The 102,253-nt window shown below is 44.2% G+C and overlaps 2 protein-coding genes, 1 long non-coding RNA gene and 1 other non-coding gene across 6 annotated transcripts; all 4 read left to right on the top strand.

Moving 5' to 3' along the window:
• The first annotated feature begins 10,659 nt into the window (after positions 1 to 10,659).
• GXYLT2 (glucoside xylosyltransferase 2) lies at positions 10,660 to 38,624 on the top strand. 2 transcript variants are annotated; one of them, XM_053378179.1, is made up of 7 exons: positions 10,661 to 11,238; positions 27,229 to 27,421; positions 27,741 to 27,872; positions 33,339 to 33,590; positions 35,540 to 35,663; positions 36,491 to 36,663; positions 38,074 to 38,624. In XM_053378179.1, the coding sequence occupies exons 1-7, from the start codon at positions 10,910 to 10,912 to the stop codon at positions 38,254 to 38,256; spliced, it is 1,386 nt and encodes a 461-aa protein (XP_053234154.1). In that variant the 5' UTR covers positions 10,661 to 10,909; the 3' UTR covers positions 38,257 to 38,624. The 2 variants fall into 2 exon arrangements, with proteins under 2 accessions (XP_053234155.1, XP_053234154.1); XM_053378180.1 differs by lacking the exon at positions 27,741 to 27,872 and having other exon boundaries at positions 10,660 to 11,238.
• On the top strand, positions 14,579 to 14,644 carry TRNAT-UGU (transfer RNA threonine (anticodon UGU)). Its single transcript has one exon. It is a non-coding gene; the product is annotated as a tRNA-Thr (tRNA).
• Positions 15,030 to 15,885, top strand: LOC128408462 (uncharacterized). Its single transcript, XR_008329096.1, has 2 exons — positions 15,030 to 15,097; positions 15,597 to 15,885. It is a non-coding gene; the product is annotated as an uncharacterized LOC128408462 (long non-coding RNA).
• Positions 38,625 to 61,538: 22,914 nt separating the features above from the next.
• PPP4R2 (protein phosphatase 4 regulatory subunit 2) lies at positions 61,539 to 95,036 on the top strand. 2 transcript variants are annotated; one of them, XM_053378182.1, is made up of 9 exons: positions 61,539 to 61,827; positions 62,570 to 62,651; positions 82,397 to 82,567; positions 87,103 to 87,196; positions 88,340 to 88,377; positions 89,488 to 89,562; positions 90,451 to 90,594; positions 91,149 to 91,420; positions 92,585 to 95,036. In XM_053378182.1, exons 1-9 carry the CDS (start codon positions 61,794 to 61,796, stop codon positions 92,899 to 92,901), a joined length of 1,227 nt encoding a protein of 408 aa, XP_053234157.1. In that variant the 5' UTR covers positions 61,539 to 61,793; the 3' UTR covers positions 92,902 to 95,036. The 2 variants fall into 2 exon arrangements, with proteins under 2 accessions (XP_053234157.1, XP_053234158.1); XM_053378183.1 differs by lacking the exons at positions 61,539 to 61,827; positions 62,570 to 62,651 and adding an exon at positions 67,222 to 67,372.
• The last annotated feature ends 7,217 nt before the right edge of the window (positions 95,037 to 102,253 follow it).

Raw genomic sequence — 102,253 nt, 5'->3', positions numbered from 1 at the left:
CAAATAAATATCATTAATGTGCATGATTGGGTGGTGGGCTCTTTTTTTAAAAAAATCCCAACAATCAAAATTATGCTTGGGAAACACTCTTAAATGCATGATGACAACGTAGCACCATTAAAAAACTTAAGTAACGGGGTGCCCATCCCAAAACATGCTTTGGGCCAGCATAAATCATACACCCGAGCAAATGGGAGAGGGTCCTCAACAAAATGCCAACCCAAAGTGCCCTACTGGCGCATAGTCTGTTTGTGGAAATCTGTAGGGGGGGAAATAAGTATCTGGTGGCATCCAGCCCCAAACATGCTTTGTTGTTGCTGTTGTTGTTTAGTCGTGTCCGCCTCTTCGTGACCCCATGGACCAGAGCACGCCAGGCACTCCTGTCTTCCACTGCCTCCCGCAGTTTGGTCAGACTCATGCTGGTAGCTTCGAGAACACTATCCAACCATCTCGTCCTCTGTCGTCCCCTTCTCCTTGTGCCCTCCATCTTTCCCAACATCAGGGTCTTTTCCAGGGAGTCTTCTCTTCTCATGAGGTGGCCAAAGTATTGGAGCCTCAGCTTCACAATCTGTCCTTCCAGTGAGCGCTCAGGGCTGATTTCCTTAAGAATGGATACATGCTTTGGTTCAGCTCAAATCATGCAGCCAAACAAATGGCAGAGTGTCCTCTATACAGTCAAGGGCATCCATGCAGATAATGATAGCCAAAATATGAAGGAAAAAATAAGTAACTGGGTGTGTCTCCTGTGCAAAATATGTTTTGGGCCAGCACAAATCATGCACCCAAGCAAGCAGGAGAGTGTCCTCTACAAGGTACCAACAGAGCAGGCATCAGGCTATGAGTATGATCTCTGGTATCCTGGAGGAGTCTTGGGAAAGTAGCAAATGTATTTGATAAAAATAAATGTAACAGAAATGTTTTCTATATTGGAAAAGACTACCATGAAATATAGGAATAAAAACTCATGACCAGTTAAGGATCTAAAATGGGGACAGATGGGGTCTGGAACAGAGCTCCCAGAATAAAGGTTTTATAAGAAGGCAAGAGAGAGGAATTCCCTACCCAGCTAGGTGACGTTAGCTCTTGGCCCAGTTCCCAAGAAGTTTGGTCACAATAAAGTCCACTCTCCAATTGAAATCAGTGGGCATACATTATTTGCAACTAACTTGGTGGCAACAGGGCGTAAGCGCAACTATAACTGCAGTCCTATGCACACACATTTGAGAGTTAGACCAAGGTGGTTATTCTAGATACTCAGTCACCAGACTGAGCTGTATGGATAAAGTTCTAACACAATGGAAGCAAGTCCTGTTGAACTTGCTTGTTCTGAGAAAGAATGCAATAGGATTTAGGGTACACCTTTTTCTGAACTGGCCCATGTGTTTAAAACTGGGCATATTCCAAGTTGTTGTCGTTTAGTCGTGTCCGACTCTTCATGACTCCATGGACCAGAGCACGCCAGGCACTCCTGTCTTCCACTGCCTCCCGCAGTTTGGTCAAACTCATGCTGGTAGCTTCGAGAACACTATCCAACCATCTCGTCCTCTGTCGTCCCCTTCTCCTTGTGCCCTCAATCTTTCCCAGCATCAGGGTCTTTTCCAGGGAGTCTTCTCTTCTCATGAGGTGGCCAAAGTATTGGAGCCTCAGCTTCACAATCTGTCCTTCCAGTGAGCACTCAGGGCTGATTTCCTTCAGAATAGATAGGTTTGATCTTCTTGCAGTCCATGGGACTCTCAAGAGTCTCCTCCAGCACCATAATTCAAAAGCACCAATTCTTCAGCAGTCAGCCTTCTTTATGGTCCAGCTCTCACTTCCATACATCACTACTGGGAAAACCATAGCTTTAAGCCTTTCTAATTCAGCTGATTGATAGATAGATATAGATCTCTAAAGAGGGGCAGGATTTGGGGAGTGTCACCTGATTATATGCTTTTTTTTAATTTATTTTTTTACAATGCTACCCATTCTGTCTTTCGGGGGTATCTGTTGGGGAGGATGAAAAGCTTTCACATTTGAGCAATGTGACAGGTACAAGTTGTTTTGAAGCACAGTGGGTATTTTGTTGAGCCTCTGGTACTTTTAAGTATCCAGCAAAGAAGGCTTTTAAGGAACTAAATAGACATACTTTTCAAGAATAGCTACACCAACAGCAAGATTGAAAGGGTTGTGGGGTGGGGGGGTTAGACATACACACATAGTGGTCACTGTCAGGCTCCTGGCTTGTCAATTTGAAGATGCCTTGATACAGTTTGGTTTCATGTGCACTAAAACAGATGCAACTTACAGGATAACAGCTGAAGATACATTTTCACATGGTTTCCCAGCCACATGCTGGTAGACTACATGAAAGTACCCTCACCAGTATCCAAATGTGATGGAAATGGTGTTTCTTCAGAGATTAGAATATAAAATATCTCTGAATACTGCTGGGTGCAAGGGAGCATAATTTTTCATCCTTGCATTTACTAGAAACCAGATTGTGTGAGTTTCTTTCTTTTCTTTTTCTTAAGCTTCTTCTCTTCTGTGCCCTGAGGGACACCCTGCTAATCTAATGTTCCTTAACGTGATCTTGTTTTCCAGGTCATTGATTTAATTTCTCAGGACTTTATAGGCTATAATAGTTTCACTCATAATAGTGTTATGACCATCCAATGATATCTTTTTTATTTCCAGAGTAGCTCAGTCTTTATCCAAATCCCTTGCTTAATCCCTACAGAGAGAATATGGAAAGCTGAATTGTTCGATTCCATGTTAATTTTTAGAAGGAAGTCTGGCTACTCTTAAGTTCAGTAAGTTCCTTGCATGAGGCATAATATATTCTTGAAATGTTGCCCTTTATTCACTTTCAATATTCCCTTCTATCAAATGTCAGGGTTGTCTTACAATAAGTGGAGGGAGTAAGAGAAGAAATAAGTTATTTTCATTCACTTGCCATAATATTTATAGCCCAATTCTATGCTTAACTTTTAACTAACAGAGCTATCCAATATTCACACTGTGTGGGTGGGGGGTACACCACAGCTTCCCCAGCCAAAGGGCCACCATATTCAATGTGTTTTGAAGTCAGGAAGGAGGAGGAAACACTCATTGCCAGGAATTACAAAAACAGCATACATGCACTCAATTTCCCTGGAAATTCTGCAGCCACCACATGCCGCCCACATACAGAAGAAGCCAATGGGCCTGCAGCAACAGTGAAGTGACCCCAAAACACCCCTGGCAACACCACACACACACAAGACTGTGCTCCTGTGCCCCCACTCCAGCAGCGCCAGTGGGCCAGCCCAGTGGTGTAGTATGGGGGGGGTGCCCGGTGTGTGTGTGTGCTCCAGCCACAAAATTGTTAGTGGAAGCACCCAGTGCTGCCTAAATACAGCTGTGCGCTTCCCTTGGTGGGCTCAATTGGAAACAGCTTCTCCATGCGATCCAGGAAGTGGCCTCTCCAGACAACAGAGCAGCTCTTTTTTTTCTTATCTCTGTGGCTGCAATTTGGGTGACACGGAGGACGCCAGTAGGTGTTGAATCCATATGCAGACTCCATCCGTTTCCCTCCCTCGCCCCGTGCAGGCAACCCATGTTATGCCCACTGGGCCAGCCAGCAGCAAGCTCAGTACTGCCAGCCATCAGGCATCCCTACAGGCAGGGAATTGATTCCTCTCATGCTACTCAGGAACACCCTTTTGGAACATAAAACACAACAGAACATGTGCAATGATTACAGTGCTGGACTAGGGACCTTGGAGGCCATGGCTCAAAGTCCCACTCAGCCATGAAGCTCACTGGGTGACTTTGAGCCAGTCATCCACCCTACCGCACAGGGTTGTTGTGGGGAGCAGGAGAACAACTGTGCCCAAAGCCTTGAGCTCCTTGTTGGAAAGGTGGGGTATAATGCAATTAGATAATAAACACAGACAGCAGGATGGCTGAAATGGAGCAGGATCATGGGCTTCATAGAGAAAGAATGTAACTCAACCCTGCATCCTGCACTCTTTAAGTTCATACTCCCATGAGGTCGTGTCTGAGGAAGAAAGATTCTCACTGGAACCAAAGTAGACATTACTCTATATTTGTGACTGCCACCAAATCCAACCATCACATAGCTTCCCGCTCCCATAGTCTCTGGTTAGTACCTCAGGTTAAGAGCTTAATTCGTTCCGGAGGTCCGTTCTTAACCTGAAACTGTTCTTAACCTGAGGTACCACTTTAGCTAATGGGGCCTCCCACTGCCGCTGCGTTGCCACCGCACGATTTCTGTTCTCATCCTGAAGCAAAGTTTTTAACCCGAGGTACTATTTCTGGGTTAGTGGAGTCTGTAACCTGAAGTGTCTGTAACCCGAGGTACCACTGTATTCATGTCCTGACATCATAACATGGAGCTGAGGAAAGGAAATAAACCATGTTGTGGTACCAGAAAATTGGCATCCTGTCCTAAGTCCTATCTACCACAGCCAGCATGACCAATAATCAGGGATGATGCAAGTTGCAGTCCGACCACCTTTGAAGGCCCACAGATTCCCATCTCTGTTATGGAGGGGGAAGAGGGAGCTAAACACAGCCACCATTTTCAGTGGGAGCTGCCAATTCAGTGTAATGTCCTATATTTTTGTGGTGACATGAAAAAGTCATATATTTCTCATCTTACGCCTCTGCAGTAATAGACTAACAACCTAATTATGGGATCAATCATCTTTATCAGGTGCTTTAAAAAAATGATGTATCACTAATGCCTTTTACACTGGACTGATTCCCATGTTAAATACTTTTTCCATCCTGTTTCTGACGATGATAAGATCATTACTGTCAATTTGTAACTAGCCTGATGTTACATCACTTCACCTGTTTTATGTTATTGGCTGTAATCCACAAACCAGAGAAGTTGGCATACTTTGCTTTGAAACAATTAATGCATGTTTTATTTTATTTTTCAGGTACGGGAATTATTCCTGCAAACTCTTGTCTCTTGATAGCTTGATCTCATGATAGCTTGATCTGCAAGCATTAGCATCTGATGTTGCTTATTTCCATGTTATTAAAAGCTCCACTTACTGTTACAAGTAGCAGTTGAAGGCACAGGAGCAGGTCAAAGTACTATTTCTGCTCAGCTAGCAGCTCTATGTCAAACACGTGAATTGTGAATCCCTTCAGATTTTTTTTAGGTGCGAATGAATCAAACCTGTGTACTAAGAAACAACATTTAACCACTGATATACATTGCAAATGGAGTTGCCCTTCTCTGTGTCCAGACTATGGTGGAAGAATGAGTAGCTGGGAGAAAAGGACAAAGAACCTTCACAGTGTCTGCATCCATATTGTGGAATAATTTGTCCCATTCAGTTAATTTGAACGCACATATCCCTGCCATTTGGTAAATAATTTTCTGTTCTGGCAAAGTTCTGCGGTGAACTTTATTTTCTTTTAATTTCCAGTGTGTGTTTCTACTTGGTTATTATCCAATGTTAGCCATACTCAGAGCAGACCCCTTTAAATCACTGGACAATAAATTTAAGTCCATTAATTTCCGTGGGTCTATTCTGAATATGATTGATATTGGATATCACCCATTGTATCTTGTGCACTGGATGAAGTCAGTTTATCCACTAACCTGGGAGTAAGCTCAATTAACCTGTTCCAGCTGTGACAACAAGACACTGGATCCCAAACTTTTTAGAACTCACAGTGGTGGATTTATGGTCGCCTTACTTCGACAGCAAGGGTGGAGAACCCTTCAGTTGTTGCTGGACTCCAGCTCACATTAGTCCCAGTCAGAATGGCCAATCGTCAGAGATGGTGGGATATATAGTCCAGCAATATTTGGAAAGTCACAGGTTTCCTACCTATGATCCACACAACAATCAATTAATGCCTGGATACAGGGGATTCATATGCTCTGCTGTCAGATTAAAAGTATTTGCACAGTTTATTGAATGCATATGCAGTGTGTAAATGAAAATGCAAGTGACGTCATCACTGGTTTTCCCAGATACGGGAGATCACTAAATGAGGACTGTATGCAATGTACAGATGCAAAAAGAGATGAAAAGTATCCTATGCAATTCACCATACTACATGCGAAGATCCCACTTGAATCATGTTATGTTTATACTGGGCGTGAACTTGGTTTGCTTTGTTTACAGAGAGAAACATCTGGTTTTAGTTAGCTTTCCAGACAATGTTGGCCAAGCATTCTTCAAGCCACATAAAAACAAAAAGACGCAACAGTCAACACCCCTCCCCCATAAATCAGTTGTCCCTTACAGAAAGAGGGAGACATTTCAGTGCTCTTTGTGGACAGGGCAGATTCATAACTATCAGGCCAAGCTCCTTCCTTTAAAAATGTCACCACTGAGACAAATGGAATCTAGTTCAGAGAGAGCGATAAAATTTCTTTTGTCCTAAGGCAGGTTTGTGCAACATAATGGCTGTATTCAGATAAGTTCTACACAGAGCAGATCCAGTGAAATGAATGGATGTGAGTTAGTCATGTTAGTTTAATTTCAGCGGGTCTACTCTGAGTAGGACTTACATTGGGTACAACCTACACCCTTCAAATCATGCATGTGCCAGCCTAGGTTATTCATCGCAAGTGGGTGATATTTAAGCCCTCTGCTTTTATGTAGCACTCAGGCTTGCTGGCATCCCTTTCAGGAAGCAGTATGGAAAAACGGGGGAAAGTATGCCTGTGCATACTTTGCAGTGTGGTGTAGTGGTTAAGAGCGGTAGTCTCGTAATCTGGGGAACCGGGTTCGCGTCTCCGCTCCTCCACAGGCAGCTGCTGGGTGACCTTGGGCTAGTCACACTTCTTTGAAGTCTCTCAGCCCCACTCACCTCACAGAGTGTTTGTTGGGGGGGGGGGAAGGAGAATGTTAGCCGCTTTGAGACTCCTTAAAGGGAGTGAAAGGCAGGATATCAAATCCAAACTCTTCTTCTTCTTCTCTTCTTCTGTGCATCTGTGCAGAAAAAAATGTCCAAATTATTACAAAGCATTTGTGGGGCAAAGACTTCATGCTTGCACTAGCCTACCAGCGCTTTCAAAGGAGACAGGAGTGGTCTCTGCATGAGCAGATTCAACTCCTGTGGTTTTTTACAGCACAATCCTGTGCACAATGACTCAGCAGCAATTGAAGCAAATAGTCACTTCATAGCAGGGGGTTTGTGAGGAGGGGAAAGAGAAGACAGAGTAGGGCCACGGAAGTGTTGTGCTACTTACTGTTCATGCCTTTGTTCTTTGTGGGAAAGAATGGGAAACATCAGGTCTTGGCCCCCAGGCCCGTGGGAGTCTCCACACGCCACACCCCCTCACCAGCCTTGCTTGTATGTTTTTGCATCCTGGAACTCTGATCATGCCTCTTGTTTGCCTCAATGGAGGACAGTAAAGGGTATGTGGAAAGCAGCCTATTGCACAAAGGGAACATTTACATGCATTGCTCTGCCCAACTGTTATGTACTGAGTTGAATAGGATCCAAACTGCAGCAGTCTGATTGGTCCTAGAACAATAGGATCCAAAAGGCAGCAGTCTGATTGGCCCTAGAACAATAGGATTCAGAATGCAGCAGTCTGATTGGTCCTAGAACAATGCAGCAGTATGATTGGTTGGCAGGAACCACCCAATCATGCTCCAGATAGAAGTGAATCCACAACTTGATTGGCTTACAGTAGAATTCTGGAATTAGCCAATCATGTGCAGCCCATTGTGTAAATAATGTATATAAAGCAGATACTTTGAGGGGACTTTCATTCATTCATTCCTCCTCACCACTATGAGCTGAATAAAGAGCATGAAATCACTTTGCGACTCTGAGTATATTTCACCAACATTGCCATGTGGCCCCTGGAATTTTTTTCAGAGAGCAATGTGGCCCCCAGGCTGGGGGTGGGGAAATCCCCGCCTCTGAGTATGGGGAGCCTGCAGGGACTGTGAGTGTAGGTTATTCCCACTCTTCTTTTTAGGATTGCTGTGGGCAGTAACTGTTTGGCGTGCTCAGTATATATCCTGGAAGGCAAAAATGCACATGAACATTTGGCCAACTGTTGCAGTGGATGGAATTGAGGGCCTTTGCTTTTGTCAACAGAGAGCTTTCCTGCATGTGGGGATGACCTTTGTTCTCTCTCTTTGAGAAAGATGAGGGGAAATACACCCAAACTGGAAAGGGTGGGTTTTTCCCTGGTTACTGGTAACCCTACTGACAACTCACTGTGCATGTTCTCATCTTGTATTTCTTCCAAAGGGGATTAATTATCATAGTTCACTTGAGCAAATCATATGCTCAGCTCCTCTGAGTAATGCAGCAAGTTACTGGAAAGAGCCCAGATGTACTAGATTCTCTGAACCAGATTTAACCACCAGACAGGACACTGGACTAGACTGGGCATAACCTTTTGAGCCAAAAAAAAAAAAGCAGTTCTCTAAATTGTAATTTTAGGAAATGCTGAAGCAAGGCCTTCATCCTTTATGGGGCCCAAATTTTCAAGATGCTTAAAGGAATAGATTATTTAATGAAAGAAAGGAGAGTGAAAGTTTGCAACAAGTATATATATTGCAATGCGTTGCCTGCTATTGAGCTGTAAAAATTACATGAATCATATAATGAATCATATTATATAGCTACAGAGACTATCACGCCCTGTTTCTGAGTATTGGACCAGATGATCTGATCCAGCAAACCAGTTATTATGTTCTTGTCAGTGTGCAAATCCTGCTTTTGTTAGGTGTTGCTATGAGGTAAATTAGTATCGCTCAGCTTCGGCCTTTTATTTGTAAAATGGGAATACAGTAGTCGCACAAACTGTGAATAGAGAGGAGATTTGCTCTCCATTTCATAATACAGTCATATCTTGGTTTTTGAATGCCTTGTGACTCGAATGTTTTGGCTCCCGAATGAGTGTTCCGGTTTGCGAACTTTTTTTGGAAGCCGAACGTCCGATGCGGCTTCTGCGGCTTCCGGTTGAGTGCAGGAAGTTCCTGCAGCCAATCGGAAGCCATGCCTTGGTTTTCGAACGTTTTCAGAAGTTGTATGGACTTCCGGAATAGATTCCATTTGAGAACCAAGGTACGACTGTACTAGAAGTCGGAGACATCCAGGGAAGCCAAATGTTGGAAGATTCAGGACAGACAAAATAACTTCTTAACACAGTGCATAATTAAACTATGGAATTTGTTCCCACAAGAGGTAGTGATTGGATCACCACAGGCATGGTGTGCACTGATGATGACTGGACCACAAGATTAGCAGGCACTATGCTGAAGGACAAATACTGTAGCTATAAGGATAAGGGTATTATTAGTGGCTACTAGCCAGGTCCAGCCTGCCCATGAGGCAGACTGAGGCAGCCGCCTTGGGCGGCAGAATGCCAAGGGGTGGCCTCCTGCCGCTGGCGCCACCATCAGAGAAGCAAAGAGATCTAGTGGTGATGGCAGCTTCTGGTGAGATCTTGAGGAACTCTCACAAGATATTGCAGAAAGTTCTTCCTGATGTTTAGTTGGAATATCCTTTCTTGTAACTTGAAGCCACTGGTTCAGGTCCTACCCTCCACCAGCAAGAGAAAACAAGCTTGCTCCAACTTCCATGTGATATTTAAATATTCTATCATATCTCCACTCAGGCTAAATATACCCAACTCCCTCAACCATTCCTCACAGGGCTTGGTTTCCAGACTCTTGATCATCTTGGTCGCTCTCCTCTGCACAATCTCCAGCTTTTCCACATCCTTATAGACACCCAGAACTAGACACCCAGAACTAGACACAGTACCCCAGGTGGGGTCTAAGGCAGAATAACTTCCCTTGATTGGGACACTATACTTCTGTTGATACAACCTAGACTAGCATTAGCCTTTTTTTGCTGCTGCATCACACTATGGACTCATGTTAAACTTGTGGTCTTCCAAGACCTCTAAATCCTTTTCACATATACTACGGGGAAGCCAGGTGTCCCCCATCTTATATCTGTGCAGCTGATTCTTCCAATGGGCGTAGCCAAAGGGGGGGCAGGGAGGGGCAGCTAAATAAATCAAAATACATAAAAATACATAGCTGAGGTTCTGTCCTCCCCAACAAAAGGCATGCGTCCCTCAATTAAAATCCTGGCTACGCCCATGATTCTTCCTGTTTAAGTATAGAGCCTGACATTTGAACCTATTGAAATTCTTTTTTGTTGGTTTTGGCACAGTTCTCCAACCTGTTAAGGTCCTCTTGAATCCTGATTCTGCCACTAACTAACTAACTAACAACAACAACAATTTATACCCCGCCCATCTGGCTGGGTTGCCCCAGCCACTCTGGGCGGTTTCCAACACTACTACTATTCTACTACTAATAATAATAATAATAACAACAGCAACAGCAATAACAACACCAAACATTTATAGTAACAAACAGACCCAATATAAAAAGTCACAATAACTTTAAAACAAACTATTTATATCAAATAAAGCAATAATAAATTCAATAAGCCGATAGTAAACAGTAACAGATATGCAGTGTCTTCTGTGATTTTCATCAGTGCCTGACTAACTAACTAACTAAACACCGATTGCGGGATGTTGCAAGGGGAAAGCAAGCGGCAAATTCGGAGAGGCTTTTCCTTTCGGTTTATTGGAAGAGGTGCTATTCCTCACTTTACGGTAGGGGCGACCCTCTCGCTCCTCCCACCCACCCCTTCCCTCTCTCGGCCGCCGCAATCGCAGCCTTAGTGGGGCGCTACGCGCTGCCAACTCTCTCTTTCTGTCTCCTCGCTTTCGCGCGCGCGCTTCCAGGAATGCCCCGGGCGGCGAGGAAGGCGCTTTAGAAGATGCCTAGGCTGGAGGCAGCTTGCCGTCGGGCGGGCGGGCGGCATGGCGACGAGCGGCGAGGCGGCGTCTCTCCTTTTGCGCGGCTGAGGCTCTGAGGCTGCCGCCGCCGCCCGGCGCACAATGAAACTCTACTGCAAAGTGGTGGCCCTGGCGCTCTGCCTGGCGCTCCTGCTGCTGCTCTACCTCTTCGTGGGCAGCGACGCCGACGAGCCGCCTTTGAAAGCGGCCGCGGGGGGAAGCCGCCCGGCGCGCGCCTCCTCCTCCTCCGGGCCCGGCGGGGACTTCGCCGCGGGGCGCTTCCGACCCGTCCAGGCTGCAGAGGAGCGAGAGGAGGAAGAAGAGGCGGCAGCGGCGGCGGCGGCTCAGGCTCAGGTTTCCAAGAGGGAGCCACGTCTCCACAGAAAAACGGGCAGGCGCGGCGCTGCCCGAGGGAAGTTTGCGAACGTGAGGTAAAGCCTTCAAAAAAGAGGCATTTTTAAAATATGCATTATTATTTTCAATGCATTTTATGTATTTCTCCACTACTGTAATTGCATTGTCTTCTGCATGCTTGTCGGCCATGAAACACTCTAGCGATCTGTTTTTGGCTGGGATGGGGAGTTTGCAAAGATGCGGGAGGGGGCGGCTTCTTCAGTGTCATGTGGTCTCGCAGCCTCGGATCCGGAGAACCCCGCGAAAGTTTCCTCGGATTGCAAAGGGAATATAAATCGGAAGGATGTTCGGGATTACAGCTCTAAGGGGCTGCTCTGCAGGGCGCAGATTAGCAGGCGGACCTGATGCGCCTTCTGGGTACCTAAGGATGTGTGAAAAGGATGTTCTGTCTCTCTGTCTCTCTCTCAAGCACACACGCTTTATATATAGCATGCACCGACACTTACAAGGAGGGTCCTGGTAACGCACATTGTATCCTTTTTTACACCTACCTCAACTTGCTCAGTTGCGTGCCTGCCAGTTTTGTAGTTTCCTCTGGGCTGCTTCCCATGACCCTTGGGGTTGGTGTAGCGGAGTAGCGCTGTCTGAATGGTGCTCCTACTTTTTGGGAGAAGATGATAAGGCTGTTGACACATAGTGCTGCACACTTGTGCAAGGAGTAGCACAGATTCTAATATGAATGGAGTACAGTGGTACCTCGGGTTACATACGCTTCAGGTTACAGACTCCGCTAACTCAGAAATAGTACCTCGGGTTAAGAACTTTGCTTCAGGATGAGAACAGAATCACGCTCCAGCGGCACGGCAGCAGCTGGAAACCCCATTAGCTAAAGTGGTTCTTCAGGTTAAGAACAGTTTCAGGTTAAGAACGAATTAAGTACTTAACCCGAGGTACCACTGTATATGGTTGGTGAATTTGAAAAGTCAATGCAAGGACTGAACTCCAAAATGCGGAGTACTGATTGAATGTGCTATGACTGCCCATGCATTGAATGTGCATGATCATGCGCAGTGTTTTGCAGAGATGGGACACAGTCCTTTTCCTGCTCACTGCTTAGGTATATTTTGCTGAAATGACTCTATAGGTACCACACAGGACCGTACAAGATGCTTTGTTCTATGGGATCTTACCATAGTACATGCCAAGGGAGGAATGATGGCTTTTAAAGATGCAATCCAGTTATAAACCCATTTACTGAAATGAGAGATAAATAATCTGCTGCCTCAGCCAACAGTGATGTGAAAAATAGCCCTTTCCAGAAAAACTTCCTGGATCAGCAGCTGAAGTCAACCTCACTTTTAATTCATTTTGTAGAATATTTGTGCCTTTCCCTGTTTAGGTTTGCCTTATTTTTGATGGTTTTGCTACACAGCCATGATCTTCATATAAGGGCAGGTGGGCAGAATGTACACTTGTTACTTGGGAAGGGTGGTAAGCATCATCTTCAAGTATATACTTGTCCCAAAATAAACACTGGCAATTCATTTCACAAATGCTACTAACACAAGTTTCTGAATGTCACACGTGAATCAGCTTGCAGTTCCAAGTGGAACTTCTTTTGTGTCTGCTCCCTAGTTCAGCAAATTTCCATTCCCCAGAGCAGAAAAACTTCTGGGGTAGGGTTGTAGGAAGAAAAAAATATTGAGGTTTCCCAGTTCAGTTTCTTTCCCTTGGTTTTATGGGTTTTATATGTGTTTCCATTTCCATTTTTTCATTCTTGAGCCTGGCGAGTCGATTGATGGCTCTTTTAAGATAAGCTTCCGGCAGAATTTTAAACAGATTCTTTAGGCGGGGTGGAATTACATTCTCCTTGCCTGGTTTTCTTTTGAAACAGTCATGGCTAGACTTATGAAGATAATGTTAATATTAGACACAAGAACACGGGCTATAAAGATTTTTTAAAGTATTTCACACAGGCCTGTTTCAAATGGGAAACAAAAACATTATTGTCTGCCACACAATGAAAATGTTTGGAAGTTAAATGCAGCTTTCTGTATCTATGAAATCCAAGTAGATGAGTCATTAGAGAAATGAGGTCACCTCTCTAATAATAATATTATTATTATTATTATTATTATTATATAATAATATTATTATATAATAATAATATAATATATAATAATATAATATATATAATAATATATTATAATATATTATATTAATAATATCTAATAATATAATATAATAATAATATCTAATAATAGATATAATAATAATATCTAATAATAATAATAATAGTAATAGTAAAGCAAAGACGGGGGCCATTTGGATATGGATAGTGGTTCTAGCAGAAGCGGGAGCATTTCCCCTTGAAAATCATGCACATAGCCCCCAAGTTGCTATTTTAGGGGGAAATGCAGGTTAAAAGCTAAATTTATGCTGTCCCCCTCCCCATCGCACAGACACGCTCTAGTCTAGTGCATCAAAGTGAAGGAGAGGGAGTCATGACAGGTGTGTGGCTTTAATGTTGCTTTAATACGAAACTGAATAAAACACCTTTAATCCAGACATTTAATTAAATGTGTGTGAACTGCAGTTAGGAAAACATACTGTAATTTACTTCTTCTTTTTTTAAAGGTGAAACTAAAATGCTGGAACATAACAACTTTTTAATTCATGAAAGTATAGATAATTGCTATGTGGTGTCCCTGAGCTGGGAAGCTGGTCTCCCATCCCTTTTCTAGCTCAGTGTGACCTCATCTATCAAACAAACCCTGTGTGTCTTTGATTCATGATTTCACAGAGATGTTCTGAATGAAAGACTGCCCCATTCTCCGAGGTCTTATTCTTCACCCTATTAAAGCGGCTGGTTTCTTACCAGCATTGTATCTGATTGTGAGCAAGGGATGTTTATTGTGACCGGGAGTGGATCATGGACTGAATTCAAATGGGTGTATTAAGGCAGGATTATCTTCCATTAGCAACTATACCTCCTGAAGTCATTTTTCTTCAGAGCATATCTCTTGAGTTTATCGTGGACAGTACCAAACAAATGAGAAGCAAATGTGGTTAAAAACTCCCCTGTGAATGGATAAGTGAGGGTGAGATAGTTAATGCTGGCTATAAAAGGCTACAAGGATATGGCACAAAGGTCCCTATGCCTGCAGAATGTGAGCCAACTGTGCTGGCCGGGGCTGATGGGTATAGAACACCTGGAGGGCACTAGCAGAACTGTGCGAATACCCTGGAGCAACACTATGACACCTTATCCTTCTGTGCCAAAGCAACTGTGCCAATGTAGCATCAGAAAGAGGGTGAAGATGCAGTGGGGAGGAGACAGGCTTGTGCCTTCCCTTGAATGAAAGATGGGGTATACATAACAGAGCAAATAAATAAACAATGCATAGGGGAAGGGCCGCAGCTCAGTGGTAGAGCATCTGCTTTGTGTGCAGAAGGCCCTGGGTTCAATCCCCAGCATCTCCAAGTAGGCCTGGGGAAAACTCTTGCCTGAAACCCTGGAGAGCCTCTGCCAGTCAGTGTGGACGGCACTGAGCTAGACAGAACAATTGGCTTGACAGTGCAAGGGAGCTTCTGGTGTCCCTTTGTATATATGCCTGGCCCCAGGTTAGGAGCACTCTTAGATGATAACCATGGTGATGGGTAAACAGGGAGGAGGAGCACGTCTTTGCACAGGAAAGGAGCACCTGGTGACGGAGTCCATTGCTGGCTCCTGTCTCAGGTTGTGTGCTTCCCCTCCCAGTAATAAAAAAAGGAAGCACCGCACCAGGCAACATCTCTCTCTCTCGAGATGACGCTGGAGCACATTGCTAACACTTCTCTGTCTAGAACCCCAACAGGCACCTCTGTTTGGGACTCCCAACAGCCAACAGTCCCACTGCCAGAGCTGGGAATGACGGGACAGAGCACCCCACACAGGTAAGCAAGGGAAGCGGGGCGGTGGGGGGATGACGTTCTGCAAAAAGCGTATGCCTCTTGCTCCATGTGAATATTGACTCTTGCCCAAGCTGTGCAGCTGCAGTGCCGTCCCCCTGACAGCAAGGAGCAGCGTCTGCTATATTGGGGCAAGTGCTCACCCACCCTACTCCCAGCTGGCAAGCTCTCTGTCTGTGAATGCGAGGCAATCCATTCCAGCCACTGCCAGCCAAAACATTCACCGTTATTTTGGCCTTGCAAGATCACTGCCCAGATGCATGGCGGAGTAGAGCAAGCTGTTGTCACGCCATGCTCCCAGGGGTCCACTGCAGCCCCTGAGGGCAAAGGGGACCCCAGTCACTGTAGACTGACGCATAAGCACTCAGGGGGCGCTTGCTTCCTTTTCTCTCTCACCTCTGTGCATTTATCTATTGTGCATCCAAGGCTGCTACTATTCCTGCCTGTTTTGATCATTACCCTCTCTCTGCCTTCCCTTCCACAGGACCTTCTCCCACAGGCTGCTTTGTGCAGACTAGGATGGGAGACCCACCTTGTGACCAGCACTAGTGGCCAGGATGCACCCAGGCAGCTTTGACAGCTGTGTGACACCTGCGAAGGTGCTCACAACATAGCGCTGGAGCCCCGAGGGACGTGGCTACTGTCCGCCCTTTGGAGAGCCACTGCACCAAGGCACACGAGCCCTACCGCAGCGATTGTTTGGCAGCCCTACACCTGTGTACCTTTCTCTCTCGGCATTTCCTCCACCAATAAAAGCTATGACTTCGCCACACGACCTTGCTTCTTTCTTGCTTCTTTCTTTCTTTTCCTCGCGAGTATGACCTTTGCTCTGTTAGCCTCTGAGAGGGGGAGTGGATAGCAAGGTGGATGATTTCTGGGCTGGTGGCCCCTCCATGCTGTGTTGACACAGGTTAGTTTTACTGTGAGGGGGCAGCAAGCACAAGTGGGGTGGCCATGCTGTATGGGGTGGTCATTTAGGAAGAATTGGTGACAGAGAGAGCATGAAGGGAAAGGCGAAATACAGTCAACCTCATGTTACGTCCACTTCATGTTACGTTCTTTCAGGTTATGTCCCGCGGCGACATGGAAGTACCGGAAAGGGTTACTTCCGGGTTTCGCCACTCACGCATGCGCAGAAGCGCAAAATGACATCACGCACATGCACAGAAGCGGCGAATCACAACCCGTGCATGCGCAGATGTGCCACTGTAGGTTGCACTGTTTTCATGTTGCAAATGGGCCTCTGGAATGGATTCCATTCGCAACCAGAGGTACCACTGTAGCAGGAGAGGTTGACCACATGGGCTGCCAGTGGAGAGGAGTGGACAGAAAGGGCTGTTTGTGCCCTGTCTCATGCCTCTGGATTGCTAAACAGTGCCCACATGACTTGATTGTGACTGAGTAGTAGGTGTTCCCTTTTTGCCTTTTGGAGTGGCTGTGATTGCTGGGCGCACTGGCAGTCTTGCTGCGGACATTGGGGATGCTTCTGTTGAGATCAGGGTGTTCCTTTCATCCTGTTCAGGATGAGTGCAGGATAGACGTGGTGCAGGAGTTGTGGCTGCATCTCCCTCCCCCGGCGCGTTGGAGTACAGGACTTCTCTCCCAAGTCCCCCCGCATAAATGAATACAAATAAACTGTTCCAAAGTTTGATTTTATCTGGGTGTTATTTATTTACAGAAATTTCAAGTGCTTCTTACGAAGTCTCTGTTGGCAGGCGCCGTTCATCAGTGGAGAAAGCTTCAGAATAAAGAAGCAGGGATGAGGATTTTTTCCAACTCTCCCATCTTCTTGCGCTGTGAGAGTTTTTGCCCAAATCTTTATGGAGCAGTAGCTCATTCTGCCCACAGATCCATTGATTAAAGTGAGAATAATGCTAATGAGGGACACGGAGAAATATAGCCTTTCAGTTATTTACAGTTTTCATATCAGTTAAATATGCATATATAAGACTAGGGAGGCTGATGTATTAATGGAAGTCAAGAGTTTTAACAGATCTGAAACCTAAGCTTCTCTGACATGGGTGGGGAACCTGCGGCATGCCAGCCAAATTAGACCCAGCACATGTTCCAGGTTGGGCCATTTCCCCCAAACCACACCCACCTACCATACACCTAAAATATCGAATTATAGAGTAGGGATGTCCCACAAGGGTCATCTAGTCTAATCCCCTGCAGTGCACGAATCTTTCACCCATCTGGGATGAAGAGTCTCATGCTCCGCCAACTGAGCCATCCAGCCTGATCAAATGATTGCTGTGATAACCCCTAGAAAACCCCTTCCATTGATTGCAGTCAGTGAAGCAACAGGGACAGCAACAGGAATGCAGGTGGGGAAGAATTTGGGGCTAATTTGATTGAACGTGGGCTGGAACTCATTTTAGAGCTGGCTCAGGAGCAGCAAAAGCAGTGACTCACTCTCTTGGCTACCATTGCACTGGCTTATTGTCATCTTTTTCTGGGTAGCCGAAGAACACAAAGTAAATCGGCTTTGTGCTGGAAGGAACGAGTACTTGGTGGCCCTCTGCAATATATTTGCGTGGCACTTTGCCTATAAAATTGTTCACATCTGGCTCCGATTTGGACGCCGCAGCATACTGTATTGTATAACAGTCCCGGGAAGCGTCCATGCCTTCTCCCTTTTGCAGTTGTTTAGATGAGTTTCAGTTGCTGCAGGCTGGAGATAAATGGCCAGAGTTTGCACAGCTGTTTATCCAGTGACCTGTTCTTTAGAACGTTGGCCATCCAGGCTAATTTTAGTTTGCTGGGCTGAGTTTTATGGTAAATCCTTTAGGGAGCAGTTGGGGATATTAAAAGATACGCACATTTGGTGGTTGCTAGATCAGGGCTATCCCTTTATTGATGTCTTCCATAGGGAACTCCTTCCCAAGAGGAATGTGCCTGGCAAACTTGTTTGTAGGGAGTTTTTAAAAAATGAGTAAAAGAGCTTTGTCTTCAGCAGAGCTTTTGTGGCCTGGACGAGGTGCTTATAGTTCTGTAAGTTTGTGTACGTTTTGCTGAAAAATTGTTGATTCATACTAAAAATGACAGTCAATTGCCTATTTTAATTAGGATTTCATTGCATTAATTGAGCTATTTATTAAAGGTGCTTCAAGAGCCCATTGAATGAATAAGAACAGAATGAACAAATGCATGTAGTTCTGCACAGAATTGGCTTTTGTACATATTAAAGACCACAGTCCTAAGTACACCTAACCTGGGGATACAGTGAGGCATGCTGCTAAGTAAGCATGCATAGGATTGTGCTGTATGTGTCTTCAGCCTAATATTTCAGTGAGATTTAAGAAGATGAACGTTATATAAAGCCACCTTGAATCAAGTCACCCTTAATCGCAAGTACACATGGTTACTGCTCGGCTGAAAGGTTTCTAGGGCTGCCTTTTGGCAAATAAGCACTGTTTTGTCTGGATCTGGAATAGTTCAAGATTGACAGGAACCAAGCTGTGCTTAAGGACTGAGTGTGGTTTATCTAACCCTCCTGGCAAACAAAAACATTGCCTCATGCTTGGTCTCCTGCCACAGAGCACACACTAGGTGAAAATAATCACATAGAGTTGCTGGCAGCGGTTGGTCCACCTGGGGGCTGAAACAGCTTTTATGGCCCTTCCTGTTGCATATTTGGTGGCCAAGTATCAAAGTGATATTCTTAGGAAGTGCTCCTCCAGGTCTTTAAGCAGCGTTGTTTGAAGTGCTCAACACACAACTGCTGTCTGTTGATTAGGCTAGCAGCCAGTTTGTATCTTAGGAGATACTGCCTAATAAAGATGCTCTTCAAAGCCTCATTTGTGTAACTTAATTCTTACCCAACCACTAATTCCCCCCACTACTTTATGGTTTGTCTGCTCTACTTCCTCTCCCAATATACACCAGTGTAGGCTCTTGTTTATGGGATGCTATAAAAGGAGCACAAAACAATAACCAAATATTCCTGTTTATGTAATCTTGCTGAGTTTCTCCTCCAAGGCTGTTCTTTGCTAGCTATGTCAGCTCGCATTCCAAAGGAGACTAGCAGCCTGGTTTTAATCACGCTTATTCGGAAATCTCACCAAGGGCCAAACCACCTGTCCTTGTCTTTCTCTCTCCCCTCCCCATGCAGCACTAACAGGGAATATGAAGAGGGTGAGGGGAGCAGAAATCTGAAAATGAACACAGAACCAAAATATTAAATTCTTGTTCCGATGTGGCTGATGGTTGCTCCTGTTTCTTTTGGTTCCCTCTTATTAATTGCATTTTTATTGTGTATTGTATTGTCTTTTTTTTTAATGTTTCAAGCTGCCTTGTGAAAAAGCCGGGTTGTATTTACAAAATAAGATGCTCACACCCTCCCCCAGAGCACCCCTTCCATAGTCTTCATCCCACAGGGATGCTATTCAGAAGGAGAGCACCTAACCCAGTTCAGGTCTCCAATGTCCATTGGAGTACCTAGGGCTTGACCACCTCCAGGGGCACAGGCCCAGTGGGGCACAGAAAATGTGCCTCTCCACTCTTCCTAGCCCACTCCTCTGCAGCTCTGGGTGGCTGGGTGAGGCGTGCAGGCTCCTCTGGGTGTCTCAGCGGAGGAATCCGGTTGCTGGCACTGGCTGTCACAGTAGCCCCACAGAGTCTTCTGAGAATTACCAACTCCCTCATGCTTCGGGTACTGGCTTGGAAACAAGACATAGATGTGCAGAGAATGGAGGTTATTCCATAGGACAGAGCTTTCTAAACTTTTCATGTTGGTGACACACTTGTTGGTGACATGCATCCCTTTGCCACATAGTAATTCAGTTTTACTTAGTGAACTAACCCCCTTCCAGCCTCGGGAAGAGCACGGGGAACGTTCACGTGACACACCTACACACTGCAGCCAACACACTAACGTGTCGCAGGACACAGTTTGGAAAGCTCTGCCACAGGACTTACCTCTGTCCTACTTCTCAGGTGTTGAGTCAAAGCCAATTTAGCAAGCAGCTGAATGAACTCATATGTTCATTTTAGTTTATTCCCCGTGTTAACCCCAAAGGCTTGTGGTAGGTAACAGAGAAAAGAAGACTGAAGATATCCCTTCTTAATTTAGCTTCAGCCTAATTAAAATAGTCAAAAGTGTAACAGATGTTAGGACCTGCAGGTTTCTGCCTGGTTCTTTGCTTCCCAAACACCAGATGGAAGAAGAGGGCAACATCAATTTATCAAACAAACAAGCAAAAAAGTAGGAGGCCAGAAATAGTGCAAGCACAGCTCATTTATACATTTTTTTAAAAAAGTAAAGCTCATCTGTAAACAATATTATTTTTATACTGCTCTGCAATAATGCAATTATCACAGTGGTGAATGAAAAAAAATTACAATGAAGCTTGTTGGCATGCGCCTGTCTCAAGAGACAATGGATTGCACCTCTATGCACCGAATGCACCGAAGTGACCTCCCCAGGGCGCAAGATCCATGCGCCTCAGCCTCTGATGTGGTCCAAAGGAAAGCAGAACAATACATTTGTCACCAGCTTGGCTACAGGAGTTGCCAGAAGGAGGTGTGCAAAGCGTTATCCAACCTTCTTAGGGACTTCTCCAGATTTCTGCCTTTTTTCCACCCGCCCCAGAACAGTGAAACAAATAGTCTGCAACCTGAAATGCAGTAGTTTGGCGCCCAATTTCCTCCAGTCGAAAGGTTTATCCTCTGTATCAAACCAGAGGAAGAAAGCATTGAGAGTGGTATTGCTCAGAGAGTAACATCATGTGGGCAGTGCAATTTAAATTGGAATGCAAAGTGCTGCAAACACACAATAAACTCAGGTGTGGACAAGTCTCAATACTTCCCGCTTAAGTCTTTGTTGTTTTGGTGACAAACTACAGTCATACCTCGGATTGAAGTTGCTTCAGGTTGAGCGTTTTCAGGTTGCATTCCGCGGCGACCCAGAAGTAACGGAATGTATTACTTCTGGGTTTCACCGCTCGGACATGCGCAGACGGCCAAATGGCGTCATGCGCGGAAGCAGCGGATCGCTGCACGCATGGATGCGGGTTGCATTCGCTTCAGGATGCGAACGGGGCTCCGGAACAGATCCCATTCATATCCAGAGGTGCCACTGTACATGCTTTGTTAATCGTTCTTTCAAAACAAGTGTGCTTAGCCTTTTCACTTTTATTTTGAAACCAAATCAGACCAAGGGGCCTAATCCAGGCATAGGCAAACTCGGCCCTCCAGATGTTTTGGGACTACAACTCACATCATCCCTAGCTAACGGGACCAGTGGTCAGGGATGATGGGAATTGTAGTCCGAAAACATCTGGAAGGCCAAGTTTGCCTATGCCTGGCCTAATCCAGTGCCATGCCCTCAGTCAGAGGCCTATACTTGGTTTCCTGCCGTAAATCACTCCCCTAAGTGCTATTGTATTTGCCCTTGAAGGTGCTATTTGTGATGTGTGTGTGTGCTGTGGCCAGTAAATACTGTTTGTTGTGTTAGCAGTGGTGGCCAAACTTGGCCCTGCAGCTCTTTTTGGACTACCAACTCCCAGCATCCCTAGCTAACAGGACCAGTGGCCAGGGATGATGGGAACTGTTGTCCCAAAACAGCTGGAGGGCCAGGTTTGGCCAACACTGTGTTAGAAGTACTGCTAGTTTGTGGCAAGTGCATGTTTAATTTCAAAGTTGTTACTGTGTTTCGTAGTTGCTGAGAGGAGCCCTTAGTATTTTTGTGTGTGTGTTCTGGTTTCGTGAAGTGGTTTAGTTTTGTTTCTTATGAGATATGCAGAGCGGCATTGGCTGCTTTGTGCTACATCTTGTGGACGGCAGAGCTGGGAGCTGTGGCTATTTGTTGCTGTATTTTGTAACTGCTGCATTTTGGCTTCATATAGATAGCCAAACAGATAGGCTTCTGATTGATGTATTGTCACATGTGGTGGGAACTGATTTCACAGTGTCTTAAAAGTCAGCAAATGCGTTTTACCTGCCGGTACAAAAGAGGGCGATTACTCATCCCCTGGTTAAGTTCATTTTCAGTTGTTCTCAGTTTTGCCACACCTCAGTCAAGCTAGCTATACCAAAAATCACGTTGGGGGGGGCATAAATTAAACCCATAACAGTTCTTAGAACCTAATTTTAGCAACCTTTTCTGATCTTCCCTGGCTTAGCACCAAAGCTTGCCTTGCAAAAATAAATGAGGCAGTGGAGAGCTTGCACGCTGCCCTGCGAAGTCCTCTGAGGGTGAATTCCAGGGAATCCCCCTCCAGCCCACTCAGCCCTGACACAAGAAACATGGAGTGCCAAGAAAGGCGGCTTTGTTGAGGCTGACAAAGGCAGCTTTGTGGGTGGAACAGCTTTGTCTTTATCTTCTCTCTCCCATTATCTCTCCAGATCATCCTCTCTCTGCCCCTGTCCGCCACCCTCTGGTTTTTCTCTCCAGCACTCCCAGTATCTGTACCCTCCCTCTGTTACAAGTCAGTTCCTTACAGCTTCTCTCCCATCCATCCCACTTCCCTTTCTCTTTTACAACTCATCTTCTTCTGTTTTAGGAGAAATGGCAAGCCTGGTGGAGTGTTGGTTGCTTTGTGCTTCACGAAAAGCTGCTCTGTTTGCAGCTGTGTGGGCATTTGTCAGGTTTCACTTTATGCGGTATTCCTTGTGTTCTGTAATTTCTGCCTTTCGGTGCATTGTTGCACCGTGAATTGACTTTTCCTTGCTAGAATCAAAGAATCATAGAGTCATAGAATTGTAGAGATGGAAGGGGACCCCCAAGGGTCAAATAGTCCAGTCCCCAGCATTGCAGGAATCTCAGCTAAAGCATTCATGACATATGGCCATCCAACCTCTGCTTAAAAACCTCCAAGGAAGGAGAGTCCACAACCTCCCAAGGGAGTCCGTTCAACTGTCGAACAGCTCTTACCATCATAAAGTTCTTCCTAATGTTTACTTGGAATCTCCTTTCTTGTAACTTGAAGCCATTGGTTTGAGCTCTATCCTCCAGAACAGGAGAAAAGAAGTTTGTTCCCCCTTCTATGTGACAACCCTTGAGATATTTGAAGGTGGCTGTTGTATCTCCTCTCTGTCTCCTTTTTTCCAGCCTAAACATACCCAATTCCCTCAACCGTTCCTCATAAGGCTTGGTTTCCAGACCCCTGATCATCTTGGATGCCCTGCTCTGCATAAAATCCAGCTTGCCAATATCCTCCTTAAATTGTGGTGCCCAGAATTGGACACAGTATTCCAGGTGTGGTCTGACCAAGGCAAAATAGAGTGGTACTGTGACTTTCTTTGATCTAGACACTAAACTTCAGTTGCTGCAGCCTAGAATAGCATTGGCTTTACCCCCTGCTGCATCACACTGTGGACCAGTGTGGTGTAGTGGTTAAGAGAGGTGGACTGGTAATCTGGTGAACTGAGTTTGATTCCCCGCTCCTCCACATGCAGCTGCTGGGTGCCCTTGGGCTAGTCACACTTCTCTGAATTCTCTCAGCCTCACTCGCCTCACAGTTTGTTGTGGGGGAGGAAGGGAAAGGAGATTGTTAGCTGCTTTGAGACTCCTTAGGGTAGTGATAACGCGGGATATCAAATCCAAATTCTTCTTCGTCTTCATGTTAAGCTTGTGGTCCACCAGGCTTATCACCTGTTGACTCCCAAAGCTAGATCCTTTTCACATGTACTGCTAGCTGTTTAAAAGGAAGCAAAGCTCTACAACTCCTAGCCCTGGCAAGCCTTCAGGGCTGAAATTGACTCCAATGCCAGCTCTGTAGCACCAGACCCAAAGAACCTGTGGCCAGGAAGACAAGAAACCCCCTTTCCACCTTCTAGTACTTCAGGAGCAGAAGGAAGCACATTTCCACTCTGGGAAGATGCCAGGGGTAGTTTCTCTGTGATGCACATAGTTATTTTATTCCAGACTGGACCAAACTAAACACTATGTTAAGCCCCTTAAAAAAAAAAGCAAATAGCATCAGTGGGAGTGCAGGTAATTTTCAGAATCACAGCAGGTGGAATGGGGAAAGTTATTATTTATTACATTTTATTACCAACCTTATACTCTAAGGTCCTAGGATGAGTTACAACAATTAAAACACAGCAGTACACAAAAACGTTTTAAGGTAACTTAAAATTACAGAAATAAGGTGGGTCCTAAAAATTAACGTAAATGATTTAACCCTTTCTTCCCTGATGCAGCCTATTGAAATCAGTGCGGGTTTTTCTTTCCCAGGACTCAAAACAAAAAGTAGTATTTTCCAGGAGTTCATTGTGCTAGGATGCCACACCTTTGATTATTCAAGGCTAAGCATAGCGTTAGTGTCCGTGCTTAAGGGCTGCATTGGTGGCACGAAAACACTCTTAACATCGTAACATCAAGGTGATGAACAGCTGGGTTTTTCTACCTGCTTCGATTGTGGCACGCAGGGGCGAGCTATATCAAAGCTTTCATTTTCTGTGTACAGCTTGATTTAATGATGCAATTAAGAGTAAGCATAGGAGAAGTAGGCAAAAAGCAGTGCCATAAGAAAGGGGAAGGAGCACAATCCATGCAAGCAGCCAATTATGCACTTTAATAATTCAGCGGGTTTTGCACTAATTGGCTGGAAAGTAAATACTATTTGCATAAGTGTAGTGTGCCATTATTTATCCACTGCAAGAAATTGAGCTTTAATTAAGACAAAAGCCCGTGGACTTTTCAGCAATTAATGAAATATATTGCGTTCTTGAACCAGTCAGGTACCAAATGCTTGTGTCCCTTAAGGCGCGAGAAGATTTATGTTGCAATACAGAGCAGCAGCTATTGCATGCAGACTTCATTTTAGTTTCGTTGGGGGTGGGTGGGAGAAGGGGGGGGATCCATTCCGCTTACAAATGAAGTACCCTAGTTGCTGGACTCTTTATATCCTTGCACCAAGGGAGCCATGATTCTGTGTTGAGAATAAATTGTGCAGATGGATGACGTTGTTTTGCATAACATAGTTCCAAAGAGCATGATCGCTCTTTGCATTTCCACGTAATTTTGAATTTTGGAGGAAATGGTGGTGTGGAGCAGGAGGAAGCCTATGTAAGTAGCACAGAGGTAACAGAGAGGATATGAGGGAGGGGGGGAGTGTGATAGAAAGGAAGAAGTAGCTATGCTGGGCATATTAGAAACCTTTCTTCTGAACACTGAGGCCTTCTGTTTACATTCACTTTGTTTTAGGGATAGTTTCTTAAGAGTTCCCACATTCTCTTTTTGCACAATGCATCTGTTCTTTCTTCCCCTCTTGCCCACTTACAGGTTGCCCCCATTACACGGATGGTTATATCTCAGCTGCTCAGTCATTTGTCACATCTTGTTATTCATGAGTAAACGATGGGTAGCTAATCTGTGGAGCGAACAAGTAGTAATTTTGAGAGCTGAGTTGTTGGCAGAGTGAGGTTTGGAGTGAACAAATGACTACTCTTGAGGCATAGGGAATCAAATAAGTAGGACGCAAGTCAGAAAGGTTTCAGTGGGGGTAAGCATGGACCAATGATACCAAATAGTATGGGAAACAGTCATGTTAGAAAAACTAACCAATAAACTGAAACTGACACAGGGACAAATGGAAGAAGACACCTTCACCCCGGTATGGCTCCTTTTTATCACGTACACAGCCCAACAAGATAGGAATCCACCAACAGCATACAAATCAATATGGCTATCCTGATTCAAAAACACCCACCCACCCCACTCACACATGAAAACAGAGTACACCACAGCCAATCACAAACAAACAACCACACCCTAGGCCAGGGGTCCGCAAACTTTTTCAGCAGGGGGGCTGGTCCACTGTCCCTCAGACCTTGTGGGGGGCCAGACTGTATTTGGGGGGGTGATGGAAGAGCAGCACGAGCCCTGGTGGCTGATTACCTGTGTCTTGCGAGCAGCAGGGGCTGGCGGCGGTGAAGGAACGATGAGAGGTGCGAGAGGGCTGGCTCCGGAGAGGGGCTGCTTAAAATGGCACTCAGCCAACCGTGGCTCAACAAAGCCCAGCCCCCTTCCTCCTCTAGGCAGGGCGGGGAGAAGCCAGGAGGGAGGAGGTGCCGGCACCGCCATGTGAGGGAGAGGGAAAGAACATGTGCGCTGGCGATCCACATGGCGATTCCCAGACCATCCACGGGCCGGATCCAGAAGGCAATTGGGCCTGATCTGGCCCGGGGGCCTAGGGTTTGCCAACCCATGCCCTAGGCCAACCCCAGCCTCTCTCACCACCAAAGGAACACAAGCGAATAGTAAAGAGAACCTGCACAAGCGATGCTGACACAAAACCCCACACATACAATAAGTAAAATAGAAACATTGCCACGCTACTCACCCCCACCCTCCATGGCCCCCTCCAGCTCTCCCCCCCTTTTCTTACTAATGTCTCAACAAATGAAACTGATCTGTAGAAAATGTAACTTGAAAAAAGGCATTGCACACACTTTTGTAAACCAAGAAATCTTTAATAAAAAGATACATTTTTTAAAAAAAGAAAGGTTCCAGTGTTTTTGTGTTATGTCCTCCTCCTCTCATGGTTGCAGGAGTCACTCAGCAAAGAGCTCCGGAAATGCACTCAAAAATCTCCTGGAAACTTGTGCCTGCACGTTTGCAAGCGTATCTCTGCAATCAGACAGGGCTGCTGACCAGATGTGAGAGTCCATTCAGCATTTGGCACCGGCAATGCTTCCTGTAACATTTGAAGCCACCCAGACTCTTACTTGACAGCCAGAGTTACATTTCTGAATTTGCTATTTGAACCTGAAACTAAAACCAAACTGTACATAAGGAAACAATTGTGATGATGGAAGATAATAAAGGAAAGATTTTAGCACCTTAAAACTGATTAGGTCACTTGATTAAAATTACCCTGGCAAGCTCTTCGAATCCAGTGTAAGATCACAGCTCCCTTGGAAAGTGGCGGACACCCCTTCCTTGGAAGTTTTTTAGCAGAGGTTGGATGGCCCTCTGTCATGGATACTTCAGTTGAGATTCCTGCATTGCAGGGGTTGAAATGGATGACCCTCTGAGTCCCTTCCAACTCTACAGTTCTCTGATTCTTTTTATATTTGCAGTATTGTGCTTATTTAATATAAAACCTCCAAAGATGATTATTTTTGTCTCACTCAAGTGCATTTTTTTTTAATGTATATATGTTTAGGAGACCAAAGGAGCAGAAGCATTCTGCAGCCCCGCTCTCATCTCCACAGTGGATGCATCTTGCGGTTGTAGCATGTGGCGACCGGCTGGAAGAAACTCTGGTCATGCTGAAATCAGCAGTTCTCTTTAGCTACAGGAAACTCAAATTTCACATCTTTGCTGAGGATTCCCTGAAACCTGAATTTGAGAGGAAAGTGAGTCCCCTGCACTATTTTCTTTCTTTCTTTCTTTCTTTCTTTCTTTCTTTCTTTCTTTCTTTCTTTCTTTCTTTTTAAAGAAACACCAACCAAATCTAGATCTTTGATTATAAGCTTGCAGATTCATTTGGAAATGCTCTGACAGCCACAAGTTAATGAGCGGATAAACTCTTTTCTAGTAGTAAGCCCTCAATAAAGCTCTGCCTGAGTAAGAGCTTTGTTTTAATTTGTTTGACTTTGTAGAGCAATAGCATTTCCCACAAAACAGCCTCTCAGGAATTCTAATCCCCCTCACTTTCCTCCTTGTGCTTTTCAGCTACAGGAATGGCCCCCTTCGTACACAAAGAAGTTTGAATATAATGTCTACCCAATCGCCTTTTCAGTGGGAAATGCTCAGGAATGGAAAAAATTATTCAAGCCATGCGCAGCCCAGCGGCTCTTTCTCCCGGTAAGGCACTTGGGCGAAGGCCACAACCCTAGCCCCACTTACCTAGGAGTAAGCCACATCAAATTCAGTGGGACATTCTTGTGAGTAGACGTGCTGAGGACTGCAGCCTGAGGTAGCTGAACCCAAGAAACTGCATTGGCCTTAGAAATGTTGAGACCTCCCTCGCGCACAAATTGAAACGGTCCGCTTGCTTGCAGATCTGTCAAACAGCTCCTCCTTTCCCGCCGTCTTTCCAAAAGCCCAGCAAGGTGCAAGTCTCAGTGATGTTTTGTTTCGTTTTATGTTGGGGAGCACTTAAAAAGCCCCCCTTCTTAAGGCCCTGGCAGGTGAGGGTTTTGCTCCACAGGAGTGACCGGTGCTTCCTTCCCAGTTAATGCTCATTTGTGTTCAGTGTTCAGGTTTTTAACATCATGGCCCTAACACTCACCTGCTATTTACTGGTGCATGCAGAGAAGCAGACAGCAGGCAAGATTGAGGTGCTCTCAGCTGTAGCAAAGCTGGGTCGCAGAGGCTGACAAGCAAGCTGGCAGTAGCCAAAGGACCACCTCCTTCCCATAAGACCCCCTCGGGCACTAAGGTCGACAGAATGGAGCACTCTTGGTTCCATTCACCCTCAGAAGCACTTCATTACTCTAGCATTTGACACAAGAAGTATACGGTACAATCGCATCTTACACTTGCAAGGGTTCCCTATATGTGCAAACTCAAAAAAACCCAGGGGATTCTGGAGCTGGTTTCAGGTCCCTGGGGATGCTCTTGCAAGATCTCACAGAACCATCTGAGATCTCGTGGGAGCATCCCAAACTTGGCATGCTGAGAGGGCCTTTCTTGCCAAGCAAGGTGGAGAGCCTAAAAGCTCCTTTTTTCCTACGCTGAGTTTTTCTGGAGCAAAAAGAGCTTTTAATCTCTCCGCCTTGCTTGCATTTAATTTGCAGTTTTTTTCAGTCAGCGCCCCTCAACCACTGTTGAAATTGTGCGAGTTAAATGTGCATAAGGCATGATCGCACTGTATTTTTGGGAGCCACCCTGGTTTTTTTTGTGTGATTGAATTTTTAATTGCAAGTTTCGAAACTGCATTATAAATTGTGGAAACCTGCCCTGGTCCCTTAGGGCGAAATAGTTGTAACAATAGCTAGTCTGTAACGGTGCTCGTCTGATGTAAAGATCTGGGACCACACATCACAGGAGCCGGAGCCAAGACTTAAGGCTAAGTGGTAGGGCCTAGGCCAGAGAGCACGTAACCCAGGCTGTTCTTTCCTCCAGCACTGATCTAAAACCTACTGTGATCTGAAACACTCTGTTGTTGAACAGAGCACTGCTGTGCTTCTGAGGCCATGCACTCCAGCAAGATTGGCATGACCCCTGCTGTCTCTGGGATTGATGTGCAGCGAATATTTGACACCTAGAAAAATGTTGTACAGTGTGCTCGGAGTATGTATTTGGAAGCTTCCAGTTGGAGCAGAGGTTTCTGTCTTCTTCCTCTCTTTAATCCAGCTGAGACGGCTTCTTAGCCCCATGTGCACACATCAAGGCAAAACAAAGATGAGTAAAGGCGAAACAGCAGTCTTTTAATCTGGCCAGTTCTGTTGCTGCTTGCTACACTTATGTGGACTTGCCTTGCCCAGCTTTGGTCTTCTGCGGGCCTTCTTTAAAAAAAGGGGGTATGGAAAACAGATGCTCCACCGCTGAGCTACAACTCTTCCCCACAACCTTAAGTTTAACCTAAAACTGTTGGATAAAGGTGCCGACTCTGGGGTTGCAACGCTCATCTTGCTTTATTGGCCAAGGGAGCCAGGGTACAGCTTCCGGGTCATGTGGCCAGCATGACTAAGCCGCATCTGGCAAACCAGAGCAGCGCACAGAAACGGCGTTTACCTTCCCGCCAGAGCGGTACCTATTTATCTACTTGCACTTTGACGTGCTTTTGAACTGCTAGGTTGGCAGCAGCAGGGACCGAGCAACAGGAGCTCACTCCGTCACGGGGATTCGAACCGCCAACCTTCTGATCGGCAAGTCCTAGGCTCTGTGCTTTAACCCACAGCGCCACCCGCGTCCCTTTTAAAAACTATTGTGACAAACCTGCAAATTCTGTACCTTGCTAGCAGGCAGATACTCCAACTTCTCATTAGGCATAGCAAGCACGCAGCAGCAGCAGCAGTTTTACATGTGATGCCTGCCCAAGCATACAAAGAACACCATGAAGTTATTAACTAACTTCCTCACTGCAAAACCTGGAACTGGAGCCTTATCAACAAACACCCACCTGGGATGAATTGTAGACAGCGCCGGTCGTTCCCAGGATATATCTCAAGAGAACAAGCTGGCTCATATGTACTATAGAGAGCGAAAAGGTCCCAGAACGTTGGCATTCTGCAACCAGAGATGTTTTCTTCGAAGAACCGCGGCATCAAATTACAGTTTCAGCCCATGTCCTTGCTTCTTGCTGCTTGTTTCAAGGAACGGTTCCTTCGTTTTGAAATAATAGTGTTAGTTGCCAGTCAATAAAAAGCACAGTTTGTTTCTCTCCCCTCCTCCATCCCTCCAGTATACTGTAATAAGTACTATGTGTTTTCTGACAGACATAATATGTTATTTTCTCACAACATAGCCCTTATTTTGGAGCTCTTTGAGTGGCAACCCTATCACCAGCCCATAGCTATCATATGTAAAGATGGGATTGAATTTTGGTCATGCCTGCCTTTTAAGCAACAAATAGTTCTCTGTCACAGATTGGTTGCCAGTGCGTGGAGTTAAAAGGGGGAATGTCCTCTGCTTATACCAGCTTTGTGACAGGGGAAGTACGCTGTCTTCTGTCCCTGCAGCTCTGCAACAGGGAAAGTCACAGCTACTAACCCTCTCCCATCATAAATCTGCTAAAGGCATATAAGAGCTTACCCTCCGACCAGGAGCCAGGAACCAGTGCCATGGGGTTGTTTTAATTTTAGCAAAACCTAATGATCTCAGAGTTCGTAGCTCTTGCTTGGCCAAATCTTTGATTAACTGGATCTCATCCAAGGAAGAGTTTGGCCATTCTAGGAGGGGTTTGCCTTAATAAACCCATGCTCAAACACCTGTCCCTAAATTGCCTAGCCTTAAAGTTCATCCAACGATATTTGACTAGTCTCAAATGTTGGTGCTTTTAAAACAGGGCGGGGAATGGTGATACTGGAGAGGCCACAATAAATGGCAGTCATGACTTTGCTAGAAGTTTTCTAGGTTCTGCTGCAACAATACGTATGTGTTGGAGAGACTGGGAAAGAATCTGTGCAAAATAATGAGGGTGTGGGGAAAGCTGTGAAAGAAGCGCAATTTGTGTTCAGAATTGTGCCACAGAAGTGACACCATTGTCATAAGTGGAGTAAAGCACATTGTCTTAATTGCAGCTTTTCTGTAGAAGTGTCTCCTGTACAGAACACTAACTTACTCTACCAGTTGTGGAGCATGTGCCGCAGATCAAAAACAAAGCAAAGTTTTTTTTAAAAAACCAAAAATGCCTCTCCATATCCATTAAATAGGCTGGAATATTTTCTGCAGAATGGGTTGTCTAAATTATTTATTGATGCATTCTAATAGTCTGTATCAGGGATGTCCAACCAGTAGATCGCGATCTACCGGTAGATCCCTGGCAGAACCTGGTAGATCTCTGGATCCTTATCGTGTACAAAAAGTTATGGGGAAAAGCTTAAAAACACTGTGCAGTCTTCCCCCCAAAAAACTCAATAACCCTGGGCAATCCACCTCCCCTACGCACACTCCTCCTTCCTCCAATGTCAATGGGTAGGCCACTGCCAGTTTTTTTCTACTGGGAGTAGATTGCAGTCTCTTGGGAGTTGGACATGCCTGGTCTGTATCTTCCAATAAAACAGATATTAATTTTATTTAAGAGCCAAAGTACCGATTACTTATTTTTGTTTATTCCCACCCTTTTCTCCCTGCCCTGCCCCCACTTTCATGCTTGGAAGCTTTGGGCAATAATATCTTGAGCACCTAATTGCAGAAGTGGAAAATGCTCTTATTAAATTTGAAATTCAAATACTGAGACCTCAAGGGTAATCTAATGACAGTCAAGGCTTTTCCTCTGCTGAATATGTCCCACGAGTGTCTTTTTAGGAAAGTAAATGTGGCCACGCACTTTGAGGCATGCTATTTTTATGCCAATTTAAAAGCGCACGGGTTTGTTATGTGTCGCATTCTCTTCTTCCAAGGTGATGTACATGGTACATCCACTCTCCCTGTTGCAGGTCTGGGGAAGAGTGGGAGACTTCCCCAATACCGCCATGTGCACTGCATAGAGTGGGAATTTCAACCACGGTTTCTTCCCACACCTGAGCCATTCTGCTGGCCATCGAATAAAAGAGTTTTGTGGGAAAGAAGGCAAACAAAGGGAGGGATTTTCTGCATCATTAGGAGAGAAGGAAAGTAAAATGGGAAAGAGACACTCCGCTGCTTTTGAAGAAATATTGAAACCTCCCCACACAAGTTTTTTTTTAATAATGGAATTACTGAAATTATGAATGGATACGTACAGAACCAAGTGTCCACAAGAGGGCACACTGTGAACAAGAATCAACAGCCTGATTGTTATTATCCCTTTCGAGATATCCAGGTAACTCGTGCATCAATCTTACCTCATTTCCAGCACTTCGAATGTTACTTTGAAAAGCCACTGGCCACTGCCAGTCAGAGTAGACAGAGCTGCGTAGATGGACCAGAGTTCTGAATATGTTCAAATAATTTTTTTATTTTTATTTTTATTTTTTTGCTAATTCTACATTCAGACCACACAGTGGATTCTGGCCGTTTAGCAAGGTTCTTTTTTTTGGAGTAATTCATGTGATCAGACAGGCGGTGGCAATTATCAGAAGGCAGCCTGAAAACATGAAAATCTTTATCACAAATGTGCCTCTCCACAGGGTGGTCTTTCCCTTGCCTGAAATGAGGACCACCATTTAAAAACTCACTGAGCAGCCAAGCTGTTACCTGGTTATATGAGTTGGCCCCATCGTCTGTCAGTACAAACTTAAACTAGTCTTGTCCTTTTAGCAAATTTTAAAAAACGTGTTTTGTTGTTTATATTGATTTTGTTGCTATGAAGCTTCATGATGTGAGATTTACATTTATTATTTCTTGTTAGTTATTTTTAAAACCAAACTATAAGAAATGCTTCAAATGAAAATCAAGAAACGTTCCCTGTGGCAAACCCCCTCATTCCACCATCTTCTCATGCTCCCTAATTCTCTTGAGCACCAGAACATAGTAGTTGGCTCACTACATCCAGTTGACCCTGAGGAGCTTATTAATATTGAATGTCTCTATACAGAGCAGGAATTTGGATCAAAATGTTCTTTTGTGCCTTGCATGTATACACAGAGTGAATGAGTTCTTGGCCTGTAATCTGTCTTCTGGCCTTCCTGACTTGGATGCCTGTTTGTTTTTCCCTACACCCATTACCTTCCAACCCCAAAGACGATTTTAAAAGACGTAGATTCCCTTCTGTATGTGGACACAGATGTCCTATTTTTGCGACCCATTGATGACATCTGGGGCTTCCTGAGAGCATTCAATTCCACCCAGCTGGCCGCCATGGCTCCAGAACACGAAATACCAAAGATTGGCTGGTACAGTCGGTTTGCTCGCCACCCATATTACGGAGTGACTGGGGTAAATTCTGGAGTCATGCTGATGAATTTAACCCGTATTAGGAATGCCCAGTTCAAGGTAAGAATGGCTTTTGATTTGTTTGTTTTGTTTCAGAAACACTTTTCTCTCCCACGTCAACTGGGGATTGTGTTATGTACTGAAGTTCTCACCCTGGGCCAGCAGGGGGATACTGTAGATAGTTATGCAAATAAGGGATCGAAAGTGACGTTCAGTGATTGGATAGTTTTAGAAAATTGTTACTGTTACGTTGTACTGGAGCTCTATATAAGCAGGCTGACTGAACCCTTCAGTTCAGTTCTGTTCTGGCCTGTGAATAAACAAGAGCTGTTTGAAGAATCGCTGTGTCGTCTGATATGTTCACCCACTACTTAACAGATTGGTTTCCACTCCTGCGTGTATAAAACTTCCTCACGGTTTTATACAAATGATTTCCCACTGACTGAAAAACTGGCTTGGACTGTTGTTTTCCGAGGAATGTGCTTTGACTGACAGAATCAGTCCACTGGCTTCTCAAATTGGCCCAGAGTAGCATACCCAAATGATAGTTAACTTGAGAGGCTTGTCACTGTAGGTCTTCAAATGCTGTCACACTGAGGACATCACTGGTGCGCCTTTGTCACTACTGCTGGTGCATTTCACATCTTCCTGCCCGCTGGATTAAGAATGGGCACTACCCAATTAAATTGTTGCATGCGTGGTGATTTCTGAGCGTGCCACCGAACTTCCCCTCCCTCTGCTCCCTTCTGCACCTCACCCTCCAAATCTAATCTAGGGTTCCCCAAACCTCTGGGGCAGCTTGGGGCATGGTGCAGTGGGAGAGGGAGGAAGTCACGGTCTTTGAAGTCGTTCCATGTGTGCAATGACTTAGTTGCATACAACTCTGCATATTCTTCAGGCAATGTTCCTACCATCATCTCAGAGGACTTCAGGTTTCATCCATGGATGCAAACCGTCCCCCAAAAGATTGCAGAACCCTCAGATGTGACCTTAGTGCTGGGGATCATAGGAACCTGCCTTATACCAGGTCAAGCTGTTTGTCCATCAGGATCAACCAGGGAACATACTCCTTTGGAAAAGTGGTGGACTCTTCTTCCTTGGAGGTTTTAAAGCAGAGGTTGGGTGGCCATCTGTCATAGCAGCTTTAGCTGAGATTCCTGCATTTAGGGAGGCTTTTAATGTTTTATTTATTGTGGTATTTTAATATTTTGATGGAAGCCGCCCAGAGTGGCTGGGTAAGCCCAGCCAGATGGGCGGGGTATAAATAAATAAATTATTCTTATTCTTATTCTTATTATTGACTAGATGACCCTCCCAACTTTACACTTCTAAATCCAGTATTTGCTCAGACTGGCAGTGACCTTTCATAACACCCCCTATTCAGTTCTTTCAACTGGAGATGCGAGATTAAATCTAGCCCTTCATGAAAAGTACATGTTTTGCCACTGAGCTATGGCATCTTCCTGTAAAATGATTAAAGCTACAGTAAAATAGCAGAGCTGCTCTGGAGGCTTTTTCCAGGACCCAGTAGGGACCACCTGCTGAGCCTCTCTGGCTTTGAGCCAACTTTCTTCTCTATGAAATGGTAAATGCAAATGTTGACATAATAAGAGTAAGCAAGTGTATTGTGTTCAAGCTCTGTTGCTTCATGTTTTCTTTAATTGCATGCATGCAAATCATGATACCACTTGGGGCACAGAAAAAGGAGGCTCGAATCCACGCTTCTTGAGTGCTTTTGGATTTGATGGCCTTTCAGGGTCAGCCAAATGAATGGTCAGTTGAGGATATGGAATCACATTATCTGAAGGGAGAGCTTGCATGCTGGCAGTCTACACGGTTCCCCTTCGCTGGCTCCCTGTTCCAGCATGAAGGGCAATTCTTCCTTTCTGTGCTGTTTGGTTCCAGGAACAGTGAGAAAGGTTGCTGCTCAGTGCTGCTACGCCTTCCTCCTGCTGTGATTTCTGCTGGTTTCTACTTTTCTTTCTTTATCATTTATTCCTGCCTTTCAGAACAGCATGATACCGACAGGCTTGACATGGGAGGAGATGTTGTATCCTTTATACCAAAAGTACAAAAACTACATAACATGGGGAGACCAGGACTTGCTCAACATCATTTTTTACTTTAATCCAGGTACACGGTGCACAGACTCTATATTATAGACATGTGTAGATTATTATTATTATTATTATTATTATTATTATTATTATTATTATTATGTCTCGTTGGAATATGTGACAGGGTGGTGTGTATAGACTCTGCCTCATTGGCCTGTGCTGCCAATCCTGTGGATGAGAACAGATTGTGATTGTTTTATTGATGGAAAGTGATAGACAATCACTTGCATTAAATAATTAAATTAATTAAATAAATAAATAAATAAATCTCCCTCACCCACTTCATGCATTCTCTGCATGGTAGCTATAACCATGCTGTGAGCTGTTAGCTGTTGCATGGCTCAAGCCCAAAGGCAAAATATTGCCATGGTACTATAGAGAAAGGAAGGGCCCTGGAATGACCATCTTGCTGTGTGAGTAGGGCCAGGAAGTGATCTACTCCCTTTTTGGGGGGGTCAGGTCAAAATTATTGAGCTTTTTTCAGGAAGGCCCATTTTTTAGGGGTTCAGGTCAAAGTTGTAGGGCCTTTTTAGGGGGGAGGAAAGCCCCATCTTTTGGGGGTGCAGGCCAAAAATGTTGAGCTTTTTTTAGGGGAGCCAAACTTCTCGAGTTGCTTTGGGGGGAGCCAGTGATCTACCAGAGACATCCAGTGATCACAACCTACCTGTTGGACGTGCCTGGAATAGCAGACACATGATTCGTTTCCAGATTGTGTAGCTTTCCTTATTTCAGAATTTCTGGTAACATTTTGAAGGTTTGTGTTTTTTGCCAATTTCTAGATGTTGATTAGTAATTGTTGTCATTCTCCCCTCCCCCTTTCTTTGCTCAAATTGGGCTTTCTAGAGTGTCTCTATCTGTTTCCTTGCCAATGGAACTATCGACCAGATCATTGCATGTATGGCAGTAACTGTAAAGGAGCAGAGGAAGAAGGCGTTTCTATTCTACATGGGAACAGAGGTGTCTACCACGATGACAAACAGCCTACTTTCAAAGCACTCTATGAAGTGATACGTGATGTAAGTGTTGCCCCGCCCAGGGAGACAGTCTCATGCCATGTTCTCACATGTGATACGGTGCACCTAGTTGTATTACCTTAGGCCTTGCATTTCTGTTTTCCTGCAAAGAGCTCAAAGCAGCATAAATGGTTTCTTCCCCCACTATTTTAGCCTCACAACACAACCCTGTGTGATGGCCCTGTTTTCACAGCAGGCAGTTTGTTGTGGAATAGCAACACTTTTATATATATATATATAGAGAGAGAGAGAGAGAGAGAGAGAGAGTGTGTGTGTGTGTGTGTGTGTGAGTACTTGGTTAAACATCATTAACAAAGCATCTTCTTTGTGTTTCCCCCCTGCTCAGGTTCTGTTCTCCACCTCACCCCCACCAGTAGTTCGAAAGACCCCTTATTTATCTAAGTGGAATAGTTGTGTAACTTCCCCAAATGTAGATCATGTTTCTGTTCCACCTAGGTTATGGCCTGTATAGATTGCTCATTCATTTTTTCTAAATTTCCTTCTAGCCATTTCATTCACCATGCTCCACAATCTCCTCTCTAGGAACCAACTCTGTCGCTTTAACTCCTCACTTTCCAAACAAAATTGCCTTTATTGCCTTTTCTTTTCTACCCCCCACCCTCGCCAGTAAGAGAGGGGAATCGTGATCTGAAGCTCATTGAGTGGGAAACTGAGTATTTAAACCTATTCCCCCACACAGTGGAGCCAGTACAGATAGACCCATGTTCTAGCTGCAGTGCAGCCCAGTAAGCCTCACCAGCCTCAACACGCAGGCCTAGATCCAAAAAAGTCCAAACTCAGTTCAGTATCTGCAGTAGCTTGAGATGGCACCACACCAACTTAGACAGATTGTCCAAATTTTTAAGTACTGTGGTAGTAAAGTGGGAAGGATGAGAGCTATTGGTGACCTTTTTTGGGAGGGAGAGATGTTCAGTTTAAGATCTTTGTGACAGAGTGAGACTCTCTCTCTCTCTCTCTCTCTCTCTCTCTCTCTCTCTCTCTCTGTATGTGTGTGTGTGTGTGTAAAATTCAATCTCTGGCATTTCACATTGCAATCCTGGGATAGGCCCTTGCCTAAGATCCTGTACACTATTGGTCAGAATTGATAGAACTGATAAATAGACAGATAGTGCAATTTGGTGCAGAGTTTCTTATATTTTGATACGGAAGGTGTTTTTTTGGGGGGAAACCCTCTTTTGGAGCAGGTAACTCTGTTCAGAATAGGGTTGCATGAGAGGGGAGCACAACAGCAGCATGTAATATTAGCAGCTTACCACTGCATTGTACCACAGCATGTCTTGACAGTCAAATGCCCTGCCTCTGCCTTAAAATTTATAGGAAAAACTCAGCAAAGCAATGATTATCATGGATATTATTTGTCTGTCTTTTAATCCTTTTTCTTTTGTTCTTTAGTTTCCCTTTGAAGACAATCTCTTCCAATCAATGTACTACCCTCTCCAGTCAAAATTCCTTGATACTGTACACACTTTATGTGGGCGAATTCCTCAGGTTTTTCTGAAACAAATTGAAAGAACCATGAAGAAAGTCTACGAAAGCCGGGTGATTGTCAACGTTGGAGCCAACTTCAGATTATAAGCGCAGCAATATATTTTGATACAGTTTTCATATTCTTATCCAGTCCTCCTAAGGGACATTAGGCTATTTTAGGCTGCATTCCTATACACACTTCCCTGGGAGCAAGTCCAACCTAACTCAGTGGGGCTTACTTCAGAGTAGGCATGTATAGGCCTGTGCTGTCAGACAGTTTGCAGCTTGAGCAAAAGTGCCAGTTGGGGTGTTAGTTTATTGGTTTGGTTTTAATGGTGTATACATACAGTTCACGAGGTTGATGATGATGAGAGTGGACATGGGTGAAAGTCTAGGAATTTCACTGGAAGATGTCGGGATTTTTCTGCAATCGATTGCTAAAGCACGGAGTCTGGACGTGTCCTATTTCAGAATATACAACTCACAGAATTTCTGTGACAAGGTCACTTTCTTCTTCAAAGTCATTACTTTTACTTGAAAGAAATTCTGTTGACTATGTTTACAGGTATCACTTCAGTTTTACAGTGGCAGAGGAAGGAAATGCATTAACTTTTTCTCACATAATGAACTCGTCGCTCTTATCTCTTTACTTCCTAAAACTGATGTGGGGAACCTTTGGCCCTGCAGATGTTACTGAACCACAACTCCCATCATTCCTGATCATTTGCCATGCTTGCTGGGGCTGAAGGGAGTTTTGGTTCAGGAAGATCTGGAGAGCCAAAGGTTCCCCATGCTTGTCCAAGATCTTATCAGTATTTTGGACCTTGATGCTTCCCTCACGAACATCTTTCCTCTATTGTGGTTACCAAAGCTAGTGTAGGAAGTACCCATGAAATACAAAGGTTTGTTAAGTTAACAGACTAGCACCAGAGCCAGCTAGAGGGAAACAGTTTTGCGGCAATAACCATACCATAACAGCAATCTATCAACTGAGCATTAATTAGGATCAGTGTGTAGGCTGCTTCCTTTGAGCTGAACATGAAACTGAGGGAAATTCATCCTGGCTATACGTTTACATTGCACTGTTATATTTGAGACAGAGCTATCTACTCTACAGCAACAGGGGAACTTGCTGCTGCAGAAGTGCACTTGGTAGATTGTAGTCACAAGCCACTTGGAACATCTTCTCTGCAAGCCTCAATGGGTGAATTGAAGATGCATAAAACCCTTGCTCAACTCCTGTGCATTTGAAATTCAGTGTGGCTGTATAAGGGGCAGTTTATGAACTGTACAAAAATTAGGGGTTGAGTGGGAGAGATGTTAGGTTAGTAACAGATCTTGAAACAGGCTGATGGTTTTGCCTTTTGGGTTTTTTAAAGTAAGCTGTAAGTAGATTTCATACTTGTCTAGGCCTGAGGACTTGGATCTGTTTTTCTGCTGCTTATAGCAAATGCCTACTAATTGCTATGGCACCAAGTTTAGAGAGGCCAAGACCACTTGCTTGTGGTTGTTTTTGCCATGCCCAAGACCCCACTCCGCCAGAGACACATTTGTCCTCAAAAGTATATTGTGGGTACTGTATAAATATATAGTGTCTCATTGATTTTGAATACAAGCATTCTGATTTAGCAGCCGTCTTCCATGCACAGAAAACTGTTAATGACTTCTGCTACACAAAATAAATAAGGAGCTGCTCCACTGTTCTTTCTTGCACACAGGGGATCCTGTGTAGGAAGTTCCTGTGTGTGGGTAACAAATGAGAACAAATGGTAGAATAAAAAGGCAGTAGAATAGATTCATCTATACAAAGTGTTGTCCATGTGGAAGTTGCTGCAGTGGCACAGCTAGTCAGTCGGCATTGCCGCCCTGCCTATGCACATCTCAAGGCTCATTCAGACCTGGAGAAGGTGAGCAAGCCATTTTCAGGGTCACATATATATGCAGCCATTTTGTTTAAAGCATCACCAGCATTGGTAAGTCTCTGGCTCAACCACCTGCACTAGCCGATGCAAACTTCAATGGTCCAAAGAGGAGCATTTCTATGACTACAGCACCAACAGTGGTAAATGAATGAACAGTGTTGATAGTGCAGTATACGGCACTGTTATAATAAGTAGCAGTGTTATTCCAGCACCATCTCTTATCATTTCATAGTATTTATTGCCTCCCGTGGGAGAAATAATAACTTGCTTTCTCTCTCTGCCAGTGTTTACACCACTAATGAGAATAGCAGGCACTGTTGGTGCTATTTTCTTGCCACATGTAAGTAAGATTGTATATAAAGGACCAAATGGGAAGTCTGATTAGCTAGTTGTTAAGGTGACATGGGACTCTTTGGTCATGACGCAACACAGAGTTACGTGTTCCTACATTCATTAATCTTGATGGGCTTCAGCACGCTTATGTCTGTGACAGATTGTGCCTCACCTTCTTGGCAACAGGTGAATACAGCTGTACTTAGGAAGCAGAAGTGAAGGCTTGCAGTGCAATAACAGCCCCATTCCTGTGTGAAAACGCAGAATGCTGTCTTTGACAGAAATGGGATTGTACTGTTCCACCTGTAGAATTTGAAGAACTGACAGAATGTCTGCTGTAATTCTTCCCTCAGCCACCCCCATGCATACTCTGTGCCGCCCCCAAACCTCCTGAAGGTTGAAGAGCCCTTCAGAACAGATTTGGGTAGACAATGTTCCATCATGCAATGAAAAATCTTTCCAGCGTTGGAACGTTCACCATAGCGCTACATGGAATACAACCTCAGGTTACTAAGCAGGTGTCTTTTAGAGATGTCCGATGTAGCGTATGGTTTCAGAACAAATTCTGATTATGTGCAGTTTCTTTGTGAAAAGGGTTCCTGTCACTCTACGTATCTTTTAAGATTTCTGTGTGACACCTGAGAGCATGTTCATGTTTCAAGCTATGAAAAGATCTTCAGTGTGTTCTGAAAATTCTGAAGCCTACCATGTTTCAGGTAAAATGGTCTACAACACAGAGGGAGAAGTGTAGTACAAGTAACTGCTACATACACAAACCTAGCATTTGATTCAGGCCAGTCTGATAAATGTGTGTGGTAATCTGATCTCGGACTCTGGAGAGGAGGACAGGTATGAAACTTCTGCTGAAATTCGGTAACGAATGCTGGTCATAGGCCTTCTGCTTTCAGTGTCAAACGTTTAAGTCCTTTTCGTGTATTCAAATATCGAGTTCCAATTTCATGATTATGGTAAAGTAAAAGGGGTAGGTTACATAATGAAGGAAACAAAGGGCTTGAGTTGGATGTGGAACAGGGATGGGTGTGACCCTCCAGAAACAGTTGGACTACAATTCCCATTATCCTTGAGCATTGATAATGCTGGCTGGGGCTGATGGGAGTTGGAGCCACCAATATCTGGCTGGCAACAAGTCCCCTGCCCCTGTTGCAGAAGAAAGCATTCTCACTCCTGGTGCATAATAGATTTTCAGAAGCTGCAATGTTATTTTGTATTTTTTTTGTTTTTGTTTTTTACAAGGAAGCATATTTTCTCCAATGTCTGCCTTTGGTATATGAAGGATTTGGTTTAACATTAAAAACCATGCTGCACAATATTAATGAAATTATGCAAAAGAAATTGTTTTCCATATGCATTTTATTTGGGTTGGGAGGGTGTAGCCGCTAAAGTTCTTAAGGAGTTTTTTATATATATATTAAAAAAAACAATTATATAAATGTTTACTTTTTCGCATAGTAATTTATACTTTGCTGCAATTTATGGCACTATATTACATTTCCGTTTTTAACAATAGTTTGTTTTTGAAAGACTTTTATTAACATTATGCCATACTCATTGCTGATTTCTTTGAAAAGTGCTTCACTTCTTATAAAATACTGAACATATACAGTTGTACCTTAGTTCTCGAACGGAAACCATTCCGGAAGCCCGTTCGACTTCCGAAAACGTTCAAAAACTAGGCATGGCGTCCGATTGGCTGTAGGAGCTTCCTGCACTCAATCGGAAGCTGCGTTGGGCGTTCAGCTACTGAAAAAGGTTTGCAAACCGAAACACACACTTCTGGGTTTGCGGTGTTTGGGAGCCAAAATGTTCAGGTCACAAAGCGTTAGAGAACCAAGGTACAACTGTATAAACCTCTTCCTCATCCCCATGTAGTATTACTATATTCTGAACTAGAATAATATTGCCAGAAGAGTGTTTTCCACCTATTGTGATTTAGAGGAGGTGTCATCAGAATGCTTACTAAACCAGTCCAGAAAACGTCATAGTTTTAAAATATTTGCAGCAAATGCATCCATCTATTCCAACCTTGTTCCGGATGGGCTTGTGATGAAGTGACAGTCTGATTGATTCACCACCTACCTACCCATGAGCCATTCATGATATGATGAGCTCACTGTGCATTAAATGCAGTCAGTGAGTGAGCAGCAAAATGCTAAGTGCTCAGTGGTGAGCACATATTTTATGTGCAGAATATCTCACGATCATCTCCCCGCATCTTAAGTTAAAAGGATCACAGGTGACGCCTTTAAGAACTGTCAGTCAGAATAGGTGGCACGAGGCTAGACAGATCAATAGCCTTACTTTACACATTCACACTGCACACCTCCAGGTGCAAAAAAAGACAAACCAGCATGTTAGCATGTGGCGCGAACAATATAATCTAGCCTTGCACTCTTTAAATCTTACCGATGGAAATAATTAAATGTACAACCCTAAGCATCCTTATGTATGCAGATTTAATTCAGTTGGAGCCACTGTCCAGTCTTGGGCAGAGTTAGGCGTGGTTCTTGCTTTCAAGCTTAGATGTGCCTAATTGTGCTGTCAAGCTGCAAATATGCTTATGATTTCAGCAACTGCCCAAACCTTATCTCAAAGGGTTTGGCCATTCAAGCTCAAGAGATCCTGTCGAGGGCAAAAGAAGCTATTTAGCATTAAGCTAGCGCATAACTAGCTACCTTGATCTGGGTGGCATTCCTCCAGTTGCTAGACTCTATGACCTCGCTGGATTCCAAACCCCCAAGTACGAGCTGATGGAGGTTTGCCAAGCAAAAACTCCTGCCTTCCCATTTTCCCTGGTGTAAAACACAACACCTTAATAACTGTGCCGCCTCAACACTTTACATAAAAATAACCCCTGCAGTCCATAGGACTTTTGAGTAATATGCTTAGGAATTGGGAAGTCCAGTTATAAAGTCTAGCATAAACTTTGTAAGCACAAATTATTTGAAATAATTTACTCAAGAATAGTAGTTGAGCAGAACTGAAATATTCAAGGTGTTTTTAAAAAAATTCTGCCAAGGTTGATCATTCCATTAGAACGCTGGTCTTATGTAGCTATATGATTGCATGTGGAAAAACGATACAGATTTCAGTGGAAAGCAAAAAATGCTAATTGCTTTGTGTATGTATAGTTGCATAAGGTATGTCTATAAGGAATTGCAATCAGTGTCATGCTACTTAAGTGTCTCGTATATTTGTATTTGACAAGTGCACCAAATTTTTATAGCTCCTAAGGAGATGATTACAGTGCATTTCTAAGTCATATGCAATTTTAGGCTTACCGTGTAATTAAATGAACTTTTGAGCAAACCTCATATTTGAATAGCCTCTTTTTTTCCCTAGGAAAGAAAATTAAGTCTTCCAATAATCAGGCTGCCTATGGGTATGCAAACATAAAATTTTCCTATCCAGATACTCCCTTTTAAAATGGGACCTAATTCTTGATTTTAGTCGTTACCTGAAATATAAGACATGAAAGTGTTTTGTTGTTTTGTTTTTGAATATGCTTTTTATTAAGTTTTCATTTTAGATACACCAACACCAACAAACAAATATATCAAATCTTTTTACATCTATTTTACTTTATGCTCCATAGAGCCATTGACTTTCCTCCTTCCCTTCCACCGGTTTTCTTATTCCAATCTTTAATTCACAGTTTCATTAGTAAAAGACTAAACCATGACATAGCATTTATTTCAGTCCTGCTAATAAGACATGAAAGTGTTAATAGTGTAAGCAATCTGTGCAGTAGAACATACAGTGAAAGGTTCTTTACGTGTAGGCTACTAGAGAGTAAACAAACGAGTCATAAGAAAGGGCAGAAGAACAGAACGTACAAGCAGAATGCATGATGCGTTCGCAATATAAAGCCTTGCATGTATTTCAGGCTGTAGCACAGATTCCCCTCGTTATATGGAGGAAAAGCGTGAAGTGTGATCTCTACACTTAATCCCTACTTGGGGACCCATCAATGCTACAGACAGATTAGATTTTACATGGGGGGAAATGAATGCCTGATTTCTGTGATGCCACCAGCCAGTATGCTGGACAGAGCTGTTCTCCTATTCAAAACTGCAGGTGGAACTTCTGTGGCCAGAGCAAATGCTTGACACTTTGCCAAAAGCAATATTCCTCCCTTCATTTTTATTCCTGCTGCTATTTGGATCGGCATTCGCTCATTACCTTCTGGCTGTCCCTTTCGCTGTCCACTGTTTTTCAAAGATACGGGGCTGAACACAGCACGCCATAGGGTTGCCTCTAGACAGGTCCAGACTTGTGAGACTAGTGCAGCGTGTACTTGGCTATCTCCCATTCAGCTGTGGGACATTCTTGAATTGAGATTGTCTACAAATGTTAATCAATACTTATCTACCTATTTAAAACACCAAGTACCAGATCCTGCACTATCAATATCCATAACTTGTTAAGGACAGCATGTCCCTTGGGCGAATGAGCATTCAAACCTTATTCAATGCTTTTGTTGTCAGAACTGCAAGATGCACGCTCTAAATTTGGATGAGTTGGGCAAGCAGCTTGCACGGTTGTGATGAGAAAGGAAAGATCTTGAGCAGAGGAATGTGTATCTTGGAAGGGAAGAAGAAGAAGAAGAAGAGTTTGGATTTGATATCCCGCTTTATCACTACCCGAAGAAGTCTCAAAGCGGCTAACATTCTCCTTTCCCTTCCTCCCCCACAACAAACACTCTGTGAGGTGAGTGAGGCTGAGAGACTTCAAAGAAGTGTGACTGGCCCAAGGTCAGCCAGCAGCTGCATGTGGAGGAGCGGAGACGCAAACCCAGTTCACCAGATTATGAGTCCACTGCTCTTAACCACTACACCACACAGAAGAGCAGAATATCCAGTTTTGTAGGATAGCTAGATGGAGGAGTAAACCTGTGATCACATTTGCTATTGTGACTTCAGAGTATTCGGAGATGGGGAACTTAACTTGTGGCCCTCCAGAAGTTCATAGATCATGAAAGGGATCCTGAGCATCATTTAGTCCCAACTCCCTGCAATGCAAGCATAGGCAACTGGGATCAAACTTGCAACCTTGGCGTTGCCAGCACCATGCTCTAACCAGCTGAGCTATCCAGCTATTGTTGGGACTTCTAAATTCCAGAAAACATGACCAGTGGTCAGGGGTTGTGAGTTGTAATCCAAGAATATCTAGAGAGCCACAGATTCCCCATCCCCAATGTGTAAAAAAAAAAAAAACAAAAACTAGCTACACACACATCACAGAAAGATGCCCCTAGAGAGAGATTCTAGGCAAGCAAAGCCGTGTGTGTGTGTGTGTGTGTGTGTGGAATATTGGCCCAGTAACCCTGTGCCCCAGAGCACCAACCAGGTAGATAGCACAGGGTCGTTGCTATGCCCTTGTTCTCAGTAAGGTGATAAACCTGTGTCTGGTGTGTTCCACCTTTAATGTATGAGCCCAGAAGTGATGTCTTATTGGACGATCCTCTATACAAAAAAATAGTAACCCTGCACATAGAAGACCAGCATATCAAAGAAAAGGCTAGCTTGGAATGCATTTTCGCCAACAGCTAGATTTCTACATGCAGGGATTTTTATTGTATATTTTTTATAGAGGAGTCTTTATCTGAAGTGAGATACTGTACCCAGACACAGTTTTTCCACCCCAGTGTCTCCTTGCCCAAAAGAGTACATGAGGATGGACTGGAGAATTAGAAAGGCTCTAATTTAACTCCTCTCACATTATTTACACCTCCTTGGGGAAGCTCATCTCATAGTTTGAAAACTGCTGACCCAGATCGAACCATCCATTTCCCCCATGTATCTATTAACTATATTTCATTTCCAAGGCAGCCAGCGTCTTAATTCTGCTAATAGTATATCTTATTTTTCACCTAGTCAGTGCTAATACATGATACACATGTATCACTTTGTTTCTGTTGCAAGCTATGGTCAATACAAAATGAATTGCTACAACTGCATTCATCAGGATGAGATTTAAAGCTGCTAAATTGTACAGGGTGCACACAGCACTCCATTTACCCTGGACGGAATTGCTACAACAAGCTGCTTGTATTGGACAAGTTATGGTCGCTGGAGATGTAAATAAATTGCTTAGATGAGCCTTTTTTCTCATTACACCATTGCATCTTCTATCATTATATTCCATGTTTCTGTATACAGTTCATAGATGTGGGAGACAGCATTAAAAACAGTGACAAGAGAAGAAAAACTGTTAACAGTTGTGTTCAGTGACTTCTTACCTTGGAGGTTAGAGTCAACGTGAACATACAAGAGTGAGCGATAGCTGATGCTAATGCCTGCACTCAAAACTACCAGAGCTGGGGAGGAAAGGACACATTATTCAACTTTTGTGACAAACACAATATTTCTGCTCTTCATGTAAAGACTGGACTAGATCCATGCCCTTTGTCCATTTACCATTGACTACTAAGGACCTGTACAAATAGCCAAATAACACTAGTCAAGATGACTCTATTTCTGTTCTATTTTTGTTTGAGCATTGGTCCATAACTATTAGCGTTGACAGACCAGCTCTGGCATCTGATTAGAAAAGAAGGTTTCTGCTAGTTTCGGTTGCTGTAGGTGAAACATCAAAAGAAATAGAAAATCCATAAATTTGGTTTATACATAACATTTACTAGGATACAATACAACAAAGCAAGCTCATATACATGGAAATAACAAGAAAATAAACCATTTCATAGACCTGGTGAAACCTTCCAAAGGATTAAGCAAGCATATACCGGTAAATATATTGTATTTTGTGTTGCTGTTTTTTATAGACCTCATTAAAAAGTTGCAAACATAAACATATACTAGGGGCTCAGACCTTGCCATACCTCTGTGACTCACCTGGATCACTCATTTGGGTAGTCCATCTGTTTGCCTTTCTTCCCTCTGGTTCCTACCTCATTTTGCCCTGGGCTTCCCACCTGCATCTCCATCCTCTGAGTGTCTCCTCACCTCACCTATATGTCTTCTCCATCCTTCCTCACCTCACCTAGAGCTGACTCTCCCTCCAGATCCCTCCTCCTCTCCCCACCTTACCTGGGCTGCCCACCCAATGGTCTAGCTACTAGCAGCTTCTCACCCTGTAGTTTGCAGCACCACCTGTCTGTGGCCAAGCAAACTGCAGTGTGATGGCATCCTTAGAAATTTATATATTATAGATAATATATCTGTTCTGAACCACAGGCCCAAGGGATACCAAAGAAAGATGTCAAAAACAGCAGAATTGTGTAAACTTAAATTACAATGTGCAGAGCCTCATTGCCTTTACAGATGCAGGACAGACACAGCAACAGTGAATGTCAAATCACCCCCAGAAATCAAGCCACAGAATGATCTCATCGGTTCTGACCTTTGGAAAGTCCCATTGTCAGCCTGAGAACTTTTCAGATTCTTAATAATAGCTGCTGCAGTAGCTAGCATCCTTGCTGGGCTGACGCATGTGAGTTTAGTAACCCGCAAGGAGATTGATGGGGCCTTAATCCTTACTTTCCAAATGTGGCTCATGGATCGTGACTGAAACTGGGCCTCAAAAAAGAAGATGCAAAAAATGATCACAGAATACGGCTGGTTGCTAGGTACTTGTTGGGTTTTGGTCATGAATGTGAATCGCTACTGTCAGCGCTGCCCAAGGTCCCAGCTCACACAAGACCAACGCTGCTTCTTCCTCAAGTTTAAAAGTCTTTATTGAAGTTCAGTCTCATTTCCAGACGCGCAGCGCGCAACGCTACATCTATCCATCAGACCGTAGAAGTCCCATCTGAATCTCCTCCCCCCTGACACCAGCTTAAGATTCTAGCCTTACTCCACCTCTTCCTCTGTTCCTTCTTTCTCTGGGTCCTTCTGCTAGTCGGAGTCTCAGCCCTCCGAGATTCCTCTGACGCTGATTCTCCCGACTCCTCCCCCCCCTCTTTCGGGCTTTAGGACCTGGCTCCCAATCCGGGTTTTCTGCTGTCCCGCGCTCCTCCACATTTGAACTTGGCGCGCGCGCGCAGCCTCCCACTTTCCTTCTGACCGTTACACTTGTGTCACTGCTCCCCCTTTCGGGGAGGCTAGCTGGACCTGGCCTTCCCTCCGTCTCCCCACTCCCCGATGGAGGAGAAGCTGGTCCTGACTCACGTGACTCTTCCCCCCCACTGTGCTCTGGTGAGGGAACTGGCCCTACTCCTCCGCTACTCCTTTGGTACTCCCCTCTGGTTCCTTGTTTATGGATCGTCCCCTCTGGGATTCGCCTCGCCCTTACCATAGGCGCCCCCTCCTGGGAATCTTCAGATTCGCTGGAGAAGCTCATGGAATCTCTCGGTCCACTGTCATATTCCCCTACGCTCCCCTCTGATTCCTCTCCTCCGCTCTCTATTTGCTCTCTCCCCTGCTCTTCTGCTCCTGAGCCTCTGACATCCATCCCCCCCTCGAAGCCCCCCTTCCCCCCTCCCCCTCTTCGGGTGTGGGTTCCAGGTGCTCCAGCGCTGGGGGTGTGAGTGCTGGCTTCCGTTCTCTCCCCCTGGTGTGCAACCGGCCAGCGGGATCAGGCCCCCCCACGATGGGTTCGTCAACGTCGACTTCCTATGCTTCCATTTCTCTGCTGTCGTGCTCAAAACCAAGATCCTCCCCCCACACGTCCATGTCCTCCTCTCCACCCGGTCCCTCGGGTGAGTCTGTGTGCAAGGGCCCCCTCAGCAGTTCCCTGCTCCACCCCACTTCTGGTTGAGTGTCCCACCAATAGGAGCGGTCCGTGGCAAACCCCGAGAGCGACCCCTCCGGGGAGCTCTTCCCCGGCGTCGGCTCCTCATCTGAGGAGAAACCCTGGAACGTGCTGGCTGACAGTGTGGGTGTGAAAAGCCAGTCGTCGAAATACTCCGCCGGCATGGGTCTGTGTGGGAAGATCGAATGGAACTCGTCTTTGAGGTAGTGCTCCTCCACGGCGTAGCACGGCACCCACTCGTTGGCGCTGGCCGGAGTACCCTCCCTGGCGAGGAGATATTCAACTCCCTCTTCCCCCCATCTGGAGTCCAAAATCTGTGTGACCTCGTTGAGTGGCGTCGCCCTCTGTGGTCCCTCCCCTGTTGGCGATGGGCTACGTGGGGCTGGTGCGGTCCCTGGCGCCTGAAACCTGTGGGGTGCCTTGTAAGGCGTGAGCACTGACCTGTGAAAGACTGGGTGCATTCTGGAGCCCTCCGGGAGTGTCAACCGGTAGGCCACTGGATTGATTTGTGCCGCGACCTGGTAAGGTCCCAGCTGCTTGTGTCCTAGCTTCCTCTTAGCTAGCGTTCTGGCCGGCACTGCCTGAGCTGCTAACCAGACCCAGTCCCCTACCTGTATGTCTTCCCCAACCCTCCTGTGCCTGTCTGCCTGCATCTTGTAGGCGTGTTTCGCGAGTTCCAAGTGCCTTCGGAGTTGCTCATGGACCTCCTGTAACTCTGCAGCTAAGTGCTCTGCCCCCCGTGGCTCCCCCTCTGCCTCGGTCTCCAACCCCGGGAAGGTTCTGGGGTGGCGCCCATTGTTGGCGAAGAACGGTGTCACCCCTGTAGACCCGTGCTTCATGTTGTTGTAGGCAAACTCGGCTAGCGGTAGGTAGTCCACCCAGGTCGAGGGCTGTTGATTGGCGTAGCATCGCAGGTACTGCTGCATGATGGCGTTGACCCTCTCCGCTTGTCCGTTGGTCTGCGGGTGTCGTGCCGACGCTAAGTTGATCTTGACGTTCAGGATGCCCAGCAGCTTCTGCCAGAAGTTCGAGATGAATTGGCGGCCCCGGTCGGACAGGATGGACCGCGGCAGGCCGTGAGCTTTGAACACGTGGTCTATGAACAACTTGGCGGTCTGTTCCGCTGTGGCCACCTTCGCGCACGGAATGAAATGCGCCATCTTGGTGAAGAGGTCTACGACCACGAGTACCGCTGTTTTGCCGCGCGAACTGGGCAGATCTGTAACAAAGTCCAGGGCCACTTTCTCCCACGGTTCGAGCGGCGTCTGCAGCGGTTCCAGCAGACCTGCCGGCTTCCTGTGTACTGGCTTGGCCCTTTGGCAGGTGTCACACCTGGAAACGTAATCTGCGACTTCTCCCCTCACCTTGGGCCACCAAAAGTCCCTGGTGACTAATTCCGCCGTCTTGTCCTTGCCGAAGTGCCCAGCGCTGGGCGCGTCGTGCAGCTGCTGCAAGACTCTCGCGCGAAGGTCGTCTCCCGGTACGTAGAGAGCCCCTTTGCGGAGGAGTAGTCCGTCGCGTATCTGGAACTCGTCGTCCCTCGCTGTGCCGTTTCGCACCTCCTCCATCTTGGATTGCGCAAACGAATCCGCCTGTAGCGCGCGACGGACTGCGTCCAGGTCCACTGCGGCTGAAGCGCACGCCCACACCTCTGGTGCGAAAATGTGTTTGGCCGCTGCCGGTGCCGCTTCCTCGAGATACTGCGGCTTCCTGGATAGTGCATCCGCCATGACGTTGTTGTCTCCCGGGATGTATTCTATCCGGAAATCGAAATCTGCAAAGAACTCCGCCCAGCGGATGTGTCTCTGGTTCAGGAACTTCGCCGTGCGCCAGTACTCCAGGTTCTTGTGGTCCGTGCGAACCTGCACTGTGTGTCTGGCTCCGACGAGGAAGTGCCGCCACGCCTTGAAGGCTGCATGAATGGCCAGCAACTCCCTGTCCCAGATGGTGTAGTTCTGCTCCGACGTGCTGAGCTTCCTGGAGTAGAATGCGCACGGTCTCCAGTCCCCTTGCAGATCTTGTTGCAACAGGACCGCCCCCACCGCTCTGTCCGAGGCGTCCGTTTCAACCCTCATCGGTTTGCTGGGGTTTACGTGTAGCAGCTGTTCTTCGGACGCGAAGAGACGCTTGAGTCTCCGAAAGGACTGCTCCGCCTGGTCCGTCCAGGTGAACTTCTTCTTCTTGGAGCTGAGGGTGTCCGTGATGGCCGCCGTCTCCTTCGCGAACCCCTTGATGAACTTGCGATAAAAGTTGGCGAAACTGACGAACTTCTGGACCTCCTTCCGGTTGCGCGGGCTCTTCCAGTCCAACACTGAGCGGACCTTGGCGCTATCCATGGCAAGTCCCTTGTCGGACAGCTTGTAGCCCAGGAAATCCACCTCTGTCGTGTCGAACTGGCACTTCTCCAGTTTGGCGTAAAGTCTGTGCTCCCGTAGCCTCTGCAGGACCTCCTTGACGTCCTCCTCGTGCGCCTCCTGCGAGTCCGAAAAGATCAGGATATCATCTAAGAAGCAGACACACTTCTTGTAGAGGAGTCCCGCTAGCACGTGGTGCATGAAAGCTTGGAAACAATGGGAGCCATTTTGGAGACCAAACGGCATGACTCTGTATTCATAGGTTCCTAAAGGCGTAAACATGGCTGTCTTCCACTCGTCGCCCTCCCGCATGCGTATAAGGTTGTAGGCCCCTCGTAGATCCAACTTGGTGAAGATCCGTCCCTTCCTCACCGTCGCGAGCAGGTCGTCAATTTTGGGCATGGGGAATGCTGTGGGCTTTGTCCTGGAATTGATGATTCTATAATCCACTATGAGCCTCCGTTCGGGCGTGTCCCTCTTCTTCACGAAAAACACGGGACTGCCCCCCACTGCTTTGGATTCCCGGATGAATCCCCGCTTCAAATTGCGATCTATGAACTCCCTGAGTTCTTGCATTTCGTCTTCAGACATGGAGTACAGTCTCCCAGTCGGTAGCGTCGCCCCTGGCAGGAGGTCAATCTTGCAGTCGTAGGGTCTGTGGGGAGGCAGCTTGTCTGCTTCCTTCTCGCAGAAGACTTCCAAAAAGGCCTTGTACTTGTTGGGCACCGCTTGCACCATGCCTAGGTGTAGCTGCGATGCATCCTCTTGCCCCTCTTCTTCCTGGCAGGTCTGGATGCAGTGCGCTGCGCAGTAGGAAGAGCAGAAGGTCAATTGCCGCTGGTACCACGCTAATGCCGGGCTGTGCCTATCCAGCCAACTCATGCCCAACACTATGGGCGTGTCCGACAGGTGGGTGACGTTGAAACTGATGACTTCGCGGTGGTTCCCAATTTGCATCACCAGAGGCGGTGTCTGCTGTACCACCTCTCCTCCCAGTATCTTCCTGCCATCTACCGTGACAACATTTAGGGGCGTCGTGGCTGGCAGGAGTGCTATGCGATGCTGCTTGACGAAGTCCAACCCTACAAAGTCTGCGTTGCTACCAGAGTCAATGGTAATAGGGACCTCCAGGGTGAGCCCATCGGGCAGCTGGAGCGATGCAGTGAGTTGCACCACTGGTTTGGGTGGGAGGGGGTCTGTGGGCTGCAAAATCTCTGGGGACTGCTTCACTGACTCGCCTGGTTGAGCCCCAGTGCCTCCATCTCCAACCAGGCGTCGCCTTTTCCCTGCTGCTCTACTCCCTGCTGAATTGCTCCTTTAACAGTTGCTGAGGCTGCAGTGTGCTTCTGGAGCCTCTGGGGACACTCTTTGGCCATGTGCTGTGCACTGTCGCAGATGTAACACTTCCTGCTCCCTCTAGGAGCCTTCGCCTTGACTGCTCCTGGTGTTTGGGCTCTGCTTGCTGTCTGAGCCCTTGCACCTCCGATTTCCATTGGCTCCTCTCCACTCATCAGAGCAGGCGTGGACTGAGCGCGCTCTGTCTCTCTGGGTAGGAAGGGAGTCGTTCTAACTGACGTGTTTGCTCTTCGCCCCTCCTCCCTGCTCCACGGGCGTTCTTCCAGGCGCACCCCAATTGCTAGCGCCCTTTGGACTACTTCTGCTGTATTTTGGAGTCTCTCTCCCCTGGCCAGCTCATCTTTCACGGCTCCATTCAGCCCCTCCCAGAACAGATCCCTGACGGCAGCTGAGTCCTTCTGCCAGCCCAGCACATTTACTAACCCAAAAAAGCGGGAATGATACTGGCGCACCGTCGCTCTTCCTTGCCGCAATCCATGCATTTCCCTTCTAGCGACATCCACATCCACCGTTGATTTAAAGCAAGCGTCCATGGCTTCAATAAAGGCGCTTGAATCTTTGAGGGCGGGGTCATTTTCGCGTAACAAGGTCCGCAGCCACGACTTAGCTTCCCCATGCAGATGAGTGATTATGAACCCCACTTTCTCCTCCTCATCTCTAAAATCTTTCCGAAGCAAATTGAGCGCGAAAACTACTTCTGCTCTGAAGTTAGGGTACTGCTGCAGGTTCCCGTCAAAATGGGTCACAAGGCTCGCTCCCCTTTTCCCGAGGCTAACTCCCTCCGGCTTGGCTCCCAGCGGCCCCTCCTTTCCCCATTTGTCCCACCTGGCTTGCAGATCCTGGCAGAGCGCAGCTGTGTCTTCTTCTTTTTTCTTAGACGCAGCCAATTCTGCGTAGAGCGTTGACACCGCTTCCTGCAATTGCTTGACTTTTTCCTCTGTAGTCATCTTTGCCTATCTTCGTGAGCTTGCAGAGTTTTATTGAGATGGGACTTACTGTCAGCGCTGCCCAAGGTCCCAGCTCACACAAGACCAACGCTGCTTCTTCCTCAAGTTTAAAAGTCTTTATTGAAGTTCAGCCTCATTTCCAGACGCGCAGCGCGCAACGCTACATCTATCCATCAGACCGTAGAAGTCCCATCTGAATCTCCTCCCCCCTGACACCAGCTTAAGATTCTAGCCTTACTCCACCTCTTCCTCTGTTCCTTCTTTCTCTGGGTCCTTCTGCTAGTCGGAGTCTCAGCCCTCCGAGATTCCTCTGACGCTGATTCTCCCGACTCCTCCCCCCCCCCTCTTTCGGGCTTTAGGACCTGGCTCCCAATCCGGGTTTTCTGCTGTCCCGCGCTCCTCCACATTTGAACTTGGCGCGCGCGCGCAGCCTCCCACTTTCCTTCTGACCGTTACACTTGTGTCACTGCTCCCCCTTTCGGGGAGGCTAGCTGGACCTGGCCTTCCCTCCGTCTCCCCACTCCCCGATGGAGGAGAAGCTGGTCCTGACTCACGTGACTCTTCCCCCCCACTGTGCTCTGGTGAGGGAACTGGCCCTACTCCTCCGCTACTCCTTTGGTACTCCCCTCTGGTTCCTTGTTTATGGATCGTCCCCTCTGGGATTCGCCTCGCCCTTACCATAGGCGCCCCCTCCTGGGAATCTTCAGATTCGCTGGAGAAGCTCATGGAATCTCTCGGTCCACTGTCATATTCCCCTACGCTCCCCTCTGATTCCTCTCCTCCGCTCTCTATTTGCTCTCTCCCCTGCTCTTCTGCTCCTGAGCCTCTGACATCCGCGCTCCAAGTAGTGAAACATGGATGCATTATGGGATGCCAAGTAAAGAAGAGCGCTAACATATTACAGAGTGTCAATTGCAAATCCCCCAAATTGGAACCTCCTCAAAACAAATGCTAAAGTACTGTGTACTTTTGTGCCAGGAACCCTACTTTTTAAGCCCTCGTAAGCATGTATTGACAATATCCAGCTGGTGTTCAAAGTCTTGAAGTAGGGTAGGGAAGAGGCCATGATGAGAAGTGGGGGGATAAACATCAGAGGGGAGCCAGCTAGCAGTCGAGATGCTAAGGTGAACCAAAAATGCATTGCTGGCTAAGTTCAAAGAATGATTAAAGGTGTGTTTGCTATCACTCCCATCATCTTTTCTACACAGCATCATAATGGCAGCCTAGTTGTCTAACATCTTCTGAGGATGTAGCTCCATCATGACTTCTGCCCCAAACAGACACAATTCTCAGCATGCAGTTGTTGGTGAGGGCTTAATATCTCCACACGGCCACCGCTTTTTGGAAAAAGAATAAAATCTATCGCTGCCATAGGGAGACCTCTTTTAGTGCATTGAAGCAGTTAACGAAACCTAGACAGACCTACGGCATACATGCCTAACATTGCTCATTGTTTGCTGTTGGGTTTTTATTTAGATTTAATGCCTACTTTCATATTTATTTGATTTTAGACATTTCTAACATTTTACTCTGTGAACCACTTCGGCATCGTTGGATGAGAAGCTGTCTAATATACAATTATAAATAAATACATACTAAATAATCAGAAAGAAAAACCAGGAAGTCCCTGTTGGCCCTGGAGAGATTTGAAGACCCAAAGAGGAATGCTGAGGGAGATTGCGAAGGGCAATGCAGGTAACTGCTGGCCCCTCCAGTGGAGCCTTCTTCACCCATATTTCTGGAGCAGAGGACTCTGGAGAGCGGGATGGTGCCCTTTTTGCTTTCCTTGCTCCTGAAATATCTCTGTACAGAACAGAGGTTTCAAGAAACAACCAAAACCCTTCACAGCCAGCATTCCTTTCATTCTTCCCCCTGATAATCCCGGGAACTGTAGTTCACCCTCATAGAGTTACAATTCCCATAATCATGAACAAACATGGATTCTTTGGGGAAACCCATGTGCTTTAATTAAAGTGTTTGGATACTCCTTTGCCTTTACAGAAATTCAGCAGTTCTGTTTTCTGTTTTCCCATACCCTCCATTATATTTTATTTTATCCCTTCTTCCCACCCCCATCCCCAACAAATATCTTATAATTCTGTGTTTCTGCCCTCAGGTTAAAATCCTAACTTCACTGACCCCAAACTAAGCACCACTGAATTCAATTGTGCTTCCTTTCAAAGTAGACATGGTTAGACGTCTGCTGTTAAATGACAGATAAACAGTAAAGGTACCTATGGTAGTTCATAAAATCCACAGTTGGGCAATACATTTTTGGGGACCAACCAAAATTTCACAAAAGAGGGACAAGGTTTCACGTTTTCCATAACTCTTCATAAGGCAAGATGTTACAGAAGGTACAAAAATTAGGCTGAGGTAATAGTTGTGAGGTTCAGCTTGTAGACTCCATTTCAGGTTGGAGATTGGAAGCTGAACAAATCCCTCCCAGGTGTTAGAGATACCAGGTTACACCTGGGATTCTGAGATTAAGAAGCAAAGGCTGCTCCCCATTTCTGAGAATTAAAAGTCTGGGTTGTGGTTGTCCACATAATTTGCCCACATTCTGGTTCCAAACCTTCCCCAAGGCAGAGATGAGAAATCCAGGATTTTTGCATAGGTGTAACTAGGGCGAGCATGTAGTCCTCAGGCAAAAGGTAGAAGCAAAGTCCGTGTCTTTGATGGTTAATGGGAGTTCCCAGAGAAGGTGAGTTATCTTAATATAATTTTGTCTTTATAGGCTCAATTGCTGTCAACATTCCCTTCCTGGGCTATTTCTTTTTTATTATTTAAATATTTTTGTTTTAATTTGTGCAGGGATGCTTTCAAATATGCAGAAACTATTATTTGTGGGTGTGCCCATTTTACTTCCAGATCTTTATTCAAGTTAGCTATAGTGGGAATGCTGCTAAAAAGGTGCTGGTTAATATGACAGGTACAAAACCTGGTTTTGTTTTTTTTAATTAGGTGGGGGAAAGCCTGTAATTCCATAATGCTCTCATATACAAAAGTATTCCCACTCCATGGTCTGAACTAAGCAAATCTTTAATTCACTAACATTTTTATAATACATTTTTGTACCCTGGACAGCAATTGTTCCTCTCCTTATTGGACATTACTGAAGCATAATATGCGCTGTCACCCGGAAGAATGCGAAAGATGGATGAGCCTTGTCAGTTACTTCATGGAATGACAAATTGGCTCTGCCCTCCTGAACACTGGGGAGATGGGGTGGGGAGGTTTTCTCCATCAGCCTGGAGGATGTTTGAGAAACTACTGCCACTTGAATTGTATGATAATAACCATTAAGGTGGTTCAACAAAGACAGGCTATCATCTCAAGGTGTTATCTCTAATTCTATTCAGAGACACGGTGATATATATTAACACTTCAAGGACAATTCATGGGTGTTTTTTTCCTGTTTACATCAGTGGTACTACATTTGTGTAAGGGAAGAAGTGGAGCCCCCGCCCCATCCACAACAAAAATGGACGGGCAAGGGAAAAGATAAGCCACAAGCTGGTGTTTTAAAAATTAGTTTATTGTGTGAAAAAACCATCCAGTACATATACAGTGGACGCTCAGGTTGCGAACGTGATCCGTGAGGAAGGCACGTTTGCAACCCGCAGCGTTCGCAGCCCGCAGCACCACGTCTGCGCATGCACCGAAACCCGGAAGTAACCCGTTCCAGTACTTCTGGGTTTCGGCACATCCGTAACCTGAAAATGCGTAACCCCAAGCGTCTGTAACCTGAGGTATGACTGTACTGCATTAACTGGTGTACCAGAGTAAGAAACGTGATAGTCCTTTTTCCTTGAAAAAGACCTTCAGTAAAAACATATCGGGCAACCCTGCTTAGGCTGCAGTCATGGTCCCATTTACCAGAGACTGTTGCTGGCATCCAGCTGTCTCAAGAAACAAAGGAGTGCACCTACAGGGGTGAAGTCAAACTGCTGCGTCAGGCCAGGGTGCAAGCGTGGCAAGTGTGTATGGAGATCCTGGGTTGCTCAAACAACAAGAACCACCTCCCTCTGCTTTGCTGATGTGGTCCAAAAGAAAGCGGAGCAATATGTTTGGCAACAGCTTGACTGCAGGAGTTGCCAGAAGGAGATGTACAAGACTCCATCCAACCATCCTGGGGACTCCACTCTGTATTTGTATAGGGTTTACTCTTTAACATTTCCCCCTCCTGAAAATATCCTGCGAGGCAGCAGAGGTTTAGGACTAGAGTTTTCCTTCTCCTATGTGGGTTACCTTCCCAGGTTGACATGCCCCATTTGCCCCTCACTTCCCTCTACAGCACATGCAGAAACCACCTTCTTGACCATTGGACCCACTATTGTCTCATCGGTTCAATCCACTGGAGCCGGTCTTTACATGCAGAGGAAGCTCCTAACTCACTGAGGGTTTGAGACCCATCAGCTATCCTCACTTGGTTTAGCTGGCCAGCCAAAGCTGTTTCCCTGGGTATGGTCACTATCACATGCTGACACCTAGGAGCCACAGGTGAGAGCTGAGTACAGAGTAGGGACCAAAGGTGAACAACTACCCCAGAAGGAGCATGATGTGCCCCCCTAGGCTCCACTGAATTTAATAGAACTTGCTTCTGAGTAGGCACAGATAGGATTGTACTATAAATTACCAATTTCAAGCACTAGCTTGCGGGCCCCCCCTTCTTTCGGCCTTACTAAATTAAAATTACATGTGACCTGCTATTTTGTCTCGGCAGAAGGATATGTGGATTTTACCTCAACAGCAAAGGGTCACAAGCACCATTACACAGACTCTGGTATCGGTAGGGGACTGCACCAGAGCCACCAGAAGAGAATCCATAGAGCTAGATGAACCTAGGAGGAGTTTTCCCTCCCCAGTTATAAGCAAACTCTTTTGATGTTGGAGACTGGCTGCTCTCATGCAGGGTCTCAATAAATTATAGGGCTCAATGGAAATAGCAGGAACCTAATTCAGTCCTTGTATATGTGGAAGGTCCTATGTTGTACTTGGAAGAAAACTGTCCTAGGCCAGTTCAGGTCAAAGATCACTAAAGATCTAATTGAAGCTTCATTACTAAAAACAAAGCTGTCTGTGCTACCAATCAGCTAACAGACAGGGTCTCAGATGACATCAGTAATGCTTGCTGTTGTTTGTTGTTGTTTAGTTGTGTCCGACTCTTCATGACCCCGTGGACCAGAGCGTGCCAGGCACTCCTGTATTCCACTGCCTCCTGCAGTTTGGTAAAACTCATGTTGGTAGCTTCAAGAACACTGTGCAACCATCTCATCCTCTGTCGTCCCCTTCTCCTTGTGCCCTCCATCTTTCCCAACATCAGGGTCTTTTCTAGGGAGTCTTCTCTTCTCATGAGGTGGCCAAAGTATTGGAGCCTCAGCTTCAGGATCTGTCCTTCCAGTGAGCACTCAGGGCTGATTTCCTTAAGAATGGAGAGGTTTGATCTTCTTGCAGTCCATGGGACTCTCAAGAGTCTCCTCCAGCACCATAATTCAAAAGCACCAATTCTTTGGCAGTCAGCCTTTTTTATGGTCCAGCTCTTACTTCCATACATCACTACTGGGAAAACCATAGCTTTAACAATATGGACCTTTGTTGGCAAGGTGATGTCTCTGCTTTTTAAGATGCTGTCTAGGTTTGTCATTGCTTTTCTCCCAGAAAGCAGGCGTCTTTTAATTTCGTGACTGCTGTCACCATCTGCAGTGATCATGGAACCCAAGAAAGTAAAATGTCTCACTGCCTCCATTTCTTCTCCTTCTATTTGCCAGGAGTTGATGGGACTAGTGTCCATGATCTTAGTTTTTTTTATGTTGAGCTCCAGACCACATTTTGCACTCTATTTTCACTTTCATTAAAAGGTTCTTGCAGTCTACTATAAATGTGGTCCTACTATAATTGACTGTGGCCAGCCCCTAAACTGTGTGTCTATGCTTGTGTGTGTGTGTTATGAACTCACAGGTATGAGAGGAGACAATTCAGCCCCTGATGCAATCACCATGGTGCTGATCATAAATGTGTTGTTTATGTGTGGAGTGAAATGGAAGGCACTGCGGTATAAATGGTGCTTAATTTGATACTGGGATGCATTGGAGCTTAATCCAGGGACCTGTTTTCTTTAAAAATACAAAATGGCCTTCCATTTATTATTGATTTTAAATAATCAGTCAGCACATTTAGGATTGACAGTAGGCTTTACTTATCAAGGGATAAGAGCAGGATTTACATTCCAAGGGTACTTTACTTTATCTCTGTCCATCACAGTCCATAAGCTCCTATGGTTGTTATTTTAGAAATTAAGCACTGGGTATATAAGAAGGTTATTAAAGCCTATCACCACAAATCAGAAGATGTGGCAGCAAATCTGTGTCTGGCTAATACCACCACAGGCTGACTTGGGACTCTCTTTATGCAATGTTATTTCATACAAAAAAATAACTGCTTATGGAAAATAGACTGGCAGGCTGATAGCCAGACTAGAACCGTTCTGATGACATTTTCTGTTTACAGACAGACAGACAGACAGACAGACAGATACTGTATATTCAACCTGAATAGGCAGAGCTGGCCCAAGACAGTTTGGCCCTGGAGGTGAAGGGGTGAGTGAAAATCTACAGCAAGAACAAAGGGGGGGGGGTGGATAAAGATCTACACTGGGATCTGCTGCCCCTGTGGATCCTGCCACCTGAGGCAGTCACCTCACCTTGCCTCATGGGTGGGCCAGCCCTGTGAATCCACTCAAGATTTACAACCTCATGTGCCTGCCAACTAGGCCTGAGTCTGATATAGTGAGGGAGAAATAGTAATTTACAGAACCCTTGCTTGCCTCCATAACTATGATAGTAAATAATCCTCTTTCCAGCCCGTGTTATAGAATTAGCTGGATGCTGTAGCTGCTATTCATCAATCTATGGCCTTTCAAAGCACTTGGGGTGTTGTCTTTTGATTTTACTCTCAATACATTATGTATTTTGTGTTTTATGCTGCAAACCTTCCTGTGGTCTAGTGATGAATGGTGGTACAGTATATAACAAATCTATCTCTGCCCATCACAGGCCATTACACAACGAAAACCAATTACAAAAAATGCTGTGTGTGTCTGTGATGAGTCTCACTACTCAGCACCATTCATGAAACAGTGAACGAATTCCAGGTATAGAATGATGCAAGAACTGACGTTCAGCTGCCCTCAAGTTTTACAACTTTATAGACTGTCGAAATAATTTTAGCGCCATCCAGCGTGAAATCCCCTCTCCTGTGTAGCTCCGTCCTTAATCTGCAAGGCTATGCGCCATTATATTCTGACGGTTGTTTTATTTCAGCTCACGCAAAAAACCGGGACGAGCACATGTGGGTGCTTTGGGGGGCACCGAAAGGGGAAAGACCCTTGTCTGTGAACTGGAGTGGAGAAGGGTCGTGTCTGCTAAAGGGAGGCCGACGTAACGCCCGACGCCACCCCGCACCCAAAACACTAGCGAGGCGGGAGAGGTGCCGAGAGAGAGAAAAGCCGCACGTTTCCATCTCGGAACGTGACGCAGCCGGGAGAGAGGGCGGGGCGAGCCGAACGTGAAAAGCGCGCCTTCCGACCAATCCAAAGCCGAGCTGCTTTGCCGGCGATGCGGCTCTCCCTGCTCGACTTGTTTGCCCCACCCCCCCATGGCTGGGTGGTGACGTCATGACCGCGGCCCCTCCCCCGCCGCCACCTCCTCCTCCTCTCTCGAGCGCGCCCCCGCCCCGGCGGGAAGAGGAGAGGCTTGTTTCGGTGCGCTTGCGAGAGGGTGTCGGGAGCGCGCACGGCGACGGCCTGGGCGCCATGTTGGAAGGTTGCTGAGCCCGGCCGCCGGCGTTTCTGTGTTTCTCTCTCTCTCTCTCTCTCTCGTCTCTGTCTGTGGTGGAGGCCGTCGCTCCCGCGGCTGCTGGTGCCTGCTTCCCGTGAGGGCCCGGGGGGCAGGAGGAGGAGGAGGAGGTGGTGGTGGAAGAAGAAAAGGAGGCAGCAGCGGATCATGGATATCGAGAGGCTGCAGGAGGCGCTGAAAGGTGAGGGCTGCTTGTTTTTTGATGGGTTGGGGGGGTTGGTTACCCCGGGGTCACGTAGGGAAGAGGTGACCCCGGGGTAACCCACCCACCCACACCCCTCAAAAAAATGTGAGAGGTTGTAGAGGAAGCCCTGAGGGAAGAGAAGGGGATGGGGGGGGGCAAGATGACCTGTAAAAAAAGGAAAAGAAAAGCTGTGTGTGGATGTGGAGGAAGTCTAGTCAGAGTCTGATCAGTCTTGCTTTCCAGGCCCCTAATTTCTGGGGTGAGGGTGGTGGTATGGGGATCCTGAAAGGACCCAGAGGTTTCTCTGTCTCCTCCTCCCCCACCGCCTTCCTTCTATCTGGATCCCCCCCCTTAAAAAGGCCCTCGGAGATCCCTCTCCACTCTTAACGTGAACTGTTTCTTCTCCACAGTCCGTGGTCCCCAATGGGTTCCCCGTTTCCTTTCCCTTTCCCATTTCCTGCTACTTTCTGCTTCCATAATCCCCCAGCCCCACCTCCAACCCCACCCACAAGAAATCTCTGGTTTACACTGGCTACAGCTTTCACCTCACCTGAGGCAGGTGGCCTAGTATGAGAAACCGGCTTTGAAAGGGAAGTTGGATATGAACTTTCCAGTCATTGAAGTGTATATGTTGTCCTTTGGAGGCCTGTAAGGCCCTGGCCTTTTGTGTGTGGGAGTGAGTGTGTGTTTCTTTTGCTCCTTAATAACCTTTCTCCCGTTTTTCTTTACCTTTTTGCAGATTTTGAAAAGAGGGGGAAGAAGGAAGTGTGTCCTGTATTGGATCAGTTTCTTTGTCATGTTGCCAAGACTGGAGAGACAATGTGAGTGATTTTTTAATTGACTAACAGCTTCTTGGTGTGGTTTTGGACATGACAGAAAGTTAGTAACCAAGTGTTTTTCCATTATAGGAATACTTAATCAGTTAAGTTTCTACAGAATTCTACACTAAGAACTCTGCAATCTGAGATTCTCAAGTTTTTCTGTTCGGGTAACTTACTTCCAGACTTAAAAGTTGCTGCACATTAATTGAAGACTGAGAATTATCTAAGTCCCTGTGCTTCCTTATAGTATCGCTTGTCAGCCTTAATTGATCCTACTGAGTACATTAAGCCTGCTGTTTTTTCCTTTTAAGAAGACAACCATCCACACTTCTGACCTCTGCTTTTATAGTCAGAAACCAGAAAAGCATGTGTTTTGCAATCAGTTTTTCGAATTGCGAGTTAATGAAAAGTACAGATGTTGGGTCTCAAGCCTCTTCTAAGTTTGGTTCAAGTTTTCACACAAGAAGCCCCAGTGTGATGCTTCCTGCATACAGCTGTACACAAATGATGACTTTCTGTTCTTTAATAGCTCTTGATTCACTAGCTAGCATAAGATACTGTTTCCCCCCAGAAGGTTGTAATTGTGTGTTGGGGCAGTGCTGGCCCTGTTTGGTAAACCTAAATGAATTTTGAGACAGTTCTACTTTAGTTACCAGCACATTGGGAGTTCACACAGTAGCTGTTTTGTGCCAGTGCATCTTGATCCAGAAGTGTACTTAACCACACTTCCCAAGCCTTTGTTGGTCACCTTCAGTCCCAAGGCAAATATCTATGCTTTTCTGTTGGTCTGCCTTTTTCCTCCACACCACTTCCCTCTAATCTCTACGAAATCAGGGAGCAAATCCCTCTCTACTAGATAAGATATCCACGACTGCATAGGTTTTTTTTTAAATGATTAAAATGTTTCCGAGCAGAATTACAGTTGTTTATTTGTTAAGATGAGAATGCCTACTATTATTTGAATTGCTCTTATTTGCCCAGGAGGATAATTTATTGGCAGCCCTCCTTCTCTAACCAGCCCTTTGAAAGGACATTTCTTCCTTCCAGAATGGCTAGCCATGTGCCTGGGATCTACAGGACTGGGATTCGAGGTAAAACCAAGTGCTTGGTTTTCCTAGATCTCTCAGAACAATACTTATTTCATACTTGTTCATATCATCCCACACAACCAGGCAGTGGCTTCTATTCTGGTGGTCTCCCTTGTATCCCCGTTTTATCTTGTACCTTGTAACAACTTCCAGCCCTGCCCACTACATCAGTTTCCAGAAGCAGTGAGGTTGAATTTGGATCCCTTCCATTTTAGAGAGTGTGGGTAGTGGAGATTGGCATAGTCCTGTGCATGGGACAGCATGCAGGTCATTTGTAGTAGTCTAGGGTGCCAGCTGCCCAGGGCGCTTGTCAACGATGCTCCTGGGCTCTCCTGCTTCTCTTTAAACCGGTGTGATGCAAATCCCTGCTTCTTATACTACTTTTGGCACATATGTCTGGCTTGAGGCAATATGGTCAGTTGTGTGTTATTTAATATCTAAAATAACATTTATTGTTGTTACTATAGTGTCATCACTCTGCATGGTCCTTTATAAAGTACAAGTCCTTGTCTCAAGGGGGTTACAGACTAATTCAGGACAAAGGGACAGTAGAGGAAGAGGCAATAATTGATAGGATTAATTAGAGGAGAAATAAATATTTATTTCAATTACACATATTTAACACTCTAATGTCTAATCCCATACCCTGCTATAGCTAAGTTTATTCCCAAAGGAGTCTCAAAAAATGAGTTTTGAGGAGGGATTTGGTGCATTTCCGGTGTTCTGGGAGGTAGTTCCATGCATAAGGGTAACAAGAAGTAAACTGGGGAATAATTTGATGGTGCACAATGCAGACAGTGAAGAGGTGTGGGGCAAGGCCATGGTAGGAATTGAAGATAAATATGAGAAGCTCATGCTGGATACCAAGAGAGTACAGGAAGTCAGGATAGGAATTTAAGGAGGAGCTTTATGTGGTCAGAGCAACAAGAAAGGTGAGGGGGTGGGTGGGAAAGATGAGACAACAGAAGACTAGAGAGGTGGTAAGGACCATAGGAAGCTGCCTTACACAGAGTCACACCATTGACCCATCTTGCTCACTATTGCATAGTACACTGACTTGACCAGCTGTGGATTTTCAGGGTTTCAGGCAGCAGTCTTTCCCAACCTTTCCTGGAAATGCCAGGGATTGAAACTGTCTTTCTACATGCAAAGGCTCTGACACTGAGCTGCAGCCCTTCTCTAAGGCTGCAGTAGAAAAGATGAGGAAGCACAGTTATTTAACACACTTTTTATGTATCTTAAGTTTTTCTTTCCTGTATTATTTATTATTATTTAAGTTATAGACTGCTTATATACTTCACTTCTCTAGAGCTTCCCTGACTTCCTTATTGTCTCACTATTTAGCATGAAGGGGAAAGGTCTCCAGTGTGCACTGTTAGCGAGTGCAAATTTTCTTGCTCCCAAGCTATCCTAGTGGGGGAGGGTAATGCAAGATGCAGGCTTCAGCAAGGAATGTTTATTTCAGTGAGTATCCTTTTAGAGTTTATGTCTAGCTTACCAGAGAAGCTTTACTTCCCTTTGTGACTGGTTTCTAGGGAAAGCTGACGTCATCAGTTTTATTTGGCTCTTTGAATTAAAGGGTTCAAGCTCAATAACAAAAGAAAGTTGCTCATGTCTTACTCTAATATATATTCAAACTAAACTACAAAGACATTATTTTGCTATACTTAGCTGCACCAGTTTAAACTTCGTTGTTTTGTTTTTTGTCATCCTTCCATGGTTAACTGTTGACAGTGTCGGTTGCAGGATCAGTTTAATGCAATGGATGCCAGACAATTATGTCTCTACACGCGTGATGAGTTCTCTTCTCATCCCCAAGGCATCCTTCCCAAATCTTCTCCCGTGGCTTGGAGAACCTTCCAGAGCAGAATTGTATGGATGTGGACAGGAGGACGGGGAAGTCCCATTGCAGAAGCAAGAGTCATAGAAGCATAGAGTTGTAGAGATGGAAAGGTGGCCCAAGGGTCATTTAGTTCAACCCCCTGCAATGCAGGAAACTCCATTTAAGCATCTGTGACAGATGGCCACCCACCCTCTGCTTAAAGCCCTGCAAGGAAGGAGAGTCCATCACTTTCTGAGGGAGTCTGTTTCTGTTCCACTATTGGAACAGCTCTTACCATCAGGAAGTTCTACCTGATGTTTTGTTGGAATCTCCTTTCTTGTATCTTAAATTCATTGGTTTGAGTCCTACCCTCCAGAGCAGAAGAAAACAAGCTTGCTCCATCTTCCATGTGACAACCTTTTATATATTTGAATTTGATTATCATATCTCCTCCCAGTCTTTTCTTTTTCATGCTAAACATACCCAATACTGAATTCCCTCAGCTGTTCCTCATAAGGCTTGGTTTCCAGACACTTGATCATCTTCGTCACCCTTCTCTGAACGTTTCAGCTTGTCAAAATTGTGCCCAAAATTGAACACAGTGTTCCTGGTGTGGTCTGACCAAGAGCGGTACTATTGCTTCCCTTGATTTTAACATCATACTTCTGTTGTTGCAGCCTAGAATAGTATTATCTTTTTTATGCTGCTGCATCACATTGTGGATTCATGTTAAGCTTGTGGACTACTAAATCTCACACAATTTTGGATATTAGCCAATGTCTATTAAAATTTGTGTCAGTATGATAGAATGGAACAGTGATTGTAAAAGCTTGCATACAGGCAACCCTTGATTTGTGCAGGGGTTATGTTTTGGGTCATTTTGTGCAATGGTGGAGCATGTATAAGCTCACCCATTATGCCCCTTTTCCCTGCCATTTCCATGTTCGCAGCGGTGCACATGTGCACGGTCGCGCCTTATTTGAATGCACACTAAATGGTCATTGCCTGTATTTCTTATTTATATACTTAATAGTAGCCTGAATCCTATGTGGCCTTCCTTAACAAATTTTATTTGTTTATTTGCTTTGGTATCAGAATTAGTCATCTTTGACAGTTTGGCTTTAGAAAGTTCATATCTAGCATCTTAACATTTTGGTAACCTTAAACTACATTAGCATTCCGGATAAAATGCCAGGACATATTTTCAGGATTATAGTTGTACCTCTTTAATGAATATTAGCCTGTTGGTTGAAAGTCCACTGTAGTGGACAAGTATTGAAAATGTAGCTGTTAAGTTTTTGTTTTGTTTTAAGAAACACCTGAGAATTTCCCGATAGAAGAATGTTCTGTTGATGGTTGGCATGTATACAAATGATTGTATACATGTCAACCACGAAAAAGGGTTGTATAATAAAAGAGGTGGCAAACCTGTGCCTCATAGACCATATATGCCCCCCAAGACAGTTTCAGTGGACTGCAAAGACCACACTTTCTTTTTGATTTAATAATATGGGGGATGTGAGTGGTTTGTGGCATTATTTGTGGGTCTTACAGTCTTAGCTGAGTGCCCCAGTGCTATTTTGTGCTTTCCTCTGTTTTCATTCAAGCTTTCCCCAAGAGTCTGCTCTGATTTTAAGTGGTAAATTTCTGTATTCACAGGATTTCTTGAGCCCTCTTGAACACTGCACACGGTCGGTCGTAGCCTTGTCTTTGGCTGTTTCCAGTAGCTGCGATGTGGGGAGGGGGCAGCTTGGAGCCCCATCATGGCAGAATTCCATTCATTCCCCTTTCCCTCCTCACCATCTGATTCAGTGAGCAGAGACATCCCCTTTAACTGCACAGGGGGCTGCATTTTCTCCTCCCTCCCCCGATTTCTTTAGTGTAGCCACCAATATTGTCACCACTGTTGTACCAAAGGAAAGGTCCCTTTTTTCTTTACCAGTGCTCATCAGGGCAGAAGGATTGCAGAGACCTCGGATCTTATAAATCCGATGCTACCATGCTTAGTGGCCATACTGGGACCTCCTTGAGACTTGGTTCTTGAACCTTGAAGATAGTGGCAGGAATACAGCCAGTAAAAGTGAGGGCAGGGAAGCATAGAGAGAGTAAGGAGGCAGAAACTGGGGAGGAAGTGGGTCCTGCTGAGGGATCTGTGTCTGCTTTCTTGTTTCCTTCCCCCACCCCCTGTGTGTCATGTCTATGTGCTATGTGGGTTGGGGCATGCACACATGAGATATGCATGTTGGAATGAAGCCTTTGAAGGTGAGGCCTGTACTTTGAAGTGAAACAGGCTAGGCAAAGGCTTGTAACCTCACTGAGAATTGTGTATCTGTGCTGCAAGGGTTCATAGGATGAAGATGTGCAGTTCCCTTTCAACAGTTTGAATAGGAATGTGTTGTGCATTATTAGGAAGTACATTGAATAGAAGTAGGGCCTGCTTTAACAACAGATAATGCACTTACTGGTTTCCATGGGTTAATCAGTTAGGAAAAATGATTGTTCTGGAAACTTGGTGGAGGCATAGCAAAGCTTGAGGCAAGACCTGTTCATAAAGCCAGTTATTGTCTGACACACAGACTTCAAAAAATTAATGCTTTGTTGATGCTATTGGTTAGACTTGTACAATGCATTCTGCAGACATTTTGAAGGAAGATAAACAGATAGTAAATGTGTATGTTTAACTGTGGTGTTAAGCCATAACAACAATTCAAAAAAAGTACAAAATTTCAGTCACTCGGTTTAGTTTATTTGGTCTTCAGACCATAAACAGCAGATACAATATAGTGTTAAGACAACCATAGCAAAGAAATATAGCATGAATGCACACATATTGTGCCTTTAAAATAAGAGTATAACAAAATCCACGAGCAATCAAAAGTAGTTTAAAAATGCAGACATCTTTAACTCTGAAATCATCTAGCTGTGGTCTAGTTTTAATGGCTACAGCAAGGGACTTTGCTATATTTTCATTAATTTTGGGGTTAGTGCCTGTCATTAAAATTGAAACATAAAATTCATCTGAGTTCCCCAAGTGTAAGGAAAGTACTTGGGAGATAAAGTAGTTTATATTCTTATAAACATTACAGTATAGAAGAGCATTGGAAAGCTGAGCCACTTTCACAAGGACAAACTATTAAATGCCAGGGCAGCATGATAAATCAACTTTTCGTAACTGCTTATGGTAAAACAATGGATTTTTCATTTCTTATATATTGTATTGAATTACAACTTGAATTCCAAAGAATTCAAATTATAATGCAATAAAATACAACATAAAATATAAAAAGCTAAAAATACAATTTAAATGTATATGAATTTAAATGTGATGGACATGCCATGTCCTGTCTTCAACCACAAATTCATATACATGTCATTGACCACCGAATGAAACTGGTTGGTCACTGCTGGTCTTCAGATCAGTTTGCAAACCCCTGTTGTAGATCAAGGTACAGTAGTGAGCAAACCCTTTTTTCCAAGCTAATTAATTTTGCAAGTTAATAGCTAGAAATTTAATGTAGTTGTTTCTTTTTCTAACCCAGGTGTCAGAAAATGGGATAGTGAGTAGCCAATGGTATGTTGGTTATTAACAAATTTTAGCCAAGAGGATAAATATAGGTGAGGCCAGTAACATATTACAAGGAATGTTTCCAAAGAAAAAATGCCTGCCTCAAGTTGTGCTTCCAATGTAGTTTTACATGTAGCTGCACAGAAGAAGGGTCTTTTTCAAAAAGTGGTTTGCCTGTCTCTAAGGATCAATTAAGCCCTAGTATCCAAAGTTGATAATCTTGGTAACTGCTTTGACTTCATACAACTTCAAAACTGAAGGTATATGCTGTTGTCCTTAAACCTTAAGAGCAGTACTTCTTTAGGAAACTTACTATGAATTTTTTAAAAAATGAACTGCTTCCCCCCACTGTTTTAAAGCAATACAGTGGTACCTCTGGTTACGGATGGGATCTGTTCCGTAGGCCCGGCTGTATCTCGAAAAGTCTGTAACTGGAGGTGCTGTTCTGTGCCCGCGCAAGGCACAACTGAGTGCTTCTGCGCACACACATGTGGCACGCAGATCGCCTGTGTGCGACGCACAGATCACTTCTGTGCATGCTTCTGCGCAACCTGAAGATTATGTATCCAGAGGGATACGTAACCCGAGGTACCACTGTAAAACATATGCAAGCGATTAGCCTTCATAGGTATCCATCTAACTTTTTTTCTTTTTTTTAAGACTATGTATGGAAAGGGATTCACCCATTTAATCAGTTATGTAGACACAACCCCCAAAATTAACTTATTCCCTTGGAAATTATAGTAGCTCTCTTATCCTCACCTGCATTAGTCATTTGTGGAACATTGTGGTTAGAGTGTTGGACTGGGACCTGGGAGATGAGGGTTCATATCTCAGTTATGAAGTTCATTGGGTGATCTTGGATTTTCAGCCTAACCATACCTCATTGTGGGGATAACATAGGGAGGAGAGCAATCTATGCAAGTGTGAGCTCCTTGAAGGAAAGATGAATTATAAATGCAATAAATAATATTTGCCTGGAAGTGTATGGAGGGAGTGGGGGATGGTAACATTTCCAATTTCATAAAGCTTCCTTTGTTGGAAGATTCTCACACCCCATGAATGACTAGTTGGTGTGACTATTTACAAGACTGCATTTAATTGTTGTTAACTATCTTAGGCAAGCTAAAGTTCATATGTGAAAGTAGATAAACAGGACTTGAGCTGCCAAGTGTTGCAAAATTATGCTCCCTAGGAGTACCTGTTAGACTCCCAACTCCTTTCAGCAATTGCCTCTATGGCCAGTGATCAGGAATGAAGAGAGAGTTGTAATCTGAAGCATTTGGTGGGCATCATTTTGGGGAAGCATGCAGCACACGGTGTAGTTTAAACTTGCTTGATTTCTTCGGCAGTGTAAACATGATTGCTACCAAAACAATAGATCAAAGGTTCATGCATGAGGACGTCTCTCCTGTGTGCATAATAATGTCTTTGGGTTCTGGCTTTTAACTACAGGATCCTTATTTGACAAGGTTTCTTAGAAGAAGATTATCCAACTTGGATGCAAAACCTGTATTGTCTTATATTATTTATTGAGCTTATAAACCACCCTTCCTTCAAAGGAATCCCAGGGTGTTTTACAACAGCAATTTAAAACAATAGGACAGAACATATGCAACGAAAATCCAGTAGCAGACATGATACTCTAAAACTTTGTAGACTCTAAATTGGTATCACCAGAAATGGGTGGAAAATTGTGTTTCAGTTGATTCTCGAAATCCATGAAAATCGAGGCTAACCATACCTCCTAGGAGGAAGGAATTCTGTAGATGGAGCACTGTCACAGAGATGACCCTGTCCTGTGTCACAGCACAGTGATCTATCCCCATTTAAGGGCATAATAAGAAGGGCCACATCTGCCAATCTCTGGATATCTGTAATTTCATTTTAGAAACTGAAAGTTTGGATAACATCGAGATACCACTCTGCTTTTTGGAACATACTGGGGATAGCTCAGTCAGTGGAACATGTGATTCTTAATTTCAGGGTCATGGGTTCAAGCCCCACGTTGGGCAAAATATTCCTGCATTGAAGGGGGTTGGACTAGATGATCCCTGGGATCTCTTCCAACTCCATGATTCTTAGGTCCCATGGTAGCATGTAAAACTTCACATCATCAATAAATAACAGTAGTGACCATGTGGTTGATGGGGGCAAACAAAGTAAAGGGTGTGGTTTTTTTGGTTACCTTCACATCGCTTCAGATACTTTTGTATTTGATGCAGAGTAACTTTTCTCTTACCGTGAACATTTTTTTGAACTGAACTGTTGAACAGCTTCCATTATCAAATTGTTGGTTTCTGATAATGAGCACATGCTTTTTAAATGTAGTTTTTTAAAACTTAAAATGCTGCCAATTTGCTGCTAGTGAAGCATCAGTGCAGTTCTTCTGAATTGAAGGCTGTGCATGTGGGGAATGTATTTATAATCTGTCAGTCTGTTTTATCAGCCACATTATTTCAAGGGAATGTGTGAAAGGCATGTCACATTTTGTGCTTTTTTGCACTAGAGGATTTCCTTGCACATAAATGAGCCTCAAGTGATAGATGCTTTGAAAATGCGAACAGCCCCAATGCTTTTGCTGCTGTTTCAGAGCTGGTTGCTGTACCAAACACTATTGAAAATTTGTTTTGTGGAATTTTTCATTTTTGCTCTTAATTCTTAATGAGGAAATAAGAGCATTGTAAAAAGTTGTTCTGATTCACACAGCTTTCTTTAAGTATAAAGGCATTTTCACAATCTTTGAATGAAGTTCTTGTTTGTATCGGAAATAAAACTGCATGCCTGGACATGTCAGTGAGTTGAAGCTCTACCCAATTTTATGTTCCTTGTAGTTGCACATATTGTGTCTGGTGTGAATTATAGAGCAGCATGTGACAAAACACGAAGCAATCAGAGCACCTCTCATGTATGCTAATTTACTTGCATGCTAATTCATACTCTTTCATTCTCCTGCACTTATTTGACTCTAAGAATGAACATGAACAACTTGTTTATCTTGTATCTGTTTACTTCTGTTGGTTTTTTTTAACTACTGTTTTTTGACTACCATGTTGGACTTTCAATGTACTTTTCAATGCTTGCATATCCAGATGGGTCAAAATTAACTGCCAATGGTGGGTATTTGTCAATTTTACGTTTACTTATGCTGCCCAGATACTGTTGAGTGCAGTTAGGAGTTCAAATATTGTGAGAAGACACCTTAATAGTGTTGTTTTGCCTTTTTTCGAATTGACTGGCAAGTTTTCTTCTGCAGGTTCTAGCATGGAGCTGGCCATACATTTCAAGTTGTATTTGACAAAATTATCCTGTTTGAGCAGCAGAACTTCCTCTCTCCATGTGCCCCCCCCAGATCTTATTTGGAGGGGGGGACCAGGATATATTGGGTGGATGCCATTTTTCTGTTGTGCAAGTGGAAATTGTTGTGGCAAAAGTACAACTTCATTGGATACAGCCCTTAGTGGTTTTCCTTACTTATTTAACACTTCCTTTTCCAGTAAAAACTCAAAAATAAAATGAAGGACATAATAATAATTTTCAGTGCATTTTACAAGAAAAGTTTCTAAGGAACTTATAAAACATTAAAATTTCAAAGATGCCCTAAATGTTTTTAAAATACAAAATATTGAGAGTGTTTATCAACTGACAAGACAATAACAATGAAAAATATTCTTCCCTATCCTATTTAAAGATTAAAAGAAACCCTACTAAAATCAATTTGCCTTAATTCCTAGTACTGCTTAAGTTGAGGTACTATTCTTCCTTATATGCACAGAACCCACGCATGTGCATGCAGTACCAACAGGCCATCTTGTGATCTGGGAAGTCTGCGCATGCTTCCTATGTGCACTCAGAGGGTCTCTTACAATCAGGCAGTATATAAATTTAGTTAAAAAGAAATCCGCATTTTGCCTTTTTCTTCTCAGCCTTGTTACATTATAATTATTATGTTTTAGTAGCTGTTGTTATTTATAAACTACCCTTCAAACAAGGATCGCAGGATAGTTTACAGTATAAAAACCACGAAATATGTAACATAGTAGCAAACAGAGCAATAACACACATGGATAACACACACACACACACACACACACACACAGAGAGAGAGAGAGTTTAAAAGGCCATCAATTGTTTAATTAGCCGAAAACCTGGGAGAAGAGGAATGCTTTTTCTTGGCACCTAACGATAATAGCTTGGAGTACACATTATCATCATTATCATTTACTTGCCCTTCACCTTAACGTTCCAAGGTGGGTTGCAACAATTCAAACACAATATTGAAAGACAGTTCAAACAACTTAAACCTGATCATGCGGAATAAGAGGATTGTATAGGGATGGGGGAAGTATGCACAGATGTTTCATTGTCTGGTCTTACATGCTAGGAGGGGTGTGTGTGGAATAGAGCTCTTTTAAGCCCAGTGGGGATCCTTCCACACATGGGCAGAGATTATCATTAATTATCACTCTAGATACTTACTTTACAGCATTTTGTTTGCTCTTATCCTTCCATTGGGTCAGTTTATGCGTTTTATGAAAGCTTTAATCAATTGCAGTAATTCATAATTAGGTGTAAGAGAAATTACCACAGAACATATGCATATTACTGAAAAAATTAGTAGTAGTAATAGTACTATCCAAGCTCATGGATTCGGTTCCATTTGAAATGATCCCACATGCTGCAAACACTGTCTAATCAGTGCCTGTATGTCTGTGTTCCTGACTACTCTTTGTTCCAGAAATCACAGTTGCACTCTGACGTTTTCAGCAGCTAGTGTTAATTTTTAATCTGACCCCCGCAAAATATCTGGTTTTCTCAGATAATGTATGGTAGTCGCACGTGGCACTGTGGTGTAAACCACTGAGCCTTGGGCTTGCTGATCAAAAGGTAGGCGGTTCGAATCCCCAGGACAGGGTGAGCTCCCATTGCTCAGTCCCAGCTCCTGCCAACCTAGCCGTTCGAAAGCACGCCAGTGCAAGTAGATAAATAGGTACCGCTCCAGCGGGAAGGTAAACGGCTTTTCCATGTGCTGCTCTGGTTTCATGTGTTACGTTGCGCCAGAAGCTGCTTAGTCATGCTGGCCACATGACCCGGAAAAACTGTCTGCGGACAAACGCCAGCTCCCTCGGCCTGTAAAGCAACATGAGTGCTGCAACACCAGAGTCGTTCACAACTGGACTTAACTGTCAGGGTCCCTTTACCTTTACCTAGCTGGTGTTGAAGGGATTGTAGATGCTCATTCATACCTGTAAACTGCTTATCCAAAATAATTGGTATTAATAAAAATTGTCTTAGCCCAGTCTATTAAAAATGATAATTTAGATAGTCCTTGGTAATTTGCTTCAGATTCTTCAATCTCTGAACAAGGAGGCTTGTACTGATGGAGTGAATGCTATATTTGGAAACTTAGTTCTTCCCTGTTGTTGTAGATTTCATGCATGTACACAACATGTGAAACAGTTATTTACTGGTAATTTGGACAACTATATTTGGTGACCAATCTTGCAGGCTTTTATTTCCAATCAAATAAAGTAATATCCCTTAAGCCAGTGAACTCTCATTAAGTTCATTAATCTATTCTTCTTTGTCAGGTGATTTGCAGCCTAATTAAGGCGCTACTACTTAGAAATAGTGGCCACTTCTGTCACAGTGGTTTCCCCCTTTGCCCCAACACTTCAGAAGCAGAGAACTCTGGGGCTCAGAGATGTGGAACTTGCCATGTTCACTAATAGCACCATCACTTTTAAGCACAAACAATGTTGAAAGTGACTGTTTTGCAACGTAAGAGGGAGTGACTGAAGAGAATGTTTAATCAGTTTTGTCATCTAGGGCAGTGTTCCCCAACCTTGGGCCTCCAACTGTTTTTGGACTACAATTCCCATCATCCTTGACCACTGGTCTTGCTAGTGAGGGATGATGGGAGTTGTAGTCCAAAAACAGCTGGAGGCCCAAGGTTGGGGAACACTGATCTAGGGGACTAAATACTTCTGTTCAAGAATCTTTCACTGGCAACAAAGGGACAATTCATTTTAAAAAAGAATGAAATGGGTGACTCCCTTAATTTGAAGAAGCTGGCTCAGATAAGAGAATGCAGAATATCATCTGCTGCCACAATTTAATTTTTTTTTAAAATGACCAGCATGTGCAAATTCTATCTGAGTGGCATCTCAACATCTACAAGAACATATAGGGAGATCACAATTTAAATTGTTTGCTTTAAAATGCTTGTAAAATGAGTTGTTAAGGTGGTTTAGAAGTCTGTCAATTGGTGGGAATGTGTTGGAACGAGATGATCTAAAAATCTTAAAACTTATCTAAAGATATAATAAGCTCCTGTAAGACTTGATGAAGGCAAATGGGGTGGATTCTCCCCCCCCCCCCCCGCTCCACCCTTCAGTGTCTGAAAGACAGTTGAGGGTTGTTACGAAACTGAAGAGACATTGAAGATTCAATCTGAATAAAAAGGCTTGATTGCTAGAGTATTGGGGATCTTGTGATAAACTATCCAAAGCTGTCAATATAAGGGAGTAGTTAATGGAGCCTTTGTTGTGGCTGTACTTCTGTCTCTTGCTAGTCTACAGATTTCCATTGGCATATTTATTTTACTTGCACACAGCAATCCGTAATGCTGAAATGAATAGGAAGCCCTCCTTCGCATAGGAACTTCTGCACATCATAGCACCAGTGTAATTTTTAAAATCAGGATGAATGAGAATCTAATCTTTGGAATAGATGGAAATGAAAGCAGTTACTTGATAAATGAGACTCAGTTCCCTTTTTCTAGGATGAATGAATTACTACTAATTATGGTGCCAGCCCAATATTGTTATAAGTGGGAAATATGTCGAGCTTTTTTAAAATATGTATTTATTATACATCCTCTAAATGGGGCTCCAGGGGCTCTTATGTAAAGAGGCAGATTGCTACAGCTAAAGATTCTTCCAGACCGCTCACTGGATCACTGCTTTCTTTTAATGCTGCGTGTAAAACTGTTTACACAATATGTTGTGTAAAGAATATAATACCACAAATTATGCTAGCTACGATACTTTGAAATCCTGAATTCCCAAAAGGTGGTCAGTAGTCACTGCCATATAAACCAACTTAACTGTTGCCTGCCACTCTCATAGACACCCACCAAAAGGTGAGAGACCCCAACTCCCAATTCTGCATGGATCACAGTGAAGCCTGTGGGGAGGGGGGGTGTCTCTCACTTCAAAGTAACCTTTAAGGAAAGGCAGAGCAAGCATGCTTGTGGGTTTCCAATCTTTGCTGATTGCTGGTACAAGTCACTCTCACTTTGAGTGATGACAGAACATGACAGCTACCATGAAAAACCAAATTTTGGGAATCCCTGCTTACAATACAAAGTAAACATCCAACAGATCAAAGTTTTAAAGATACAAATACTCTATACCTGCCTTGTAGAAGAAGCTGTGATGCAACTCTCCTACCACTACTGAACAGGGAAAATATTTTATCTGCTAGTGAAGACAAAATTACCTCCCCGCCCCCCAAAAAACACCTTTAATGTGGGGCACCCACCTTATTCCTGTATGAGATTACAATGATTTCATCACCCCCACAAAATAGCCACAGATCTTACTGTGGTGATGAACAGATCTAGTGGCACGGTTGCAAAGTATCAGCATTCAGAAAGTTCAAATAAGGTAGGGAATAAATACAGTGGTACCTCGGGTTAAGAACTTAATTTGTTCTGGAGGTCTGTTCTTAACCTGAAACTGTTCTTAACCTGAGGTACCACTTTAGCTAATGGGGCCTCCCACTGCTGCTGCCACGCTGCTGCTGCACGATTTCTGTTCTTATCCTGAAGCAAAGTTTTTAACCCGAGGTACTATTTCTGGGTTAGCAGAGTCTGTAACCTGAAACGTCTGTAACCTGAGGTACCACTGTACTATAAATGTTGGAATTATATGTGCTGAAGTATGCTTGGCTTCTCTGCTACATTATTTTCATTTTTCTTCCATGGAACTTGAGGATTACCAGGCAATCTTCCATTCATGCATTGACAAAACCAGATATGCTTAGCTGCTTCATCACTTGCCTTCTGACTATGCCCAGAAACACTAAAATTAGTTCTCTGTTGGTGTTCATTTAGATCTGGATGGGTGGTTCACAGCAGTTCTTGCTTCATGCTTCCAGGGTTCTGTGGTGTTGATTATAGTTTGGTAGTGTTTAATGTCTTTTGATGTATATTTCAGCTTTTAGGGAAAAACAGAAAAATGAGAAATAATAAAAAAGTTGGCAGACATTTTAAATTGCTTGCACATCATGGGTAGCTAATATTGAAAATACGGGAAATTAATTCAGACTTGCACAAAGATTGCCACAGGTACTCTGTAGCAGAATCATTAGTCTTTTACCCATCATTCACATCCCACATCTAAACTTGACTATTCATCTATATATGCTCTATATATCTATATATGCTCTTCTTCACTATAGTATGAACTGTATTATGCATCGGCTTTACCCTGAATCTTCTCACTTATCACATTAACTTTGACCATGAAAACCATTGCATTCTTCCATGTAAAAATATATAATAGAAGATAACTAAAGAAGAAATTAATGTAAAGCATTTTAGGTTATTTTCAGGTTTATAAAGAGCAGACCTGCTGTACTGACATGAGGCTGAAAAATATTAGTTATCTGGAAAATTAGCATTGCCAATGACAAATCGCAAGATCTAACCAGGTGAAAGAATCTTCCCAACTTTTCATCTTAGTGACTTGTAAGGATAGCAGTAGGGCTTTCCCCATAAGATAAAAGGCAAATAAGAACTTTTCGGTCTGTAAAATTTAAATGAAAAACTTAGAAGCCTGAGCAGCTTGGAAGCAGGGGGTATGCGCACACCCTCTCCTACTGCTACCTCGTTACCCCAGTTGCCTAAAGAATAGGAGAATAGCAGGATGACAAGGCTCATTGTATGTGCAGTGGAACTTTTCTATATGCATAGGATAGCATCATGCATTATGCATGATCTGGCCAAACTTGGGGATAACTCTGAAAAGCAAGTGTGGTACACAAAGAATTTGTGCTAATTGTTTTTGCATTAAAATATAGCCCTTGGTTGCTGAATAAGCTACTGTACTGTTTTCCGTGCATTCCTCTGAGAGGCTGGTTGCAGCATTGTTGTGATGAAGCCATGGTAACAAGAAGAATGAAAATGTCAGTAGGCAGAATCAAGTTAAGGGTGAAAGTGGCCAGCAAGGAAAACAGTCTCTCAATCAAACTGATAAAACCGCTAAGCTGGTTTAAGCTCATGCTGGCGCTGACAATAGCTAAAAGTTTACTATCTTCTAATCGGTTTTTGTAGATGTTAGTGTTTTGAGACAAGCTGGGTTACTTTTGATGCCTTCTAAAAATGCATGTTCTAAAAATATTGCTGCTTTCTTGTAGTTGAGTCTTGTGCTGCAGAAAATTCAGAAGTTTGCAAGTTCACGTGCCCTTGCACAAGTGCACCACAGGTGTTGGTGCAGCCCCAGTAGAACACACCGCCAAGGCTTTTGCATAGATGCAGCAACCCAGTTCAGTTCACATGTGGACAAAAAGTGGGTAGACTGCCTCTTTCCTTGTGGGACTGCAAGTATGTTGCCAAACACAAGTGTCAGCTGCTCAAACTAGGCATTTATTTTAGCTTTGAAGAGTCTGGAATATCCTCCTTCCTACTAGTTGCAGAGACTTAGGAGCCTTTTGATACTCAAACTGCAAGGGAAAAGTCACTAGGCACGTACTTGCCCCAACACTACCCTTTCCCTTACAGCCTGAAGGAGATAGAGCAAGGATGGGGAACGTCTGGTCCACATGATTGGCAGGTGAGTATGGTTCTGGGGAACAATCAGCTGTCATCACGGAACTGTGATGGGTGCTGTTTCGCCAACACAAAAACTTAGAACATATGTTGGGGGTTGCAGGTAGAGGGAGTCTTCCCGGACTCCAAAGCTTGAACCTTATAAGTATAGCACAGGATAACCACATGGGGAAACGACAAGTCATGCCACCTGTTGCATAGATTGCCTGGATTAAGTAATTCATCAGAATTCACCCAAAGTGGATCTAAACTCTGGCATGAATGGCATTGGGTAGGTATGCTTCACTATGCCACGGATCTCCAGAACAGATACAGCCAGAAAAAGTAATACTGGGTTGGTTCACAACATCTGATAGAAGTTAAAAATAACTGTCTTGATTGCTCATCTGCTTAGCTCTGAAAAAGGTTCAGTTCTGACTCACGCTTTAGAAATTAAATGTCTCATTTTGTGTGTGAATAAATTACATGCAAGGTAAATATGCAGGTTCGTACATGTTGAATTACAAGTATATATGAAATTGCTTTTCAGCATTAAAAACCTAAGGCAGGTAACTAATGGGGTCACAAAGAGTCAGACACGACTAAACAACAGCAGCAACAACAAAGTATCAATAGGGAAGATATGAACACAAAACCTTTAAAAAAATACTTCTGTTCCTAAGTGTTTCCTGCAGCTGGATAGCACTTTTTTTTTGCATGATCAAAGACCAAATCAAGTTAAACTGCCTAGTTTGTCTTCAAAATAGGAAACCCTCCTAATTGCTTCCTACTAGATAAACATGCTAACAATAGTCTTGCTTGACTTCCCACTGCAGAGTGGCCACTATTGAATTTTCAGCTTTTATTGCCTTTTAGCTTCTTTAACATAAGGTTTTTGGTTAATATATTGTACTATGAAGGTGGCAATATCTTTAATAGGTTCCTTTTTCTGTACTTTTACGAGAAATAGCTTTGCTAAACATGAAACTTGAGCTAAATTTTGAAAGTTGCGATTTCCATGGCAAAATCTACATATTTCATCACAGTGTTAAGCAAATCACATGAAAATAAAAACAAAACAAAACATTTTCTCATCTTTATCTAGGTCTTGGACTCACAGCTCAGATGACCTGTGCAAAAGTCTCTGAAGTGTGGTTTCTAGGGTTCTTGGAGGCTGTACATTCCCTGACGTAGCTATTGGGACACAGCTCAAGGAAAAAACATCTGAGATACTTAACAGAGCCCTTAGAATTAACATAGTTTAGTAGTTTAGTTTACTAATATAGGACATGAAATCTGATTGCAATAGAATTAAGGAACCAGAAATAATTTCCAATTCAAAATTTTCCAGAAAGCTCACATCACAGCTTTCATTCCTTCTAGTCCATGTGACCACCTAGTGCTGAGAACTTGGATGAGAAAGACAAAAATTTGAGGGCAGAATCAAAAGTACATAGAAAAGTTTAGGGGCTTTTTGACAAAAGCAAAACTTAAAACTGTTTCATCTTTGAAGAACCTCCAATTTCTATTTTAAAAATGATGTTCTTTTTAAACTTGGGTGATGGCAGAAAGGTAACAGGCAGGTAGTATTTATCATTGGATATATGATGTATGAATTTGTATGTGTACAATGCAAAACTGCTTCCGTATTGGTCTGTGTATTAAAAGTTCTGTAATAGGTATGACTAACCTGTGGCCCTGCAGATGTTGGACTTCAGTTCCCACCACCTGTGTAGCATTGGCCATACTTGCTAGAGCTTGTGGGAGTTGGAGGATCACAAGTTTTCAAACCATGTTCTAAAACATTTGCATCTTACTCTTGAATGAGTCAACTAACTTTTTCTCGGAGAAGACCCATTGATATTACTAGATCTAGGTTAGCCGTGGTCATTAATTTAAACGGTTCTATTCTGAGTAAAAGTTAGCTGAACACAACCTCTTGTTTTTATCTGACCTTCATTGTCTTTTATCTCTTCTTAACCATAGAGTGAACAGGTGTCAGGTGCCTGCCCTTATTATGCATCTCAGATGCTCACTTCTGTGTATGATTCAGACACACCAAGTGGCAGTGAGCAGCATAGGTGGAAAGAGAACCTCAAATAGCTCTTTGCTCAAGTGAAAGTGGATGAACTACATAATAGGAGGATATACTTAAGTTGGGTGTTGGTGGGGATATACTAGATGGAAAGACCCTGGAAGTGAATTGAGACATGGGTTCTGATTTAGCCATCCATAGTTTAAAAGCTAGCCCTACCTACAGAAGGATAAATGACTCATATCTAGTCAGGTGATTTCCTCCCTCTCTTTGTAAGTACTGTGTGGTTTTGTTGGTTTAGTTGGCTTGAACGTGATAAAATAGAGACAATAAACCTTCTATGTTTTCTCATATGTTAGAGAATATGCTTTGTGCTGGGCTAGCAGGCACAATTATTTGAGGATACTTGCGTTCATTATGCTTGAAAGTCAACAGAAATCTAATTTGGGCTGTTCCAGGCACAGGGAAGTAGATTTTCTGTGACATAATTCTACAACTGGTGTCTAGATTAGCTGCCAGTTGCAAGTGTGATACTGGAGATTTATATCCCTTATGAGAATTCAAAGTGGTTTTCAGTGAGAGAATACATTAATCCCTCATTCAGCTCTTCTTTCCACTGAGAGTAAGGACAGTCATGCCCCTCTGCATACCAACTGGTCTTCAGCTGGACAAAATTCATGCATCACTGGAACAACAAAGGAGCTGCTTCTCTGAACCTGCTCCTAAACTACTCTCATAATGCCTGAATGGAGGAACCACATGAAAGGTCAAACAACTTTGTGTATTGTCATTTGAATATCTGGAGTAAACCAGGCTTGACTGGGGGGAAATGGGTGGTGGACAAGAGTTTTATTAGAAAGCAGAAAGTGCCCTTTGACTTGTATCCCCCTCTCTGTGCACTGTGCTCTGTTTGCTGTTCAGGATTGAGGCATCCCTGCTTTCAAGTCTTATTTGAGCCTTGTTTTCATCTGATGTTTGACCTTATTTCTCTTAGTAAAGGGTAGTGGTATTAAATTTTGCTATCACTTGCATCTTCATGTAATAGTTCTGGTTTTGGGGGCTTAATGACGAAACCTGCCCTGTTTGTCAGTGATTTAAATTTGGTATTATGGCTCAGAGGTATAACAGAAAATACTTTTTATTTAATCACTGCTTGGAAGGCAGCTATACTCACCACTATACCCAGGTTCAGATCTAACAATCCATAGTTTAGAACCTAAACTCCACACGATTGAATAAATGGCTCAGATACCTGATCATGTGATTTTCTCTCTCTTTCTCTCTCTCTGTTTGTCTTGTTTTGCCTGCAGGTATTTTTAAAGCTAACTGTGCTGTGCATGCTTTATTGCTTTAATATAAATATGGTTAGCATGTGGTTTTTTGTGTGCTGTTAAGCAAGCTGTGTGTGTTTCTTTTTTTAGGATCCAGTGGTCGCAGTTCAAAGGCTATTTTATTTTCAAATTGGAGAAAGTGATGGATGACTTCAGAACTTCTGCTCCTGAGCCAAGAGGCCCTCCTAACCCCAACGTGGAGTATATTCCCTTTGAGGAGATGAAAGAACGTATTCTGAAAATAGTCACTGGCTTTAATGGGTATGCAATCTTAGATCAAACCTCACTTGTTGTTCAGACCGCATGATTTATTATCAAATTTAGACATTCTGTTTCTGTCTTTCATATTGTAGTAATTTTCTGCCATATGTTCAGAAAAATGAATAATTTCTATAAATAAATGTTTCTTGGCAAAGTTCAAACCATTGTGGTAAGCTTTCTGAATTGTCCTCATGCAAAAATCACTTGCTTACATTCTTTCAGTTCATATCAGGCTCTTCAAAGGTTGAGCCTTCTAATTTGCATGATAGCTTTTAAATAACTTACTAGATGACTAAGTTCCATGTGAACCTGCAGTGAGGACAGAATAGGAATCTAAGCTACTAATTCTTCTAGTTAGTATTGCAGGCCAGAAAGTTATGTGTTCTTTTCTACTACAGCTCAAACTATGAACCTAGCTTCTGAAATTCATTTGGTTTTAGTTCATAGGAACAAATGCAGGAAACTACCGTATTTTTCGTCCCATAGGACGCTCCGTCCCATAGGACGCACCTAGTTTTTTGGGGGGGAAATAAAAGAAATCCCCCCCCCTTTATTTCCCCCAAAAAAGCTGGTCGGGGAAGCCGAACCAGGTTGAGGAACAGCGGGATGGCGGCGCTGCGCCTCCCTGCTGTCCCCCGAGCTTGTGGGGCTGGCCGATGTCTGCCCGGCGTGAGGGGCGCTCTGCTTCAGGGCGTCTTGCCTGCCGGGCGGCAGGATGCTATCTGCAGTGTGGGGAGCTCTGCGGGGAACTCCTGCAGGGCTCCCCACGCTGCGGATGTCTGTCCGGCGCGCGGGGCACTCTGCTTCAGGGCGCCCTGCCCGCCGGGCGGCAGGCTACTATCCGCAGCGTGGGGAGCCCTGCGGGGAACTCCTGCAGGGCTCCCCACGCTGCGGATGACCGGCGCGCGGGGCGCTCTGCTTCAGGGCGCCCTGCCCGCCGGGCGGCAGGCTGCTATCCACAGCGTGGGGAGCCCTGCGGGGAACTCCTGCAGGGCTCCCCATGCTGCGGATGACCGTCCGGCGCGCGGGGCGCTCTGCTTCAGGGCACTTCTCGCGCCGGGCGGCAGGCTGCTATCCGCAGCGTGGGGAGCCCTGCGGGGAACTCCCGCAGGGCTGCCTAGGCTGCGGATGTGTTCCCGAAGCGCCGGGCGCTCTGCTTTCAGGGCGCCCGACGCTCCGGGAAGCAGGCTGCTATCCGCAGCCTAGACATCCCTGCGGGACCTCCCGCAGGGCTGCCTAGGCTGCGGATGTGTTCCTGAAGCCTGTAGAGAGAGAGGGGTTGGTGCGCACCGACCCCTCTTGCTCTCCAAACTTCAGCGAAAGCCTGCATTCGCCCCATAGGACACACCCAGATTTCCCCTTCATTTTTGGAGGGGGGAAAGTGCGTCCTATAGGGCGAAAAATACGGTACATTATACTGAGTCAGTCAAGCTCCATGTGGTCTGTGCTGACTGGTAGTGACTTTCAGACTGGGGAACTTCACAGTCATAGGATCATAGAATTGTAGAGCTGGAAAGGACCCTGAGGATCCTTTACTGAGTCCAACCCCCTGCAATGCAGGAATATGAAGCTGCCCCTTATGGGGATCGAACTTGCAACTTTGGTATTATCAGCACCATACTGCAGATTGAACCTGGGACCTTTGATATGCAAAGTGGGTGCTCTACCAGCGAGCTACTGCTCTTAATGATTTTGTGCCTGTTTTTAAGGCTTGCATGTCCAGGTACAGTGGGCTCGTGCAGACAGAATGCTGACTTCATGTTAAGTGTGGTTAAGAAATAAGGAGACAGCCTCTGGACTGCGAGTCTCTTCCCCTTAGCTGTGGTTAAGCAGTTTTTGATACTACTAGGCACAATTAAGGTTAAGCAGGATGTCCTCTAACCTCCTCCAACCTCAAACAATATGTTGATAATAGTTAGTCAACCCTAGAGAAGACCTATTGAAGTCTGTGGACTTGAGATCCTTTGAAATAAATGGGCTTCTCTGGTTAAATGAAACCCAGACTAATGTTGGTATCAGTGAGCAGCATAAACATGGTTAAGGGGTGGGGGTGGAGAATGTTTTGTGAGGAAAGAGCAGGTTTCCAGTATTGGCTCCCAGTTGTTAGTGAAGTTACAGTGGTACCTTGGTTGTTGAACTTAAACCGTTCCGGGAGTCCATCGACTTCCAAAACATTTGGAAACCAAAGCACAGCTTCTGATTGGCTGCAGGAACCTCCTGCAGCCAGTAGGAAGCCTGGGAAGCTGCGCCGGATGTTTGGCTTCCAAAAATTGGAACACTCCCTTCTGGGTTTCATTGTTCGGAAGCCGATTTGTTCGGAAGCCAAGGAATTTGAGATCCGAGGTACAACTGTATCTTGGAGCCGGAGTTGTTGTCTCTAACCAATCATTTGTAGCAATATATTAAGTATCTCCTTGAATAGTATTTGTTTGCTTGAGGTGGTCAGATGTTTGTGGCAGTTGAAGCCAAGTTAAAACTGAGCTTCTCGACCTATTCTCTGATTTAGAAATCCTACATCAGTATTAAATTTATTCCACCATACTAGCATTGAATTCTGTCCACCAAGAACACCACCATACCCAATTAACATTGCAGCTTCCTGGCTCAGCAAATCTAAATACCAAAATATTTTATTGCAAATTCTAATTGGGATCACACTGGCTTAGCTCAATACTGGAATTATTATCTGCCCTATTTAATAGAAGAATGGATCTTAAGGCATCCTATAATGTGCAAACTCATAGTGTGCAAACTCATAAATTATTGTTCACAATTGGACTGTCTTGCCACAAGACATGAAATAGTGGTTAAGAAAAACCTCAAGTGTTATTTTCTAAAGTATTCTTTGATCTTGAAATTCAGAAATTTTAACCAGCAGAGGGAATAAAATTCTATAAAACATAGCCTAGAAGAATTATAAAATTCAGAGCATTTGGAACGGTCTGCAGCTAACAGTGTAGGATTTAAAATAAATATTATAGGGCTAAGTTTTTCTAGTTTTTTCATGAAAGGCGTTGACATTCTGTTTGTAATCCTTCCAGAAATCTAAGCCCATAAAAAATAATATTTATATTAGGATTTTGGGAGTTGTACTGTGCCACATACCTTAATAATTGGACACAAGTTATTCAGTTCTTCTACATTTGAGATTTATATGGAGAGAGAGAAAAAAAATGCTTTGAGTGATTTGGTGTGGTAGGATTTAGACAAATGTAACTATTTGTTCTTGCTTTTATTCAGGCTGCAAATAGCTGATTGCCAAGCAATTCTTTCTCCCCAGTTTTAAGCAACATGGCTTACACTTTCAAAGTACTTATGACACTTAGGAGTCCAAAAGAAATTAGCAGTTTTGATAGACCCAAATTCCATTTTCCCTATTAAACTTGGGAGGAATTTTGTGCGGTCTTTAGAACTAAAGTGGTACCTTGGTTCTTGAACAGCTTAGTTGTTGAACAAATCAGGTGCCGAGCGCCGCAAACCCAGAAGTGAGTGTTCCGGTTTGTGAACTTTTTTCGGATGCCGAATGTCCGACGCAGCTTCCACAGCTTCCAATTGAGTGCAGGAAGCAGGTTTTCGAATGGTTTTGGGAGTCGAACAGACTCCTGGAACTGATTAAGTTCGAGAACCAAGGTACTACTGTATAAACACCACTTGCAATATTAGAAAATGGCAAAGATTTTTGGGTCCAGTGATTCTGCCCTGTGTAGTATCATTCTCTTCAGGGTCTAATAATTTGAGAATTGTGTTGGCACTAGTATATAAACCTTTGTCATGTTCTTTTTAAAATCTGGCTTCATCCAGCTCTCATTACCTATTATTGCTGACCTTCTTTTAAAATTGTTAATCTCAAAGTAGAAAGGGGGGGATTCAATTTCTGTTACCCTCATAGAGCAAGTTTTTTTTATTGACATTTTATGTGGTGGGGTTATTAGGTTCAGATATCTTTGCACATGTTTTTCAAAAACAAACCAACAAACCAAATACCTTTGTTGTGGAAGAGCTTGTTTGAAACCAGTAGTCTGTCCTTTATGGTACCATTTGTGCCTTGAAGCTTACACTGTTAGCTTATTATTATTATTATTATTATTATTATTATTATTATTATTTTTAAAAACCCTAATGAAAACCCTGGGCTGCTTTTCACATTTATTTAGTGTGAGGTGTCTATGAGATTTCTTAGGCCGTACCATTTTCTCACTAATCTTTCAGAAGAAACAGGTGATGGGGACCTTATCTAATTTATGATGGAGGCACCAAAATAATGCTTACTGGTACATAACTCCTGATCATGTGAATCTTTTCTGATTACCTTGAGCATCTTGAGGAATTCTGAAGTGAATTCATTGACCAGCAAATGAGTTTGTGATGCTACAGTGCCATCTATTGTCCATAAGGCCTAGCACACTCCTAGAGGTACTAAATGGTAGTTGACCACTCAGATAAGTGCAAAGTGATATACAGTGGACAAAATTATCAGGGTTGTTCCTTCTCCGTTAATTCAAAATAAAATTTAACTTGTTTGTATTTTGTTCTAGTATCCCCTTTACTATTCAGCGACTCTGTGAACTGCTGACAGATCCAAGGAGGAATTACACAGGAACAGACAAATTTCTCCGAGGAGTAGAAAAGGTAATGTCGTCTTATGGCCAAAATTGCAATTGTGCCATTTAACAAATATCCTCGGGATGGTTGTGTTATGGTCAACAGTAATTTCACCCCAAATGAGTAGTTAGCCATTGTTTAGAGTTCGGCATTATTTGCCTTCTACTATTTATCTTAGATGGTTCATTCATGTTCAATATTCTCATATACAAAGTGGTATGGAGAAGGTAGCATGTCACTCCCAGGAGCAAGCCAGCAAAAAATTATAGCACTTCCTTAGCAAAAGCAAGATCCGCCCTGGAGTGTCAGGCCTAATGAGCACAGCAACTCATCTCCAGCAGGTTTTGCCCCCATGAAGCAGTTGCTCAGACTGAAGGTCCCCACCTCCCCACAGTTGCCTGTCCCCTCCTCTCCAGAGTTTCTCCCAAGCAATATGAGACTGTGCCCCTGTGCAGCTATCTTCTCTGCCCTCTTCATGCCTCTTCTGGTTCTGGGAGACCAGCGAGGAGGGGAGCTTGTCACAACAGGAGACACCCTCGCCTCTGCCTCTTGACCTCCTGTTTCAGCTTCTGATTCTGATCCTGGACTACTCTCTACCACAGACTGTTCCCTGTTTCAGCTTCTGATTCTGATCCTGGATTACTCTCTACCACAGACTGTTCCCGCTCACTAAGCCCTGTTACTTCCTCAGTTTCTGACACCTCCTCCCAGTCTTCTCCCTCTTTGTCGTCCCACCACCAATCCCCCTGTCTCTGAGCCTTCTTCACTTGGGGTTTCTCCAGCTGCTTCCTCTTCCCTGGGTGGGCCAGAACCACCAACCTTCTGGTTAGTAACCAGGCGCACTGAGCCATTGTGCCAGTAGCGTGGGGTGGAAGATGAATGTTGCTTACATGTTTGAAGAAACTAGCCAGATTTTTGCCTGCAAGTTTCTAATTTGAACTGTCTTCATGGTTTGTAAATTCTGTTTGACTTTCCAATATTACTGAAGACTTTTTCCTCAATATACTTTATTTAAAAGATGCTGTTCAGGGCCTCACATGGGGCTCTGGTGTTCATTTCTGGAAGAAGTGTATGTTGTAAAAGGCACGATCACTCCATAGCAAGGATGAAAGCCAGAAATACTTTCCTTTGTCTAAAAATCCTGACCTCTTGTCTTTTTTTGTCTTACAGAATGTCATGGTCGTCAGTTGTGTATATCCATCTTCAGAGTAAGTGTGACCTTGTTTTCTGTAGTTTGACTATGCACTGCATAAAGAAGTGCTTGCTTTTATCTTCCCTGAATCTTCCAGCAGTCAGCTTCATGGCATGTCCATGAGTTCCAGTGTTATGAGATGGGGAGAAAACCTTTTCTCGACTTTCTCCATATGTGCCATGCACAATTTTATAAACTATCATGTTGCCTCTTACTCACCTTTTCTAAAAAAAGACCAAAAAGTCCCAAACGCTGCAATCTTTCTTCATAGGGGAGTCGCTCTACCCCTTTGTAATTTTGGTTGCCCCTTTTCTGAACTTTTCCCAACTCCGCAATGCTCTTCTTGGGGGGGGGGGGGCGGAGTTGAGGGAACCAGAACTTTACACAGTAGTCCAAATATGGTCTCACCATAGATTGATATATTGGTATTATGATACTGGCAGTTTTGTTTTTATTGCAAATGGGACGACTTGCCACATGGAGCTGCTTGCATATTTGCATGCATTTCATCTTTTGTCTTGTGGGGGGGAGCATTTTGAGGCCCAAAAGCACATAACTTGGAGAGGACAGAAATTCAAAATGTAAAAATAAAGGTAAAGGTACCCCTGCCCGTACGGGCCAGTCTTGACAGACTCTAGGGTTGTGCGCCCATCTCACTTAAGAGGCCGGGGGCCAGCGCTGTCCGAAGACACTTCCGGGTCACGTGGCCAGCGTGACAAAGCTGCATCTGGCGAGCCAGCGCAGCACACGGAAACGCCATTTACCTTCCCGCCAGTAAGCGGTCCCTATTTATCTACTTGCACCTGGGGGTGCTTTCGAACTGCTAGGTTGGCAGGCGCTGGGACCGAGCAACGGGAGCGCACCCCACCGCAGGGATTCGAACCGCCGACCTTTCGATCGGCAAGCCCTAGGCTCTGAGGCTTTTACCCACAGAGCCACCCGCGTCCCCTTAAAATGTAAAAATACTGGTTGGCAAATAATTACACTGTTTTGATATGTGTGTGTTAACATAAGGAATGAAGAGAGTTCTGAAACTCTGGAGGTTTTTTTTGTTTTTAAAATCATCTTGGTTAGAAGCATTCCACAAGCAGTTCGCAAGACTTAACAACACTTTCATTTATTGTAGGAAAAACAATTCCAATAGTTTAAACAGGATGAATGGTGTGATGTTTCCTGGAAACTCGCCGAGCTATTCTGAGAGGTAAGAGAAAGTGCTTAAGGAAAACAAGTACTCTGAAAAATAAAATCTTCTGATCTTTTTGATCAGTCCTTTATCCTGTCATTCCAAGGTAACCTCTGTGAAGGACCAGGTTTATTCATTGCAAGGGCTATTGGTGTCCTATTCCTTTTACAGCTTATTTAGATTCTGGTAGATTGAAAGAAATGTAAAACTCCAAAAAATGGTTTGACATGTTGAAAAAAATGATGGAAATTTAAATGCAATTAGACAAGATGAGTCAGGGAGAAAATTTTCAGATTTCAGAATAAGAATATAAAAGTTAAAAGAATGGGAAGTGGCTTCATCTAATAATACAGCAATACCTCTGCAAACGTCTGCCCCGTCTCAAGCATCCATTTCGGCAAACCCAGAAGTACCGGAACGGGTTACTTCCAGGTTTGCTACTTGTGCATGCGCAGAAGCACAAACCGCTCTGCGTGTGTGCGTAGTGCGGCACTTTGTTGAGTGTCCCTTTCGCCAAGTGTCCGGGGCTCCGGAATGGTTCCTGGACTCAAAACAAGGTACCACTGTAGTATGTTTGGCACTCCAGACATTTTCTAAAACATTTCCATTGTTTCCTGAAATTAAGAGATCCATGCTGCAATCTATACTCGCTCATTAGGTGGAAGTCCCATGCAATGCAATGGAAATTACTTCTGAATAGCTGTACTTAAGATTATGCTTTTAGATTCTCCCTGCTTCATTGTGTGATCATATTCAAAACAGTCCAAATACAAGCATGTAGCTATCTTTCTGTCAAAAATAGTATGAAGCAAAAGAACCTCCTTGTCTTGAACCACAGATCCAACATGTCTTGGGGATTCAGTAGCAATTTGTTTACTAAGATGTAAAATTTTCCTGCTTTTGCAGATCCAATATAAATGGTCCTGGAACACCCCGACCCATCAATCGACCAAATGTTTCTTTGTCACCTCCAATGACAACGAACGGTTTACCAGACAGCCCAGAAAATAAAGAGTCAGGTCTCCCACAAGCAGAAGAGAAAATTAGCAGGTTTGTAAGAGGAGTATTTGGTTGGTTTTTGTGTTTGCCATAGACAGGTTTATAACTTTCAATCCACCTTCCATCAGTCAAGCTGTATGTTTGCTTTCTTTTGAGCTCTTGACATGCTTGTGCTCTGAACTGGATATTTCTATGTACTCTGTATACACGCAAAGATTTCTTGTGGACATGAGCTATCCCTAAAGTTGAACCTGTTCCATAAATTACTAGATCAGTTACCGTGAACATCAGTACGTCTACTAGATTACATCTGAGGATAGAGAGGAAATTTATAAAATGTTAACTGAAGAACTAATAACCTTAACTATTGAGATTCCTAGCAGAGTTTTATTGGTAGATAGTCCTGTCATAGAACTCAAACTATGCAGATGGGACACCACAATCTTGCTTTCATCCTTTATAAATTGTAATAAACACACATTTGAGCAGAGTAGCAGATATTGAAACGACCCAAGGAGACTAGTACTGTAAAAGCCACATGCCTCTGCCTGCCTGTTGATATGAGATATGAAGATTTTTGTCCACATCAATTCTTTGTCTTTCAGTGAAACGTCGGCATCTGAACCCGAAAGGGTCCAAAGCAGTTCTGTAAAAAATAAACACCCTGAAGAAGATCCGGCCGAAGTTGAGGGGCGCGAGGTAAAAAGACTGAAATTTGACAAAGAGGAGGAAGCTGAAGGGACCTCCAACCAAAGTGGCTCCAGTGAAGTTTGTTCAGCGATGGTAGAAGAGACCGAGACGCCCTCTGCATCTCAAGAGAAAGAGAAAGAAACCGTTTGTGAGAGGCAGCATTGTAAAGAAGAGGAAGAGGAGGAAGGTATATCGCTCATTGAATATCACTATTTTGTATAGGGAAGTTTCTTTGTACTTAGGAATGTGGCTTGAATTCAGCTTTTAAATTTTGCATCTGTTAGAAACTCCATCACTCTAACATTTGAAGATGCTTAACATTGAATTAAATACTTAACTGTGGGGAAGAAGTGAAGGAATGAGAGGATCTTAATGTTGGTCTTGTTGCTAGGCTATTGTACATATGTTATGTGTGGTAGTGGAGAAACCAGTATTCATAGAGACTGCCCCTTAAACTCTGTGTAGAATCTGTTGCATTCAGTAACTTATCCAAAATTACAGGTAGCTCAGCTCATGCCAGCACACAAATTTGAAGGTTTGTAGATTAGGTTTGGGAATATGCGCCTCCAATAGTATTCCCACAAATCTTGAGTTCACCCAGGTATGGTCTGCTACTTGGTCACCCTGATGGAGATTTCCCCCTTCTTGGCCTTAAGGACAAGGAGGATGTTACGTCACAGTGGAGCTGCAACAGATTAATTCTTGCCTCTCCTTTCCTCTGTTGGGTATGTTCAGAACTGATTCTGCCATTGGGCTAGGTGAAGTGAACCACCTCAGTTGACAAGCTGCTATTAAATCATAGCAAATTGTCAACGGCTCCCTTTATTATAATTCTATCACTGAGGGGCAGTGTAGAATTTGCTCAGGCTACAAGATACCACGACCCAACCAGAGTTGGGCGACTCAGTGTGTGTATGTGTGCTGCAGGAAACTCACAATTTACACGGGGTTTACGTTCCGAGGCACCACATGTTTAAGTGAAATTGCATGTATTTGAAACACCAGTGAAAAAGCTTGCAAACACCCTGTTCCGCCCCCGCCCCGTTCTGCCCCTTTTGTGATGTTTCTGGGTCACTTCTGGGTTTGGCCCAATGCTCACGGTCGCAGTGACACACATATCAGACATGCCTAAAACAGTCGCTGTGCTAATTTGGTTCCTTTACGGCAGAGATGATGACAATGGATGCATATGCATGGATAGGGAGGAGAGAGCTTTATTATGTGTGTACTGCACACAGTCGCTACTTTGGTGAATGAAAATAAAGAAATATTCCTGGGTATAACAACTATATATCGCTTGGGTTGAAATTGAACTCTCAATACTTAACGCTGAATTCTAACCCTATTCCAGAATCCCTCATGACGCCCAGAGAGATTATTCCGGAAAGAAAAGATCAAGATAAAGACAATAATACATCCTTAACTGTGAAAGAAGACGTTTCTGAGGAGAATAATCAAATGGAGGAATCTGACGAGACTCAAGCAGAGAAGGACTTGCCTTCTGAAGACAGTGAAAGCAGTGGGTCTGTCAGTAGCAGAGCTGGCTGCAGTGAAACGGAAGAATTGGGCTTGTATGCCAGTGAAACTCCTGAAATGGCGGCAGAGACCCCTATGGAAAACAGCGACGAAGCCACAGAAGCTGCAGAAGAACCTATGGAACAGGATTAATAATTTAAATACACTTAGAGGCAGTATTTTCCATAAGGCTCTGGTTTTACACTGTATAAATAATTTTATGTAATAAAAGTGGACCTTTAGTTTTACAACAAAAGCAGGCTGTAAATTGAACTTGTCAATGAATTAAATCCTGAAGAGCTGTACTAATTAAGAACTGTGAAATACCAGCTCCTCTCAGGTCCTGCTTTACCGCTGAAATTTCAGTATGGTCAAATCAGTGGTCTGTGTATAGTTTTTTTTATTTAGAATTAAAAGTTTTTAAACTGGAAGGTAATTATAATTTTGACAACTTTTTGGAGATTACCATGCTTAGCTATCTGTACGCAAGGAAGCTTTTGTCCCATCTGTCTCTTCTTCCCCCTCCCCCCCTCCAAGTAATAATAATGCTATAGCAATTATTTTTCCTCTTTTTTTGGTTAGAGTTTCAACATTCAACATGTGAATTGTAGGCTTCTTTTTGGTTTTCAGGTTTTCATTTGACTGCATTGTGTACTTTTAAAAAAAGCTACACACCTGACACACAATACTTGAAAACATGCTAATCTAAAGAGAACCTATTATCCCACTCTTAAGATGTATGGTGTTGTTTTTAATGGAAATAATTGAGCTCATTTCACAGAAGGCAACATTTTCACCTCTGAATAAACCAAATAAAATTTGGCCCGCCTGGAATCCTGAAGATCCGAAAGCCGTTGAAAGTACCGGGTTTAAATACATTCCAACAGAACTGCTCTAGCAAAACACTTGCGTACGTTTCTGAGGTGCCTGAATGAAAAGTTTTAATTCTGAGAAAATGTGTTGAGGACAGCCTTCAGTTTCAGCTTTCTGTAGGGGGAATGCTTGCAAGCCTGAGGAAGACAGTACCTCTGAACTGGAGCATTTTTTTCTGGCCTTTCTCAGATGACTTTTTCAAAGTAGGCAGATCAGACTGGTATAAGAGACTGCAACATTTTCAAGACTATTCCCCTAGTTATGTACCTGAGGTGAACGGCTGACTAGCGTTTGTAGGCGTACATAGGAACTACCATAATTTGTACATCATTTTGAAAGTGCACTAAATATTTTTAAACATGTTACTTTGACAGCCAGTGTTAACCCTTTCTTTTCCAAAGCCAGCTCAAAGCACAATGACTGCTTTAAATTCTTCATATTGTCTCCCCTCCCCCTCCGCCCCCGGCACCAAATGTGTAAAAACATTCAAGACGCAACCTCCAGTCTCATTTACTGGCTGCCAAATTTATACCTGTTTCTTCAACTGTACCTTTTTGATATTTAGAATTTTTAAATTTCTGTAAAGTAGATTTTTGTAGATTGTAAAGAGTGCTCACTGCCATTGTGAAACGGTATATAATTGTATAATTTGTGTGTAAACTGAATGCTTGGGCTTTCAATACAGTATTCATATAAAGCAATAAATATTAATGTTATAAAATGTTTGAGTACATTTTAATCGAAATATAAAAGGAATCCCCCTTTTTGGAGGTGAAGTCACGTACCATGGAGTACAAAAATAACCATCAAAAATGCATGCTGACAATTCTTGTACTTCCACGGTGTGCTTCCTTCTGGAGAAGGGTGGGACTGAATTCTGTTTGTATTCCAGAATAATTTGGCTGAGCTTGCATATTTATACGGTGGTAATAAACTGTGCTGTCTTGTCAGGTTCAGACAAGGGGATGCTTATGAAAAAAGTTCAGTTGCTGTTCTGTATACAAAGGAAAAATCAGTTATTCTCCATTTCCTCTTCTGCAGAGGGTTGGGTGTGTGTAATAAGCATTAAGTAGCACTAAAACCAAACTTAGAAATTAGAATTTCTTTCCAAAAGTCCAAGGCTATAAAACATTTTTCTCCCCTCACCTTCCCTTTTTTTGCTCTTTTTTTTCCTTCAGGGATATTTTGCCAATGAGAACAAATTTTACGTTTTAGAGATTTCTGATTTTTTCTTTAGATGTTTGTTTGTGAAAATATTGTTAATAAACCTATTCTTTAAGCACCTGTGCTCTTTTGACATTGTTATTTTTAACAGAACCCACTGATGCCAGATTTCAACTGTCTTGTAAATAATGAATTTATAAATGTACTAATGCAATGGCAGCAGGAGCTTGGAAAATAAATTCTTAACAGCGCAGTGTTGTAAATGTCTACTGAGAAGTAAATCCTGTTGACTCAAATGAGACTTTCCCCCTTCTAAGATGGCAGCCTGAATTGAGTCCACCAGTATTAGTTAGATGGCGGAGCTAATTTCAATCAGCCTGCCTTGGATAGTACAGTTGAGATTTCATTTTGAAGGCACAATTTAGTTGCTGACTCCATGCACACTAGTTGGCACCCACGAGCTTGCATTCATTGTCAGTGCTTCGTCTCTGTTGATTTATGTTCCTATGGCCTATCTTTGGGATGGTGGTTAGAGTCCATGAGTGCTGCTGCGCAGGCAATCCCCATTCTCTTATTTGCAGAAAAAAGAATTTAAAGTGCAGCGCAACGTTCCATGAAGCACTTCCTCCTACAAGAGAATAGATTGCCCGGGCATTGACACTGGCTATTCACAAAGATGGCACCTTGTTATTAAGCAATTCCATTCAAACCAGGGGCACTTGCTTCCAAGTAAATGTGTTTAGATCTGGAACAAGTCAGATCCCTAATTGCAATGCTTATTGGGGTGTGGCTGTGTTCTGTGCAACTTAAATTAATCACAATGAGTTACTATGGAATGTAGCCAAGCCACAAACGCTATTGCCCTATTAAAATGCAATGACTCCTCCTGACAGTAGACAGCCATGTAAGCTGCCTTACACACAATTCATAGTTCGTGCGGAAATAAAGCCGTGATCTCTGCAGTTGGGAACAAATCACAACATATCCAGGCTGAGATATTTCTGTGTGGTGTTCTTGACTACCACCTTATATAGGGAAGCTGAGGACACATCCAAGTTAATTGTTTCTGACTTTTGGTGATCGTCTGCGTTGCTTCCAGTGGGTCTCATCCAAAGCTGCTGTTGCCCAAGCAGTCCAGACTTTGCTTGTGTAACAGAACTTCCTCTTCCCCCTCACAGCCTCAAAACCTGCTCCAGAGAGTTGGGGGGCCCTCTAGAACAGGTGTTTTTGGGGTTGCAGAGGTAGAAGTAGAAGTTGTTGGCTTACAGCCCAATATGGGTTGCAGTCTTCCAGGCAGATGTGGCCTACTTTTGAGGCAAGGTGAGGTGACCCTCTCTACATTGCCCTCCACTCCTGTTGCAGTGGCAGTGCTGTGGTGAACCCGTTGGAGACAAAATCTGCCATCTCCTGAGCAGCCCCTGCCCCCAGTGCTGCCTCTGCAGTGGACTCTTGCCCCAGTAGGGAGTGCTACTGGCCTCCTTCCAGAATTGTTCCCATTGCAGATCTTTATCCCACCCCCTTGTTCCTGATGTAGATCTTCACTCACCCCCCCCTTCCCTGGAGGAAGGAGTGCCATTTTATAGTCTGCTTCAGATATTGGGCTGGCCCTGCTTCCAGGGCATTCTCAAACCCTGCCCTAGAATCAATGAACTGACCTGCCACAAATACTACAAGAAGAAGAAGAAGAAGAGGAGTTTGGACTTGATATCCCGCCTTTCACTCCCCTTAAGGAGCCTCAAAGCTGCTAACAATCTCTTTTCCTTTCCTCCCCCACAACAAACACTCTGTGAGGTGAGTGGGGCTGAGAGACTTCAGAGAAGTGTGACTAGCCCAAGGTCACCCAGCAGCTGCATGTGGAGGAGAGGGAAGCAAACCCGGTTCACCAGATTACGAGACTACCGCTCTTAACCACTACACCACACTGGCTCTCAATGGTCAGGAGATGTGCATAAAATGCCAAGCTTTGAGTTAATCTTCGTTTTCTCGTGCACCTGTATTTTCCTAAAACCGAGAAAGATGCAAAGTCTAGGCGGTAAAAATGAATCCAACAGCATCCGCTGGATTTTTTTTTAAAAAAGTTAATATTCTCTTGCGGAAGAGTGAAAGAAAGCAAGACTTCAGGTTGCGTATATCACTGACCCATTTTCTCGCATCTCAGTAACAAACCTGTTGCTGTGGCATATGGAAGAAGCACCGCCGATTCAAACAGGACCATTCTGCCCTCTGCTGGGAAACGGGGCTCTCTTCAGCCAGAGAGGTGCCTCACTATTTTTGGTAGTGCATATGTTTTCAGTCAGCAAGCAGTTTTGAAATCCTGACAGTTCAGTCAAAACAATATAATTCAAGGGACTTAAAAGCAACCACAACAGAGGAGCCACAGGGAGCATTCAAGCGGTGTGTGTGTGTGTGTGTGTGTGTGTGTGTGTGTTAGTGCAAATGCTTGTTTTATTAGAGGAGCCAAAATATTTTTGAAAGAAAAGGGGAAAAAGAACGCTGGAAAGAAAAGAAAAGGGTTGTATCAGCAAGGGAGAAGCAAAATGGGATAAGATGAAGCCCTTCGGATGTGAAATAAAAATTTCCGGACCAAAATAAAAATGCAAACCTTCCAGGAAGGGTAAAAGGGTGGGAAAGGGGGTGTCAACAAGTAGTTTCAGTTGTGCAGGGAGGCAGACACAATCCTCCCCTCATCACTGATCCAGAAAAGCAGTAAACGAAAAAACCAGCTGAAATGGCTGCCAAATATTCCAGCTAATGCAGTATCCCGCCCCATGGCTGCTAATAGCTGGAACTGGTGGCTGGGAGTGTGTCTCACCAGGGCTCCACTGGCCTCTGTTTGTTTTTGAAACCTTCCATGGCTCAAGACCTGGAGGCCTGAAAAAAGTGACTATTCCCACATCATTGTGTCTCTGCACGTAGTCACTGTTTTGTTGTTGTTGTTGTTGTTGTTGTTGTTGTTGTTGTTGTTGTTGTTCTTCTTCTTCTTCTTCTTCTTCTTCTTCTTCTTCTTCTTCTTCTTCTTCTTCTTCTAAAAATCTCAAAATGTTAAAAACATTTTATTTATTTATTCATTCGTTCCAGGTACTGCTTAATATTCAGAATTTCTCCATATGCTTCCTTTAAAGAATAAGAGCAATTAAAATTCATGACAGAGTCAGAAATCACCTTAAAATGCTTGCTGAAATAGGAACGTCTTTGTCCAGCACATTCTCAGTTGAGAGGGCCTTTCACAGGTATGGGCCACAATATATGAATGTATGGGGGGTTTTTTTGGTAGCTGCAAGTTGTGCATCTGAACCACAGGGGACCACTAACATCTAAAAACAATCACTTACCCTCCCAGGCAAAAAATTTCAAGGCTGCCAGGAACAGTTTCTTTCAGCCATCAAATGCCTGGGTAAACAGGAATATTTTTAAGTTCCTGCTGAATGTGAACAATGAGTGAGACAGATGCATCACACCAGGAGGGGATTCTAAAAGTGGGGAGCCACCACCAAGAAGGCCCTGTTGTGGGTTCACACCAACTGAGTAGCACAATCACCAACAGGGACTCTCCGGCTGATTGTAGGGCCAGAAGTGGTTGCTGTTGAGGCTCTCCGCAAGTTGCCTCTACTGCCTTGGGTGAGCTGGATGGTGACTTGGAAAGAGGCTCTACCTTCCCTGTTCTCTTTTAGGGCTATCAGGTGTATGGGGGCAAGGAGGTGGCAACATTACACACCACAAAATCTGGTTGTTTCCTGGAAGTTGTAGTCTCTGCCTTACAGATTACTAATGTTGCCAATGGAAGTTCTCTCTCTCATCTGAAGGCAGCCCTCTTTAGGGAAGTTTTTAAATGTATTTTTAGTCTCCTGTTGGAAGCTTTCCAGAGTAGCTGGGGAAACCCAGCCGGATGGGCGGGTATAAGTAAATAATAATAATAATAATAATAATAATAATAATAATAATAATATCTGACTTTTTATGTAGAAATAAATTCTCAGCACACACAAAAATAAGTTTTAAAACTTTACTTGCAGAAACTTGGCTTAAAACGTTACAAAAAACAATAAACGGCACATTGTCTCAGTTATAAATTTCTGTTCTTGCATGCATTGATCCCAGTATAAGGCAGAAGAACAAATCTTTTGCCAAAAACCAGCATTTTCAGCTAAAAAGCAAAATAACTCCTGCTTTCCCAACTTGCTGCATTTTGGTCAAGGCCCAGCCTGCTTGCTAAATGACTCACGACTCTTGAGTGCTGTGTGCAACTTCATTAACATAAGTAAACACTTTGAAACTCTATCCATAAACCTGAGACTCAAGTCATATGGATTAGCTCACCCCACCTTTGCAATGGAAAACTACAAGCCTTCATCCTTTGTTCAAACATTCTTCACTGTAACTTGAATACAATTATAATTATACACCATTTTAAGTAACGTTAAATAATTCCAACTTGCCCTACCTGCCCCTGCCCCTATTCTGACTTGGTTGTTGAGGTTACTCAGCGATGAGGTTAAAGAAAAAAAATATTGGAGACAATCTAGAATGCTGAGCTGGGAGGCCAGTCTCAATCCCTCTGCCAGACAGGAATTCAGTGCTATTTTTCTAGAAAAAGAGGTGCCAGAATTTACCATGAACACCTCCCTCCTTCTCTTGGAATGGCTGGTACCTATTAAAGACTGGAACACACTTAGGATATTTGCCTAGGTTAATTAACTCTTCACAGGCTAATTGCTGATGCTCAGAAGTAGGTCCACACATTCCAAGACACATGGCTCTGGATTACATCCTCAAAGTCTGACACACGGTCTCTACACATAAACACTAATTAAACCTCCGAACCCCTTTCATATAGCTGCCTTTCTAGTACACACTGAGACTGTCTTATATTCCAGTAATAACACACAAGTTCTAATTAAATCCTAATATTTAGTATAACTGAACATTTAGCACCACAGATCTACTACAATGTTTTCTCTGTTTTTTTCTATTTCTTTGCTCCCTGCTGCTGCAATTGAAAATATTCAGTGGTGAAGAGGCTATAAAATACTGTAGAGAAATAATAAATAAAAACTGGGGAAAAGAAATATTGACAGACGCTTCCATTACTACCCGAGACCCACAGAAAAAGTATGAAATATGAATAGAATAAATGAAGTTCCCCTGCTCAAACACACTGCTAGGACTCCACAGGTTTCAAGCCCTGCACTTGAAATTGGTTCCTGCCTTTGAAATGGTCTTGGTATTCATGCCAGCTGGGTAGGAACACAGGTTAGACTGTGACTGTGTACTCATTACCATTTTACTCTGGCTATGGTGTGTTCCCGTCGCTGGCTTTTGAATCCTTGTACACACAGTGTTACCCACAATTCAGTGGTATCCTGTAGTTTCTTGAGAAATACTGCTGTTTTCCTTCAAAGCAGCTTCCAACTGTTATAAGAAAAAACTGCTCCTTTTCCCTTATGGGGTACCCAAGACCCCGTATAGAGTCCTTATGTAGGTTCTCTATGTGTAGGAGAAAAATTAACAGAGGCCAACCAGAGAATACTGAGAAGCAAAGCAGCTAGTAAGCCTGATTTTTATTAAACTGTAGCAACAGGGTGCTCACCCCCCCTATGCAAGATGGAGGAGGAACCCAGAACACTGGTGTGCAAGCTCTTATATAGATTTTTGAAATTGCCCACCCTGTAGCCCAAAACCACCCAGTGGAGGAGCTTCATGATCCGGCATGGGCTGGGGCACATCTGGGGTGGGGCACGCCGCCTGCAGGGGCATGGCGTGTGTCCTGGGGGCATGGCGCCCAGCGCGACTGGGGCAGGCAGCTGCAATGGCACCCTGGGGGTTGCACTGCCGGGGGCAGTGCGCTCCCCCTGCACTCCTCTTCCTCCGCCATTGAGACCACCCCCCTGAAACATCATACATACATCACAGAAGGAGGCAGTCAATAGCAGAGGAGGCGGTCTACAGCAGAAATTCTGTCTGTCAGATGAACAGCTTCTTGAATAGGAGTTCAGAGGGCTGCTAGGGGGGTGGAGAAACTAAACAAGGGATGTGTATCGGGTGAAAACACCCCTGCCCCTTCTCTGGTGTGCACGGCAATGTGCAAATATACCTTGAAACACAGCTAATGTGAACATAGCCTATATGTCCATTGAGCCCAATATGACATGAAAGTTGTGGTTCTTGAGAGTTTTCCACAAAGGTCTTCCCCATCACTTGGAGGAAGCTCTTGTTTTTGCTTTTATTATGTCTTTTGTGTTTTTATATTGTGATTTTATGCTGCGAACCACCCAGAGACCTGTGGGTATAGGGCGGTACACACATTTAATAAGCAATAAAATACTACAATGGCTCCCTAAGAACGCTTTACTGGAGGCTGTGAGGACTGAACTTTGGGGCTTCCGGCACATAAAACATCTTGTCTACTGCTAAGCTATGGCTCCTCCCATAAAGGAGTGGAGAAAGGCCACAGCTCAGTGGTACAGCATCTGCACTGCCTGCAGAAGGTCCGAGGTTCAATCCCTGGCGTCTCCATGTAAGGCTGGGAGAGAACCCTGTCTAAAATTCTGGAGAGGTGTTGTCTGTCAGTGTAGACAATACTGAACTAGATAATAATAATAATAATAATTTATTATTTATACCCCGCCTATCTGGCTGGGTCCCCCCAGCCACTCCTCGCGGCTTCCAACAAAACACTAAAATACAATAACCTATTAAACATTAAAAGCTTCCCTAAACAGGGCTGCCTTTAGATATCTTCTAAAAGTTTGGTAGTTATTTTTCTCTTTGACATCTGGTGGGAGGGCATTCCACAGGGCGGGAGCCACTACCGAGAAGGCCCTCTGCCTGGTTCCCTGTAACTTCACTTCTTGCAGCAAGGGAACCGCCAGAAGGCCCTCGGCACTGGACCTCAGTGTCTGGGCAGAATGATGGAGGTGGAGACGCTCCTTCAGGTATACTGGACCAAGGCCGTTAATGGTCTGGCTCAGTATAAGGTAGTTTCCCATGTTCCCGACCAGGGCCGTCTTAAGCATACCTGGCGCCGTGGTGCAAAGATCCCTCTGGTACCCCACCCCCCATTTCCCAGAGTTGTCAACCTTTTCCCAAGCCTCTGTGGGGATCGCTCTCCTCCCGCGGGGGCTTGGAAAGGAAGCTGCACACCCGCCAGCCATATGGTTGACGGGGCGCAGCTGGCGGACATGCAGGAGGGAAAGGGGAGGCCGCCGGCAAAGCCGCGCAGCTCCCCCACTCGCCGGGGCGCCCCTGAAAGACCGGCGCCCTGGCGCAACACGCCAGTAAACCCAATGAGGAAGATGGCTCTGTTCCCGACTCTTCAGTAAAGAGCTGAGATGTTCTCACAGCAAAAGACGTGTGGAACAATACAACTGAGGACCAGGACCAAAATGTCTCTTGCTGCCGATGAATGGCACGAGTACAGTGTGTTGTCTGGCAATGCTTATTCAGCCAAGCCATTGACAGGTTGACATTA

Source organism: Podarcis raffonei, chromosome 2 (genome assembly GCF_027172205.1).
Source record: "Podarcis raffonei isolate rPodRaf1 chromosome 2, rPodRaf1.pri, whole genome shotgun sequence".
NCBI lineage: Eukaryota > Metazoa > Chordata > Lepidosauria > Squamata > Lacertidae > Podarcis > Podarcis raffonei.
The sequence above is the reverse complement of the archived record's forward strand: the minus strand, read 5'-3'. Positions and strand labels throughout refer to the sequence as shown.

Bases quoted from the DNA above. Each gene is read 5' to 3' on its own strand.
- GXYLT2 (XM_053378179.1), top strand. From the start codon at position 10,910: ATGAAACTCTACTGCAAAGTGGTGGCCCTGGCGCTCTGCCTGGCGCTC. The intron at 35,664-36,490 runs GTACACGGTGCA...TGGGCTTTCTAG, and splicing joins CATTTTTTACTTTAATCCAG to AGTGTCTCTATCTGTTTCCT. The intron at 36,664-38,073 runs GTAAGTGTTGCC...TTTGTTCTTTAG, and splicing joins TCTATGAAGTGATACGTGAT to TTTCCCTTTGAAGACAATCT.
- PPP4R2 (XM_053378182.1), top strand. From the start codon at position 61,794: ATGGATATCGAGAGGCTGCAGGAGGCGCTGAAAG. The intron at 61,828-62,569 runs GTGAGGGCTGCT...ACCTTTTTGCAG, and splicing joins GCTGCAGGAGGCGCTGAAAG to ATTTTGAAAAGAGGGGGAAG. The intron at 87,197-88,339 runs GTAATGTCGTCT...TTTGTCTTACAG, and splicing joins TTCTCCGAGGAGTAGAAAAG to AATGTCATGGTCGTCAGTTG.